Raw genomic sequence first — 121,896 nt, forward strand, 5'->3', positions numbered from 1 at the left:
TCTCTCTCTCTCTCTCTCTCTCTCTCTCTCTCTCTCTCTCTCTCTCTCTCTCTCTCTCACACACACACACACACACACACACACACACACACACACACACACACACACACACACACACACACACATACACACACGCATGCATGCACGCACGCATACACACACACAAGGTAAAATCAAAATTGAGAAGATGTTCCAAGATATTACTAACTTCAAAATGTTATGTAGAAAAAATGTGGGGACTATAACGCAAATACAAAAGATGATGATCGAGTGTGTGTCATGGGGTATCAAGGATCAGACTCCACCCTATGAAAATTTGCAAAGTTCAAGAAACTTCTATGCTTATTACGTGAATGACATACAATTTTTGCATGACATCCATTGTGTACAATTTTTGTATTGCACAAACACTTTACGTGGAGATCATATATCTACTTCAATTTTGATGACGTAAAAACTACAAAACATATGTTATGTCCATATTAATTATGTCACTCTTTGTGCTTGTGATAGGAGTGTTAGTTGGCTTTCTATTTTATTTGGGATTTCTAAATTCGATTCCTTTCCTATGTTCTTATTGGTTCTTCTATGGAAATTTGTAGTGGGAATGAAGAATTTGGGTTGGCTTGATGATAATAGTTTTTTATGTATGTGGTGTTTGTTTGGAGGTTAGAATTCTTACCACCGAGTCATTGTGGTTTCCCATGCATTGTAAGAGTTTTTTTTTTTAAATATTTGTAATAATTTTCTCTAGAAGTGTGACATGTCTGACTAGCTAATGATTGAACTTTGTTTATTGATTGATCTATGGTCTTCATACCTTAGCTTGTTGCATTATATGGTTAAGTTAATATTTTGGTAGTTTAATAATATAATTTTATGATGGCTTCAGTATTGATCTAAGGTCTCTTAAGGATGTCATCTTTTTGATGTGCTTGGTTTGGTTACTGATGAGGCGTTATCTAAAGTAACACTTCTTGTATCTAATTTGGCTTTATCTAAAATGGAAATAGATATACACAGATACATGAATATAATATTGATTTCTTGTCCAAAACACAGGATCCAACCTCTTGTGAAATTGGAGTACGGAACTACTTATAAAAACACTTATCATACTTATCCATTTCTACCGTACAAAAGTCACTTAGCATTCTATTAGGTGGGGAGTAAGTTCCACATGGTTGGCTTACTCCCCACCATGTGGTCTTACCCTCTGGGTTGCGGGCAGAACACACACACAAATTTGATTGGTAAATGTATCTCACACACACAGACACTTATTTCTTTACACACACACGCACTCACTCACTCACACATGTATACTTTTGCAACTGTGAATTATTCTTTTATTTACCCCTTGTGAAATCTCACTTTTTAACCATCCCACACACCAAGCCCACTAATCCTTCCATACCTCTTTTAATCCCTTCTCAACCCATACATTCATTCGCTCTTTACTCCACGTGTGACTTAAACTTCACTTGTGACTTAAACTTTTTTTAATTATCTAAGAATCCATATGGTTGTCTATATTCCTAGGTAAAGCGATAACAAGTCAGGGAATACAGGTATTACCTATCTACCCAAACGTAACTATGATGTTCTAACACCTAGTTTGTTTGGATGGTAGCAGGTAAGTCGACCCCGACCTCAAAACCTGGACTACCTGAGGATTTGATTTTTTTTTTTAATATTGTGTTTGTCAAACTAAATATTATTCAAAATTCTTAATTTTGATAAAAAATTTTGCAAACTCTTGTTGTTGCATTTTTCAACTTAAACGTCTCAAACCTTTTTTTCCTTATATGTTTCTCTTTTTTTACTTTTTATCCAATTGATGGAATTATTTGTATGGCTCAATTATTGATGGGACTTTTTAATCCACACACACACACACACACACACACACACACACACACATGCACGCACACATCCCTTCGGGGAACCCTGTTTCATTGATGCTTGATGCTTGGATACATAGATTACTAGAGTACACACACACACACACACACACACACTTCCCTTCGAGGACCCCTATTTTGGGCCAATGCAAGTCATATTGGAGGAAAAGGGCACTTCATATTGGAGGAAAATCTAATGTGGTGGCCAATGCGAGTCATATTGGAGGAAAAGGGCACTTCATCCACTTTCTCTATGGGCCCTACTCGAGAAGGCTCGAACCACTCACTTGGGCCCCACGGATGTCCTAAAGAGGATAACCCTCCCATAATCATAGGTGGCACTACGCTCCCTTCCAATCTAGTAGGACTGTGTCTGGGTTGATTGCCCCCATGTGGCCCACTATCCCAATCCTTTGACACACTAGCCCATCCAAGATATCCTCATCCCAATGGTCCCTTGTCTTAGCATGCATGGGCCCCCCCATCCCCACCTTGTAGTATTTGAAATGGTGATAATCCTATGACCACTAAAGGAACTAAATCCTAAGAGGCACTCCTGTCCTTTAGAATTGTCTAGACCAATGATTGGGGGTCCATGTGTCCCTCCCATCATGAGTCAAGAATCACTCTGTCAATCTCAACCATACCTATGCCTACTACCCCTCTTAGATGTGAGAGTGCTTGCACCCTATCCTTTACATCCATATGGAGATGTCTTCAAATTCCAAAGGACCTCGATGGGCCACTGTCCCACTATAACTAGTTGATATGAGACCATTTGTCCTAGCATACATCCCTTTGGATCGGGTGTGAGATGATTGGCTACCACTCAAACTCCTCACAGCATGTAGGATTGGCCTAGATATTTCCCCTAGACAAGAACTTCCAAACTCTAGAAATGCTCATCATTAGGGGGAGCCATTCCTTGTGTGTGGGGCCTCCAAAAAATCCAGCCAGGGGACTACTTCCATTATTCAGCTGTATGGGAGGTCTTCCCAAGAAGCCCTAGCTGAAGCAAGAGCTTCTAGGGTGCAAAGCCTAGGATGAGGCCACATACCACCAACTTGCCCAAGAGGGCTCTACTCTGCATCTTAGGGTTATTGATGCCAAGGCCTCCCTAAGCTTGCGATAGAATCACCGTCCACCAAGCCATTCTGGCGTGAGTATTCCATGTGCCATCCGATCCAACCCATAAGAAGCTCTACACCCTAAGGCGCCAACTCCATATGTAATATGTTACTGCCCTCGTCCAAAATCCATGGTATAGGGGGACAAGGTCCATATATAATATGCATGGATTTCCTTATAAATTTCAAATATGCAAGGGAAAAATATGAAAATTTTATGTCCCCTTTCCCGCAAAATATAAGGTATCTACCTTGAAAAATATGCAAGATTTTAAGATTTGTACATATTTTTCATAGTATGTGAGGCCCAAGGGAGGGGGGGGTGGTCTTTTGGATGAGAGGGGTTAAAACAAAAAATACACTAAAATATGAAAACCCATCTCCTTTCAAATTAATGTAACTTTTTCATGTGTTACCCAAATTTCAAGGTGTAAAGACATATTTGAAGCTCTTTTAGTGTAGATTACAACCATGTTAATTTGAATAATTTCTACTCATAGCATATTGTTAAATTCATCTCATACTCAAGATTTTGATAGTTTTTCTTACTAAAGGGAGTTAGCACCCCACTGGATTTTTCCTACTAGGTCTTCCCCCCTCCCCCCCACCCGGTTCTTCCCCCCTTCTGTTTGCACCCTAGTTATAGTCACTCTCACTACTTTAACCTCCTCTCAACCTCCCTCTTCCCCTCTTTCTACTGCAATAGTGGTGGTTGCTTCTTTCTCCTCTTGTCCCTCCTAGACACGGCCTGGACCCAAAGCCCTCAAGCAAGGGCATGGCTAAGTATTCCTCCCTCCCCCCTAAGCTATAGCCTCCCTTGCTCATTCACTCATCAATCACAATCCTCTCCCTCTCATCTTCAGGATTTTTCCTCGAAGAAGCGAGAGTTAGACGGTTTGTTCTCCTAGGTTCTAGAGTTCGAGGCCCCGCCTTGGACAACTTTTATCGAGGGAGTTTTAGAGGTTTGGATTGTGGAACTATCTTGAGATTCTTGATGAGTATCCCATTAGCTTAGAGATGATAATCATGATCTTGTAGCCCCAAAAAGGGGCTCATTGGAGTGGTTGGTTCTTGCACTCACCCTTTCTTAGGCTTCAACTTTGCCTCCAAAGGAGAGGAGAAGTGGACTTCCACTTTGTTTGATTGTATGATGAAAGAGTAGATGTTTTGCATGATGGAAGAATGGATGGGCAGCCAAGGGATATATCTTTGACTCATCCATGGAGACTCAACTAACTTTTAGCTTGGTAACATGGCAATAAGAGTGATCCAGTCGGGGCCAGAGGTGCAACTCACATAGACTATACACTGGCACTCCACCTGTGCACAAACAATCTTACAATATAGGTCTCTTTCATGATGCAGTGGACTCTAAAGGTAGACATGAAACCTATCATGCCTCTAGTATGACATTGCACAAATGCAGATTACTCCCCTTCCAAAACCCTGTGAAAATATAGAAGTGCGACGTGGTCGTATGCGCTACTACTCATAAGTGACCCTATTCTCCCTTGCCTAGTCTCATGAGCTAGATTATAGTGAGTTGGAACATGCATAGGCTCCACGATTGTGCAAATAAGTAGCCATAGTATTTGATACTTCACCAAGCACTACAGAGAAATCGTAGTAGGATGGGTAGTCGACCTTCTCTTGATCCAAGAGCATATGTTTTTAGTAGCAGGTGTGAGATGCCGACACCACCTCCTTCCATGGAGAGGCTAGGAGGTGTGGTCCCCAATAGTAGGCAGGACTGGAAGGGTGTGCATTTCAGCTTCACAGGCGGTGGCCGTGGGTGTACATGATCACAAGGCGCTAATCATAGGAAGGGTAGTTTAGATGGGTCTCTGCTCAGGTGACTCTAGGATAGGCATCCTAAATGTTCACACCCTTGCTTGTAGATAGTAGCACCCCATGTTATAGGGGCAGTCAAGTGAGAGCCTCTTGGATGTGGACTCTTAGATTATTGGAGGTGACGTCAACAATGTAGAGTTTTGGATGGACAAGCAGGGTAGAGCATCCTTCTTAAAGATGCCAACACTCAATAGGAGCACATTGGAGACATTTATTTTCACAATGTATGATAGGGTCCCTTGATGGGGACATAAGTTCTCCACACTTTGAGGTAGCCTCTACTTCTCCTTTAGGGAGTGCCAACATGATGGACTTCTAGAGAGGTTGGACAAGTTTTATGTGGGTCATGCATAGGGGGGGAGGTCACTAGCATTTGGAAGGTACCAAGATGTCCAACCATAACTAATCACTCTATGCCTTTGAGCAAATTTGTTGTGTTTCCCCATATCCAAGATGACCTCCTACAGGATAAGGAGGTATAGAATTCGGTCATAGAGATTTGGTGGCAACTTTAGACCTTGGTGGAGGGAGGTTGGGCCCTGTGGGTAGTAGATGTGATTTGGAGGAGAAGTCGGGAGTAGTGAGGAGCTTCAATCCTAGGCAATGTGCTAGACACTGCATACAAGATCATCACCAAGGCCTTGAGTTGCAACTTGTGACCTCATTTAGTGGATATCTTTCATGACATGTAGACAAGGTTGTTCAAGAACATAACATCCTTGACAACATCTTCACATTTTGGGAGGCACTTGATTGGGACCCAAGAGGAGTCTTAGCCTCTTGCTATCCTTTTATTAGATTTCGAGAAGGCTTACAATAGGATGGAGTGGTCTTTCTGAGAGGGCACCATGCAAAGATCAAGCTTTTTGGATAGATGGATTAGAGGGGTCTGAGCCTTCTATTAGGGAATTCTAGTCAAATGCTCATTGGTCGACATACGGGTGAGGCCCTCCTTCTCTCCTACTTAGTTTGGTAGGGCTTCCTCTGGTGGACATATGAGCGAGGCCTTCTCTCTCTCCTACTCAGTTTGGCAAGACTGCCCCTAGTGGACATTGGGTTGAGGCCTTCTCTCTCTCATGCTTAGTTTGGCAAGGCTACCCCTTGGCCCCATTCTCTTTCTTTTCATAGTAGAGGTATTTGATTTACTTTTAGTGTTCTTAGGTTATAGGCCTTATGGGGATGAGTCTTTCGATCTAATAAGAGGAGGAGTTTCTAGATTCAAAGTTTGTGGATGGCACAGCCGTTTATGTGGAGGGTTTTCTAGAGAGCCTTGAGTCAATCAGGAGACTCCAACCACATACTACAAGGCCTTCAAAGGCTAGGATCAATTGGACCAAATCAATTGGCTTTCTTATAGCATATGAGAAGGTTTGAGATTGGGGGACTACCCTTGTTTTTAGATGGATTCCATGTGGCTAGACAATGAAATACCTTAACTGGATTCCATGGGGCTAGACAATAAAATACCTTGGGTGCAAAGTGGTCATGGACGTATTAGCAAAGCAACAAATTGCCTTGGTACTAGAGAGTGTGTGGTGCAAGCTTCTTTATTGGATCTCAGCAAAACTCTCCATAGCAAGTATAGCCTTGGTGGCCAACTAGGCCTCCTTGCCATAGCCAAATACACAGCCTCATGATGAGTCTTTCACAGGGGATGCATAGGTAATAGCCAAGGAAGAAGTCTCGGGTCTCCAGCAGCACAACTAAAAGAGAGCTACAGGGGCTACTCCGAAGAAGTTAGAGCAGCAATAAACACTTTTGAGAGAGCCGAGATCAGGTAGCCTCTTGAAAATATGGAGCCAAGAGATATTAAGGGAGGCTTCAAGGCCTCTAAGCTAAACCTTTTGAAAACCTAGAGCTAAGAGACCTTAAGAGAGCCTCTCCTCTTTCTTCTCTCTTCTCTCTTTGGATGTCCATTTCCCTCTCTCTCATCTTGAATGTATTCTCTCTCTCTTCTTCTCCACTCCCCTCTATACCCTCACTCCCCTTTCACCCCCCCCCCACCCTCTCTCTCTCTCTCTCTCTCTCTCTCTCTCTCTCTCTCTCTCTCTCTCACACACACACACACACACACACACACACACATAATAATTGCAAGAGAAGAAATCGCTTGAACATTTGTCATGTGAAGTAGATCAAGCTCAAACTAAGGATATCTATAAAAGACTAAAAATAAGCATATGGAGAAACATGACCATTTTCTTAAGATATTAGAGTGGATTTCTCAGAGGTTTATATGTATGATGTTGATCAATTATGCAAGTAGGCATGATCTATACATTTGAGGCTACCAGTTGAAAGCAACCCAAGTAAGTTTGCCTTAAAAATTTTCACCATACACATACACACAACCCAAACAAAGTTAATTTATATTATTTAAAAAGAGTACCATGTGGCATTTTGATCGTCAAAATGCCACGTGGCAAGGTTTCTTTCCAGAAGTAATTTTTCTTCTTTATCATTGAAATACAGAGAGAGAGAGAGAGAGAGAGAGAGAGAGAGAGAGAAGGGGGGGGGTTGGGACGGGAAGGGAGAAAAGGTGGAGATGGTGTGTAGGAAGACATGAGGGGGGAGATCATGTGCCAGATGGGTTGAGATCCAAGTTGGATCCAAAAGCTGAGAAGTGCATCTTTATTGGTTATTCTCTACAGTAGAAAGGGTATAGATGCTATAATCCTTCTACTCGTAAGTTTACAGTGAGCAAAGATGTTGTTTTTGATGAGATGAGTAGTTGGTATAAACCAGTAAATGTGAGTGATGATGTAGATGCACAAAATGGTAATGCTGCACAGAATTCACATCAGCAGGTTGAAGAAAGCCTTGTATGGCTTGAAGCAAGCACCCAGAGCATGGTCTGACAAGATAGGACAGTATCTTGTCAATATTGGCTTTCAGATTTCCAAGGCAGATTTCTCACTTTGTGAGAAAAATAGAGAAAGGCATTATGCTGCTTGTCATTTATGTTGATGATTTGATCATCACAGGTGATAGTGATGAAGATATCCTTCATGTGAAAATGCTATTGAAGCAGAAGTTTGAGATGAAGGATTTGGGAGAGTGCGTTACTTCTTGGGCATTGAGGTGATTAGATCCACAAGTGGGATATGGCTCTTGCAAAGGTAGTATGGATTGGACATGCTGTCCAAATATGGGATGACAGGCTGTAAGCCTATTTTTCAGTTCCTTTGGAGCAGATTGTGAAGGTGAGTGCAGGTGCAGGTGAGCTTCTGGAAGACCCTACTATGTACAGACGCATAGTAGGAAGTTTGATTTATATGACTTTTACGAGGCCAGATTTAAGCTATGCTGTTGGGTTGGTAAGTTAGTTTATGCACGCTCCAAGGAAACGGCATTTGGATGCAGCTAGATGCATACTAAGGTATGTGAAGCCCACATTGCAGTATGGACTATTTTATGAGACTGGGGTTCAGATACAGTTGCATGGACACAATGATGTTGATTGGGCTGGTAGTATTTCTGATAGACAATCTACTAGTGCATATATGTTCTCTTTTGGGAGTGCTACAATCACTTGGAGCAGCAAGAAATAGCCTATAGTTGCCTTGTCGAGGACAGAGGCTGAGTACAGGGGTGCAGCAATGGCTGCATGTGAGGTAGCTTGGTTACATAAGCTAATTTATGATATGCATCAGCCTACAGATGGGCCAGTTGTCATTTATTGTGATAACATGAGCAGTATACACTTAGCAAATAACCCAGTCTATCATGCTAGAACAAAGCACATTGAGGTGCATTATTACTATGTGCGGGAGAAGGTTCTAGTAGGTTTTATTGATCTAGTTTATGTCAGCACAGAGGATCAGGTAGCTGACATATTCACGAAGGCATTGGACACAGAGAAGCTGCGCAAGTTCAAAGACCTGCTTGGTTTGCAGGAATTGGGATTGAGCTTGAGGGGGAGTGTTGAGATATCGAGCTCCACTCGTGATATGCCAGAGTGACCGTTGTGCATTTATGTCATCGACTTGTTAGCTGTAGATGCGGTTGGTACACCGCCCATGAATAATAGCTAGATGATAGCTATCTTTATGTACTCTAGTTAGTGGCTCAGTTAGTATGCCACCTAGGTTAGCTGAGTTTGGTTTGAGACGCACATATAGGGTTCACCTATTCCTTTTGTACTAAGAGAGAGTTCTTTTGGATTACACAACTAAGAAGAGGAAAACTATTTTTAGCCTCCACCTTTGTGTGTGTTCCCCCATTGCGTATGTGAGAAAGCTGCAAGTGAGATCCTTACTTCTCTCCCACTCTCTTCACATGCGTGTCATCCTTAGTCATGTCCAATAGGTTGTAGCCCCAAAGTGGAATCACTAACTTATCCTAAATAATCCTACTCACGGTATAAAGGCTATATGTGGTCCATCTAGGAACTCTTTTTATGTGGTTTTAGTGGTCAGACCCAAAATCACAAGGGTCCCCAATATGATGAATGTGTATGCGGTATAAATATTAGCTAGTCCCTAATCTCTTTATATTTAGAGGCCTATAATACAATCTATAAATCTAGTCCGAAGACCTCTAAGACAAAATGTTTCATAATGTGGGAATCACATTATCTCTATGGTTACCGATAAGGCATGATGCACCTCGTTTCTACCAAATATCCATAGTATATTAGGTATAGTAGTCCAAGGTATCTCCCACCTTATGCTGAACAAACCAGGGGTCCTCAATATGGTTAAATACTTGGTCACCACATTAGCTTGAGGTAGTAGCATGTATCCCTTGAAGGAGCATCGATTGGTTTGAGCAAGAGGTCGTCCATCAGGTTATCTCTCCCTTTTGGTCGCATCTCTGGACCAGCCTAATGCCACAGAAGATCTCATACTCCTTTTGGACGGTGGCTCATGGGGTTTGCCTATTGGCCCCTGGTTGAAGCAAATGCATGTGGATGGTAGTTTCCATTGCTACACAGATAGAGTGCTAGAGATGAATACACCGCCATCTTCAAGGATTCCCATTAGTGCAGATGATCTCATCCAATAGCTTTTAGGATGTTGCTAGCACACAATAGAAATGGGGGCCATGCTTTCTCCATATATACAATCTCTCTAGCTTATATGATTTGGGACCATCATATCTCTAAAATGGAGGCATTTGAGCCATCCCCTCCATTTTGTGCACACCCTCTACTTTTACTAGAGGAGAGCATCCGGGAGCCAGTGTCCAACATCATAGCTTGGAACATCTGGGTTGCCCACTGCAGCTTGGTGATGGGAGGCTAGTTTTCAGACCACTTTTGGCTTTCAGAGTTGGAAAATTCAGAAGGGCTCTATGGTTTTGGCCAGGGGTGCCAAGTGTGGGACTTTGTATCCCTTACATGTATCAAGGGTGTTTGAATTTTGTATCGCATTTGAGTTTTTCTAACTTTGAATTTTGTGAGCATTGTTTCTATGGAAAGTAGACTAAATCAACCCATAAAAGAAGGGGAAAGAAAGAGCTTGAAAGGCTTGATTTGGTGCATTCAAATGTATGTGGTCCCATGCCTACATGGTCATTAGGCAGGGCTAAATACCATGTGACATTCATTGATGATGCACCTAGGAAAGTGTGGGCTTATGCTATAGCTCAGAAGAGCGATGTGTTCCAGGTATTGCAAAAATGGTTGGCTTTGGCTGAAAATTAGTCAGGTAGAACACTTAAATGCCTACGGACTGATAATGGTGGAGAGTATATCTCTAATGACTTTTAGCATTTTTGTGATACACGTGGAATCAAGAGGGAGCTCACGTCTCCTCATACTGCAGAGCAGAAACCAATTGCAGAATAGATGAACCACACCATTTAGGAAATGTTTCAATGTATGCTTTCCAATGCAAGTCTTTCTAGTGGTTTTTGGGTTGAGGCAATGAAAACTGCAATGCATCTAATAGATCACCTAGTAAGAGTTTGGATGGTGGTATTTTTGAAGAGGCATGGAGTGGCAAGAAGCCCTCTTACTCGCATTTGCATATATTTGGTGTGAGGCATATGCACATGTACAAAAGAGCTTTAGAAGAGTCTATGTCCTAAGTCTAGGAATGCATCTTTCTGGGTTATAGTGAAAGTGGAGAGATGGGCTATCGTCTCGAGGATCCAGAAGCAAAGAAAATAATTCGAAGCCATGATGTGGTCTTCAATGAGAAGAAGATGCAAAAGACACCCATGAGGGATGTGAAAATGAGGAGAATCACTTTCCAGGATATGAATCCACCTACATATGTTGATAGACAGCAAGCTGCCCATGCATCGAATGTGCAAGAAATGGTGTCAGTACGTACTCCCATAGGTGCAAATCAAGGGCAGATGATGGATCGTCTATTGGTAGCAATGATGAGCCAAATGTGGTTGATATGCAGGCGGGACAACAAGCTGAAATGCCCTTGAGAAGAACATCTAGAGTGTCTAGACCGCTTGAGAGATTTGTTATAGGGGCAGACTATGTGATGCTTACTGATGATTGCAAGGAGCCTTCTTGCTACTACAAAGAGGCTATGATGCGTGAGGATCAGTGCAAATGGGAGTATGCTATGCAATCAGAGATGATTTCACTCATGAAAAATAAGACTTGGGACTTGGTTTCTTTGCCACATGGAAAGAAAGCATTGCCATGTAAATGGGTCTACAGGATGAAGGTCACAGGTGATGATGTGCCTAAGTACAAGGCCCGTTTGGTTGCTAAAGGGTTTAAGCAAGAGAAGGGTGTTGACTTTGATGACATCTTCTCTCCGATTGTGAAGATGTTCACAATTAGATGTGTACTTGGACTTTTGTGGTAGCAAAGTATATGAAGCTTATGCAGATGGATGTCAAGATAGTCTTCTTGCATGGGGATTTGTATGAGGAGATTTACATGGTACAGCCGGAAGGATTTGAAGAATAGGGCAAAGACCATTTGGTTTGCAAGCTAAAAAATAGTCTCTATGGCCTTGAGCAAATGCCTAGATAATGGTATTAGAAGTTTGATGCTTTGATTCGGTCCCAAGGTTTCAGAAGAAGTGAGATAAATCACTGTTTCTACACTAAAAAGGCTAAGGATAATAGCCTGATACTCCTGGCACTTTATCTGGATGATATGCTATTGGCTAGTAAGAACACTTATGAGCTAGATGCATTGAAGACCAAGCTACATGAGGCCTTTGACATGAAGGATTTGGGACCTGCAGGTCATATTCTTGGTATGCGCATCACGTGTGATTGGAGTAAGAAACTCCTTTGGCTTTCACAGAAGGAGTATGTTACAAAAGTGTTGTAGCTTTTTAATATGGAGGAGGAGAAGGCATTAAGTAATGCATTGCCTCCATATGTGAAACTGAGTCATGCAGATAGTCCCAAATCAAATGAGGAGAGGGCCATGATGGCCAAGGTTCCTTATGCATTAGTGGTTGGGAGTCTTATGTATGCTATGATAGCTACTAGTCCGAACATTGCTTTTGCAATGGGAGTTATTAGCCAATGTATGGCTAATCCAAGAAAGAGGCATTGGGAGGCAGTTAAGTTCATCACAGACTATGTAGGGCATGTGGATAGCATGAGATCCACTTCTGGTTATCCGTTCACCTTTGCAGGTGGTGCAGTGTCATGGATGTCTCGCACACAGATGTGCGCTGCTTTGTCTATGATAGAGACTGAGTATGTTGCAGCCATAGAGAGTTACAAGGAGGAGTCTATATGGCTTGATCGACTAGTGGGAGACTTGGGGATTGATATAGCTGTACTAGCATTGCACAGTGATTCCATGAGTGCTAAGCACGGAGTCTAGTCTTTCATGCAAAGACCAAACACATTGAGGTCAAGTTCCATTTTACAAGGAGGTACTTGAGGACAAGTGCATAGAGCTTGTCCAGGTTCATACAAATGATAACCCTACAGATCTGCTGACAAAGACTCTACCTAGTCAGCGGTTTGAGTATTGGCATGTATTGATGGGTAGTGGATAGTATGCTCACTGGCTGTTCTCCCTTAAAGGCACATTAGTCTTTAAGTGGGAGGTTGTGGGGGTTAAAGTCCACTATACCTTAACCCCGGTTATGTACAATACTCAAACACATATATATATGAATTACATAGAAGATTAGGGTGTTTAGCACCCACCAAAACTTATGTGGCTCTCTCTTTTGGCTCTCCCTCTCTCTCACCTTCTTCCATTCTGCTTCCGTTGTTGAGATCTCTCAGGTCTAGCTAAAAACACATCATGTGACGATTATTTTGTCTAGTTATCTTGAAGCTTTGCAACAAGAAATTTAAGAAAATTTTGTGCACCCTACATATTCTTGAATATTCCAAATAGCTATGACACATATGCATGGCATTACCTACATTATAACATCTAGTCTCTATGATTGGATCTTTGTTCTCTCAAGATCAAAGACCAAGCTTAGACTTGAATTGCATAATGGCCCAATGTGTATTCATCAAAAGGACAAGAGTGGGCATTGGTAACATAACATTATGAGGTTGTATTTATATAGATTGACTTAATCATCATTCAAATGATAGCTCACTCCAAGGTTCACAATAAACCCTTAAAAGTAAACATATCTTCACAAATAGGTGTGCAAGTAGACTTTCATAAGACTCCTATAAGCATACCATAATGTTCATATGCTTATAGAAATCCTATGAATTATGTTGATTCCATGTGCATATCATAATAGATTATGAAAAGGTAGTATTCACAAGTTTATATACATATCAAATGGTTTCCATGTAGAGATTTTTGTCTATCATAGGTTCAACCCAATGTTGATGCATTTTCACATTTTAGTGCATGATATGAAGCAAAGATCTATTCTTAGTAAAAGCTTTTGAAATGTGGAGAGATGTGGTGGATTGTAGGGGAAGCTACACTTATATAGTATGTTTCAACAATGTCTTTTCTCTTCTACATAGGAAGAAGGGATGGAATGGCAACATTCAACAATTCAATTTAAAAGAATGAAAAAGTATTGAACTTTGGAAAATTGGCAAAAGCTTATAGTTAATCTTGAGTTCATAGGAATGTTAGTCTATAGTTTATGTTACCTACCACTAGATTAGTCAAGAGTAACACCATGTTCTTTTAAATAAACCAAGCCCACAAGGTGAGACTCATAATTGTGCAACCATTGGTAGAACTCTTCCATGCAAGAAAAGGGGATAACAAGGAGAGGACCATTTAGACATGTAAAATGAAATTTGGATCCTATCTTTTAATGAAATTTTCCTAAAGGAAAAAAAAGAGCGAAAAAAAGTATGAACATGAGACACAACGTAGGGTCTATCAAGACCCAATCCTCCCTGCAAATATTAGGGGTAGTGTTTTATTATTGCCTCGGTGACATGCAAAGATTTGTACCTTTTAGGAATTGAAGCCCAATGAATACATGAATAAGACTATGCTCACAAGAGCTCATAACTCATCCTTAGTTGCAACCTTAATAATATTGGGTCATGGACTACAATCATATGAAATGTCATCCTTCGACCTTGTATTCAACTTGGTAGTCGTATTTGTACTATAATTTGAGAAATCAATATCTTGTACGCACCAACCATATACGTTTCTTTGAATTTCTACAAGCATGAAAAAATACATTAAAAATGAAGAGAAAAATTTGACTCTTTGAATGAATGTAGAAGAAGGAGCTTTCTCAATAAAAAGTATGATAGAAAATATGCAAAGAATGAGAATAAAAAATAGCTACTACTTGGAATGGCAAGAACCGTGGGTTGGATGAGATGGCCGTCGCACATTATCGATATGTAAGTTTGCAAGATAACTGGCATAATAGCTTTTTTGGTAGTATATAGTTCTACAAACTAGCTTTTTTGGCAGAACAGTCTTTTTGGTAGAATAACGCTTTTGGTAGTATATAGTTTTGTGAAATAGCTTTTTGGGCAGAATAGTTTTTTTTGTCAGTATAGCTTGTTTGGTAGAACAACTCTTTTTCTTTTAAAGAACACCTTTCCTTTCTTTCTTTTTTCCCCTATCCAATAGATAACAATCTTTTCACCGGCAGGCATAAAGCCCGTTAGGCAGGCATAAAGCCTGTTTGGCACGCATAAAGCCCATTTGGCAGGTAAAAAGACCTTTCGATAGGCTAAGCCCTTTCTTATGAAATAGATTTTTTGGCGGTATATATTTTTGCAAAATAGCTTTTCTGGTAGTATATAATTTTGCAAAATAGCTTTTCTGGCGGAATAACTTTTTTGGCAATAAGCAGAACGATAGTTTTTTGCAATTGGCAAAACAGAGTGAGCAAGGAATTGTAGTAGCCTGAAAGCCAACCAAGCAAGCTCAATCAACCACCCACATCAACCATAAAAATGATCTTCTAAAAAACGCACCGACCAAGCCATGCAGAGGGAAACAAACACACCAATCTTGCCAACAAAGAAGGCCAAGGATAACTCTTAATGAAGGAGCAAACTAAAGAAAGCGAATTCATCAAAAAGCACTCCTCCATGGACTCAAAATCTGTGCAGAATGGAACGAGCTCATTCTTATTGTCTGTCATGCAAACGCTTGAATCCGTGTCATGAGTGAAGCAAAGGAGATCATCATACGAGGAGCATTCCCAAAGGAAATCCTTCTTGAATGAACTAGTTTCTTCAGTCTCCACAGATCCTTTAGCTCTGCTGAACTCGTCAACGAATAGTAGCGCAACCCTTCTTGAAAGTTTGTAGAGGCCCAAAGCTCGGATAGGTCTAGGAACTAGTAGAAAAGTTCATGTTGGTATGATGCTTCCTCGTAAGCTTTAGAGCTTCCTCAGGAGTGTCTTAAGTGCCCAACCAGAGTCTCACATCTTTGGAGGAATCTTGAATTTTTGCAGCCCATTTTCCCCACCTTTGTTGTCTCACCCCTCTATACTTGCAAGACTTGGCATTGACTTTCCGAGAGGGGAAATTTTTGCCTTGACTCAATGGACTTCCACTTCTTGGAGGCCTTCTTGGCCGTTTCCAGTCTTCCTCTTCCTCAGGCATGATCTACTGCTGCACTTGGAAGATTGAAAGGTGGCATGGCTCTCGACCAACGGAGACGTGAGAGGAGTAAAGAGGCCAGGCTGTGCATAGTCATCCTCTGTTTCAGATAACTGTAATGAGCATTCGGACGGTATTAGTATTTCCCTCATAAGCCTTTTGGGGGAGAAGTTTTCATCCTCATCGTTTGATGAATCTGTACAAAACTGCTTCAGTTTGACGTGTCCTCAGGGGAGGGGAAACCTTTTTCCATCTTGAGCTTGCTCACAAATTTGGCCAAGAAGATCGAAGACCTCGAAGAGCTGTGAGGAACTGGCATTATCCTTGTATTGGAGGCTCCCAAATTGATGATGGGAGTGACATCCGGAGGAGGGGATTGGAGGGAAGAGGGACGGTGCCAGACTGTACAAGCTCTACTCTACTTTTCAGCTTCACTTCAGTGATTCTAGATCAACCTCGACATGCCCAAGAATACATCCGCACTTACCTACAGCCTGGGCAACGAGCGCATCGCAGACAACTTTCAAGGTATCACAGTTTGGTGGGAATTCAACAGCTATGAGCGGAGACAACCGAGCTTCTCCTTCTGGGAGAGTACCCCCGATGAGAAATGCTCATTGCAATTGACAATGCACAAAAAGGATAGGGAGAAGATTCTTAGCTACTATGTGCAACACATCGTGGATCACGCCAACGTCCTCAAGGAGAAACGCAGAGACAGATTGCTGCACACCAACCGGTTTGTTCTGCCAAGAATTTGCCAACAGCTTTGTAAATATTCCATCTTCGGATAGTAGTGACAAACATTGCCATATCTTCCCATTCAAAGATCCTTTGCCTCATGGTCTGCAAAGAGCCTAAAATCCATCCGCCTTGTGGTTGAAAGCTTGAAGCGTCCAATTCATCATTGCCAATGTATGGCAATCTTCATGCTGCCATGGCAAACTTCCGAGAGTACAATGTATATGATCTGGAGCTGACGGAGGTGAAGTCGAATTCTGTCCTCAGAGAATTTCTTTTGAAGACCAGCAATCATGCTCGATTTACCAGTTCCGGGTGGACCATACGATAGATACCCACTCTTCCAAGCATAGCCTATATTGTTTTTGTAGAACTCTTCTCCCTGTGCAAAGTCAGAAAGATCGTCCGTGATTTTCAAAGAAATCCAAGAAGAAAGAAGAAGAAGACGAAATGCTATGGACCCAAGTAGAAGCTCTAAGGACTACTACCTGTGCAAGCACGCTTCCTCATGTCTAAGCGTGAATTATTAGCCTGGTAGGCTTCTCATCAAGCCATTTCGAGCATGTAATAAGTGTATTGGGCTGCTTGGCTTGTCATCAAGCCATTTGAGCATCCCTCTGCAGTGTAAAAGTTTTCCAAAGTTACCGAAATAGCTAATCATTATCAGATTTCAAAAAGCCTTTGCTCAAATTGCTGCACGCTGACCTTTTTTACTCTAGATCCCCGATGGTTGAAGTCCTAAGAAGCTTTATGAATGCTCCTGCTTAAACAACTATAAGCTGAATGCTTTTTCTTTAAAAACCTACGGGTTCTAAGTGATCAACAGCTGAGAAAATCAGCACTTAATGACTCTCTACCCATTCAATCAGCTCCAACTTGCACTCTCCCCCTTATGTCCTTAACAAGAGCTTCCATACTTGTTGCCTCTATGCCAACATGGACTTAGGTAGAACAAAAATGTGTGTGTAGAGTAGTGGTAAAGCTCCCCTTGTACTTGCATAAGGCTAGAAATAATCTCTCTTAGAAATCCAACTTGTATGTTTTACATACAAGTTCTACATACGATTCCTACATGCGAGTTCTACATGCAAGTTCTGCATGCAACTCCTACATGTGAGTTCTACATACAACTCCTACATGCAACTCCCACATGCGAGTTCTACATATAACTCTTACATGCAACTTTTACATGCGAGTTCTACATATAACTCCTACATGCAACTCCTACATGCAAGTTCCACATACGAGTTCTACATGCAACTCCTACATGCGAGTTCTACATGTGAGTTCTACATATAACTCTTACATGCAACTTCTACATGCGAGTTCTACATACAACTCCTACATGCAACTCCTACATGCAAGTTCTACATACGAGTTCTACATGCAACTCCTACATGTGAGTTCTACATGCAACCCCTACATGCAAGTTCTACATGTAGAGAGAGAATGTTTTACAATTCCTACATGCAGAGAGAGAAGCTCTCCAACTTGTATAAATACCCAATAATGGAATGAAGCCCACACTCTTTGGAGCATTACACGCAAGTTCTACATACAACTCCTACATGCAACTCCTACATGCGAGTTCTACATACAACTCCTACATGCAACTCCTACATGCAAGTTCTACATACGAGTTTTACATGCATCTCCTACATGCAACTCCTACATGCGAGTTCTAATGTAAATTCTACATGCAAGTTCTACATGCAACTCCGACATGCAACTTCTATATGCAAGTTCTACATGTAGAGAGAGAATGTCTTACAATTCCTACATGCAGAGAGAGAAGCTTTCCAACTTGTATAAATACCCAATAATGGAATGAAGCCCACAATCTTTGGGTTATTGTGTTGAGTTCTACTTTGGTATTCCAAGCCATTGTCTCAAGTGTCCATGCTTCCTTGCACTCTACATCCAAAAGCATGTCCTAACCTTGCAACTCCTCCTCCCCTCTCCTCCAACCTTGCAACCCATCCTCTCCCTCTCCTCCTCCCTTTTCCTCCTCCTCCCTTCTCCTCCTCCTCCCTCTTTCTCCTCCTCCCTTCTTCCTCCTCCTCCTCCTCCTCCTCCTCCTCCCTCCTCTCTCTTCTTTCCCCCATGCTCTTACACCTTCTTCCTCTCCCACTCTTATGCTCTCCCGAAACCCTTAGTTCCTCAACCCTTAATCTCCATGATCTACAAGGGAGACGAGTTCTCCACCATGTACTCTACTCTAAACCCTGGAACCTCCTTCTAAACTCTGGAACCTCTCTCTAAACCTTGGAACCTCCTTCTAAACCTTGGACCTCCTTCTAAACCTTGGAACTCCTTCTACTCCTGGAACCTCATCTAAACCCTGGAACCTCCTCCTAAACCCTGCAACCCCAATGAAGACAAAAAGCCTTGTTAGAGTGTAGAGCTTGAAATTTTGAGCATTACTCCTTTTTACGGAAGCACATTCTGACACAACCACCAAAAGTTATGGGCAATCGATGATTAAAGGTTCTAAATGCCATAACCCAAAAGAAAAATTAAAACCACCTCCCTAGTCAAACTTGGATAAATTTAAAGATGCACATGTGTTTGACTAAATCCACAGCTCCCCCTCCTTCCCTATAAAAGAGCACCCATCCCTCTCATACTTTTTCTTTCATATCTTGCGTCCATCCGCTTTCCCATTTCGAGCCTTATGCAAGACACTCCTCCCTCTCCATCGACCACCACTCTAAGTTACTTTGAGCCCATCTCGCAGCGATAACCTAGCTATCCACCCACCGTCCATTGATCCTCAACAATCCGGTTACATCGAGAAAGACTTGGAGAGTGTTTAGGGTGACCATCTCTTCCTCCCTTTGGATTTCCGTCAAAGTTTTCCGTCCATCAAGTTTTTTCCTTTTTCTTTTTCCCCCCTCCCCCTCCTCCTCCCCCTCCACCCTCCCCTCCATCTCCACCACCCCTTCTCCCCCTTCCATCTCCTCCACCCCCACTCCACCCTCCACCCCCCCTTCCATCTCCTCCATCCCTCTCCTCCATCTTCCCCTCCACCCCCCTCCATCTCCACCACCAACCCCCCCTCCTCCATCTCCCCCTCCACCACCACTCCCTTCCCCCCCTCCTCCATCTCCATCTCCACCTCCCCCTCTCACCACCACCCTTTCCCCCCCCCCCCCCTCCCCCCCCTCCTCCATTTCCACCACCCCCCCTCCACCCCCACCCTTCCCTCCCCCTCCCTCTCACCACCCCCTCCACCACTCCCTCACCCCCTTCACCACCTCCCCTTCGCCCCCCCCCCCACCCTTTTCCCCCTCCTTCCTTCATTTCCACCACCCCCCCTCCCATCTCCACCCCCTCCCTCTCCACCGTCCCCTCCACCACTCCCTCACCCCCTTCCCCCCCCCCCCCTCTCTCTCTCTCTCTCTCTCCCCTCCCTTGTCTCTCTCTCTCTCTCTCTCTCTCTCTCTCTCTTCCCCCCTTCTCTCTCTCTCTCTCTCTCTCTCTCTCTCTCTCTCTCTTTCCCCTCCTCTCTCTCTACCCAACCTCGCCGGTCGCTCCTCCCCTAACCTATCTAAAACTAGTACTACTCTCTCTCTCTCTCTCTCTCTCTCTCTCTCTCTCTCTCTCTCTTCCCCTCTCTCTCTCTCTCTCTCTCTCTCTCTCTCTCTCTTTCCCCTCCTCTCCCTCTACCCTCTCTCTCTCTCTCTCTCTCTCTCTCTCTCTCTCTCTCTCTCTCTACCCAACCTCGCCAGCTGCTCCTCCCCTAACCTACCTAATACTAGTACTAAAGCAATAGGCTAAGAGGTTTAAACCCTTCTGATGGGGCAATCACTATTAATTTGTCTTCAAAAGCGACTACTTGCTGGGACGTGTATATTCCATGAACCAATGTGTCCATCCCTTTGACTTGCTCCATGCACTCTTCCTTTGTCAACGGTGCAAGTGTGTTTTTGCCATCCTCTTTCACTTGGATGTTGTTAATATGATGTACCCATACTGGGTTGACTTAGACATTGTTTTATTTGTAAAGCGAGCTGTCTAGCAACTCGTGCAATGCATGCATGGTAATGTTTTGGTACACCAAGACGCTAGTGTAATTGTGGTTGTATTGTAGCCGATCTTTTATTGCAATTGTCACTATTGTGCTATCATCAATGAAACAGGGCAACAAATTTTGGGCTCGTTCAACATCAGCAACGAATACGTTTATATCGACCTCAATGTAGAGGCTGACAATTTCTTTAATTGAAGAAATAATAACACTCAAGGCAGTCACCCCTTGGGAAAACTGGAACTTCCCAAATATAATGGTACGGGAGATCCAGTCCGATTCCTCCAGCATTTTGATGCTGCATACCGAGTAGGTGGAGATCAATTCCATGAAACCAAGGTGGCTTGGTTTCCCGTGGCCTTAACTGATGAAGCGTCTGAATGGTACCTAGACCTTCTAGTGGAAGAGCGCCCCACATGGGACATACTTCAAACAAAATTTAAAAGACACTTTCAAACAGAGAGGCTACAAGATGATCCCGCTCTCCAACTAAGCAAGATCGAACAAGGCCATCGAGAAGATGTACGCATGTACCTAGGTAAGATGAAAAGATTAATCACCAAATGTGACCCATGCCCCGATGCAAAGTACCTCACGGCTTGGTTCATTGCAGGACTAAGGAAAAAAATCCGGAAGGATATGAAAAAGATTAGCAGCTATGAAACGTTCAGTGTTGCTCATGCAACAGCCATTGACATTGAGGATGGCATGACAAACTCTGACACTAGTAGTGATGATGGCAAATCTAGTGCACGAGATAAGTGCTCAAAAAAAGGCCAAATCCAAGTCCACTGCCGAAACGTCAAATGAAGATCGCCTAGAGGCCATGACCGTGAAGCTGAAAGAAGACATGATGCAGGCCATGGAACAAAAACTTCACTTGTCTCAGCCACCAACTCAAACATATCCACGGCGAGAAAATGGCTGATGTCCACGCTGCATGGCCAATCATACAGCAAATGAGTTCCCGGTCCTAAGAGCCAGGATCGCTGCACAAGCAAATCCACCACTAAGGTTGTAATGTGATATCTGTGTTGTCGGCAACCATGATGAAAACAGTTGCATCTTCAACATGCACAACAACCCGCCTCGACCTCAACAATACCAAGCGACACCCATGCCAGTGTACAGGCAACCGGTGTGAAGATAGTGGGAGAGAAGGAAGGAGTCTCACTTGCGGCTTTCTCACATACACAATGGGGGAATACACACAAAGGTGGAGGCTGAAAACAGTTTTCCTCTTCTTAGTTGTGAAAGCCAAAAGAACTCTAGTACAAAGAAATAAAAGAACCCTATATGTGGGTCTCAAACCAAACTCAACTAACTAAGGTGGCATACTAACTGAGCCACGAACTAGAGTAGATAAGGATAGCTGTCATCCAGCTATTGCTCGTGGGCGGTGTACCAGCCGCATCTGCAGCTAACAAGTCGGTGACATAAATGCACAACGGTCACCCTGGCATATCGCGAGTGGAGCTCGATATCTCAACACTCCCCCTCGAGCTCAATCCCAACTCCTACACACCAAGCAGGTCTCTGAACTTGCGTAGCTTCTCTACGCCCAATGCCTTCATGAATATGTCAGCTACCTCATCCTCTGTGCTCATATAAACTAGATCAATGAGACCTAGTAAAACCTTCTCCCGCACATAGTGATAATGCACCTCAATGTGCTTTGTTCTAGCATGATAGACTAGGTTATTTGCCAAGTGTATACTGCTCATGTTGTCACAATAAATGACAACTGGCCCATCTATAGACTGATGCATATCATAAAGTAGCTTATGCAACCAAGCTACCTCACATGCAGCCATTGCTGCACCCCTGTACTCAGCCTCTGTTCTCGACAAGGCAAATGTAGGCTGTTTCTTGCTGCTCCAAGTGACTGCAGCACTCCCAAAAGAGAACACATATCCACTGGTAGATCGTCTATCAGAATTACTACCAGCCCAATCAGCATCAGTGTATCCATGCAACTGTATCTGAACCCCAGCCTCATAAAATAGTCCATACTGCAATGTGGACTTCACATACTTGAGTATGCATCTAGCCGCATCCAAATACGGTTTCCTTGGAGCCCGCATAAACTGACTTACCAATCCAATAGCATAGCTTAAATCTGGCCTGGTAATAGTCATATAAATCAAACTTCCTACTATGCGTCTATACATAGTAGGGTCTTCCAGAAGCTCACCTACATCTATGCTTAGCTTCACATTCTACTCCAAAGGAACTGAAATAGGCTTACAGCCTGTCATCCCATATTTTGACAGCATGTCCAATCCATACTGCCTCTGCAAGAGCTGTATCCCACTTGGTGATCTAATCACCTCAATGCCCAAGAAATAACGCAGCTCTCCCAAATCCTTCATCTCAAACTTCTGCTTCAATAGCATTTTCACATGAAGGATATCTTCATCACTATCACCTGTGATGATCAAATCATCAACATAAATGACAAGCAGCATAACACCTTTCTCTGTTTTTCTCACATAGAGTGACAAATCTGCCTTGGAAATCTGAAAGCCAATAGTGACAAGATACTGTCCTATCTTGTCAAACCATGCTCTAGGTGCTTGCTTCAAGCCATACAAGGCTTTCTTCAACCTGCAAACAAACTCAGGATGAATAGCATGAACATAACCTGGTGGCTGCTCCATAAAGACCTCTTCTTGCAAATCACCATGCAAGAAGGCATTCTTTACATCCATCTGATGTAAAGACCATCCCTTTGATGCAGCCATAGCAATGACTGCTCTTATAGTTGCCATCCTTGCAACTGGACTGAATGTTTCTTCATAATTAATGCCATATGTCTGTGCATACCCCTTGACAACTAATCTTGCCTTGTATCTGTTCACAGAACCATCTACATTGTGCTTGATCTTATAAATCCACTTACAGCCAATTGCGTTCTTGTCTTTAGGCAAAGGCACCAATTCCCATGTAACATTTGCTTCCAAGGCATCCATTTCTTCATCTGTGGCTTTCTCCCATTTTTCATTTCCCATGGCTTGCTCAAAAGAAATGGGTTCTGGTTCCTGTATCACTTTGACCATATAGGCATAGTGAATGGCTGTAAATCCATCATATTTCAGCCTATCCATAGGATACCTAGCTCTAGTAGACCTGTGCAAAATAGGCTCACTTCCAGGTGCTTTCAAAACATCCCTGGTCTTCCTTACTCCAGGTGTAACAATAGAAGGAATACCCAACTCATCATCAATGCTCTGTTCTAAGCCACTGGATTCACCATCCAGGTAAGAGTGACCTGCATTCACATCAAACATGTGTTGATCTACCTTCTCTTTTCCTTTTCGGGATACCTGCGTACCACTATCTGCATCGCTTTGAGGAGATTCTCCTGATCTCAATCTGCTTGTCCATGGCGAAGTATGTGAACCACTGCTAGAGGACACTGCAGGGCCACTGATATTTTGTGATTGCTGCTGTGAATTCTGTGCGGCATTACCATTTTGTGCATCTACATCAATCATCATATTTATTGGTTTATACCAGCTGCTCATCTCATCAAAAACAACATCTCTGCTCACTGTAAACTTACGAGTAGAAGGGTTATAGCATCTATACCCTTTCTGCTGCAGAGAATAACCAATAAAGACGCACTTCTCAGCTTTTGGATCCAACTTGGACCTCAACTCATCTGGTACATGAACATAGGCAATGCAACCAAAAATTTTCAAATGAGAAATATATGGTTTCCTACTAGTATACATCTCCTCTGGCGTCATGCCATGTATTGCTGCAGTGGGAGTCCTGTTCATTATGTAAAGTGCTGTAGCAACCCAATAATAATCTGGTAGATCTTTTTCATTTAGCATGGCCTGAGATACTCTCTAATATGCCTGTTTTTCCTTTCTGCAAGTCCATTTTGATGTGGGGTATGACTGCTGCTTTATGCCATGCTGCTGCAGGAACCTTGCAAACTCATTTGAGAGATACTCTCCCCCTCCATCTGACCTTAGGCATTTTATTTGTAGGCCTGTTTCTTTTTCAACCATAGCTTTAAAGGCTTTGAAGTGCCCAAACACTTCACTTTTCTTTTTCATAAAATACACCCAAACTTTTCTGTTGTAGTCATCAATAAAAGTGACAAAATAGTGACAGCCTCCAATAGATGCAGCTTTAGTAATCCACACATCAGAGTGGATTAATTCCAATGGCTTTTTACTCTCTTGAACATGCCTAGGAAATGGTTTCCTTGCCTGTTTTCCAAATTGACAGGCTTCACAAGCCTTATGCATTTCTGCAACCTTGAATTTAGGCAATCCTGCAATAATATTTTGGGCTTGCATTGATTTAAGTCGTTGTATATTAACATGACCAATGCGTTTATGCCAGATATCAATATCTGCACCTACACCGGTCCCATGTGCAAACATTGCTGCACTCAATTCAGGCATGTCTGCATCCAACGTAAACATCCTGCCCTTCTTCTTTCCTTTTGCCATCAAGCGACCGTTATTTTTCATATCCTCAACAAAGCATCCATGAGGATTAAATCTGACCTGCAAGCCCTGCTCAACCATTTGACCAACAGAAACCAAGTTCTTGGTGATGTTCGGGACATGAAATACATCAGACAGGTATTTCTTTTTCCCATCCTGCATAGACAAAAGAATTTTACCAATCTGCACAATAGGATGTGCAGTATCATGCCAGTCTCCACAAATCCTAGTTTTTCCATTTTCCTTGCATCCATCCATTCTGCATGACCTGTCATGTGGTTTGATGCACCTAAGTCAACATACCACACATCATTTCGTTCTTCTGCACTTGTCACAGAATTGGTCATGTGGTGCACCATAAATAGATGCTCATTTTTGTCATCACCCTGTCTACTAGAAGATGCATAATTGCCTTGCTACAATTTTCCATTCATAATGTCATTTTGCTTTTTATAGCAGTCCTTAGCCATATGACCCGTTTTACCACAGTAGTAGCATTCAACATTGTTGTTTGCATTTTGGCCTCTCTGCCATCCACCACGGCCTCTTTGGCTCCCCCTGCCTCCAGAGTTACCACGTCCTCCTCCATAGGACTGGTTTTCTTGAGTTTGCTGCATATTTTGATTTCTACCACGACCTCCAGATCGGCCTCCTCTACCTTTGCCTCTACTCTTCTAGCATTTGAGTAGAAGACAGTTTCTTTTGAAGTTCCTCGTGAAGAAGATGCACCCCCATTTCTCTGCTCTTCAGAAATTAGAAGAGCAAACAACTCTTCAAAATCATGAAATTTTTCACGGATGGCAATGGATGTCCGAAATTGTGCATAATCCTTTCCTAGACCATTCAAGGTCACAGAAACTAGATCATCATCTTCCACTGGTGACCCAATGGAAGCAAGTGCATCTGCAATTTTCTTCACCTTCATGTGGTAGTCATTGATGCTCATATTTTCTCTCTGCACATTGTGCAACTCCTGCTTGAGCTGCATTTTGTTGGCTTGTGTATTTGTGCTGTACATTTTTGCCAAAGTATCCCATGCCTCCTTTGGTGTACTTGCATCTTGAATATGCACAATCATAGAATCCGAAATACTGATAGACAACCAGTACATAACTTTTCTGGCTCTCTCATGCCATCCTTTAAATGCCTGCATTTCATGTTGATTGGGAACATTAGAAAGAACTGGTTCTTCTTCATTTCCTATAATGAACTCCCAATAGCCATTTCCCATAAGGAAATTCGTCATTCTAAACTTCCATGCCTGGAAGTTATTCTTGTCAAGCTTTTCAGTGACAATCTGTGAAAGAGAATCAGACGCCATTATAGAACACTGCAAAATATTCTGTCACTACAAAAAACACATCTTTTGCCTCACACGGGTAGATCTGCAAAACTGACAAAAGTGGTATTTGACCACACAATCACTTCCTAGTGACGATTTTGCATCAACAGGAAAGAAGCATGATTCTGCAACTCCCAATATCTCTGCACACAGGTATACGATGCAATTTCTGCGGCAACTTTTCACCAACTAGCAGAGCAGTGGTCGCACAGCAAAAATAGGGCCTTTTGGTGAGTGCCTGCGAAGAACTTCCGCCTTCAAAACGGGCCCCGAAATGGCCTCGAATCAGAAAAATAAAGTCACCAAGGGCTTTGCCTAGTCCCGCAGCTTATACTGCTTTCTTGCCACACTGCGAAGGGCATCTCAATCTCAGACAGTGCACTCTTGCACTTCTAGCTGAGCTACCTGCAGAGATTTGCTCCCAAACTCGAAAAAGGAAAGCAACACTGGTCCTCTTACTAGGACACCGTGAACTTGGTTTGCTTTCTTGAGCTCCTTACCACCAACCAGGCTTTGATACCATGTGAAGATAGTGGGAGACAGGGAAGGAGTCTCACTTGCAGCTTTCTCACATACACAATGGGGGAATACACACAAAGGTAGAGGCCAAAAATAGTTTTCCTCTTCTTAGTTGTGAAAGCCAAAAGAACTCTAGTACAAAGAAATAGAAGAACCCTATATGTGGGTCTCAAACCAAACTCAACTAACTAAGGTGGCATACTAACTGAGCCACAAACTAGAGTAGATAAGGATAGCTGTCATCTAGCTATTATTCGTGGGCGGTGTACCAACCGCATATGCAGCTAACAAGTCGATGACATAAATGCACAATGGTCACCCTGGCATATAGCGAGTGGAGCTCGATATCTCAATAACTGGCACTTGCACAAGTGCCCCTAGCTCTGAGGCTAAATCATGTTCCCATTCGGACACAAGTCCCACAACTACTCAGGAATCCGAATTCACGACCATATCCAAGAGCACCAAATCCAACTCCTCAGGCAATTCCAATACATCAATTACAAGCCGAAGAAGTAGACTCGCCATTCGAGTATGAAGCAGAGTACCCAATGTACTATGTAGAAGGCACAGAGGGACTAATACCCATCTATGCAAATCAACTATGTCCCAACACATATCGAGCACCAATCAAGTGCTACAGTTGTGGAGAAAATCATCGGATCGCAAAGTGCCCTCATTGTGGTAGCCCCACTACTTTCCAACCACTCTGTAGATATTGTGGCATAGGACATGCCAGTATGGATTGTCCCATGAAAAATAAGGTCCCACAACAAACAGAGGTTAAGCCTAACATCCCAATCGGCATCATTGGGGTGGACCATCAAAGTCTGGGTCCGGCAAGTGTAATATCACAGCCTGTGAATGTAATTACACGCCAATAGAAAGAGGCCACCAAGGACCCTAACATTCCAATCCAAACAAAGCGACTTCTTAAAAAGAAAGCACAAGTGCCTCCACCTCCACCAAGCAATGAGCAGCCAAGCTTATCCACATCAGCTCCCAAGCCTCAAGTAAAAGAAACTTCAATAATGGGTGCAAAAGGAATAAGCTCAATTTGTGGCTAAGAAACAAGCTCAAGATCCAATCCATGACTTGGCCCCACAAAGTATTGATATTGTACTCAAGCCTCTGTTCCAACAATAGACTCCACAACATAGTGTACCGCCCCATCAAATTGAAGGAGCCAACTCTCTAGCATCCTAAGTTGTCTTCTGTCAATTCCCATCAAAATCCTCCTACAGAATTGTCCCAATCTCTAGGAGAGTTTCAAAGGATGGATTGAACTTGCAAATCCCTCTCCACCTATGAACGACATCGAAGATATCCCTGTGCGGATGGGTGAGAGAGATGGCATACGCAACATTACTGTGCCTTTGATCCACGAGGCATATAATGAAGTCCAAGCCATAGTGGATGGTGGAGCAGGTGTAAATGTCCTATCAAAGGAGCTCTACGAAGAATGGGGTCTCCCACTAATGCAAAAGGCTAATTTCAACATACATGTTACCGATGATTCATGGGCTAAACCCTTGGGAATATAAATGGGGTGTCCACAAAGGTCGTAGGAGTCCGCTTTTCCCTTCAATTCACAATCGTGTATTTCCCCAAAAAATCCTATCAAATCTTACTAGGACGTCCTTGGTTATGGGAAGCATCACTCCTCCATGACTGGGGAATCGATAGACTAACAATCCAGAATCACGACACCACAGTCACGGTGAATGTGGGAACTCCCACTAATGCAAAAGGCTAATTTCAACATACACGTTACCGATGATTCATGGGCTAAACCCTTGGGAATAGTAAATGGGGTGTCCACAAAGGTCACAGGAGTCCGCTTTTCCCTTCAATTCACAATCGTGTATTTCCCCAAAAAATCCTATCAAATCTTACTAGGACGTCCTTGGTTATGGGAAGCATCACTCCTCCATGACTGGGGAACTGATAGACTAACAATCCAGAATCACGACACCACAGTCACGGTGAATGTGGGAACAGGAGCTATAAAACCAATTGTGCCTAGAGCATTGGATGACACATCTTCCATGACAATCTCAAGAAACAGCATGCCATAGCGGGTGACTCACAAAGCAATGTCAATAATTGGATAAAAACATTGGCAACCATTGACAACTGCCATTTATTAGACCCCATCTTCTCACAGATAGGTGCTAAGGTGCTATAGGTAAATCCTCCACTCACACATGAAGAACCAATCGATATAGAGATGCCATTCCTTATGGCTAACCTTGAGTGGGATAATGAACCTGAAGAAGGTACCCATACCAATGATGACTCAAATTTTCCTTGGGACCTTAAAATTGAGGCTGAGAATGCTGAAATTGAAGATCAAATCTTTGATAATGACTTAGCCATTCTGCATGCCCTAATGGCAGTCGAGCCCCAAAAGTTGAAACTCCAAAGTTGAATAACAGCAGAAGATTCTGCAAGAAAGCTGGAGGAAATTGCAGAAAAGCCAAGGCCGAACACTTCAATGAATTTGAACGAGTCCAAACAAGGATCATCAAATTGTACCTTGCAAAACCAGCTCCCTCAAAATCAAAACCACCGCCTCTTGAATGGTCCCCTAAGGGACTAGAAGGAGTATGCGCAGCAAATGAACCCTTACTTTGAAACACCTTACTAGTGGAAAAGTTACCCCACAGTTCCCAACGTAAGAAGTTTCGAAAATATAAGCCACATATGCAGATGAAGCTCGATAAAGATAAAAAGAAAGTCAAAAACAGCCTAACAAATTGGTAAATGCAACTATGCCACTCAGTACACATGGCACATGTCAGGCCAGTTCAACACCATCAGAAGCTTATCTTCGAGAAGTGCTGGAATACTTCAAGAATTACACGTGGCAATGCGCCAATATTAATGCCAAGACTACTAAGAGAATTTGAAGTTCAAAAAACCGATAGCATTGGAGAAACTCCAATCTATGAGGGACCAGCAAAAACACACGCAATAAACCTTGCCCTTGAAGGGGAGGAAGAAAAACTGGTTTTCATTGGGAAACAGCTTCAACAAGAAGATGAAACCAAACTCAAACTTACTCCTAATGGAATATCGTGACTACCTAGCATGGTCATACAAAGAGATGAAAGGAATTTTACCAGACGTGGTAGTACACATGATACCTATAAGGGAAGGTGCTCACCCTAAGGTATGTGGACCTTATCGCACAAATCCTAAGTATGGCACCATGGTTTATGACAAGCTGGAAAACTCTTAGATGCCAAATTCATCTATAAGATAGAGCACACTGATTGGGTTTCATCCATCGTCATTGTGCCTAAATGCAACAAGAAGCTCAGAATATGCATAAACTTAAAAAATGTGAATGCCGCCACAATTAGGGTTCACTATCCCCTACCCTTAACAGAAACAGTGTTGGAAAAGGTGGCAGGCTCCGAAATTATAGTTCCTTGGATGGCTTCAATGGCTATAACCAAGTCAAATTGCTCCTAAAGACTAACCAAAAACAGCATTTGCTACAGAATGGGGTATTTTTGCATATAGAATCATGCCATTCAGCCTTTGTAATTCCCTGGCCACATTCCAGTGAGTCATGTTTGTAGCTTTCAAGTCATTTTTGAATAAGTTTTTACAGGTGTTCTTGGATGATTCGTGCATCCATTCAAACAAAAAAGACACTTCAAATGTCTTGAAGCAGTACTAATCAAATGCAGGGAGTATGGCATCTCCCTAAATCCAACAAAATGCCAGTTCATGGTCACCCTCGGGGTTATTTTGGGACACATTATCTCTCAACATGGGATTGCAATTGACATGGACAAAATCAAAATCATCATGGAATTGCCTACTCCTACAAATTCCAAAGGTGTACAGGTCTTTATGGGACATGGCGGCTATTATAGAAGATTTATATTGTAGTATGCAATGATAGCTAGACCACTTTACAAATTATTAGTGGAATTCTTATGGACCGAAGAGTGTGACCAAGCCTTTGAGCTTTTAAAGTGGCACCTAATCACAACACCCATCCTTATATCTCCCAATTGGGATATTGATTTTCATGTTCATACTGATGGATCCAAGTATGCAATTGGGAGTGTGCTTTGTCAACCTAGTAAATATAAGAAAGACTCCCCATTCTACTTTGCCAGTCGACAACTCAATGATGCAGAGTTCAACTATACCACCACAGAAAGAGAAGCCCTAGCAATGGTGTATAGTGTAAAAAAATTTCAGCACTATCTACTGGCAAATGATTTTGTCTTCTACATCAACCATCAAGCATTGCTTTATCTTGTGAATCGTTTGTGTACAATAGGAAGAATAACCAGATGGCTCCTCTTTCTTCAAGAATTCACCTTCAAAATAATGGTCTACATAGGTGCCCAACACTACAGTGCTGATCACATGTCTTGTGTCAAGTCAGGAGAAGAAGCCACTAGAGTAGAAGATGCATTTGACATAGGAGGTGATGACTCAGTACAGTTGCACCTACTCTAATATATAATTATAATTGTCAATTGACTTCTTGCCTAGTACCCAAATTGAATCCTTCAATGTACTTCAACACAAAGCTTTAATGATGGACATTCTTCATTTGCGATGTCTCCTTCTACTTCCTCCATGGTGAGAACCCTTAAAAATTCATGTATATGCAAAATACTTTGCGGTGGTATTTTTATTTTTCCTTCTACCTCATATCCCATGTGCTTCTTTGATTTCTTTTCCCTTGAATGCCAAGACACTATGATTGTCTCCGTCGAAACTTGTGAGACCAGTTCATCATTTGGGACCCAATCCTTTTTTATACAATTAGTATACAATGTGTTGTTATCCATATTCTCCTTCTTGCCCTTTGGCTCATACCATACTGTTGTAAATGTTGTAGCTCTCCCTTAATCATCTCTTTGCACATCAACTTCTTTTGGATCCCAAAACTTCACATTCTTATATTCATCATCTGATGACCGAACCACAACAAAACAATCGACCTCTATATCTACTTGTGGCATAAACTCTCTCTTCTTCGGTCCACAATATGGAGATGGGAGTAATGATACAAATTCATTTACAAACATTGGAGATGTTGTTCCAGAGTGGTGCGGAGATATCATTGGATACTTAATGACAGGGAGACCACCCCTTGAAATGAAAGCAATAGATGCTAGAAAACTAAGTCTAAAGGCTGCACCCTATCAACTCATTGCAGGACAACTATACAAGAAGGGCAAGGACTAGATATTAAGAAGATGTGTAATGCCTCATGAGATCATGCCAATCCTGAGTGAAGTCCATGAAGACATTGTAGGAGGACACTTCCAAGGGGAAGCCACAGTAAGAAAAGTTCTCCTCGCAAGCTTTTGATGGCCAACACTATGGGCAAATGCCTATGAATATGTAAAAGGCTATGATGTATGCCAACGGACTACTAAACCACAACACAAAGACTTCAATTCCCTAACAACAGTTGTTGCACAAAAACCATTTGAAAAAATGGGGGATTGACTATGTGGGTCCCATACATCCAGCAGCAAAAGGAACATAGGCACGCTACATCATTGTGGCCACTGATTACTTTACAAAATGGGTTGAAGCTAAAGTAGTCAGAAAGGTAGATGCCAGAAGCATAGCAAGATTCTTATATGAAAATGTGATCACCCGATTCAGATGCCCCATTGAAATTGTGTCGGATAGAGGCACACATTTTATCAATGAGGTAATCCAAGAACTTTTGTCTGGCTTTATGGTAATCCATAGAAAAAGCACACCCTACTACCCCCAAGGGAATGGACAGGCCGAATCCACCAACAAAATAATATACATTATCCTCATCAAGGTAGTAGAACCACAGCATTCTGATTGGGCAGAGAAATTGAATGTAGCCTTATGGGCATACAGAATCACACTCAAGGTTAGTATAGGGAACACACCTTTTCAATTGGTGTATGGCCTTGATGCTGTGGTCCCACTAGAATTTGTAATACCAAGCCTATGCATAGCAGTACAGGAATGCATGGGAGACCATGAATCCTTGAAAGAAAGACTCTATCAATTGGAGAAGCATACAGAGACAAGACTAGTCGCCTACCATGACATGACAATAGAAAAATGCAGTAGAAAGGCATGGTTTGACAGAAATCTTAAAGCTAAAGACATCAAGGAAGGTGACTTGGTCCTGTTATACAATGCCAAAGTAGATAAAGGGAAACTAAAGTATCTAAGTCAAGGACCCTACCGAGTACGAAAGATGAATCCCATCAGAGCTGTACTGCTAGAAACATTGGATGGAGTCCAATTCAACACAACCATAAATGGGAGCCGACTGAAGCACTACTACATCAACACGCAAGCCATCCCCGACAAAAACGAAGATTTGGGAAACCAAGTCTTCCTTAGTTATGATTATATTGTATCATGAGCACTCACTTGCATATGTACGTCTTCGCACATATAGGTAGCATCAATGGACTTTAACCTAGGGCTCAGAAGTGACACCAAATTCTAGTTGCCCTATGAAAATCCCAGCAACAAAAAAAAAGCATATAGTTAGTCCCTACCTAGCTACTAGGTCATGTGCACTCACACACTTTTGCCTAGACACATAGATGATTGCATGAATAATTGTGCCACACACTTTCATTCCACACTGTAAAAGCGTGTATAAAAATAAGATCTCTCACACACACACACAAAAAGGTCATACTGGCATGCCAACCAATCTAATGATCAATGGTACACCACATGCACATGAATGATCAATGGTACACCACATGGACTTTCTCCATTCTTACCACTCCAGCAATGCAAAGGTTGGCAAGTACAGTACAATCACTGTACATCAGAGCCCACTAAACATTATTCTTGACAAAATAGTCATTTAAAGGGCTTTCTCACTACCAATGCATGGTGCCAAATACCCTACACGGCTTGCCGATGCAAAGTTTCTCGAAGTACAGTCTCTCCTCACCAAGGGCCCACTGTTCCATAGGGACAGCATATTCCTTAGCACAATCCTTAACCATCGCCTCAAGGAAGCAGCACAATTCCTATCCACAATCCTAGGGGTCAAGTGTGGTAAGAATCGATCCCTTCCACTCCACTTATTTGTTTTGCTGAGTAGGAAGCTAAAACAAGACTGGTTCCAGCACTTAGTCATCTTCTTTACAAAGAAACTAGATGGTTCATCAGGCAAAAAATGTAAAATTTCACACTTATTGGCTATAATCATCAAAAAAGAACTACAAGAAAGAGAAATGACTCTGCCCCAGTCACCAAAATCAATTGAGGAGTTGGACATACCCTTCTCACCAGGACGGGAGCCAGTCACCAACTTCTCCTACTATCACATTGATAAGTGCAAATGCCTTAGAAGAAATACCTATTCTGGAGGTCGGGATTGAGAAATTGCCCCACGAGATGCTATAGCTCGATGCACAACTGCAACCAATATATCTCTAACAACAGCAACAACCAGAGCCCAAGGCTAGATCGCGGCACTAGAACCTGAGGAAAGATCAGCACCAGAGCCTGAGGCTACATCATCACTAGAACCACCCATCAATGCCATGCCAGTTGATGAGCCATAAGGGGAGCTAGTGCCAGATTAATAGTATAACTATTGTACACAAGGGACTAAATACCATTAGAACAACCTCCCCCAAGTACTACAGAATGATCGGGATGGCTACATGGGCACCACTTCTATCAGTAGTATTGCCAGACCTCATCACCATTTGTCATTCTCCAACATCAAGCTAGCCAAATGATCCAAATGTTAGAACTATTCACTAGCTTGGCCAATGAAGAATATGCAAGAGAATTGAACAGATAGACTGCTACAAAAATCGAAGACCGATTCCAAGCAATCGCCATAGAGGTCAAGGCACTTCGGGCGTAGATAGATGAGAAGGAGGTAGAAGAAGTGCGCATGAACCAAGCTCTCCTAGCTCAAGAGAAGGTAGTGAGGGATGTGATGTCCAACCTCCACCAAAGTCAAACACAACTGACAGTAGCAGTACAAGCAACGGCAATCCTACAGACCTACTATAACTCCTTGACATCCGCACATGCTCAACAGAGGGAGGTAGTGGCACAAGCTCGACTCACTCTAATTCACAAAGAAGAAGAGCTCCAGGATTGCAAAGATAAGCTTGAAGACATGAAACAATCTCTGGCAGTACGTGCCTTCAGCATTGACGAGCTTACAACGGAATGTAGAATCTTAAAGGACCAACTTGCTACCACTCAAGAGGCCAGTACTTCACAAGCACAAGTTTTGGACCAATGGTCCAATACCACTAAAAACATTTCTCAATAGGCAAAGGTCACCTTGCAAATGAGAAAGCTTAAGGAGGCATATACAACCATCTACCATCAATACAAAGAAAAAATGAATGAGATGTACTCCCAAAAGATAATCATCTCCAAGCTTGATCTCCAATTGCTAGTTCACAACAATGAGGCATTGGAAGACAACACCAATGAAGCCCCACTACAATGCACAATGGTGGTGTACCAAGAGCTTGTGGTTGCTCTACAAGTGGAAGATCACGTCAATGCACGTGTGCTTATCCAATGGAAGCAATTCCAAATCAAGATCATATATGCTCATCCAACAATCAAATGGGAATGTTCCATAGGGACCAAAACCCTGCACATAATTTGCCAAGACTTGTCTGAAGATGAGAAAAATATCTTTTTCATGTCTACACATGCCGTGTTTATAGCACTTAGAATGGATGCTTTCATTGCATATGTATGCCTCATGGGTAGTTCTCCCCTCAGGGTTATTGCAGGTTTGTTATCATTGCTACAAAGGCCATCACTATTATTTGCAAGGCACGACATAACCGACATCCCACCCATGTAGCTGATGATCCCATCGCACCAGCAAAAAGAAGTGTCGAAAGATGATAGGGCCTATCTCACATCCAACTTCCCATATCTAACCACTCTTTCTGCCAACCTCATAACCTCACTTACCCTTGCTGCTACCACCCCTCTGAACTCCATCCTAACATCTATTCCCTCCATCATCTCTTTGCTCATGCCTCTCAACATTTTCAACTAACCCAACAGTCACAAACTTACAAGCTCCTCACACCTAGCTTCTTCCCCTCCCTTGCTAATCCTACCCTTGAGGATTACCAAGCTGTTCAAACCATTTGCCCAATTCTTCCCCCCTCCCCTTTGCTCCCCCTTCCACAACTAACACTCTTCCATATTTCTCCCCCATGTCCCTAGATTCTCTACCTGCCCCATCATCACCTCTGACACTACTTGTGCTTCCATCAACAGAAAATGACATAGTATTTGATTTTGAATATCAGGATCCGGATAATCCAATTTGCACTCCTATGCCAAGTTCCAATGATGGGTATGATTTTGATGAGATACCACTTCCCAGTGACCCCATCAAGGAATTTTGGAGCAAATATCCTGATATGAAAACTTGAGGTGGATGGACCCTGGACAACTTTCCTACCAACCTTCGTCAGTGTCAAATTAGTGAAGGTTGGATTAGCAATTTGGATCCACAACCTGATTGGCACCGTCCCAAGCTCTTTGATGTAATCTTCTTAAAGGAGTACATACGTGCACCTCCATGTCTCAAAACCCATCCCAAGTTTTATGCAGTTCCACGACGTAAAAAATGGGAAGCCAACATACACACTTTGGATGAAGATCTAACCATTAATTGGCCAATGATCGAAGCATACTCTAGTGTAGAATGGAATATCCAAGGCACAATGATCCGAGCACTTTAGGAGTATGAGCAAATAATGCACAGCAACATTGATCGCTTCCTTTGCCTAAGTGCTATATTCTGTAAATTATTGGAATTCATTCTGGAGGTCCCATGTTACCTTGATACCCATTTGCCTCCACTCAGTTTCAATCCCAATGAACGGGTCGATGCTTCGATTACAAGCCGACTCTATCAAAGAGTGATCTTCTTAGAAGCACGCCGCATATCTCTATTTGAACAAATGGTGGATATAGTCTACCTGAAAACTGAGCAAAAATTCTATGGTGCCAAGGCTTTATAGCAGGATCGACTGGCACAACACAAGTTCCACAGCCACTGGACTAAAGGCATGGCAATCTAGGTACATGCTCGCAATAAACCATAACCCGAGGATGGGTAATAAAATGAATCCGGGAGTATGTTGTCTCTGTGCCAACATGGACTTAGGTAGAACAGAATGTGTGTGTAGAGTAGCGGCAAAGCTCCACTTATACTTGCATAAGGCTAGAAATGATCCGTCTTAGAAATCCAACTTGCATGTTCTACATGCAAGTTCTACATATGATTCCTACATGCAACTCCTACATGTAAGTTCTACATGCAAGTTCTACATGAAACTCCTACATGAGAGTTCTACATACAACTCCTACATAAAACTCCTACATGCGAGTTCTACATACGAGTTCTACATACAACTCCTACATGCAACTCCTACATGCGAGTTCTACATACAAGTTCTACATGCAACTCCTACATGCGAGTTCCACATATGAGTTCTACATGCAACTCCTACATGCGAGTTCTACATGCAACTCATACATGCGAGTTCTACATGCGAGTTCTACAAGCAAGTTCTACATGCAAGTTCTACATGCATGTCCTACATGCAACTTCTATATGCAAGTTCTACATGTAGAGAGAGAGTGTCTTTTAATTCCTACATGCAGAGAGAGAAGCTCTAACTTGTATAAATACCCCATAATGGAATGAAGCCCACACTCTTTGGGGCATTGTGTTGAGTTCTACTTTGGTATTCCAAGCAATTGTTTCAAGTGTCCATGCTTCCTTGCACTCCACATCCAAAAGCATGTCCTAACCTTGCAACTCCTCCTCCCCTCTCCTCCAACCTTGCAACCCATCCCCTCCCTCTCCTCCTCCCTCCTCCTTCTCCCTCCTCCTCCTCCTCCTCCTCCTCCCTCCTCCTCCCTTCTCCTCTTCCCTCCTCCTCCTCCTCCTCCTCCCCTTCTTTCCCCCATGCTCTTACACCTTCTTCCTCTCCCACTCCTATGCTCCCCCTCAACCCTTAGTTCCTCAACCCTTAATCTTCATAATCTATAAGGGAGACAAGTTCTCCACCAGGTATTCTACTCTAAACCCTAGAACCTCCTTCTAAACTCTAGGACCTCTCTCTAAACCTTGGAACCTCCTTCTAAACCTTAGACCTCCTTCTAAACCTTGAATTTCCTTCTAACCCTGGAACCTCCCCCTCAACCCTACAACCCCCAATGAAGACGAAAGCCTTCATTACCTCAATCATGATGATACATGTTCCTTTTACACATGCATGCACTATATTTGCTTAACATGCTTAAGCCTACGTCTCTCCCTCGAACATGACTCGAGGTCCTAAGCTACATGTATACTACAAACGACAGCCCCGATATATCTGTAGGTAACAAAAAGCCTCGGAACCTTGCATACTAACAAAACCTTGCTCTTCCTGCGGAAGCCGTGGGAAAGAACCAACAATACTCTTGAAGAAAGAGTCTCCCTCATTTATAGCTTTCACTTTCCCTTCCTCTCATTCCATTAGAGCTCTCACCACCCTCTCCATAGCTCCATGGTCCACCTCCCCATCATGCCTCCTCTCAAGTCCAGCCCCAATAGTCCAGCCCCAATTTCAAGTCATCCACCAAAACTCTGGCATTCATTTTTTTCTCTGCACCGCTTGGCAAGCAGAGCATGGGTATTCCTCCAAGTGCAATGTTTTCTAATATCGAGTTCCACCCACAATGGCTCAGAATTCCACCATTGCAGGATGCTTCAAGACAAGTGACTATGGAGCCCACGAGATGATCAGACTTCGATCTTTGTTGCAGTCCAAAAAGCCCTCCAGTAAGACCTCTGATAGGGAGCCATCAATTGCATCTTGACGAATGACCCAGAGAAAAGGCTATTGGCTGGCTTCCAAACCCAGAGCCAACTCCTCCATTTGTTGGGCATCAAAGAAAATCGACAAGCTTCCAAAGGGGACACATAGAGAACAGACGAGGTGAATTGAGTATCAAGCCAGGTTAAGCAACCGTCTTCCGCTTGCCAAAAGCTGACCTCTTGCTGGATGGGCAATGTTCCATCTTGGCAGCTCGCAAAAGCAAAGGGTCGACGGTGTTACACATGGAGCATTTCACTGTGCATCGGCCCTTTACTTTCCCACTCATAGCAAGTGTTAAAACAAGCCTTGCTACCTCTTCAAAACTTTCGAGCATGAATTCAAGATGATAGAAAGAGAGATCCTCCGCTTGCATAGATGGTGGGAATTCCACAGCTTATGCACTGCTTGGGGTCTCTTGGAATCATCCATATCCAAGCCGTTGCTTCTCAGGTTGTTCAAAGCAGCATCATCTCTTCAGCTCTCTACGGAATAGGTGTATCCTTCTTCCATACAATCCTCAAATTCTTGACCCTTGAATGTCTCTAGTGTTCAAATTGATCATCCGCCCCAACTCCATAGCCTCAGCTTTACATTGCTGATGTGGCTGTGACCCAATATCCAAACCATGGCCTATGGGCAAGTCGACCCTATGCACCCAATTGGACGAGTGGTAATTCAATGAATTAGACCTACCCACCTTGACGGCACCCACAAGCAAGGCAAAAGAAGGGGGGAAGGTCCAAGAATTGGAGAGGGTAGGAGGGGGAGAGGCACTTCTGGACAGATTTGGGGGAGAGTGTGACGAAGGGGTCATTGGAGGTGAAGAAGACAAAGCACAAAACTCCAAGCGTGTTGGCAACGGCCTGGGACCAGGGGAGGAAGGCATCGGAGATGATGTAAGAGATGAGAGGGTAGGAGTGTTCGAGGTGGGGAAGGAAGCTTTGGAGGGCGGGGAGGATGCCACGAGAGGCATGGAGGAGGTGGGAGAAATCGAAGCGAGGGTGGGAGAAGGGGGGAGGGCGATGGTGTGAGCGAGGGGAGTTGGGTAGAGCTTCACCCATCCAAAAGTAGAGCTTAGGAATTTCAAAAATTCCCCCAAAATTTTGAATAATTACAAAACTTTTGTCCAACTCGATCCTTAAGCACTGTCTCTAGAAGAGCCAGTGCTAACAAAAAAGATTTATCAATAGTCTCGAGTTCAATATGTAGCAATGGATGAATCAATTAGATAAGCTGAGACTAACAATTATACAAATAATGAGTAATATCTTAAAGTTGATACGTAAAGTCCTTGAGTGCCATTGATTTTGTGGACTTAATGGCATTTTATCCAACTTTCATATTGGAGTGGGAGTGACTTAAGATTTAAAGGTATCAAAAATATCTCGTAGTCAAAATAAGGAATCCCCTTATGAAAAAGTAACCCTAAATTGTGGGAGGAAAATTGTGATTGGCTTTGTCAACATATCATATTGACTTGGCAAAAGTAGGAGGAAAAGTGAAGAAAAGACAACCTACGAGGAAAAAGGAAAAAGAGAGAGAGAGAAAGTAAGTCCACATTTATGTGTGCTTCTATGTGCATGTGTGCATGGATGCACATGTCTAATGAGTGTGCCATGCATACATATGTACACATGTGAAAACACACACACACTCACACTCACACACACACACACACACACAAAAAAAAAAATTGAAAAGACATACTGTGGTACTACTAACTCCAAAATGTATGCAAAAAAAATGTGGAGACGACAATGCAATTACAAACGACAATGACCAAGTGTGTGGCATGGAATATGATGGATCAAAACCCACCCTAGGAATTTTTGCAAATTTCAATGAACTTTCATGCTTACTATTTCAACGATGGATAAATTACACATGACATCCATCGTGAATGAATTACTTTTGCTTATTCCACAAAACAAATCTATAGTACTAATCCACAGTATGTGATGGGGAGATGTTATGATTTCCTCTCTTTGAATGTCCAATGAGTTCTTTTTCCTCTTAATATGTTTTAATGTGTATGGTTGGTTCTTTAGCCTCTTAATATCTGGCTCACTAGAGGTATAGTAAAAAGGGCATAGAGTATAAAAGGAACTTTATAGATTGATATGCTTGGGGGGATAGTCATTTAGTGGCGGAGTATTTTATGGTTTCTATTTGTTTCTTATTTTGACTTGGTCTAGTTAAATTGGCTTTTCTATGATTTTTTCCCTTTTTGGCATTCCTATACTATGTGTGTGTGTGTTTGCATTCGTGCATGCATGTGTGTGTGTTATAGATGAGTGTGGGTGTATGTATATAGTTGTGTGTGGGCTAGTGGAGGTGGAGGTTAGTTTTTAAGTATGATGTATTGGGGTTTGTTTAATTATCTTGTGATGGTAGTGTCAATTGTTAGGATGGATTAAATGAAGAGGCATCTGTGCTTTCAAGAGTACCTTCCAGAGTTAGGGACTTTTTATATGGATTGGTACACACACTCACACACACATGCACGCACAGAGCACGCACATGCACACACACACATAGAGAGAGAGTTATTTTTAGTGAAAAAACACACAAACAACCACACATACACATTTGCATCTCTCTCTCTTTGCATCTCTCTCTCTCTCTCTCTCTCTCTCTCTCTCTCTCTCTCTCTCTCACACACACACACACAACACATGCACGCTCACACGAACGCATGCGCATGTGCACGTGCATGCTAGTGTGCACGTGAGCAAACACACATGTGGATGCTAGTGCATGTGCGTGCACACACACATACACTCGTCATGTGCATGCACATAGGCGCACACACGTGCACATGCGTGCACACACACACACACACACACACACGTCTGTACACATGTGTGCATGCATGTGTGTGCATGCATGTGCATGGGTATGTATCTATCTTGTATCACACTGTCATTAGTATGCATATCAAGGAGGGAGCATCCATGCTCCTTTGTGTGTTTTCTATCCCTCTCCTTGATATGTATGAAAATCTAAGTGCACATGTGTAAGGCTCAAGCACACATGCATGAGTGAGTGTGTGTTTGTGTTTAAATTTTAGTTTGCATCTAGGAAGTGATTTTTTCGGTGGGTTTCTGTGGAAGTGTGGGTGAAAGGGAAGCAATGCTATCCTTAAATTGGTCGCAAAGTGAGGAGTCAATAGTTCATGGGAATCTGCATTTCCAAAATAATTTTTGTAAATTTTTTGATGTTGATGTTGCCTTTGTATAGTAGGAAAACAATACTAAGAGGACTTGTCAAACAAGAAAATTGAACAAGGAATTTTCCCTCATATGATTGCCTGAGGGAAGTAATCGGTTTAACATTGCTAATATTGCTTGCATGAGGTTTAAAGGAATTAACTATTGGGATATGGCAATGTATGTCCTCTTATATGTTATGGTGGGTGGCGAGGATTTGTGATCGTGACAATATTTGTGAATGGTGCATGCACATGAGAGAGAGAGAGAGAGAGAGAGAGAGAGAGAGAGAGAGAGGGCTAAGTTCTAATTTACACACACAAAGAGCTAAGTTCTAACTCATGTGTGAAAATGGTTAGCTCACATTTGAAAAGGGCCACAATTGATGGCAAAGTTTTAAAGGGAAGTTGGAGAGACCTAAGTTCTAATTGAGAGAGCTAGAGAGAGAGAGAGAGAGAGAGAGAGAGAGAGAGAGAGAGAGAGCTAAGTTCTAACTCGTGTGAAAATGGTTAGCTCACATTTGAAAAGGGTCACAATTGATGGCAAAGTTTTAAAGGGAAGTTTTAAACATTTTAACAAGGGTTTTCAATATCTTAAATTTTGCAAAGTGAGATTGACAAAGGTGCCAAAACTGGGTCAAATGTGAGGCCAAAGGAGATTATGAATTGGACGACGCTGGTCAAATATGAAGCCAAGGGGGATCATTAATTAGGCTAAATCCGATGGTGAAAGTGTTTCTGAGGGGTGCATACACATGAGAGAGAGAGAGAGAGAGAGAGAGAGAGAGAGAGAGAGATTGGGCACATATGTGTCGAAGATACCAATCTGTCAAGAAAGCTGCCTATCTAATGCTATAAGAATTACGGGCACAAGGTTATCAGAAGTTTGCTAGAAGTTGTAGGAGTTATGGGCACATGTAATCTGACCAGGTAAGCTTCATCGTAATGCAAGTAAGTGTTAAAGTGGCTCCTTCCCATTGGTTATTCTTTCATTACCTCCCCTTCCTTGCCTATGTGCTTGGATTGCAAGCGTCAGGCTCAGCTTTCCCTTCTGTTTTCTATTCGATAAAGGTTCAGTGCCACATCAATAGCAGCCTATCGGAAAGGCATATTAGGGAGCTCATGTGCCCGGGGTGAGAGAGAGATAGGTTGGGCACATGGCTATCTTATGTTAGCATTCTGTCCAGAAGATTCCTACTGGAGGTGATTGGAATCAGGGGCACATGTCAGCCTGAAGCTCGTCGGACTCTATCGAAGTTATGCGCACATGTTTGGATTGAAATCCGGTAGATGAGAGAAGCGTTCTAATTGGATATCCCCTCTTGTCGGACCTTGCCTATCTGTTAGTCCGATTGCATGAGTCAGGCTTCCGATTGCCTTCCGATAGGCATCTGATTGCCAATCCTACCTAAACCACCCCAAGAAAGCTACATGTGCCCCAGGTGAGAGAGAGGTGTTCCGTGAGGGACCTATGTTGTAACTCATGTGTGTGAAAAGGGTCAGCTCACATTTGAAAAGGGTTAGGTCACAACTGATGTCAAATTTTAATATGATATACTCACGAAAAAGGGTTTTCAAAATCTTAAAGACAAGCAAGGCCCAAAGCTGGTCAAATAAAGAATGAGGTCAAAGGTGGAAAAATACCACGAGGGACAGAGGGTGTGCAAAGTGTGGAGGAAGACAAGGGCACATTTCCCAAGTTACGTGGTTGTCTTCTTCAACTTCAATAGTTCAATCATCTTCATCTTCTTCTTTATACCACTCATATATTTCCGTCGCCATAGCGCACCTCCCAAGCTCCTCTCTTCCATAGCCACCCCCTCCCCTTCTCCTCCCTTTCCCTTTCGCCATGCCTGGCCTCGCCCGCTCATGGCGCTCCTCCCTTCACTCCCTCAACTCCTCATTTGAGCGTAGCTTCCTTGGCCGTTACTTCAAAGTCGCCCAGCGTCAAACTTGCTTCACCCGTGAGCTCCGCGCTGGTACCGCCACTTTCCTCACCATGGCTTACATCCTCGCCGTCAACGCTTCCATCCTTACTGACTCTGGCGGCCCCTGTAGCGTCTCCGATTGCACCCAGGTCTGCAATGTCGCCTCCGTCTCCACCTCCGATTGCCATGGCTCCGTCGCCAATGGTACCACTCTGCAGCTCGTCGACCCCGGCCCCAGTTGTAAGTTCGACCCTGTCAATCCCGGGTACCAAGCTTGCCTCGACGTGGTGAAGAAAGATCTCATCGTTGCGACCGTGGCTTCTTCCTTGGTCGGTTGTATCATTATGGGCGTCTTTGCGAATTTGCCTCTGGGATTAGCCCCCGGCATGGGCACCAACGCCTATTTTGCCTACACTGTCGTGGGATTTCATGGGTCCGGAAATATTTCTTACAAGAGTGCCCTCGCTGCCGTTTTCATCGAGGGGATTTTGTTCTTGATCATCGCTGCTGTGGGTTTGAGAACGAAGCTAGCTAAGGCTATTCCCAAACCAATTCGGATCTCAGCATCTGCAGGAATTGGATTCTTCTTAGCTTTCATCGGTCTTCAATCTAGCGAGGGTGTTGGCCTTGTGGGATTCAGCTCTTCTACTCTCCTCACTTTGGCAGCTTGCCCGGCCGAATACCGAACGGCTGTAGCTCCCATCATGACGGTGAATGGCACGAATGTACTCATGCCAGGAGGAACTGTGTCCGACGACTTCCTGTGCCTCAAACATCGAATGGAAAGTGCCACTTTCTGGCTCGGCGTTGTGGGCTTTGTCATCATAGCCTACGCTTTGATAAAGAACATCAAGGGGGCCATGATCTACGGCATCGTTTTTGTCACTGCGGTCTCTTGGTTTAGGGGCACAAAAGTCACTTACTTCCCCTATACGTCCGCCGGGAACGCCTCTTTCGATTACTTCAAGAAAGTGGTGGACGTTCACAAAATACAAAAAACAGCAGGCGCTCTCAGCTTCCGAGACTTCAATCAAGGGCAGGTGTGGGTCGCGCTCATCACGTTCTTGTATGTGGACATACTGGACACAACAGGAACGCTCTACTCTATGGCGAAATTCGCCGGATTCCTGCGCGAGAGCGGGGATTTCGAGGGGCAATATTTCGCCTTCATGAGCGATGCCACGGCCATAGTGATCGGATCCACACTGGGCACGTCTCCTGTGACGACGTTCATCGAATCGTCGACGGGAATAAGGGAGGGAGGAAGGACTGGCTTGACGGCGGTGACAGTAGCGTTCTACTTCTTCTTATCGTTCTTCTTCACGCCACTACTAGCCTCCATTCCGGCATGGGCAGTCGGGCCACCGCTGATACTGGTGGGAGCGATGATGATGAAGGCAGTGGTGGAGATCAACTGGGAGGACATGAGGGAAGCGATACCTGCGTTCGTAACGATAATTCTGATGCCATTGACATATTCAATTGCGTATGGGTTGATAGGGGGAATAGGGACATATATAGTGTTGCATTTGTGGGACTGGGGAGTGTATGGTTACAACAGAGTGAAGCACCATGGAAGAACAGTGTATGAGCAAGAAGAAGACGATGTGGAGGCAAAGGATAACAAGGAGGCAGAAGTGGATGGTGGAGAGCTCAATGGAACTCAAGTTTGATTCATTCTCTGCATTTCAATTTCCAAGTACTCAGGTTTGATTCATTTCAATTTCCAAGGCCTGCAACATAACACACCAATATTTGACATACCTTTTAATAGCTCCTCCGCAGGACCGCCTTTTTTTTTTTTTTTCACCTTCTCGCCTTCCCAAAGCTCAACCACCTCAACACTCTCTTCCCATTGTATTATTGTAAGGGCCAACGTCCTCATGGCCTTGTAATCTATTATGGGGTCACTCATCATATGCAAATATAGCACGCGGATTCAAGAGAAGAGGTTTTTAAATAGCAGATTTTTGTTATTTTTTTTAAACAAAAATATACTCACATGAGGGTATTTTAAGTTGGGATCTTGGGAAAAAATCCTTAGTTTGTTAGGTAAAGGGGTCATTTTAAAACCTTAGGATTTAAAGATAAGGAGTTTTAATAATATCCCTTGCACGCACGTGATATATAGGGTTTTCTAGTAGGGACACCTTGAGATTCTATTCAAAATCCTGTGGTGTCTGGTGATGTGCATATGGCAGTTAAGAGGTTGAGCTCATTGTTGCTCAACTCCATGATGGCCTTAGACATGCCTTCTCGATTGGCGGTGAATTGAATACTGTGGTTAATTGAGGTTAAAATGGTTGCTCAACTCTATAATGGCCTTAGACTTGCCTCCTCTACTTGAAGAAAATTTCAATCAACCACAATTCTATCTATATTCTAACTTATGTTGATAAGGCATGTGTTGCTCCTTTAACGTTTCTTAAAGCATTGCCCACTCATTTTACTTATTTTTTATATAGCTTTTTTTATGGGACTGATAACCCTCTTAATATATTTATTGACATATTTTCTAAAAGATCACTTCCCATGTGATTCATAATTCAAGAAGTCCTACCTGCCTCTCACTTATGACGTGTCAGAGTATCCTATATTCCCTGGGATTTTCATGCTAATTGTATGAATTTTTTTTCTTCATGCTTTCTTCTTTTTTCTTATCATTGAGCATATCACCCCTTTAATATACAAGATGTTGAAATCTCACATGCATGGTCCAATGGTCTAAAAGTTCATGGTTGCATGTGGGTGTTGTCATAACTACTTCAATTGCCAAAACTTGGAGACTTTTTCCTTCAATGAGAATCTTTTGGATTTATGGCCTTTCTTCTCCATCCACATCACATGTTCAACTTCTTCTTTCCTCATCACCCTATTAGTGTCCTACTTGGAACATAGGGCAAAGATTTTGATTTCTTAAAATATTTGGTTTGAGCACAGAATATGACACTAGTCCTTCTTTGGATATAGTTTAAATATGAAAGTCCTTTAATCGTGTAGTTATACACTACTTATATAGAGATACTATGCCACATCATGAGAACTCTTCGACTATTTTTTAACTTCTTAAATGTCGTGTACATGGAAAGGTCTTATATGTGGAGAGAGGAGTAGTGCCCTTCTTGACACAATACAATGCTTGCTTGCTAGCTCAAATGGGCAAATTGAACAAAGCGAAAGATATTCTCCTTGATGTGCTAAGTTATTGGAGCCTAGTTGAGCTATCATAAACAACCAAAAGGAAGAATTCCAAGACTTGCATGAGGATGCAGTCACTCTAGAGTAGGAGGACGAACTATGGGCAAAAGAGACTTCGGCACAGCCTAATTACCACAAGAATAGGGCATAAGAAAGGATAACTTGTTAATGCCATCCATGGTGTAGAAGCGATTTTGCTAAGACACAAGAGCTCTAGGAAGATGGATGGAAAGAATACTCCTAGGAGGTTGTGCACATTCTTAAGGAAGCTAAAGAAGAAACCCTAGTGGTAAGAGAAAGCCATGAAAGGGTACTCACAAGGAGGGATGACTTGCACATAACACTTCCCTTATACCTTGCACAAATGGTTCAACCAGTACTTAGTGGATTATTTAAAGGATTGCAATTAAACAAAGGATGTCTTCTTATAAAGATATAGAAAGTAACTGAGAAGACGTAAGGACGTGGATCAATGACTTGAAGTAGCGAAAGGCCGAGTGAGTATAAGGTTTTGTACTCAAAATGAGAGTACTAATCAAATAGATGAGAAAAGAGCCATACAATGCAACAATGCAAACTTGTCATTATGTAATCTACATCTACATTTGTGATCAATGGAAATTATGAACCATTCCAAGATGTATCATGAAGATTTGTTGTAATGAGCTTCGTGACAAAGATAAAGAAAGCACTACAAGAAATTTGCATTTGAGGAAAGGCTCAAATGAAAATTGAAGCAACAAGTGCTCAAAGCATGGCCACATTGAGATAGAGTGTCAAACCAAGTTTTATAACACTACTTGTTCAAAGTCTAGTCATAGTGGAAGGGTTGTGTTACAAAGTAGAGGAGTGTAAACGAGAAGAAGAAACTCACAAGAGGGAGACGAGAGAAAAAGATAGAGGACCACAAGATAGATGCCAATGGATGAATGGTACTAGCTATCAACCTTATCACAAAAAAGGCTAAGATGATCCACACCATACAAGGACTCTGACCACCCACTAAATAGGAACCAAGTCTCCATCATCCACATCGAACGCCTCTCCAATATCTATATCCTCAAGTCACACGAGAGTAGATTTAACCACTCTGGTGATCTTAATGTGCGAATCTCAATAGAACCCCTCAATTCAAAATGGGTAGACTATTGCACACAATCATCAGGTGACATAAAATGAGAGAAGCCTTTATTCGTGCATACTTATTGCAAGGTTTTGGATATTAATTGAAGACATGGTGTTAATTGACAATAACTCAGTACATAAAGAGAGTAGTGTGTTGATGACTCTATGATTATCCCACCCTAAAACATTAATGTCTCGACCAATAAAATACATAAATCAGTATATGATTTGATGGGAATGGGTAGGTCTTACCAATGTCATTTAGCATGACATGGTAGTGTCTATTCCTTTACAAGAGAGATATTATGTACATGAGGATACAAACATAATAAGAGTCGAAAAAAAGTGAGTCACTATGACATTGACCTCTCCAAGTCTCATAAATGATGTGCTATTAAGATCTCACAAAAAACACACACGAGTTTATAAAGTAAAATGAAAGTGTGAGCATGACCATCTCCCTTCGATTGAATCACACTCACCAAATAAAAATTCTCCCCATGAGTATATGGCAACAATAATCCCTTGATATAACAAGAGATAAAATGTTTGCCACATTTGAAAGCACTTCTGATTACTTTGTCACCTAAAATCTTCAGAAGACAAAGCTACATCATAGTGGATCTACATCCTTGAGATCAAGCTTCCCAGATTTTTGTTGATGCAGTAGTCAAATGAAACAATGACGAAAAGATTTAAGGAGCATCTCATTTTTTCCTCATCCCTTGGTTGACTTACGGTAGCATGGTGTTGGACACCATATCAATAATAGAGGAACATAGACCTTATGGAAACTATGATGACAAAGAAAATCTCCTAGCAAGAAAATTTCCCACATATCACTTTTATGAAGATGGCCTCATTCTGAGAAGGTCGCCCATGGCTGAGATAGGACCTTGAACATGGACTCAATGCCCATTAAAGTATAAATGGAGGTAAAGCTTTAGCTAGGTGGAACTAGTAGGCAGACAAAACTACTCCAATCCCAAGTTCAAAAAACAGCCCAGTATAACATTTTCCAAAGCAATGGGATGGAAGATATAGGGTCTTCACATAAAATACTTCTAGGAACCAAGAGCCATGACTTTTTCACAGTGTTATTGTTGCTAGTCTAGCGGTGTTCCAACTTAGGATTTGCTACTTGTCTTTGTTGATTAGCTTTGGTGCTTGCCATAGTGCACAACAAAAAATATGCCTGCCAGGGTGTCGACAAGTTTCATTTGCAACTTATAAAAACTAAGTCGATTAAAGGCTTAGCATAGCAAGCTAGTATGAAGCGCATAGGTGGTGTTCTGTGAACCCATGAGTAGCTCCAAAAGAAACATGTAGCTAAGCCTCAGCCAACAATGGAAGCCTCCAACCTTTAGGTGACCCATAATAGCAATGACTCCTTGAGCAAAAAAAACATCTCCTCTAAGAATACCCTGACCAAGAGAATAAGGTCCTCTTCAACCCTTTGAGAACCTTAAGACACAACATGGGGGAGAAGCCATGAAACATAAAGAAGGTTGCTCTTCATTGAAAATAGCAACAATCAAAGGACACTTGTGGAAATTTCCAAGGGGGGGGGCAGCTAAAGTGCCGGCTCATCAAGACAAGGAGAGAGGAGGCATAGCTTTGATACCATGTTACGAGTGCAAAACACAAAGAAGGAGCTCACACGAGCGAGACGATAGAAGAAGATGGAGGACCGCAAGATAGGAGCGAACATAAGAATGTTATTAGATATCAACCTTATTAAAAAAAGGCCAAGATGATCTAAACATCATACCCTCATCATGCCAGAGGGTAGCACCCACTAAATGGGAACCAAGTATCCAATATCTACATCCTCCAATCACACAAAATTAGATTTAACTACTCTGATCATCCTCATGTGCAAATCATAATAGGGTGCAACCTAAGGTGCCTTTTTTATTCCTTGTCGAAAGTATTTCAAGAAAGAAACAACCATTTTCACATTCAATGGATAGTCTCACCTAGTTCCCTAAGGAATATCACTTTATGGTCTTCTAGTAAACATTATATGTCTTCTTTTTCACATGAGAATATGATCTAATTGAAGATTTAAGACATATAAGTCCTCAGGGCCTATCTCATATTCAAAACCACCTCACATAGTGTGGAGATTAACTTGATTTTTTATGAGTTTTTTGAATCAAAATTAAATTTTAAATATTAAAATTTAGAAAAATGTGCATTTCTATTATATGCCTAATCAAGGGCACTGTAATGATTAATTATAGACATTTGATTTGATAGGCAGCCAGTGGATACATAAGACAATATTAACCAAGTATCAAATCTATAATCCAATGGCTAGATCTCATTGGATCTACTTTTGGTTTTGACCTAGAGTTATTTGAGGCCACTTAAGAAAATTGAAAAAAATCTTGTTAATTGTTAATCTCTCCAAACATAACCAAATTCACAAGGATATTACTCCTTTACGTGATGAAGCTATGGGAAAAAACTTTGGTCACATTTGAGTATTAAGGAAAGGTTCCATTTTGCCTTTCCTTGTGAAAAGAACTCCATAAAAGGAAAAAGGCCACACTAGCCAAATACCAAGGCTACACAAGCTTGGTACTAGGCTTGGATAGCTATGTTTGGAGAATACCAAGCCTAGTGGGAACCTTTTGGGTTGGGCAAGTTATTCATGTAGTAGGTCCTTCTAGGGTAACACAAGTGACACATCATCAAGCATGAATTGCCACATCACCAATAGGTGGCCTTCATGACAATTTACATTACCATCTTAACCTACTAAGCTAGCAATCATGGCCTCCTTGATTGGCCACATCATCCTACATAGTGTGCATGGCTACCACCTTGCCTTGCCACCTGAAAAAGTAACACATTATCAAGCATGTTTCATTTATCACCTCATATTTATTGACTTGTCATAAGGGACATGACATCTCTGCCACCTTAGCTATGATGACACATCATGCCACATCATCTTGCCAATTATATTACTATCGTATACATATTAACACACCATCAAAGACATGTCATCAAGGTGTTTGCTACCATATCATCCCATGCAAGGCCCTAGTTGCCACCTCATACAAGGTGACAATCATTAAGGATACATTATCAGCTCACCTAGTTCCACATCATCCTTGCAAGGCACTATTTGCCACATCAATCTTCACATGTCCATGCATTCCATACATTTGATGTGCCAGACCATCAAGGTAATATGACATATCATCATCACCAATTCTGTATCATTATGCATGCATGGATAGTATGAGATCCAATACTTTGATATATGCTAGAAGTGCATTGATGCATATTTACTTGCACTTATATATTTTGCATGGGAAAAAAAGAGAAATATGTATGCTCACCCATACAAATGACATTATAATCACATGTTACTTTGCAAGAATGTAAAACATACTCAAGATGAGTCCTCTAGAAAGCATACTCATACTCATCTTTATTTTTGGCATATGGTAGAATCCCATCGTTCATATTTTCTTATAATTACAACATGCATGGATAAAAATAGGGAAATACCCCACCCATACAAAATACTTGAAATCAACATGAAACTTTGCAAAGTATCATAGGCATCCAATACTTTGAAAAAGGGGTCAAACATCATTTGCATGGCTGGACTTCTAGCATACATCAAAATGTAATATGAGTATGGTGCTTTGTAGAGGCCTTAATTTGAGTACGTTTCACACTCGTAAAATGCTACATGTGGTTTGGATGGCATTCATATGATTGGTCATACGTACTACCTTATTTTTTCTAAGGTGTGAGGTGTATGGAAATATGCATCAATGGGCTCATATCAAAGTGTCATATGGATATGACACTTCTACTAGTACATAAGTGAGAACACACTCCAATTCCTCTGGCACTAGATGAACAATCTTGTGATATGATTCTAAGGGAAATGGGTTTTAATCCAATGTGCACTGACCATACTTCTCCTCACTAGGAGATACCATGTTAAGAAGGGTGATCAACCTTCACTGATGAATATTTGATCTATCTCCCCCCTTCAAAATCAGGCATATCCCTCTACTCAAGGAATGTGGAAGGGATCCAGAGTCATGGATGTCCTAGCAGGCTAACCTGAGTGAGATGGAGATATGCTCCCAAAAGCATTAAAAAAAGCTCGGAGTGAGGCCGTCCTCTTAAGGGCACTTCTGGATTGGAAGAGCCTGTAAGGCCTCTGAGAGGCCTCCCACAACTCCTCATCAGTTGAAGGGCACCTCTAGACATCTACTAAGACTCTGTAAAACAATTGAGGGAACCTGCTCCCACACTACCTCTCTAGCTCCATAAGAGTGGTGGGTGAAACCTCCTCCAAATAAAAGACTTGGTGATTGAAGGCCGTGGTCTCCTAAGAGTCTGTGTGCATATGTCCCTGTGAGTTCTTGAGTCGTTGGAGCTGGATCCCTGCAGATCGTGGTCCTGTGTTCTAGAAAAACTCTCTGGTCATCCTGTCGCCCTAATGGACCCATTTGGACCAAAAAGAGTGGTGGGAGAACTTTGCTCTGCTGACCTCCAAATATTGTAGCTCTAATTATGCACACTCTAGGTAGTAGGTGAGCCACTAGGACCCCAGATCCTACTCCTTGAATCTCTCAATAGATGCTAGGTCTCGGCGAAGAGCTCTCTCCCACACTTGAAGAGCAGCTCTCTGTCTAAGAGCCTGGCACCATAGCTCCTAACTATTGCGTTGAATGCTCTTAGCCACCCATGCCAACCACCCCTCGTAGTAGGGGCTGTCCTCGGGCAATGTCTAGAGCTCTACTATCGCATGCTATACCTCCACCTCTTGTAGGAGATCATTTGGTATATGGACTTCCTTTTGGGAGAGTCCACAATGGGTCTACTCTAAGAGAAGAATCGCTAGAAAGTGGTTTGACATCGTAGTACCTACTAGAATTTCAATGGAGCTACCTCGAAGTAGAGTCGAATTCCCTATATAGATTCTTTTTAGGCACTCTAGTAGCCCATTGTGACACTGCTGGCCAAAGGAGAACTGCAGGCTACCCGAAAGCCTAGTAAACTCAGACTCGCACCATGGATCCCTACTGGCTAATCGTAAAAATGAACTGCTCCATGGTACTCCTCTCCCCAATTGGCATCTTTGTGAAAGATCTCCTCCTTGCTTATCCTCCATGGAGTCTAGGTTGTTGAAGTCACCTCCAACAATCCATGAGTAGCCTCTAGGAGGCTATTTATGAGCCACTGCTAGAAAGTCGAGCGGTATTGTTTGCAAGTGGGTGCATACACATTCAAGATACCAATTCGAGCCTCTCCTGTGTGAAGGCCTAGGGAACTAAATGATCTAATATCATGCCCAATGCAAAGTTTGGAAGAATTCTTAGCAAAATTGCAACTCGCCAAGGAAGATTATATAGCATGTTTGTGAGCAAACTTAAGACGGTCAACATTATTCTTGAAGAAATAGTCATCTGATACTTGGACAAACCCTTTTGCCAAATCGCTAGCACCATTATGAGATGTAAACACTAACACTCAATTATACCTCACAAAGGTGGACAACACAATAACAAAAGGCATTCCACAACATAATAAAGAAATCAAACCAAGAAAATGGTGGTGCAACTGACCATGTTAAGAAAACAGGGGCTACATTCTTGAACTTACAACAAATGTAAGTGTAGCAAGTATAAAATCCTTTCATTGCCATTGCAACAGGCTTCCAGAGCATCACAATTTATAAATACATTGTTGCCACAACAATGTGCAACAATCCTAAACCCTAACAAGATCTTGCAATTGAGATGGCTAAACTGATATCATCTGTGCTTTAATTAACATTCGCTACATAGCACATGTGGCCAGAGACACTCAAGCTCATATCTCTTGTAGAGTTTGTATATGAGTACAACCAAAAGACCTACAAGAAGAAGAGGAGGTCACAAGTAATTAGGCTCTCACAGTTTGATCGGCATCAAGACCAAGAAAACCATTACAAAGAACAACTAATGCTTTATGTTCCAATTTGAAGTAGTTAAAGAACAAACTAGTGCTTTATGTTTACTACCATGGCTTAGAACAGAATTCAACACATTAGCTTACTTCAAAGAATATGGGCCAAATTTCCAGAGTGAACAAGAAATTCAATCTCAATGTAAACTCAAACAACCAAAATGCAAAAGCTTGGCAAATTGTTGAGCAACAATTAGATGTAATGTTTACAAATGCCAATAACAATTTTTGGGCTGAGACATTTAACAATGCTAGGGAAGAGAAACTATTGGAAATTTCTAGCTTTTATAGCCAGTGAAAGAACTAATATCAATAGAACATCACTACTCACAAATATGGATGTTGAATGCAAAGCAAAGGCATATATTTCATGACATAATCTAGAAAAGGTAAAACAATCCAAAAGAGACAAACTATATATTTTTATAAGGGGAGGTGGAAACAAGAAAATGCAGAGGAAAGGCATATATTTCATGACATAATCTAGAAAAGGTAAAACAATCCAAAAGAGGTAAACTATATATTTTTATAGGGGGAGGTGGAAACAACAAAACAACCGTCATACAAACTCTCATCCAACAACTATTACATCTATATAACAAGACCCTAACTTTGATATGTTAAAGGCAAAAATATTGAAAGTAGCATAGATAGGGAAGGCTGCATAATATATCGATGGCACAACCCTCCATTCCACATTAGCGATATTGATAGATTGCAGGAACATGCTTGAATTAATAGCTGACAAACTAGACAATCTCACAAAGCAATACATGGGGCTTTCCAACAATTATCTTAGATGAAGTATCACTTATTGGAAAAATAATATTTATCTTTGTTGATAGGCGATTACATGCCATCAAACATGTCCATAACATTCCACTTGGTGGCTTGGATGTCATAATAAAAGGAGAGTTATAACAACTACCCCTTGTACGTGACAAGTGTTTCAACAACGTAATCCTTTGAAACAAAGTTTTTTGGAAAGAACAAATCAAGTGCTACTAGCTCACCATTCTCATGTGCAAGGATGACTTGCTATTCACCAGTATCCTAAACAAATCAAAACAAACACGCAAGAATAACAAGAAATTGACACAACTAATTCTGTATGTTACCATGATATGCCACTATACTTAACATTGCCTCACTTATTTTGTAAAATCAAGCTAGTATGTGTGCATAATGAGACTATATATTCTAGTGTGTAAATGGTGAGGTTTACATTTCCATGCTACAGATAAGAGGCATGGCGATTGCCACCCCAGTACACTATCCCCACCAAATGATCCCAACAAGGCCATTGGGCTTCATAAAGAAATAAAGGTAAAGCCAAGCATATTCATTGAGCGATGTGCAAGGAACTACAACACAATTGATGGCCTTGTAAATAGAGCTGGTGGGCAATTCAAGGCTATAACAAAGTCTAATTCACTCATAGTTATGTCTCTAGCTGTGACGCAGGACACACACATGTCAGCAAACCAGACATTTATACGAAAGTCATATTGAACAATGTTGGACTACAATATTCCCAACCACCAAAGAGATATAGATAGAAAGCAATACCAATCACATAGTCACACTAACATATTACTCAATCTAGCTAGCATTAGCAAGAACAATACACTGAACATAGGGCTTAACACTCGAAGCATTATGCTTTTATCCCACAGGCTAGCCATAGCATGACATCACATGCATGGCACTCTTAATAGTACGTGCTAAAGAAAATATTTACCTTAGTGAGCCCCTGAGTAATAGTCACTTCCATGTAGATCCTGAAATGGATAGGTTCCTTACGTTGTCAGCTTGGCAATTTGGCGTGCCTTGTTTCCAAAACTGGTCTCAAACACATATTATTATACAATCACTAAAGACACACTCACTATAATTACATTCTATAGAACTAAATGCAGATTGCAACCTCCAAGCATCAAACTTACTTTGCGTTGAATGAAACTAGAACATCGGACACCACCAAATACATTAACACAAAAAAGTTCTCCACAATCACAACAGTTGATGGAATGGGTACATCGCTATTGTAGAAGCACAAACTTTCCTTGGCTTCAAAAGAAACATTTACAACAAATGGGCTCAAAATAATTATAGCACCAACCAAATCAAAGGCAACCAATGTTCATAGTGGCAATATACCTAATTGAGGATGTAGCCTTGACATCTTCCTGCAACACGTGGGCAAGCAAGATCGTCTGCAACACTTTTATAATGTTGGTGGGGAGGGGGGGAATACTCAACCATAGATGTCAAGTAGATGGATGATAGCTATTTCCTCAAATATTCATGCTAAAAAATGACGTCTGGGGGGAGGGGATTGGCACTAGATACTAAGTACATAGGCAACGGCTATTTCTTGCGAGAATGCATAAGGAAACCTATTTTATTTTTTTACTTAATTAAAGAGTCCTGACTTCCATCGCAGTGGGCTATTTTTGGTCGACTATAAAAGGTTTCATCTTGTTGCATGCATTGCTTAGTTGCATGGTGGAAACACCCTTACAGATTAGGATCCGTTTGAATGACTAGGATTTGTCCAACATCTTCAAATGCATGTATTTACTAGCCTAATGGTGCTTTTTATTTTGTAACATATTCTAGGGCAATACACATTGCCATGACATTGATTTAAATAAACACAATACCCTTGTGCCTTGTGAGCCAGTGCTGTTGCGCACATGTTCACTCTTGTTATATGATTGTCACGATAGCTAAGTGTAAGATGCTTGGTGTTGGCTCTTTCCCACGGCTTTCGCAGGAAGAGCAAGGTATGTAGGATTATGAGGCTTTTTGTCACCTACAGATACATCGGTGTCATTGTTTATAGTATAAGTGTAGGTTAGGACCTCGGGTCGTATTCTAGTGAGAGACGTAGGCTTAAGTGTGGTAAGCAAACATAGTGCATGCATGTGTGAAAGGGATGTGCATCATCATGATTGAGGTAATGAAGGCTTTCGTCTTCATTGGAGGTTTAAGGGTTTAGGAGGAGTTTGAGGGTTAGAGGGAGGTTCAGGGTTTAGAAGGAGGTTCCAGGGTTTAGAAGAGGTTCAAGGTTCAAGAAGGAGGATCCAAGGTTCAAGGTAGAGTACATGGCGGAGAACTCATCTCCCTTGCAGATCATGGAGGTTAAGGGTTGAGGGACTAAGGGTTTAGGGAGAGCATAGGAGTGGGAGAGGAAGTAGGTGTAAGAGTAGAGAGAAGGAGGAGAGGGTGGAGAAGGGAGGAGGAGGAGGGAGGAGAACGGAGGAGGAGGAGAAAGGAGGAGGAGGAGGAGAAGGGAGGAGGAGGAGGGAGGAGAAGGGAGGGGGAGGAGGGAGGAGAAGGAAGGAGAAGGGAGGAGGAGGAGGGAGGAGGGGTTGCAAGGTTGAAGGGGAGGGGAGGAGGAGTTGCAAGGTTAGGACATGCTGCTGGACGTGGAGTGCAAGGAAGCATGGACACTTGGAGAAAAGTGATTGGAATACCAAAGTAGAACTCCACACAATGCCCCAAAGAGTGTGGGCTTCATTCCATTATTGGGTATTTATACAAGTTGGAGAGCTTCTCTCTCTGCATGTAAAAATTGTAAGACATTCTCTCTCTACTTGAAGAACTTGCATATAGAAGTTGCATGTAGGACTTGTATGTATAACATGCATGTAGGACTTGCATATAGGACGTGCACATAGAACATGCATATAGGACTTGCATGTAGGACATGCATGTATGACTTTCATGTAGAACATGCATGTAGGAATCGCATGTAGAACTTGCATGTAGAACATGCATGTAGGAATCACATGTAGAATTTGCATATAGAACATGCATGTTGGATTCCTAAGAGAGATTATTCCTAGCCTTATGCAAGTACAAGCGGAGCTTTGCCGCTACTCTACACACACATTCTGTGCTACCTAAGTCCATGTTGGCACAGAGACAAAATTTGGGGATTCAAGACTTATTATGTTTTGAAAAGATGGATCTTCTAGCCTTGTACGCGAATAAAGGCATCCAAGACTTTGTTGTTGAGTGCAAGAAGTGCCAAAAAGGCAAAATGTCTCAAGCTAGGTAGTTTGCTACATTTGTTAGACATTCCATCTGGCAAAGGTCCATTTACCAAGAGCACATAGAAGCCACAATTCTTTGTTGATCAGTTGACCAAGATGACCCTTTTCATTTCAATAGAAAAAATGAATCGTAAGTGAGGAAGATTAATTCTTGAAGGAGTATTTAGGTTATGTGGTTTACCCATCGGTATTATTAATGACTGGGATAGTAAGTTTGATAGCCATTTTTTTAGGGCTATCCTTTAAAAGTCGAAAACTAAGTTGGATATGAGCAGATAATAATTATCCACCATCAAATGGTCAAACAAAATGGGTCAATCAAACCTAGGACGATAGGTTGTGTGCTTATATTAGTAAATGGTAAAGAAATTGAGAAGAGCATCTTCTATTGTAGAGTTTTCCTAGAATAGTGCAAAGTATTCAACCATAGGCTATTAGTAGTTAAAGACTTTCTCCAAGACATGGAGCAAATGTTGAGGCACACTCGGAAAGTATTAAGGAAGCTCAAGATAGTGCTAAAGTCAAGTAAATCCACATAAATGGAAAGTGAAATTTGAAGAAGGTGAGAAAGTTTATGTGAGTTGACTAAAACCCTAAAGATTGGTGAATGTCCTAAGGGATCGTGATCCATTCACAAAACTTCAGAGGATTGGTGAGCTTGCTTATAAGTTGGCCTTATTGTTAGGATGTAGAGTGCATGCAATATTTCACGTTAGTCATTTAAAGAAGCGACAACTTGAAGATGATAGTTTGGTAGAAGGAGAGCTTCTCACAGATGTAATTGGACCCCCATCACTTCCACATGAAGCATGAAGACTTCTTGATATTACAGAAATACATACACACTATACAATTATTTAAGAATATTTAGTAAATCAAAAGAATGCTTCATAAGAAAATACTACAAGGGAAATTTAAGCAAACTCAAGAAATGGTTTCCTAACAATGGTGTCAAAGACTTCATCTCTTCGTAAGGGGAAGGAAATTTTATATCAATGATAGTATGTGTAATATTACCTTGAAACAAATCATAAAATAGTTGATTAAAGTATTTGTTATTACCTTGCATTCTACTTAGGCTCAAGTATTACCTTAGGCTCAAGTACTACCTTGCATTCTACTTAGGCTTAAGTATTACCTTCTCTAACACATCGTGTCACACATTTGAATTATCAGTATGTAATCTAGAAAATCTTAACTACGTTTAGCTACATTTAAGTCAACCCTAACAACACGAATCCTTCACAAATTAGTACCCATTATGTTAAGGACCAACTTCATAAAAAATGTTAGATTATTTTTCACACAAAATGATTTATCTTTATACTACGACTTCCGCTCTTTGAGCTTACAATCACTATGACTTCTTCTTTTCAAAGGGTTTCATATGAGTACTTATGTTTTATTGTTTCGACTTGATCTTGACCCTTGAAAATTCTTAACAAGAATCTAAGTTAAACCCTTATGGATTGTTACGGAGTTGTTCTTTTTTGGGTTCTACACCCACGCACACACACATGGCCAACTACGAGGGGCACATCTACCTGTGGCCTATGCTAACAAGTTAGGAGGAGGCATACTGAGGGATTCAAATGCGGGCAGCCATCAAACGCCCAACCATGTGAGTTGTTCGCTGCTCTACTCTTAAGACCTTGTCCATAACATTATTCATAGAAAACATATTGCTCAACAAATCACAAAGCTCGGGGTTTGAAAAATTTTAAGGTTTTTCTCAAGATTTGCAGATTTTTAAGCTAATAAGGCAATGTTGTACTAAAGTGTCATTCCAATCACTTTTCAACAAAGATCCAATCCTGCCAATCAATTTTGGACATTCATCCCCTCCATTAACTATTTCTATTCTTGGGCTCTCTCTCTCTCTCTCTCACACACACACACACACACACACAAGAAAGCCATCCTCTCTCTCTCTCTCTCACATGCGCGCGCGTGCGCACACACACACACAGAACTATATCGATCTACTCCATAAAAGTTAAATAATTAGGTGCAAATTTCACTAAGCTTGCCAAAGGTGATGGGACAAAGCTTTTAAATCCCCTCTCACGTTAGGCTTCCATGATAGCATTCACCCTTAGATTAGGACAACCTTTAAATCTCCTCTCAGGTAGACCCTTGCACAATCCCCATAGATAGAGAAAGGCAAAACAAACGCTTAAGCATTTGCCTTTGGCATTAAGCAATCCCCATAGGTAGAGAAAGGCAAAACAAACGCTTAAGCATTTGCCTTTGGCATACCAAAAAGGCAACGCCAAGTTCATGGTATATAGTTTGCAGATTTTGGTAAATAAGGAAGAAAGAACTATAAGACACGCTTGTCCTGCTCCTTCGATCTACCTAAGGAGAGTTTTGAAAGTTATGGCGAACATGGCCTTGGCACCCCACAATGGTATTCAGCGTGATACTAACGATCTCGAAGAAGGAGAGATTCCTAAGCCCCCTAAGCACCCGCTTAAACACGCTTGGACTTTCTGGTTCGACAATCTCACTTCCAAGCCCAAACAGGCTACTTGGGGTAGCTCCCTCCGTTCCGTATACACCTTCTCCACCGTTGAGGACTTTTGGTGGTAAGTCGCCTGTCTGAGCTTTTGCCTTTCTTATAGCTCGTGAATTTGCCTTTCTTTCAGAGGTTGTGCGATATCATTGATACTTCTCCACCGTTGAGGACTTTTGGTGGTAAGTCGCCTGTCTAAGCTTTTGCCTTTCTTATAGCTCGTGAATTTGCCTTTCTTTCAGAGGTTGTGCTTTGGAGATATCATTAGAAATATTATTTCTGTCAAATGATCCTCCAATGCAATCGGCGCTTGTTCTGGGCTCGAGATTGTCAATGACCCAATGGCCATACGACTTGTAGATGGTGATTTTAAGGCCTAAGGGTAGGAGTCCCAGTCCAGTTTAGTTGTTATTCCTTGCAGTCACCAAATTTGGAAAGCTTTGCTAAAACCATAACCCCACTGGAGTTTAAACGCAATCGGAGAAGGCCAACACAATTCCATCCCATTATATGCTCTTGTGGAGGTTGAGAAGTGCAGTCCATTGGTGAATAGTGTATCAAGTAAGACTCTCATGTGTGGTTTCTAATAAATACTTATTGTATTTATTTTTAATTTGTCTAGTGTGGGGATGTGATTCACATCACTTCCTGCCTTTTCAAGCTTGATGCTTCCCACAACATCAACAAGAACTTATTGGAAAGTTGAGCCGTGTTCATCCCAACTCTTGTGAGGACAGCTTCCTTCCTTATAGATGTTCTGATGGAGTAAGGTCTTGAAGAACTAAGGTACTTTGGATACCACGATCGAGAAGTTATATTTACACTCATGTTTATGTACGCATCTATTTCTACATGCGTGGGTCACAAACAAGGAGGGAAATTTGATTCGGAGTTATCTCATTCATACTTAAGTGTATCTTTTTGAATAAGCTATCGTGGGTAGTGTGAGAGTTGAAGTAGCATTAGAAAAACTCTTTAATTATCCTCTTAACCAATAGCCTACAATGCAGTTTGTGTGCATGGGTGGCAGTAGTCGGACCTTAGATGGGTACTGCACCGCACCCTCTGCACCTGTTGGTTCTAGTGGAGGGGACCAACTCTCTCCCTTGCAATTGCCACTGCTTCAATAAACGAGAGAGCCAACAAACCCCATCCCAAGCTGCCTTTCACGTCTTCAAACAAGGAAGATTTGCAACTTGCCCTTCCACTAACAAGCTTGTCACACTGCCAACAGCCTGTCCCCCCTTTCTTGAGGACATCCGACGGGCTGTCCATCTAGGACTCTGCTCATTTGATTCTCTCCATTCTGCATCATCATCACATGTACATAGAGGATGCTGCCCATCTCTAGCCTTGTGAGATTAACTAGAGGTTTTTCTAGTTAAAGCACGGTCACATCATAGCAAGCGGTGCCCCTCATGTTATCACTCTAGACGTAGTGCTTCCCTCATTGTCAAACCCCCCAATTTGGGATATTCTGGATCAAGAATGGAGGAGCTGCTCGGTGAGCTCCCCCCTTCCATTGGTCAGGCATTTGGCATAGTGCTCGAGTCCCCGCTAGAGACGGCCGCCTCCGTTCTAGCAAATGATGGAGTCCCCAGGATCAGACTGGTGGTGGAGAGCTCGAAGTCCCTCCCAGAGCTGATCCTTCTTGAGACCCTGGAAGGGGGCACACTTCGCCAGAGGGTGGAGATCTTTGGGTTACCAGGCCAGTGTCTTCGATGCAGACAGATGGGTCACCTTGCCAGAGATTGTCCCCGTGGCCTCCCTCGTGCGCCTCCCTCCCCTCCTCCACAGAGTAGGCAGAGCCTCTCAGGTAGGAGCAGCAGGAGTCTTAGACCCCATGGTTACCCCCTCGGAAGGGAACTGGACACAGGTTAAAAAGAAAAAGAAATCAAGCAAGCAGGCCCGCAAACGCTGTAGATAGAGGGCCAACCGCAGGGAGAGGGACAGGGTTGACCGAGAGGCTTCGAAAGAGGAACAACGAGAGCCACCTCCCCCAGTAGCAGAGGCCACTGTCCATCCAGCCGATCCTCCAGCTTTAGAAGTTCAGCCTCGGCACCCACCCTTGCAGCAGCAGAGAGCCCCAAGAGCTCTAGATGCGGCTATGGCGGAAGCCGCAGACGCTAGCCCGACGAGGGTTGTGGAGGAGCCGATCCACAGCCCCGGCGAGCCTAATCAGCAGGGGAGCCTGTGGTCGCCCTTTTCCCCCCCCCTCCCCCCCCCCTCGATCCCTCCCCCTCCTTCTCTTTACTTCCCCCTCCCCCTCCAGGGTTCCCCACCCCCTTCCTCCCCCTTAGCCCCCCCTTTTATGGTCACTCTCACCACCCGCCCCCGTCCTCCGTCCCCCGCGTCCCTACCTCTCACTCTCCCACCGCCCCCCTCTCCACTTCAGTAGCAGCTTCATCCGCTTTGACACCCTTGCCATCAGGCAAGGGAACGACGATGCCCCCTTCTGCTTCCTCATTGCAGCAGTAGGTCCGCTCAGAGATGGATCCTGAGGGACGAGGCTCATCTTCCCGGCCAACAGCTCCCAACTTACAGCCTGGGCATCCCTTATCGCGTGACTTCTGGAGGTTAGGAACCTTAAACTATTTGGAGATCCCGGACTCATACCCTCTACCATTGGAGGTCACGCTCATGGTCCTTCAGCCCCGAAAGGGGGGTTTGATTAGTGCAGTGGGATCTCAGACACACCCCGTTTGGAGATTTTCGTTTACCTCCACAGGGTTGGAGAAGTGGTCCCCGGAGGTGTTTGATGCTATTTTGGGTAGTCAGATTATGCTCATGATGGACGAGTGGATGGGACCATAGGGACTAGATCTTTGGTACGCCCATGGCGCGGAGGTGAACTTTCAGCTGAGCTTCATGCGTGAGGAGCCGGTATGTGGTTTGGCGATAGGAGTTATCAGACTGTTGATGGAGGCAAAGGTGGAGCAGGCACACTTTTGGCCCCTCCAGACGTGCGCGGAGTTGTTTGGCGTGGAAGCCTCCTTCATGATGAAGTGGGCACGAAAGATCGGTATTGAGCCGGTATCCATCCTAGTACGACACCGCACAGACACTGACTACTCGCCTTCCAAACCCCTGGCAAAATCACACAAGGCAGTCTTTTTAGGATAGGCACTCACTCACAGGAGAGCCTTGTTCCCGACTCCCCTGTCCTCATGAGCTAGATCATAGTGAGCTAGAACATACACGGGCTCCACGACCGTGTTCGTAGTCAGCCGCAGTACCTGATGCTCTGGCAGGAGTTGCAGAGGACAGTGGTAGGGTGGGCAGTGGACATCCTTATGATTTAGGAGCACATGTTTTCAGCAACAGACATCAGACGACGCCATCACCTTCTCCCAGGGAGAGGTCCAGAGGAGTGGTCTCCCGCAGTAGGACGGAGTGGAGGAGTCTCACAGACTTTGGCTTCAGAGGTCTACGATCAAGGTGAGCTCAGATGGGAGTTCGGACGGGAGAGTCCAGGATTGGAATCCTGAACGTGTATGCCCTAGCGTGTAGACAGTACCGCCTGGCCTTTTGGAGGAGGTTGTCAGAGTGTCTTCCGGATGTTGACTCTTGGATTGTTGGAGGGGACTTCAACAACCTGGAGTGGGCTGTTGTCTTGTATGAAATATTTCAAGCCTTAATAGAAGGTTCCTTTCTTTGAAAATAAAATAAAATAAAGCACGGTTGCAGCTCGATCCCAAGGTTAGAAAGCCATTGTTGCAAGGAGCCATCAGGCAGCAGCATGTTATCTAGATACATTACTGGTCACGTGGATTGGCCTCGCACAAGCCACTTGTTGCTGTGAAGATCCTCATAATAGTGTTGTAGATGTTTCCATATCAGTAATCAAAGGATGCCATTTTGGGAGTATTCCATATCAGATACTCAGAGGGATACCAACAAGGCCCAAAGGATGCCTACAGCTAGTCACAGTTTAACACCTTTCATGGAAAGTCAAGTTCGATCTTTAGTCAAATTGCCAAGGCAAAATTGCCATTGGGAAAAGAAGAAGCAAGAAAGAGAGGACATTTGGCAAGAACTTATGTAAAATCAGGAAAAGTGTTGCCAAGAAGTTGTACAACAGCAGCAAGAGGGCTTGCAAGAACTTGCTGGTAAATTGAAGTCCTGGTTGCAAACTCAAAGTCCATCACATGAAGGCCTTAAATCAAGAGGGACTTAACTGTCCAAGCAAGTAGGAACTCGCCATAAGAAATGTATGGGGGAGGAGCAATGCAATGATGGACAACTTAATGATGAAAATCACCATGGAAGCAAGATAAAGCTTTGGCATGCACTGTGAATGGGAATGACAACAGCCAACATGAAGGAGACGTGGAAGGGTCTTTCACAATGATATAGGCAATGAGTCCATAAGTCACATTCTTTCTTGTGCAAGTATTCAATAAGATGTGCCCACTTTTGAAAGTGAAGCACGCAAACTTTGATGGCAAAGTTGCTTTATTGAGCAATGTTCGGTCTCTACAAAAGAAGAAAATCTGCAAGATCATGTGGGTGGTGGCAAAGGATACCAAAAATAAAGTTGCACATAATGACAAGCATATTAATGAGCAGGCTGAGGAGCAAGGAATATCTGTAGCATTAGTAACTTCTAGTGGCATATCTAGCTAGGGCTTGATAAGTATATTGCTCTAGAGCGTTTCATATGTGAGCTCTTGAGCTACACTTGTAGGGTATTATTAAAATTAAGATGCGTTTGATTGCCACATGGCATTATTTTCATATACAAGTTGGTTTCTTATGTTGGCTGGTAGATTAATGTCAGGATGTGAGGCAGCAGTAGAACTGTCATGGACAGCTGGCAGCCTCCCAGCTCACCACGTGGCAGTTGGCTGCCAGGTTGCGACCCGATCCTGGGTCAGCCAGACCCAACGTTGGCCAGGTCAGCTGGCCTAGTTGGTAGTTTCCAGGGGCCCTGGGGGCCTATAAAAGGCAGCCCTTAGAGCCTCCTTCCTCGGCATATTTGGGAGCTGGAGTTTGGCAGACATTCCTTCAGCCAGCAGCAGCACATCTTACAGGATCAGGCCAGGACAAGGCAGCAGCAGATGAGCTTGCCTCCCGTGATCCTTACAAGTCTTCATACAGGTCCAGCTCAGCACCCTATTTTTCCCCTCAGCTCTTGCACTCACCCTCACTGCTTACTCTTGTGTTTATGAGTGCATCTTCTCTCAGTTCTTTCTCTATTTCAGTGAGCAGTTAGTAGGAGAGAGATTGAGTTAGACTTCTCCCTGCTACATTGGTATCAGAGCTTCAGTTTTTTTCATGTGATAGTGAGGTTCAGTCAGGGACAGCCACTGGTTTATGGTACTGACGAGATCCGGCAGAGACACGGTGAGTACTCGTGCAACGTCCAACCCTGGTGAGGAGGAGGAAGCTAGAATCCATAGCCCTTCCACCACCTACAACACCCCGGGTCACAGAGGCTTAGGCCCCGGTGACAACTCCCGCCATGGTAGCCATGAGGAGGAGGAAGCTAGTTTCCATGGAGGCTCCAGAGGCCAAAGAGCATAGAGAGCGCACAGCTTGGGAGGCGAAAGAAGAATGGGATCGTCTTCTCCTCATTTCTCTACTCCATCCATAGGGAGGCGAGAAAAAGGGGAGAGTTCCGCAGCCCGCCAAAACGTCTTTCCTCGGGAAGCTCAACTTACTACGGTATGATGGTAAGACTGAACTGCTAGTGTTGATTTATTGGCTCAATCAGTTGAGAGTTATTTCTCTATTGTGCCTACGAAAGATAACGAGAGGTGTATCCTTGCATCAATGCACCTCGTAGGCGAGGTGGTCACATGGTGATCACTATGATTCATCATGAGATCTCTCATTATGGGTGGACTGCGTTCGTGAAGGATACAAAGACACAATTCCTATCACCACAGTATTTGGACAGATTGCAGAGTCAAATCTTTGAGATGTCTTGGGGGCTTACCAAGTCAGTAAACCACTATGCCTTATGTCTGGAAGAGTGAATCAGATTTTTTAATTTTAATTCTCTATGTGGATGACATGCTGATCACTGGGCCCGATACACAGAAAATTGCAGATTTCAAAGCTGATTTGCATAAATCATTTGCAATGTCAAATATGGGCAAGTTACACTACTATATGGGCATCCAGTTTTTGTAGTGGGAGATAGACTATCCTCACTCTCTCTCCTGCTCAATACTAACTGCAACTGCAAGATGATGCACTCAATACACAACTGTGGATGTGAGAATCAGAGGGAGAGAATGTAGTGGACCTTCGAAGAGGAAATAGATACAACTGAATAATGAATGTCCAAAGGGCTGAATACAACTGTATGAAGGAGCTGAAACCTCACTGCAAAACTAGAAGACTAGACTACCTAGAGGTGGTGAATTCTCACTAGATCCCTGAAGAGGCTGAGGCTACCCTGCTGGTTTGCTGTGGGGAGGCCTTGTTGCTGCTATTATGAGGCTGTGATGCCCAACTGTGGAATGAAGAATGAGGGCCAAAGGTTGCCCTTTTATAGGCTGTTAGTTCAGCCTAGCCGGCTTGGTCAATGCCAACTGTTGACCAGGTCAGTCAAAAAGGTCACCGTTGATCAAAAAGTCAATGCGTTGACTTTTGACCAAAAAGTCACCTTTGTGTTTTTACTTGCGATGACGTGGCATTGACTGTGTGCTGATTGCTGATTGCTGCCTGCATGGCTGTACGAACGCCTATGTAGCCGTTGACCTGGTTGCTTGGGCTGGCACTAGCTAGCTAGCATGGCCACGGGCTTGTGGATGCCCGTGACATCCTCTTCTGCTGAAACCCAAAATAGGGTATGAAAGGGGCTTCCCATCCTGCTGACGGAGGTGACTGTCTATGATATACCTGGATGATAAATCATAATTCGAATGCCTGGTTCCCAATTTGCAGGTACTGAATATTTGGATTTGGTGCTAACTTCTGGTACGGATATTTGCTGTGTGTTAATATTCCAGGTTGAGCTTCCCTGTGGTTTTCCTTGGTGCATATAGGTGATAGGGATGGAGGAAGACTGTATGCATGAGCTCAAAGTTCTGAGCAAGCTTGTAAGCACACTCATAATCATGTGGCCTCAAAGTTCTGACATACCATTGAATGTCTGTATGCAGCCCGTGGAGAAATTTGCTTAGCTTCTGACTGTCCTCTTGTTGTAATTGTATAAACACCTGAGTGAACTTATTGGCATAATGATTCACCGTCTCGGTGTCTCCCTGGAGTAGCTTGTAGAACTATGATGACTAAAATATCCCCCCTATCCTTCTTGATGTAGAGGGTGCTTTTCGTGGGACTATTATGTAACCCCTTACTTGCCACGAATGCATCAATCTTGGCATACCATGCACGTGGGGCTTGTTTAAGCCCATATAAAGCTTTGTTAAGCTTGCAAACCTGAAGTGCATTGCCAAAAAGTTCAAATCCAGGAGGTTGTTTGACATAAACCTCTTCCTGCAAGTCCCCATTAAGGAAAGCTGTTTTTATGTCCAATTGATGGACATTCCAAACAAAATTTGCAGCCATTGCAATAACTGACCGTATGGTGGTCATCCGGGATGTAGGAGCAAAAGTCTCCTCATAATCTATGCCCTTCTTCTGTGCATAGCCTTTGGCAACCAGCCTTGCCTAGTACCTGTCAATGGACCCATCTGGCTTCCTTTTCACCTTGAAAACCCACTTGGTACCAATGGCATGCTTACCTGGTGGCAAATCCACAACATCCCAAATCCGATTTTTCTCAATGGACTGCAATTCATTGTGCATGGCATGCATCCAATGCACATTATCCTTTGCTTCTTTAAAAGAGTCAGGTTCTTCTTCATCAAGAAGAGTACTTGCATAAGCTGTCTCAATTGAAAGAGCCCCCCCTGCATGCCTTACTGCACTACGAGTCCTTCCAGGCAAAGGGGCCTCAAGCCTACTCTGTGAGAGTATGTAGCAACCAATTCGGGACTGTTTTGGCTGTCTGTATCTCTTTAATCTCTTGCCTGACAACTTCATCCACACCATGTGGAGGTACAAAATCAACCGGTGGCTGAATTGGGGCATGTGGATCAGGAGGAGGTTGCTGTAAATTCTGATTTTCAGCATGAACCTCAGCTGGGGAACCAAATGCTATAGAAAGCATCCCCTCAAAAGCATCATCTAAAGAAGCTGGAATATTAAATTCAGCATGTGTATGTGCTGAATTCTCTGAAAATATAACATCTCTACTGACAAAAATCTTGCGAGAAGCAAGATTGTAGAGACGATAGCCTTTGCCTTGTGCACTATACCCAACAAAAATGCATTTAAGTGCCTTATCTGACAACTTATGTCGAATCTCCATAGGCACGTGGGCATATGCAACACAACTAAAAACTCTGAAGTGATCTACTGAAGGCTTTCTCCGATGCCATGCCTCATAGGGAGTGATTGTCTTCAAAGCCTTTGTGGGTGAGGCAACTTTTTACTAGTAAGCATGTATCTATTCATCTTCATAAGAGTGCGATTCTTGCGCTCAGCTTTACCATTTTGCTGAGGTGTAAGCCTCACTGTAAGTTGATGCATGATGCCTTTCTCCTTCAAAAATGCCTCAAACATGAGACATATACTCCCCCGCTCTATCTGTGTGAAGTGTCTGCACCTTAAGTCCTGTCTCATTCTCAACCATAGCCACAAAGTGTTTGAAATGCGTAAACACTTCTGATTTTTCCTTAAGACCATAGACCCAAGTGTAGTTGGTGAAGTCATCTATGAATGTAACATAATAGAGATAACCCCCAAAAGAAGGTGTCGTCATGGGACCGCAAACATCACTGTGAATGAGCTGTAATTTGCGTGTAGCTCTCACTGCACCATCCTTCTTGAAAGGAAATCTATGCATCTTGCCAAGGATGCAACCCTCACATGCATGACGAAGAGGTGACTCTAAAGGAGGCAATGCTTCAACCATAGCATGCTTCTGAAGTGTCATTAAGCTGCTGCCTCCAGCTGTAGGAGTGACAGGTGTAGCCACAGAATCTGGCCTTGCTTCATCTCCATTGACATAATCCCAAAGATGTTTGCCAACCAAGATGTTGCGAACCATAAAACTCCACAAGGAGTAGTTGGTGCCATCCAACTTATCTTCCTGTGTGAGGACTACAAACACCTCATTGCGGTTGTTCTGAGCCATTTTTGCCAAATAAACTAAAAAATACAACAAATTGAACAAGTAAAATCCCTTCGTGGGATGCAAAATGCACAAGTAAAATCTGCGAAAGAAACCCACAGTGACAAATACTGTCATAGCCTATCAAAGGCTCGAAATGCACCACAATGCTCTGATAATTGCCCAAAAATCTGCAAATAAAATCTGCAAAAAGTGGCAAAAGTCTGCAAATTGACTCACTCCGAGTCCAAAACTGCTTGCAAACCTCCAAAATACTCTTTCAACTGCAAAATTGCAACCCAAATGCAAAAGCCCCAATTTCTTGTGAAAATTGCAAGCAAAACCACAAAGCCCCAAATTCTGGAGTGGATTTTGCAAAATGATTGTAATCTCTGCAAGAGAATAAAATGCCCAAATTGCACTTCCAGAATGCAAGGCAAACAATGGCTACGTGCAAAAATGACTGCCAAAGACCACCTGCAAGAATGGAACCTACATAGAAGGCTTGTACGAAAATTTGTACACAGTAAGGATAGAATGGCGCAATTGTACGGACGTACGGTGCAGATGTACAGATTTGTACGGTGCATGCAAGTACGAAATTTGTACGTTGTACGGATGGCGGCGTTACACGTGCGGGGAGCTGTTGGTACGGGTAGTACGGAATGGCCATGGGTGCCTGTAGTACGGTACGGATGATCGTACTATAGTACGACAGTACGGCAGACGGCGGTGTTGCACGTGCAAGTACAGATGGGCTGCAGGCTGTACGCTGTACGCTTGTACGGGACGGAGTTTAGAGCTTGTGTACGAACGAATGTGTATGGCACTTGTACGGAATGTGTAGCTCGGGCTACGTGCAAACTGTGAGTGCGAGGTTGTACGGAATGCATTGTACGGACGGAAGCTGCACGCAAGGGAGCTGGGAGCAAGTCCGAGAGTTGGGGGTAGGTCCAAGAGCTTGAACTGCTCTGATACCAAATGTGAGAAACAAGAAGAGCAAGAGTGAGCAAGAGTGTGAGCTGAACGTAGGTCTACTCAATACTGGACTGAAATGAAGTGTAGTACAAAAGAGAGATGAGGGGTTTTGTCTAAGTGACAAAACCCTATCTTATTCACTAACCGTAGTTAGGGATTAGACTGTGGTTAGGGGGAAAAACCTCTAAGAGGGAAAAGTGCCACTAACCCACTTATTATATTACATTGGCCACTGCCTAGAATATAATAATAATTCTAACAGTTGAGTTTCCCCGAAATGGAAGGCTTGGCTGGAGGTGGAAGTCTCTCCATTTCTCCCCTTGGAGTAAAGAAATGAGAAGCTGCGGGGTCCCGTTCTTCCTTCTCTTCACGAGCGGTACGTTCTCGGAGCTCCTCGGCCTCGCAATCTCGGAGTTCCTTGGCTTCCCGAGCTGCCCCATCGAGTTCTTCTTTTGCCTCTTGAGAGCATGGCCACGGGCTTGTGGATGCCCGTGATAGTTTTGCTAATGTTGAGGGAGGGCATAATGATGAATTCATCCAAATATATCTTGCAGTGCTTCCAATTCGAGGATTGTAAGCTAGTTTCTACTCCATTGGAACTTGGCTTTCATTTCTCCTCCAAGGATGGGAGTGCCTCATTTAATCCCACTCTTTACCAGCAGGCTGTGGGTACTTATGTCATACCAGGCCTGATCTGCAGTATGCTGTTTCCTAGTTAAGCAAGTACATGCACAAGCCCAACACACAGCATTGACAGGTAGTGAAGTGGGTCTTCGGTGACTTGAAGGCCACGCAAAATTCCAGACTACTTCTATCGGGACTATGAATCTGCAACATAACATTTCAAAACGTCGGAGGCCAACTAGTTGTAGGTCCATTTTGGCCATCAGACTAAGAATGGAAGCTGTTTAAAAATGGAGCTTTGCGCCAAAGTTGTAAAAAAGGGCTCTCCAAAACTTGGAATCCCTAGCAAACACAATGGTGTGTTTCATACCACACATTGGATACCACCATCGGATGGAGAGTCGAGTTGTATCTTGAGCATCAATGATACCTTTGCATGGAATGATCATGACAAACTTGTTGAACTTGTCCACAATGGTTCGACACATGGTGTTCCTGGAACCAATGGTCCGTGGAAGGCTTGTGACAACGTACATGCTGATCTGTTCGAATGGTTGATCCGGAATTTGGAGGGGCTGAAGAAGACGTGGCAACTTCCCATGAAATACTTCCATTTTCTGGCACATTTGGCAGAGACATACTCATTGACATCGTTGCAAAAATGAGGCCAGAAAACTTGCGCTCAATTTCCTCTAGAGTGCCTTGAGCACCTCGGTGTCCACCAACTACGGAATTATGCGTCCTCGAAAAAATAACTACCCATCATGTATGGCATAATCACCTTGTACCAATGAACCTGAAAATCTGAGTTTGTGTGGTACTGGTTTCGCATGGATGAAAGAAAAGAATCTTGTACTAAGGAGATGGAGGTAACCATGCCCCGTGAACTAACAGCATCAGCCACTGATTTTCTTCCCCGGGTTGGTACTCAATCATCCCTTCAAACTGTTGAAAAGTTTGGCTCCATGAACCTAGCGGTCAGACCACTAGGGGCAGCTGGCATAGTCTGAAGCCATTTCTGACACGACCCCATCACTCCTGAAACCTCTGATCTGCACGCAATCACAAGAACACACCAAACGTGAGGAATCTGAGCAGGCTGCTCACCACCCAACCATGACATCTACGCGATGCAATCGCGAATCAGGAGATGTCACCCTCCAAGCCACGAGCTGAGCTACTGGCACGAACTCCCGACCAGATCTTGACCAGCATGGTGTCCCATACCACCAGGTGGCGCCTAGGGCCTGGGATCTGTTGTTGGGCCTTGGGCTACGCTAAGATGCAGGCGTGCGTTTGCTACTCAATCCAGGATTAGACCTAGCACCTGGGAACGAGACTTGCTCCCATCGGCTCCCTGAGAACTGAACCTCTAGGTCCCTTACATAGACTCGGGCCCAGTGTGCCAAAAATAGCGAAGACTATAATTGGTTCGTACCCTTGCCACTTAACCCGAGAATCAAGCCTGCCTAGCCCGAAGCCTCCCCAGGCTACCTGAGCTAGTCTTGTGTACACCAGTACACGTCAGATACCAATCCGTGCACATGACATACTTCACTCCTCTAAGAACTCACTCCTGCGTTTGCTAAGAAACCCGGGAATGTCCTTTGGAGGTTCGGTAATGTCTCCCATGTTGCATCCTCCTCAACACGATCCTTCCACTTGATCTTGTATTCTGTGATAGTTCTATTACGAATCTGTCTTTCACGAAATTCAAGAATACTCTCAGGCTCGTGTGGAATAAAAGTCAAATCTGTAACTTCTACTATTTTTTGAGGAGAAACAAGTTGATCATCCGCACCCAGTAACTCTTTCAGTCTACTAACATGAAACACTGGATGTACTTTAACATCAGGAGGCTATTCTAGTTTATATGCAATTGGTCCAATTCTTGTAATAATCTTGAACAAACCACAATATTTGGGGGATAATTTCGGAACCAAACCAGTACTTAGGCTCTTGGATTCCTTTGGAATACATAAATATACCGTCGTTCCTTTAGAGTACTCTCTAGGTGAACGATGTCTATTAGCATAAAATCTGTCCCGATCTTGGGCACTTCCGTGTGTGAGTATGTGATCCATAGTCCCATGGTCTCGCCTGAAACCGGCCTGACCCTCTGCTCTGAGCCCTCTCATCTTTGCGAGTAGGCTGACCGATGCATCCAATACAGTTGCATAGATCTTGTCCAATCATGATAGTCCTGTAGTTACTCGGGTCCATGGGATCCCCTGCCTTGTGGATGGGGTTGATGGTGTTGAGTGTCCAGGTGCGGGGGAAGCCAAGGCAAACAGCGTCATTGAATAGCTTTGCTAGGATCGGGGCTAATGTGTCGATCCCATATGCGATAAACTCAGTGCATAGCTCCTCGTGATCCTTCGCTCGGCCATTGTGCAGTTTCAATGTCGCGTCCTTGACTCCCCCTCTGGTGAACAATGTGCAAGTGGTGGGGCGAGGTGTGTGTATGAGATCTGGAGTGGGACATCATAAAGATGGTGTGCATACGTGTGCCAGACTCTTGTGTCGGTGAGGGGTGATGGGGACCTACGCTCAAGGAATCTGCGCCAAAAATTCTTAGAGTTGCTGCTGTACAAGATGTGCAGCAGCAGCTCCTCATTTCGATGAAGAAATGCCTGCTTCTTCTGACGTACGAGACGTCGGTACTTGTGTACCGTGTTTGGTGTTTTCGGGAGGTGACATTTGGTTTCAAATCGGAGCTGTCGGCGATAAGCCTTGCACTTTGCATCATACCAATTGTTGCAGGGTACAGAACCAAGAGGTGGTGGTCTAGTGGACCGTGTGGTGTGGGGAAAGATTTGGAGGGCAGCCTCGTGGAGAGTGCGACTAATCAGGGCAGCACGGTCCTCTATGAGTGGTATGTGATCGATGTAGGTTAGGAGTCTGTTTAGGCGTCCAGAGTAGGCCGGTGAGAGGTTGTGATCAAAGTGTATGTCGTGGTAGGTGTCGTGCTTCCTATGTGGTGTGTGTGGTGTGGCTAAGCATGGGGTGGCGATAGTGAAGAATAGGTATGTGTGATCAGCTCCTGGAGGGAGTGTGCTACGGTGAAGTCAGTGATACAAGAACAAATAAGAACTTTTCCTTTCTTTTGTTTTATTATTCATGTTGGCCTTTTCTTTTGGTGGGGCTTTTAAACCTTTGTCTCATGTTTCATGCACATTCCATATTAAGGTGATTTGGCTGAATAGGGGATATTTAGAGCAGATTTTGAATGTCTCAAGTTGGAAAGTGAATCTTGACGATATATTTTATACATGCACATTCTTTTTTCCACAGTTGAGTCTTTCTTTGTGATGCTCTTAACTGCCTAACATGGATGTAATTTATGTTTCATTGGTCATGTAGCCTCTACAATAATGTTCTTCAACCAAGCCAATTAATACATGGAGTAGATTTTCATTGTTTCAAGGCTGGGATTGAACCAAAGTGGGAAGACCCAACATGTGCATTGGGTGGAAAGTGGAGTATCAGTGTTCCTAGAGGAGGCAAGAGTCTAATGGACACTTTTTGGCTTCACACGGTATGTAATCTAGCATTTTATTTGTCACTTTCACATGAGTAGACGATGACATAGCTAGGGAAGGTTTTATAGATAATGTGTAAGGACGAGTGCTTGGAATACTTGAAGGTTACATTCCCTTCCCCAAAACATCTTTTCCTCCTCTCTTTGTTTTTATTCATTCCCTTCTTCCCTTCAGGTCCAAATTTGCAAGGTGAAAGTTACTGGTTGGAGAATGCAGACGCAATGGCCTTGTGTGTTTTAAGATTGTAAACTCTAGAATGTAGTGACCTACTAGGCAAATTAATCTCATTAATATGAGAAGCTGATGCTTTGAAGCCGTTTTAGTGTGTGCTCTCTTGAGATCGAAATTGCGCATGCTTTTGTTTTGATAAAGTTGTCTAGAGTATTGGGGCATAGGCCTCCCTTGTGGTCATGTGTTTGTGTATTCAATGGAACACCCAAAATGGTGGCAAAGTGATGTGGTAAAAAGTGAGATTTGATAGGGCCATGCCTCTTGGGATATTGTAAATTCAGTACTCTTATGTGCAACATGAAGGATTAGTCGGTTGGTCAATTATGGAATCCTTTGAGTACCCTTGTTTGGTATAGTGCAGTATTACACATATTTGGGGGTAGTGTTCACCAGACTAGGTTTCACGATGATCCATGCAAGTACATCACGACTCACACGAGGACGGGGTGCTCTGGCCCGACTAGAGAGGCGGTGCTTCCAGGCACACTTTCAGGACCCTGCGACGAAGGATTGGCTCTTTGACTCCTTGGTGATACCGACTGCTATGTACGTAGCACCTTTCTAGGGGAGTGACATTTCAGCGACAGAGTGGAAGAGATTTGAGAGGTTACAAGTGACTATGGGATCTAGGATGATTCGATGTAAGCCTTCGGTCCCCCATCAGATTATACAGACAGAGTTTGCTATGAGCCCTCTCCAAGTTAATGCCATCTTTTAGACAGTGAGATTCCTCCACAGAGTTTGGGCCTTACCCCAATGGAGATTACTAAGGATAGCATTGGAGTCTTCTAGGTGACTAGCAGAGACTGGTGTTGATCATGGTACGCATGGCGAGTATCCACATGGTTTGGTTGTCACGCCATTTAGATGGACAGACTTCTCCCCTTTCAGTACAGCGTGGATGCACCACTCAAGATGATCCTGTGAGAGTTAAAATAATGATGTCAATCTAATGTGTAAGGGGGCAGAAAATAAATGAAGGGTAGCACAATAAATGTGCACCAATTGTTAAGGTACAAAGAGTGGTATGAATAAATGAGGCCCTAACATTAGGCGCCCAATGTATGTATGCAGTTTTCAGTTTTAATGCAAGTTACTCTTTTGGCTTCTCAACGTGTCTCTTCGCTCCTCTCCTCTCTCTCTTTGATCTCATTTTTCAGCAAGCTTCCTCGCACTTTAACATGGTATCAGAGCAGGAAGAGTGCATGAGAGTTGGATAGAAGCGATTCCCTCGCGATTGCAGACAGTTTGACGCGAAGAAAGTTGAAAGAGGATTCTAGAAAGCGAAGATATGAAGATTTTGCGTGATCAGCCTGTTATTTGATCAGAAAATTCAGTTTACAAGTAAGGAAAGGAGGAGCCCAAGTGAAGCGATGCAAGGGAAGAACACATGCAGAAATTTTGCACCCAAAAAGTGACGAAAATTAGGGTTTCGAGCCCTAAAACCAAGCGTTTTGAAATCGCATTGTAGCTGCCCTGTAGGAGAAGTCTTCAGCATCAGCATTCACCAAAAACAGTATGAAAAAGTCAAAAAAAAAAATTTGGGCAAAATCTTAAAAATCTCGAAATTAGGGTTTTTTGTCATTTTGACCTTAAAAATGGAGGCGTTTTTAGGTCGCCCTTGCTCAGCAGCAGTCTATGAGGCAAAACGACCAACATTGAAGAAGAAATTCTGAAAAAGTTACAAAAACTTTGAAGAAAATCTCGAAATTAGGGTTTCTGCAATAAAAATTGATGAAAATAAGCCCCAAATCAGAGGGGTTTTGCTTCAGCAACAAAGGAGAAGGTCCTTGCTATGAAGTAGATTTGAAATCAACCCTAAAAGTGGAGAGAATCAGCCCAAGGAGGTAAAAGATCCCGGAATTAGGGTTTTTGCGCAGTTTCCAACCCTAAAAGTGATGAAAAATCAGGCCCCAAGTGGAAGAAATCAGTAAATGGATCTGAACTATCTCGAAATTAGGGTTTCAGCCCTGGTTTTGACCCCCAAAATGGAAGCAAACAGCCCCGAGATGATGGAGAAAAGATATGCCCTGTTTTTGTGATGAAATCAGCCCTGTTTGTGAAGAATTTTGAAGCCACAAGTTTTGTGGAACAGCGTGGGCATGTTGGATTGAATTTCCAGCCCATGAACGAAGTGCGAATCAGCCCCAAGAAGGTGAGAAAGCAATCAGCCCTGTTATGGCGAGAAAGTGCCCAAGTTTGATGGGTAGAAATGCCACACAAGTGACGAAGAATGAAGCCCTTGACTCCAAGGAAGAGATGCAACAGCTCGCATGGCTTGATTGAAGATCAAGCGAGAAACAAGTACATAAGAAAAGGGGCAGCCCTATGGTAGGTGAAGCCACGAAGAGAGGGCAGCCCATATGTGTTTGCAAGACGTGTCAATGAATGAAGAAAAAGACCAGCCAAGAACAGCCCAAGATTGAGTGCCATGAAGGCATGAAAGTGAAGAAGATTTGCAGCCCAAAAGACCAGCCAAAGACCTCTAAAATTGAGGATTTGAAGACCCCAAAATAGTAAGGTATCCGCTGCGTGTTTGAAGTGTATTTTGGGGTGATTATTCTAATTTGTTGCTTACTGTAATTCAGTCAAAATGGCGGACAGCAAGGTTGATTTTATGCTCCCAGAAAGTGGGAAGCTTGATGGCAAAAACTATCCAATTTGGAAGTTTAAGATGAAGAATCTCTTAAAGTTGAAAGACTTGTGGGAGATTGTAGAAGGCAAAGATGAAAGGCCTGATGTGATGAAGCCAGTAACGGTGCCCAATATGACACCTCAAGAAAAGAGGGCTGAGGATAAAAGGTATGAAGAAGAACTTGAAGTTCAAGCAAAATTTGATAAAAGAGCTCAAAAAGCTCTTTGTTACATCAACATGAATGTGAAGGACAGCATCATTCCTCAAATAAGTGTTGCTACAGCTCCAGATGAAGCATGGACAACTCTTCAAACTCTATTTGAATCAGTAAATACAACAAGGTTGTTGTTCCTTAAACAAAAGTTGCATGCTTTTAAGAAGGAACCAAATGAGCAAATCACTGCCTATTTGACTTGTTTGAAAGATATCACTGACCAATTGCTCTCAGTCGATGAGGTTGTAACAGATGTGGATATGGTAAGCATAACCATGAATGGGCTTACTATCAATGAAAGCAATTCACCATGGCAACATTTGGTGACTTCCCTAATGGTGAGGGAGACCACTCCTAACTTTGAGGAGTTGAGTGCTCTCTTGCTACAAGAAGAGTTAAGAAGACAAGGAAGCGGGACGAAGAGTTCCAAGAACAAAGATGAAGCATTCACCGTGAGAGGAAGACCATGGCGTGGCCGTGGAAGAGGTGGATGGAATCGAAACAATGAAAGGCAAAATCAGGGCAGGCATGAAGAAGGGGGAGATTCGAACTCCTCCTATCAAGAAAGAAGGCAATTTACCCCTCGAGGAAGAGGAGGATATAGAGGCAACTTTCGTGGAAGAGGACGCAGCTCCTACACTTCAAGAAGAGGCCCGTGTTACTATTGTGGGAAGGATGGTCATGTGGAGAGTGAATGTCGCATAAAACAGCATGCACAACAATCAAGAGGGAGAGGCAGAGGCTTCTCAAATTGGCAAAGGCAAAATAGCAACAACTTTGCGGGAGAAGGAAATCAAAATAATGAAAGAAATAGCAAGGATGAGTTTTTGTTGATGGCTGATCATACAAAACAGTCCCACTATCGTGGGGAATGGTATGTCGATTCGGGTGCCACAGCGCACATGACCGGCAATGGTGATTGGTTTTCTCAGTATGTTGATGAAGAAGGCAGTAACAAAGTGTTTTTGGGTGATGATTCCACACAAAACATTCACGGATATGGCGACATACCTATCAAGCTCAAAAATGGTGAGATTGGTACTCTTAAAAATGTATTGTGGATTCCTAATTTGGCAAGAAATTTGCTTTCTGTGGGCTGCATAACAGATCAGCACATGAGTGTTGAGTTTTTCAAGGAGTACTTCATCATAAAAGACCTCAAGAATGAGGGAAAAGAAGTTGCTTGTGGCATACGCAGCAATGACAGGTTGTACAAGCTAATTACTATGAGTGACCAGCAAGTATTGATGTCTCAAACGGAGCAAACCTCTCAGCTTTGGCATAGGAGGTATGGTCATTTAAATATGAAAGCACTTAAGTATTTATTTGACAATGGCATGGTCACAGGAATCCCAAAGATTGGTGAGATACCGGGTGTATGTGAGCCTTGTGCCTTGGGCAAGCATGCAAGGACTCCATTTCCAAAAGCAAGCTCATGGGGAGCAACACAAAAACTTGAATTGATACACTGTGATTTGTGGGACCGGCTCAAGTGAATTCACTTGGTGGATCACGTTATTTTATGTCCCTTATTGATGATTATTCACGCAAGTGTTGGCTGTATTTTCTCAAAAGTAAGGGTGAAACTCTTGATGTGTTCAAGCAATGGAAATCTTATGTGGAAAATGAAACAAGTATGAAAGTGAAGACTCTCCGCACAGACAGAGGAGGTGAGTTCATGTCAAATGAGTTTGATTTGTTATGCAATGAAAGTGGTATGTTTCATCAACTTACTACAGCTTAAAGCTCTCAACAAAATGGAGTAGCGGAAAGAAAGAATCGCATTGGGGTGGAAGGAGCACGATGCATGCTCAAAGATTCAAGATTGGGACGTAAGTTTTGGGCAAAGGCTGTCCACACAGCCATATATTTGCAGAATAGATCTCCAACAAAAGCGCTTGATGGTATGACTCCTGAGGAAGTCTATTATGGTAAGAAACCAAATGTGTCTCATCTTCGTGTGTTTGGATGCTTGGCATATGCTCATGTGCACAAGCAAAACAGGCAGAAATTGGATGATAAATCAATTAAGTGTATCTTTATTGGATATGCAACATGTTCAAAGGCTTACAAACTTTATGACAGCGCTGATTTTCATTTGGTGGAAGAAGATGAAGATCCCCTCATTTTCTTTGAGGTTGATGAAGAGACGGGCGACAAGAAAGATGAAGGATTCAAGGCAGCTCAAAACAGGCCAGCGAGTATCAATGAAGGCATTCGGCCTCAAGATGTGCATGAAACAGTCCCAAATATTCCAAATGTGGTTCCCATGGATGATGATGCAGACAATCCACAAAGTGTGAAGAAATTGCCCAGATGGTATATCAAAACTATTGAAGATAGTAGTACTTTGGAGCAGGCTGAAAGTAGCAATGATGGGCTGAGAAGATCACAAAGAATCAAGGACAAAGGTACGTCACATGTGAACTTTGCTTTGATGGCAAAAGTTCTTTCTAATGATGAACCCACTTCATTTTCTGAAGCAATCAAAAACAGCAAATGGAAAGAAGCAATGGAAGAAGAATACTCTTCTATCATGAAGAATAACACTTGGACACTTGTTGAGTTACCTCATGGGAAGCAGGCCATTGGTACTAAGTGGGTTTTCAGGATCAAGTACAAGGCAAATGGCACCTTGGACAAGTACAAGGCAAGGCTGGTTGCTAAAGGTTATGTGCAAAAAGAAGGGATTGATTATGAGGAGACATTTGCTCCAGTTGCAAAAATGACAACCATACGATTGGTTTTGGCAGTGGCCACTCATCATGGGTGGTCTGTCGCACAAATGGATGTCAAGTCTGCCTTTCTTAATGGCATTCTTGAAGAGGAGGTATATGTGCAACAGCCCCAAGGCTTTGAAATCAAAGGCAAGGAGAGGCTTGTGTGCAAGCTTAAGAAGGCGTTGTATGGCTTGAAACAAGCTCCCAGGGCATGGTACTCAAGGATTGATGAGTATCTCACAAAGAATGGCTTCATGAGGAGTAAGAATGACTCCAACCTTTATGTCTTTCATGAAAATGCAGATTTATTATTGATCATTGTCTATGTGGATGATTTGGTAATCACAGGAAGTAGCACCTCATTGATTAAGCGCATAAAGAAGAGCTTGTCAATTGAATTTGACATGAAGGATTTGGGACAGCTTTATTACTGTCTTGGTATTGAAGTTTGGAGGCAAGAAAACAGTATGTTTCTTACCCAATCCAAGTATGTGAAAGATGTACTTGAAAGATTTGAAATGGCTGATTCAAAAATAATGCACACCCCCATGGAATTGAATGAGAAGCTAACCTCACGTGTAGATGAAAAGAAAGTGGATGGCACAGGTTATAGGAAACTGGTTGGCAGTCTCATTTATGCTACTATCATGAGGCCGGATATTTCATATGCAGTGAGTGCTCTAAGTCAGTATATGGCAGATCCAAAGGAAAGCCACATGAAGGCAGCAAAGCGGTTGTTGAGATACATGAAGGGCACTTATAATTATGGTCTCGAATTTGTTGCATCTTGTGATTTATTGCTGGCTGGTTATTGTGATTCTGATTGGGCCAGCGGTGTTGATGACAGAAGATCTACCTCAGGATATTGTTTCTCACTTGGCTCTGGAGTTATTTCATGGAAGAGTAAGAAGCAGCCCACGGTTGCTTTATCCTCCACTGAAGCTGAGTATATTGCAGCAAAAAGTGCCGTTTGTGAAGCAGTGTGGCTGAGGTGCTTATTGGCTGAAATACATGAAGTAGAGGCAGGTGCAACAGTGATTTATTGTGACAATCAAAGCTGTATTCAGATTGCTAAAAATCCAGTATTCCATGCAAGGACGAAGCATATTGAAATTCATTATCATTATGTTCGTGAGAAGGTGCAAGCAAAGGAGATAGAGCTGGTTTATTGCTCTACTGAAGATCAAGCAGCAGACATGTTACTAAAGCATTGTCTCGAGATAAGTTGGAAAAATTCAGGAACATGATGAATGTAAAAGAGAACAGATTGATCATTAAGGGGGAGTGTGAGAGTTAAAATAATGATGTCAATCTAATGTGCAAGGGGGCAGCAAATAAATGAAGGGTAGTACAATAAATGTGTAGCAATTGTTAAGGTACAAAGAGTGGTATGAATAAATGAGGCCCTAACATTAGGCGCCCAATGTATGTATGCAGTTTTCAGTTTTAATGCAAGTTACTCTTTTGGCTTCTCAACGTGTCTCTTCGCTCCTCTCCTTCTCTCTCTCTTTGATCTCATTTTTCAGCAAGCTTCCTCGCACTTTAACAGATCCCACAAGATGAGATCATCCTCCAGCTACATACGTCTAGGGCTTGGGGGGGAGGGGAGTTTCCCACCAAGATCTAGCTCTACCATTGCCACTTCTTGAGGGTCTCCGAGCATGGTCTCGTCATCAGACCTCAGTACCTCGAAGATAGGAGAGTCGCACATGCATTAAGGATCGCCATCGGACAATTGTGAGTCTGGTTACATCAGCTAAGGATTGAGGCAGGGAGAGTTTGGATGCCACTCATGATGATTCAGAGGGTGCATAGGATGTGGAAGAAGCTCCAGATACTGGAGCCACGAAGAGGGCTGATTTCCCCTTTGATCCCGGTGGTGCTATTGAACATAATATGCATGGTACACATCTAATGACACTCAGCCCACCTGTGGCATATGAGGCCGTGGGCCTACAGCCTTTCATGTGGAGCATCAGGTTGCTATGCCTTTTCATGTGCGAGAGGATGCAAGTTGAAATGCTCTTGTAGAAGAGGAGGAGATCTATTGGGATGCGCAACAAACAATTTATGCTATCTGTTTTCATGCCTTGATGGGTGCCAAAAGTGCTGAAACTATTAGATTGAAAGGACAAATTAATGGCAGGACTGTTCACATGCTTGTGGACAGCGGTAGCACTCATAGTTTCAATTTCAAGACATTACAGAAGGTGGGACTGACTGCTACTGAGATTGATCATGGGCTGAGGGTAGAGGTGGCAAATGGACAGCATTTGATCAGTAAATTTTGTCGCCAAGATGCAAGGATCAAGCTCTTTGAAGATTATGAATTTATTGGGGATCTCTTGGCACCACTGGGATCAAAGGGGAAATCAGTCCTCTTCGTGGGTCCAGTATCTGGAGCTTCTTCCACGTCCTATGCAGAAGCATCAATTAAATCCTCATTTTCTGATATCTCAATAATCATGCTGAGTTTTGCAGTACCACTATTACGCATTTTGCAAACTTCCCGATGCTCAAGAGTCCACTTCTCACCACACTTAAAGCATAAGTTTATTCGCTTTCTGTTGTCCATAATAGCTGTGGTGTGTTGTTTAAATTCTGATTTTTCATTTCCAGCACTTGGCTTAGCATCAAATGACTGCTTAGCATATGGCACTTGCTGCCTATAATAGTGGGAAACCTTGGAAATGGTGCTGCTGCTGATTTCCTATCATGCCAATCAGTCACCTTAGGCTTCTTCTCAGCCTCATTTGCATTCCCATATGCGCTGCCCGCTGTCATCTTATACTTGCTGGCATATTTGGTTGCAAACACCTCTGCCAATTGGGCTGCACACTCAATTGTTTGAGGGTTATGTGCCTTCACATCTACATCGAGAGAAGGACTCAATCCTTGGATGAAATGTAGTGACTTCCCTCTCTCAAATACGTCTTGTACAAACAAGGAAAGTCTCCAAAAGCGTTGCAAGTACTCTTGGAAAGTACCAGTCTGTGACAATGCATAGAATTCAGCCAGATATTGCTCCAGTATGAGCGGGGATACAAATGTGGTGATCATCAACTCCTTGAACTCCATCCATGTGGTTGGCCTCTGAGGCGAGTCCCTCATATAACCCCACCAAGTATGTGCATAGTCTTGCATGCGCATACTCGCAAAGATTATGCGGTCCTCATCCTGCTTTGGGTAGAAGCGGAAATAATCTTCCAGCTTCGTAAGCCACTCCTCCAGCTCATTAGGTATGCGAGTGATCCCTTTGAACTTATGCACTGTGAGTTTGTCCTTGATATCCTTGGCTGCATAATTCCTGTGTGTGTAACCCCCGAAAGTGTGGGCATCATCCCACTTGAGGTTCACATAATCGGAGAAGGACAGTTTGATGGCCTTAGGTAAGGCCTAACATGAATGCAAGGAATCTGCCAGCATCTCGTGAAAAGTGGCATGCTGCCCACCACTAACCCTCTGCTGCGTAGTAGCTGTTGCCATCTGATGCACTGGCTGCGTCTGGCTATATGTGCTCATTGGCGGAGCGATAGGTGCATAAACCCCTGGTTGGGTCTCTCTGCCAAATGCATCTCTCCGAAATGATGGCACACCAAAGGGATGAGAAGAGGACTGGCCTCTCTCCCAGGGGTGTGGGCTGCCATATAAACCAAAGCCAGCTCCAGGCATACTCGCTGGTGTGGTGAAAGGAGCACTAACCGGATGCTCACCAATGGGTCGGCCCAAAAGAGACGGCTCAGCCTGCATAGATGCAGGAAGATGTGAGCCAAAAGATCTTGCAAGAAGGTGTTCTGTGGCATAGAAAATGCATCATCTAAGTTCAATTAATCCCCATGCTGGGGCACATGCAACGGTCCAGAAGACTGATGGTCGTAGGTATGGCCAATCTGCTGCTCGAGCTACTATCCCATCTGGGCAAGAGCCATATCCTGCATGGCTGCTCTTGTCCCATCTGGCGGAAGCACCCTGGAGCATAGAAGCAAGGGTATCCAAAAACTGTGTCTACGTTGCCAGTGCTTCTCGAGATGCAAGAGAAAGAGGCTGAGTTATAGGGATCTCTGTACCACTAGTGGATGCACCCACTATGGAAGGCAATTGCTCATGCTGAGCAGCCTTATCACTATCATGCAATGTATCCCGAGGGGCACACTTGGGTGGCATGGTGGCTATTTGAAAGAGAGCAGCTTGAATAATGGCAAGGAAATGGAGTAGACAGCAAAACTTGCTGTAATGAGCACCTGATAGCGTGTGTAGAACCACTAAAGGGACCGATGGCGAAGCTCGAGAGGACAATCAATGAAGAGGCTTCAAAATGGAGTCGAAATGGCTCCAAACGGGGCTGTGAAAGGGCCCTAAAAGAGGTTGGAAATTCTGCCCCTTTTTTTTTTATAAAGGGGGGGTCCTATGTCACCTAGGACAGTTAGTACGCTAACCTAGGTCTCCTAGGACTGCTAAGACACTTAGGACTCTGAGCTAGTTGAATCTAACCTAATTACCACCTCTTTCATGTCTTGATGGATGCCAAAAGTGCTGAAACTATTAGATTGAAAGGACAAATTAATGGCAGGACTGTTCACATGCTTGTGGACAGCGGTAGCACTCATAGTTTCATCAATTCTAAGTCATTACAGAAGGTGGGACTGATTGCTACTGAGATTGATAGTGGGCTGAGAGTAGAGGTGGCAAATGGACATTATTTGATCAGTAAATTTTGGTGCCAAGATGCACTATCTTAAGATTATGAATTTACTGGGGATCTCTTGGCACTAGGACATGGACCCATATAGATGTCTTGGGCTTTGATTGGTTGAAGTCATTGGGCGAAATCAGCATGGACTTAAATGCCCTATCACTTTGCTTTGTCCACGAGGGTACAACTGTAGCATTGCCACTCCTAAATTGCAGGTTATTTCAGCAAGGCAGTTGGCTAGAGAGCTCACGAAGGAGCATGCCCTCTATGCATTGAATGTGTCAGTATCTCGAGGAGGTAGCATTCCCGTGTTGGATTGTGATATGCAAGAGTTGCTCTTGGAGTTTTCTTATGTATTTGCTGATATGCCATCCAAATTGCCTCCCAAGAGGGATGTTGATCATGCCATTGTTAGAGCCTGGCAGTAAGCCCATAAACAAAGTCCCATACCGTCTCTCTAAGGTTGAGCGGGAGGAAGTGGTAGTACAAGTGCGGGAATGGCTTGAGAGGAACTTCATCTCTCATAGCACTTCTCCTTTTGTCTCCCCGGTGCTTCTAGTGAAGAAGAAAGATGGATCATACCACATGTGCATTGATTACATAGATCTAAATAAGGCCACTATCAAGAACAGTTTCCAATGTGAGGATAGATGACCTGTTGGATGAATTCAAGGGTGCTCAGTTTTTCACGAAGATTGATTTGAGGTCTGGTTACCATCAAATCAGGGCGAAAGGAGGAGATGAGCACAAGATGGCCTTTTGCACAGAACGGGGCTTGTATGAATTCAAGATGCCTCTTGGATTGACTAATGCACTGGACACCTTCCAGGTGCTGATGAACAAAATATTGCAGCCTCTTCTTTTCAGATGCGTGCTAGTTTTCTTTGATGATATCCTCATTTATAGCAAAGATAGACAGGGGCATTGGAAAATTTGAGGATGCATCAGCTTTATGCAAAAGCTAGCAAATGCACTTTTATGGCAAAGGAGGTTGAGTATCTGGGGCATATTGTGAGTAGACGTGGCATTCGGGTGAATCCCGCAAAGGTGAAATGCATCAAAGATTGGCCATAGCCACAAAATCCCACCCAATTGAGAGGGATTTTAGGTCTTGCTTCCTTCTACAAGTGCTTTATTCGCAAATTTTCCAAGAGGGCAGCTCCTCTTGCTGACCTCTTAAAGAAGGATGCTTTCGGTGGTCAAAGGAAGCACAACGTAGCTTTGAAGACCTGAAATTTGCTCTCACTCATGCATCTGTCTTAGTATGCCTTGATTTGCGTGTCCTTTCATTATGGAGGCAGATGCGAGTGGCAAAGGATTGGGGGCTGTTCTGAGGCAGGAACACAGGTAATAGCCTTTGAAAGTAGGAAGTTTGATGCCAAAGAACTCAATTACCATGTTTATGATCAGGAGATGTTGGCTATCTTGCATGCTTTCAGAAATGGCACCATCTCTGTATGGTAGTAAAATTAAGGTGAAAACAGATCATAGGACACTCATATTCTTCCTCACCCAGCCAAAATTTTCCTATAAGCAGAAGAGGTGGTTGGCTGCAATCCAATTCTATGATTTTGACATTGAGTACAGAAAAGGGAAGGAAAATGTGGTTGTAGATGTCTTGTCTAGGATGTGGGCTTGCAAGTGTCTGCTATTTCTACCATATATCAGGAGTGGATTCATGGCATTCAAATAGTATATGCAGAATTCTAAGGCAGCTCCCATATTTTCAGATTTGCTGAAGCCTTCTAGTCAGGTCATCCGGAATTCAAATTGCATAATGGGCTGTTATGGTGCCAGGACAGAATTTAATGGGCTGTTATGGTGCCAGGACAGAATTTATTTAGTGCTAGACTCAAAATATAGACAGCTGGTTTTGCAAGAAATGCACTCTTCTCCCATGGCTGGACATACGGGTGTCACTAAAGACTTAAGCAGAGCTTTACCTGGGAAGGCATGTGGAGGGATATGGTTAAATACGTGGCTGAATGCATGCCTTGCCAACAGAATAAAGTGGACAGCAAGCTAACCTGCAGGTCTTTTGTAGCCATTACCCATTCCAGAGGGCAATTGGACGCACATAGCAATGGATTTCATCACATGATTGCCTTCTACAGAGAGGGGATGGGACGACATCTTTGTTCTGGTGGATAGGATGACAAAACAAGCCCATTTCATACCCACTAAGACCCGGTATTCAGCATCATAGGTTTTCATTAAGTATGTCTTTAAGCATTATGGTTTCCCTAAGGAAATTGTCAGTGACAGAGATGCAAAATTTATGGGTCACTTTTGGCAATAGTTATTTACAGCAGTGCGTACGTTACTCACACCTAGCACTGCTTACCATCTTGAGACTGATGGACAGTTAGAAAGGGTGAACAAATGGGTGGAGGACTATTTGAGCCACTTTTGTCATGATACTCAGAAGTCTTAGGATAAATGGTTGACACTTGATGAATTTTGCTACAACAGTACCAAGCATCTCTCCATTGGCATGAGCCCATTTGAGGCGATGTACGGAGGCAAGGTAGGGATGCCTACTTCAATTGCTGACATGGTTGTGAAAAATCAGCAAGCACAAAATGACTTGGAGAGGATGGATGCCCTTCTGCAGTTGGCAAAAAATAATATGGAGGATGCCTGAATGCAGGAGATATTTGTCTTTCAAAGAGGGAGATTATGTGCATTTGCTTCTCCATAAGAACCGATATGCCTCGCTGAAAGGTAATACTAACACAAGCTTGCTCATAGGTATTACGGTCCTTACAAGATCATCCACAAGGTTGGAGAGGTAGCATATTAGTTGGAGCTACCCAGTACCTCCAAGATCCATGATGTTTTCCATGTGTCTTTGCTGAAACCACATGTGGAACAGCATGTCCATGTTCTTCCTGAGTTGCCACCTATGGATGAGGGCCACATCCTCTATGTTCCAGAGCGCATCATATGTACTCCGCAACAAGGTCTACATAGTGTATCTTATCAAGTGGCGGGGACTCCTTGAGGATGAAAATTCATGGCAGCCATTAAGCATTGTCCAAGACCACTCCTATCTCCTACCGGGCTTAGTAATTGCTGTTTGTTGCACTCTTTTTGGACAGCCATGCTGTAAAATTTTGAGGAAAAAAAGGGGCAATTTAGAGGACCTTTAGAGGCCTCTTAGGTGGGAAATGTGGAGGGACTATATAAGTCCCCATCCACCCCCATTTGTATACCTCCTTTTGATGTGACATCTAATCCTATCTATTCCCACCTCCTTCCTCCTACGAGTTGCTTATACTCTCTCTCCCAATCTCTCTCTCTCTCTCTCTTCCCCTCACTCCTCCTCTCTCTCTTCCTCTCCCTCTACCCCTTTCCCTCCTATCTCTCTCTCCTCTTTCCTCTCCCCTCTCCTCTTCCCCCTTTCCTGCCATCTTTAGCGCTTCACCAATTCAGCCCCGGCCTCCTTCATTGCAATCTCTCCGTTGAATCACTATGATATAGTTTTGGGAATTCCATGGTTGCACAGAATGGGAGTATATCTTATGATGCTTGAAAGGACACTTGTCTTCACTCTCATAAGAACAAAGAGCATGGGATTGTGCTAAAGGAAAAAGGGGAAGCCATTCCTATTGTATCAAGTGTTTAAATTGGAAAAGCACAGAATGGGAGTATATCTTATGATGCTTGAAAGGACACTTGTCTTCACTCTCATAAGAACAAAGAGCATGGGATTGTTGCTAAAGTTAAAAGGGAAAGCCATTCCTATTGTATCAAGTGTTTAAATTGGAAAAGCAATAAAGTTTCCATTTCTCCATACATGATTTTGGTTAGGGATAAAGTCGATGATCCAAAAGTTGAGTTAAATCCGTAGGAACAAGAGAATTTTCAGTTTTTAGAATCCTTTAAGAAATGCTTTTTATAGTCTCAGCCAGGAGAGCTACCTCCAAAGCAAATTGGAGAATCATACCATCGAGCTTATTGTAGGAAGTGAGCCTCCTAACTAGCCACCTTATCAGGTGAGTGCAGCCCAGATTGAGGAGATCACGTCTCAGGTACAGGACTTGCTGTCCAAAAGACTTATTAGAACCAGTTCCTCTCTTGTTTGTTCACTTGTATTACTGGTTCAAAAGAAAGATAGCTCTTATCGCATGTGTGTTGGCTGGTTATAGAACCCTCAACAAGGTGACCGTCAAGAACCGATTTTCGATGCCACGCATAGATGATGTGTTGGATAGCTTGGAAGGAGCCAGAATTTTCAGCTAGATAGGTTTGAAAAATGGCTATCACCAGATAAGAATCCATGCCCAAGACGTTCACAGACGGCCTTTCGGAGGACCTTTCAGACGACCTTTGGGCGGTGCTAGTTCTTAGTCATGCCCTTTGGTCTAATTCAAGAGAACGATGGACCGGATCTTCAGACCTCATAGGCACTTCACATATACTTTTTATGATGATATCCTTGTGTTTTCAAGGTCAGAAGAAGAGAGCAGGAAACATTTGGCTATTATGTTTCAAGAATTGAGAGACAATAAGGTCTACATCAATGGAAAGAAAAGTGAGTTTTTTTGGAAAAAATCCACCATCTTGTTCATGTGATTTCATGTGAAAAAATCCATCCAAGAATGACCCAAGCTGAGAACGGTGCATTAAGTATGCAGCTTCTTGGATGTTTTGTTCCTATTACAGGAGATTCATCAGACACTTTGTTGATTTAACTAAGAAGTATGTAGTTTTCAGATGGGGAGAGTGGCAAAAGATAGCATTCAACACTCTCAAGAAAAAGTTGGCAATGGAGCCAATTCGAGGTTATGGTTTTCAATCTTATGCGTGAGGATCATGAGATTGAAACTGCACTATGTGTTTTATTTTTACAGGATGAGTTTGGGCATGTTTCTGGATTCATCTAGAAACAATTCTGCCATATTAGCGGACATGCAAATTTCACCTTGTGAAGTTTTCGTCCATGTTGCGGCCTACTAATATTGCAATAAATTCTTTCTATCTTAAGTAGTGTGTTGCCCTATTAGCTAGATTGTCCAAGGCTTAAGTATTTTTTTGCTTGGATGCTCATTTGGGAGAGAATGAAATCATATAGTGTAAACTACTCGGTGCTTTCTATCAATTCAGACAACGGATTTTGCAGAGGCGTCTGAATGAAATGATTGCGAGTTGCCAAACACATATACTTGAACTTAAGAGATTGCAAATAAGTTGGAATTAAGACTTCTACAGCTTAAACACAAAGTGACATCATTGGAAATTGCAATATAATTGAGGGGCCAAGACGCCCCCCCCCCCCCCTTATTCAGGCTCACTTTATTCTTGAAAATGGAGAAACAAGACAAGACCAAGGTGCAATGCACCTTCCAAACTGATGAACTCAGTGAAAGCCTAGGACCTAGATACAAGACTCAAGAGCATATGTACAAGGTAGACAACAGAAAGGAGGACTCCAAGCTCAGGTTTCAACTCTTGGCTTGCCCAATCCACAAGGAAGAAGCCTGCACCAATCACCACTTACATCCAACATTAGAGGCAAGCACTAGTTTCTAGAAAGATAGTAGAAACAACATGAAATAGTGCTGTAAATGAGATAAACTTGACAGTACAGACTCCCTTCGTGACTTGACCCTTTTGTAGATGAAGTCCTTGATGCCTCTGAAGCTCCCTTGGGTGAGGAGAGTGTGGAAATGGGGCTGGAGTGAGAACAGCTTAGAAAAACAGCCTATAGGCTAGAGAGAGAAAGCCTTTATGGAGTGATAGCTGTAGAGAGAGAGTGCCAATGCTGATCCCAAGGGAGGGGATGTAAGAGAGGAGCTGCTGCTTTTTCAGAGGTGCAGAGAAAGGCAGATTTTTGCAAGGGGAAGGGGCTGGAACAGTAGAGAGAGAAATTTTGCAGTAGAGAGAGAAAGACTGCAGCAGGAGAGAGAAAGGGGCTGTGGCTGCTCCAGGCCAGGAGAAGGAGAGAGGATGCTGCTGCTGTTCCAGAAGAGCTGAGAGGGGGCAGATTTTTGGAGAGGAGGGGCTGGAACTGTAGAGAGAGAGTGTGCTGCTGTAGAGAGAGAAAGTGCTGCTGAGGTGAGAGAATGGCCTGAGGAGAAGCTGGCTGCACCCAAGGAGTTGGAGAGGTTCTGCTGCATCAACCAAAAGGAGGGAGAAGAAAAGTGACGAATTTTCATGTAAGGAATGAAGGGAAGAAGCCTTCTTTTATAGGCTCAGCCCCCCCCCCCCCCCCAGCCCAGAGTGGAAGGTGGACACTTGTCCCAGATTTTTGGTGGGCTGCAGTCCCAAAGAGGACAGCCCACAACCTACCCCAAATGTACTAGATTTGGGGCCAGATACTTGGCCTGCATGCCCTGCCACATGCCGCGCATGTTGCCACGTGTGGGACAGGTGGACTGACCTGCCAGCTCAGATTCCATGTGGCAGTCTGCCACGTGTCACTCCCAAAAACCCTAAAATTTCAAAGTTGTCAGAATTCAATTCTGATCGCACGCACGGGTTCCTAACAGCTTGGACTATTTACTGATGTACTCTATGGTCATAATTGAGCCATACTGAGCTCATTTGTTTGTCGTCTTATCTTGTATCTCCATTACTCTTGGCATGCTGTCAAGCCCACACCCAAAGCTTAGGGAACATTCTCTTGAATGGTTCCTAGGTTAGTATGCAATCTTTGCATTTGATTGGTCCCATGTTTGGATACTCAGGTGGGGTGTTGTTTCTAGATGTCCCTCTCAAAGAGAGGCCATCACTCTTGTGGGTCACTAATGCCCATAACCCCAAGCAAGGGGGTCCACCCTCAAATGCTAGACCTAGTCCCCATTGACCGTAACTGAACAGTAGGAAAACATTTCATTTGTTAAAAAGCATACTATTGAGAAACAAAAAGAAATATTACCAAGCAAGTGGAAACATGTTGTTGAAGCAGGATGACATTCCCTCCGTCTTTCATTCGGTTGTCCTCAATTGAAATGCTTCCTGAAATGTAGCTTTGTCCACCCATTGGGCATCGGTGGATGGGAGCCCTCTGAACTTCAAAAGGTACATCTTGCGAGTCGTGCGTCGACGTCGCTTAGTGAAGTTATGCAGAATAATTTGCTCTGGAATCAACAAGATCTCAGTGTCCTCTACTTCAGGTGCATCGTCTAGTGTGGGCTCTTGAGGTGGTTCCCCAATGAAGGGTTTCACCAAGCTTACGTGGAAGATATCGTGGATCTTCCAATGCTTTGGAAGTCTCAATCGGACTGAGACATCATTTATTACCTGCAACACCTGAAAAGGACCATAATATCGAAAGGATAGCTTGAAGTAGATGCGCTTTTTGCCCACTTTGGTTTTTAACCGGGCTTTCTCAAATTTCAATCCATTGGCCTTCTTTCACCGCAAACGCCCTCCGTCTTTTATTTGCAGCTACTCTTTGTTTCTCCTGTGCCTTTTGAATCGCTGCTCGAACCGTGGCATAAGCAGAGTCATAATCCTCCACGAATTGATCAGCGGCAAAGATTTTCTCTTTTGTTTGCATGAGTGGAGTTGGTAAAGATCTACCATATACAATTTCGAAAGGAGCTTTTCCAGTGGAGGGTAGGCATGATGGATGCCTCCATCTTTCAAATGTGCCCATGGCTGAGCAAAATCAGCATCTCCCTCATAAAATTCTTTGAGGGCTGTTAGCTCATCATGATAGGGAATTGAAATATGGTGAAGCCGTGGTCTACGAGAAAGGGCATCAGCCACTACATTCTCTTTTCTAGGAGTATATTGTATCTGAAAATGAAATGATTGTAGAAAGGTAGACCATTTCATATGTCTCTCTCTGATTAGAGGTTGAGTTAGAAAATATTTAAGACTTTCATGATCAGTTTTTTTTACAAGAAAATCTATCCCTAAAAGATAATGTTTCCAAAGTTTGAGAGCATGAATTACAAGACCTTACCTCATGGGCATTGTTCACGTCAGGCCACTCTACAATTGTCTGTATCTTGGCTGGGTCCATACGGACACCTTCTCGTGAGATAATGTGACCAAGATAGTGAATCTCTGGAAGAAAGAACTCACTTTTCTTCTCATTGATGTGAAGAGCATTTTCAGCTAAGATTTGAAGTACAATCTTTAGATGCTCCTTATGCTCTTCCTCATTCTTGCTGAAAATGAGGATGTCATCAAAGAAGACGGCAGTGAACTGTCTATAGTTCCTGAACAACCGTTCCATCAGCGAATTGAACGTGGCTGGGGCATTGGTAAGGCCAAATGGCATTACCATATATTCATACAGCCCAAATGTGGTTCAAAAGGCTGTTTTATGAATGTCCTCAAGTACAGCTTGTACCTGATGGTAGCCACTCTTAAGATCTATGCGGCTGAAAATTTCAAATCCTCCTAAACGATCATAGATATCGTCTATACAAGGAATCGGGAAACGGTTCTTAACTGTGTGCTTGTTTAAGGCTCTATAGTCTATGCACATCCTGAAGGTTTTATCCTTCTTTTGGACTAGTAAGACAAGAGAGCAGAAGGGAGAACTACTGTCCAAGAGTTCTTGGACTGCTATTAGATTTCATCTTGCTGGGATTGACTAACTCTATATGGGGGTCTATCTGGAGGTGAAGACCCTGGAACTATGTCAATTTTGTGATCTTCTGGTCTCTCAGGAGGGAGGTGACTAGGAAGTTCTTGAGAGAAGCAACTAGAGAATATCTAATCTTTCTTTTGTGAGAGGATCTGACTTTTCTTCACTTGGTTGCTTATCGCGTATAAACACTAGAAAAGAACATACTCTTTTCTTAAGCAAATTGGGAGATCGTGCATGACTTACCGTAGGAATGGTGTTTCTTGAAACTCCCGCTGTAATGCTCACATCTCTACCCTTATGTTGGAGGGTTAGAATATTCTTCACATAATTGATTCGGGGGTTGACTTACTTATGCTAGGGCATGCCGAGAATTACATCTGATCCTTGAAGTGGTGCCACCATGAAGGGTAGATGATCCAAGTACCCCTGGATGTGTACGCGAAGCTTGCCGATGATGGGGTACACCTTCTCTTCTTGGTTCTTGAAGGCTGCAGTTGCCTTCAAGGCTTCTCCTTTATCCTCTGGGGCTATCCCCAAGTTCTGTGCCATCTCATGAGAAATAAAGTTGTGAGTAGCTCCGCTATCTATAAAAAACAAAGCGGATTGATCCTTTACTTGACCCCATGTTTTCAACAAGCTGTGGGTGTCGTTTGCAGCTCCCTTTTCTGAAGGTGCTTCCACCTTGTCAACTACCAAAGCTGGCCTTTTGGGGGCTGCTTCTTTGTTGCTGCTGTTTTTGGCAGCTTGAGGGAATTCGTAGAAGTTGTGGCCTCGCTCGCCATACTTGAAGCACCACCCTTCGGAGTAATACTTTTGCTTCTGTTGTGGAGACAATGAGCTGAAAGTGTGGGCTGCTTTCTTCGGAGGAGGCTGGCTGGCTGGCTGACTTTTGCTCTTTTGGTGCGTCCTTTGGTGTCTCCTTACCCTTTTGTTCCTTGGAAGAGGTTCCCTGGGACTTCCGCTTGTTGTTGTTGTTGCCGTTCCGCTTGTTGGAGAAAGATTGCTTCTTCTTCACCTTCAAGGCGATGTTGATGGTGTCTGCGAGAGAAGTAGGTGTGGCAATGTCCACCTCATGTTGAACGACATACCGTAGGCCAGCAAAGAACTTCCTTTGCTGCTCTTTTTTATCCTTCCTACTGAATGCTTGAACTTTTAACTAAGTATCCCAAAAATGATCAACATACTCTCTCTTCTTGGCGTTGGCGGAGGATGTCCCACTGCACCATTGTATCTCTCTTAAACTCCTTAGGCAGGAAGTGCCTCATCAAGTTCTTCTTCCAGGTGTGGGCTTGCTGTCTAGTGTTGACCATAGCTGCCCACCAGAGTGAAGCACAATCTTGCATGTGTAGGACGGCAAACAGGATCTTCGCCTTGTCTTCGTACTCGTCCCCCTCAAAGAAATACTCGAGGTCTCGGATCCATGCCAGCAAGACCTCGGGCTTGTCCTCTCCCTTGTACTTGGTAAACTTGAAGAGCTTGTCTCCAAGAGGTACCTTATGCTTTGCATACCTTCGTCTTTGTGGATGTCTCGAAGGAGATGGACTCCGATGACGTCGTCTACCTCGAGGAGGGGAAGAAGAGGATGATCTTCCCTCCTTGTTGGAGTTGCTGTTGTCTGCACGGCCTCTTCCTTGGGATTGGGGCCCTGTGTCATGAGTTTCTGCTTGGTTGCTTTCTAGCACTTGAACCTGTTGAGCAATCTTTGACAACAGAAAGGAGGGCTCCAAGCTCAGGTTTCAACTCTTGGCTTGCCCAATCCACAAGGAAGAAGCCTGCAACAATCACCACTTACATCCAACATTAGAGGCAAGCACTAGTTTCTAGAAAGATAGTAGAAACAACATGAAATAGTATTGTAAATGAGATAAACTTGACAATACATACTCCCTTTGTGACTTGACCCTTTTGTAGATGAAGTCCTTGATGCCTCTGAAGCTCCCTTGGGTGAGGAGAGTGTGGAAATGGGACTGGAATGAGAATAGCTTAGAAAAACAGCTTGTAGGCTAGAGAGAGAAAGCCTTTATGGAGTGATAGCTGTAGAGAGAGAGTGCCAATGCTGATCCCAAGGGAGGGGATGTAAGAGATGAGCTGCTGCTGTTCCAGAGGTGCAGAGAAAGGCAGATTTTCTGTGAGGGGAAGGGGCTGGAACAGTAGAGAGAGAAATTCTGCACTAGAGAGAGAAAGACTGCAGCACGAGAGAGAAAGGGGCTGTGGCTGCTCCAGGCTAGGAGAAGGAGAGAGGATGTTGCTGCTGTTCCAGATGAGCTGAGAGGGGTAGATTTTTGGAGAGGAGGGGCTGGAACTGTAGAGAGAGAGTGTGCTGCTGTAGAGAGAAAGTGCTGCTGAGGTGAGAGAGCTGCACCCAAGGAGCTGGAGAGGTTCTGTTGCATCAACCAAAAGGAGGGAGAAGAAAAGTGACGAATTTTCACGTAGGGAATGAAGGGGAGAGGCCTTCTTCTATAGGCTCAACCCCCCCCCCCCCCCCCGGGCCAGAGTGGAAGGTGGACACTTGTCCCAGATTTTTTGGTGGGCTGCAGTCCCAAAGAGGACAGCCCACAACCTGCCCCAAATCTACTAGATTTGGGGCCAGACACTTGGCCTGCATGCCCTGCCACCTGCCATGCATGCTGCCACATGTGTGGGAGAGGTGGACTGACCTGCCAGCTCAGATTCCATGTGGCATTCTGCCACGTGTCAGCTGCCACGTCACTCCCAGAAACCCTAAAATTTCAAAGTTGTCAGAATTCAATTTTGATCGCACCCACGGGTTCCTAACAGCTTGGACTATCTACTGATGTACTCTAAGGTCATAATTGAGCCATACTGAGCTCATTTGCTTGTCGTCTTATGTTGCATCACTCTTGGCATGCTGCCAGGCCCACATCGAAAGCTCAAGGAACATTCTCTTGAATGGTTCCTAGGTCAGTATGCAATGTGTGCATTTGATTGGTCCCATGTTTGGGTACTCAAGTGGGGTGTGGTTTCCAGATGTCCCTCTCAAAGAGAGGCCATCACTTTTGTGGGTCACTAATGCCCATAACCCCAAGCAAGGGGATCCACCCTCAAATGCTAGACCTAGTCCCCATTGACCGTAAGTGAACAGTAGGAAAATATTTCATTTCTTAATAAGCATACTATTGAAAAACAAAAAGAAATATTACCAAGCAAGTGGATACATGTTGTTGAAGCAGGATGATATATAGTCCTCACAAGCAGTCATAGCTTGAATGAAGAGAATGTGGACTACTTTCGGATTAGCCTTCTCCTTTAATGCTAGCCTTTGTCATGGTTGAGTCTGCCCTTCACCTCTAGAGTGTTGATAGAAACTCAAGACGAAGACCTTATATATAAATGGATGCTCGGGTATGTGAGAGTGTGGATTTGTATGTCTGAGAGCATATGTTTATACTATGGTCTACACCCACTGTTGGGTGCTAATGGTTGAGTCTGTCCTTCACCTCTAGAGTGTTGATAGAAACTCAAGACGAAGACCTTATATATAAATGGATGCTTGGGTATGTGAGTGTGTGGATTTGTATGTTTGAGAGCATATGTTTATACTATGGTCTACACCGACTGTTGGGTGCTATGATGTCAGTGGGGATGTCCTTGCTATGTGTGATGGAGTTTATGGTTTTCTATCTTATGAGTGACTATTTTGAGATTGATATGTTGTATTTTTGGAGAATGAGTTTGGGCATGTTTCTGGATTCATCTAAGATATATGCATGCATTAGCTAACCTCTAATGGGTTAAGTGTGTTGGATATTGTTTTATTTGTGGTAGGACCTCAGAGAGTGCAAAAAGTCTCATGTTTTAAGGGAAAAGTTGCCAAGGTGGATAATTAGCTTTTATGAAGGGCCTACATGTAGTAAAGCATGAATTTATGCCTTTCCTTGAGAAATACGCATTCAGTTAGCTTTTCTTTGCTGAAAGAAAAAACCAAAGAGCATGGCTGGCCCCTAGTTTTATAAATTGTTGAGCTTCTAAGCACATGGTAAAAGATTTGAGCTAGGAGTTTGTAATCCGTTTTCTATTGCAATAAAGACCTTCGAGGGGAGGGGGGGGCAGCCCTTATTTATGGCCCCTAGTGTGGCGTGCTTTTCTCTCCCCCTCTCTCTCCTTTAGTTTGATTTCACTCCGACTACCAATCGTTGGTGCAGGGTTAAGGGAGATCCTAGAGGCCGAGGTTATTAGCCTAGGGTGGAGTCCTCGGGCTAAGCCTAAAATAATACCATTTGGTTTAGAGGTCTAAGGGTTTAAAAGCTATTCAGGCTATATTCAACCCTAGCCTAGGCTATGTATTGGCATGAGTGCTTGGGCCATGGGGATGCATAGATTAGTAATTGGATTGTTAAGCATGGCAGGCTGGCAAGCCAGTCCGATGCCTCCTTTGTAGAGGGAATTATGGGATGTGGATTGGCTACAACACATGGAATAACCATTTTAGCTGTAGGGCTACTCTACTCTTCCCTCATACAACCTAGAGCTCACAGTTGGTGCCCTACCTCATGGATACGGGTATGACTTCCTAGACCCAATGCAAACTGTGCTTTGTTAGAACCATGCTAGCCGCAGTAGTTGCCCCTATATTGTCGCTCCTCAGCAAACTTGCATCCACTTGCTTGGTAATTTTTCTTTTACATTTCAATTTTAGCATCTTTTGCAAAAGTAGATGAAAGTTTTCTTGCACTTTTAGTTATGTCATGGGGGCTAGGTCTAGCATTTGAGGGTGGACCCCCTTGCCTAGGGTTATGGGCATTAATGACTTAGAAGAGTGATGCCTTCTCTTTGAGAAAGGACATCAGGAAATCACACCCCACATGAGTACCCATCTTTGGGACCAATCAAATGCACAGATTGTAAACCGACCTAGCAACCATTCAAGAGAATGTCTCAGGGCTTTGGGTGTGAGCCAAGAAGCATGCCAAGAGGCATGGAGATACAAGATAAGATGACGAACAAATACATCTCTTAACTGAAATCAATTAAATTCAAACATGACTTCAGAATAGGTCAATGTGTAGGACTACTCGCCAGGAACCCATTGGTGAAGTCAGAATTTAGTTCTAACCAATTCAAAATTTTAGGGTTTTCAGGTGACATGTGGCAGACTGACACGTGGTAGCCAACATGTGTCAGACTGATACGTGGCAGACTGAGTTGGCAGCAAGGCCAGCTGGCACAAGGACTTGGTCATGCATGAAGGGTGGGTGGCATGCAAGATGACATGTATGGGGGCTCACTGACCACTTGGTGGGCTGGGAAAACTTGCCAACTTGGGCAAGGGGGTGGGATGGGCCTATAAAAGAAGGCCTGCCCTCCCTGATTCCACAAAAAACCCCACGTCCATGTTCTGTCCCTCCTCCCTCCCTGGTGCAGCAGCCCTCCACCCTTCCCAATCTTGGTGCAGCCAGCCTCTTCTCAGGCCCTCTTGGTGGTGCAGCAGTTTTCTCTCTCTACAGCAGCCATCTTCTCTCTCTACAGTTCCAGCCCTCTCTATCTACAGAAATCTCCTTCTCTTGTCACTTTTGGATCAGCAGAGCATCCATTTCTCTGCCCCCTACCTTGGAGCAGCCAAATCACTCTCTCTCTAGACCTTTACTCCACTGTGGGGCCCTTCGCTCTCTAGACTGCAGCATCCTTTTCTGAGTCTAGACTGCAGCATCCTTTTCTGAGTTTTTCCGACAGCTCAGACAGAGGGTCGACACACAGATCACACTTGGAGACATCCCCTCCTTGTTTAGAGTCGGAGCCCGACCGACAGGGGTCACACGTGGTTAGACGCAGAGCTACGACCAGGAGACGTGCCAGGACTGCACCTCTGAGTGGCCGACAGTACTCTATTGCCGACTTCATGCCTCCACTGCCTCATCCATCCTGATATCTTGCTGTTGCTGGGGATGATGATGATATTGATGATGATGCTGAGATTGATATATAGTCGACCATTGACATGACTATGTTGTACTTAAGGACTTAGTACTGCCATTGCATTTTTTGCATTTTGCATTGGTATGGACGCTCGTTTGGTAGCTCCACTACCACAGCTCGTTGTATCAGGATTTTCACAGTCTCATAGACCCATCGGTCTTCCGAAGACTTTAATAAACTTTCTTTCTTTCTTTCTCTCTAGTGTAACACCACGGTTCTTTCCATGCCACCTTTAGTGTGACCATTATCCATTGGCACCTTCAGTGTGACCATGCATCCAATGACAGGATGTTGGTAGTGCGTGATTTATTTACCGGATCACCACCACATAATTTCTCATCATGCCGTATGAGAATGATGATGCCTCACCCATCCACAAGGGTTTTCCACACCCGGCATTTCTAGCACCTTCAGAGGCCTTGGGGGTGAGCCTTGGTGTGCTAGGAATTGTGATGCTTAGTTTTATAAGGGCAGATCAAGGTCACATAGGTTCTCATGAGGTGGAAGTGACCTTCAAAACCAAAGCCTTGAGTGTCAAATCGAAGACCTCTTCAAGATTTGAAGGATGGTTTCAGTTTGGATCAAATCCGAGTAGTCTAGGTCTAGTTATGGTCAAAGGAGCAATTGTGCAAAGTCGATTGATTTAATTAATTAGAGTGTAGGGGCAGAGTGTTCTAGAATAAAAATAAAATTATTAAATTATTTAAAATAAAAATAAAAAATAGCTTTTTGCTAAAAAAGGCAAGTTTAGCTTTTTGCCTTTTGCTTCTAACTTTAGCTTTTCTGCTTTTACACTTTTATTTTTTGAAGAGTTCTTTTATGGCATGCTTTTTGGAAAGCTACTTCTAGCTTTTTGTGCTTTCTTCCTTCCAGGATATCTATAAAACCAGGCGCCCATATCTCTTTCAAAAGGACTCATCACTGGAGCAGCAAATTGCTGTCCTGCTGCTGCCATCCTGCTACTCACCATACCCTCCTGCTGCCATATCCTCCTGCTGCTTTCTTGCTGGTTGCCATATCTTCCTGCTGCTCGCCCTCTTCCTGCTGATCGCCATTCTCTCTTGCTGCCAAATTGTGCCTTCTTTTCCAGCCTGTTTCTCTTCCTGTCCATCGCCCTATTTCCAGCCTGTCCTTGCTGAATTTTCCTGCCCTATTGCTGCAGATTTGAGTGCCCTATTTACCTCTTTGCTGCGTGCAAATCATCAAATAGGGTACAGGCAAAGAATTAAAGCTTCGATCGTGGCCTACTGTTCTTGGATTCTACCAGGAGTTGCCAGGGCTATCTTTCTTGGGAAAATCAGAGATTTTCTTGTATCTGAGATTAATCTTGTCGTCTAGTAGCCTAGAGTCAACAATGGTTTTGTCCAAAGATCTGTATCAAAGTTTTTGATTGGATTAAGCACCAATACAAGACAAATACGACTGGATTTTTACTCTATTGGGGGGTACACCTTATTCACACCCAATCAGTTGTCGGTGTACTCTTAATTTCTCTTTCTTGTTCTTTGAGCATTTGGATCCATGGATGATTGGTGTTTTATTTGAAATTGTGGAAATCGAATAAATTTCAAGTTTATTAAGTTAATCAATTGGATTCCGTGCTTCCGCATAAGCATGACTTTGACATCTAGCCTCAGAATCCAGATCTTTTCAGCAAGGGGTGACTGCAATTGCACCAAGGGCTCCATCCTCAAAGGAGCAAGGATTAAAGAGGAGTTTGTCTCAAAGTTTCCGTTTGTTTTCAGGAATTCCTACTCTCATTTTCGCAATGTGATTTGTTTTCCTAGAATTCTAGAATAAGCTACTAACGTTGGATGAAGTTTGTACACAAGCATCTTCCTTGCGGATTGTCCCAGGGAGTCCGGTTCCCTCTAGTTCCAGCATTGATTCATTTCCTTGTATAAGGCTCAATTTGTGCATCCCTTGTTTTTCAGTTGTGTCTGGTTCACCCACCTCAAGTGTAAAAATGGTATCCCCAAAATAAAGTTCGATGTGACTGACTTTAAAGTGGTAACACGTGTTTGTACTATTGTGTTGTGTGTGCGTGTAAGTGGGCCCAAGCACAGAAAGTATACACTATATTTACTACATCATGAAACAACAATTCCTTGCTATTTCATTGGTGCTGATTATGCACGATATATTTTCGGTTTTTCTTTGAAGCCATATATCTGCCTAATTTTCCTGCATAGGTGGTGAATTGAGAAGACCAAGACATTGGTTCATGGATTTAGCCCATGTGTGGGCTTCTGCCTTGCTAAGATGCAGCAGCCTGGTTCATTACTGCATTCCAAATCAAGAATTTTCCAGCACTTTCTCTAATGTGCACTAGAGTTTTCAAAGTGGATTTCCCAAATAGGCCCTTGTATCAGTTTCTTATTATATAGTGATTCCTCTATTTGATAGCTTCTTGACGCATTGGAACTATGAATTTTTAGAGTTTACCAGTTATATTTTAAAGACCGCATAGGTTTGGATGAGGGGAAAATAAGATACTTAACAACGAAAGAAACTTGTACGAGTGTTTATTGGTTTAGAGTGGAAAACTCGTCTCAATAAGGGGAACTGATGGTCATGTTATGTGCTGTTGAGTGCAGATTTTAGCAATGATTGGTGAACAGTTTGATGAAGGAGATGAGATATGCGGTGCTGTGTTAAATGTAAGGAACAAGCATGAGAAATTAGCTATATGGACTAAAACAGCATCTAATGAGGCAGTCCAGGTATCTTTTGCACCTTCTTTTGCGATGTACTGTGAAGCTTACATCCTTCAAACAACTCTGATTCCTTTTGCAGTTTCTTTTGTGATTGGACATCAACTCCTCATGGGGTGAAGATATTGTAAATTGTGTTGTATGTGCCTAAGGGAAAATATACACATTAGAGCGGTAAAATGGCATAATTCTAAGGCTAATACCAGATATAAGTTTGAATAGCCTGAAAAAGGCTCTAAAGGGGGCTCCAAAAGTTTGGTATCCAACTGTTAAAAGGTTTCATTTATTAATAGAGTATGCATAGTGTAGGCCTTTGTGTGTGTACCTATTTGCCCCCAAACTGCCTCCCACCATCTCCTTGCGACCTTGCCTCTCCGGAGGCCTTGCTGCCCTTCCCTCCCTGCCTCTCCACCTCTCTGGTCACTTCCCCCTTCCTGGCCTCCCCCTACCTACTCATCCTTGACCCCTTGCTCACCCTTGCCTCCCTGACTCTCCCTACTACATTGTCCCCCCCCCCTCACAGCAGCTACAAAAACAGCCCCCTTATGGCTGGTTCATACCCTGTCCACCAGCCAATCAACCCCCTCACAGATCCCATACGTGTTTTTCCTCCTTCTACAGCCATTTGGTGACTTCTTCTTGGGCCCGATGGCCTGAGGAACGATCTAAATGAGATGAAAAATGAGAAATCATAGCATTGGATGGAAGATTCTTCCCTCCACCTTGTCCCTCTGATCTAGTGTGATGACTAGGCCTCCCCACACAACTTGAGATCTAGTGTGATGACCAGGCCTCCCCACACGACTTGGGACATGGAGAAGGATAACGGAAAAGACATAGCTAAATCAAGAGAAAGAAAGAGAAAGAGAAGTGGAAATGAGCAGCCTAACTATGGAGCGCATTGCCATGATGTGGTTTGCTACTGAGGAGACCTCCAATGTAATGACACGAGAGCCGACAAAGGCAACCATTTGAGCCACCTTTAGCAACAACAGAGAGCGAATATGGTTCTCAACGTCAGAGTCTGTGGAATTCCCCACACCCCCTTCGTCACCACTATCTTTGGCGTACAAGAGAATGGAACTCCAATGGAGTGAAGCGAGAGCCGACAAAGGCAACCATTTGAGCCACCTTACTTGAGCAACAACAGAGAGCGAATATGCTTCTCAATGTCAGAGTTTGTGGAATTCCCCACACCCCCTTCGTCACCGCCATCTTTGGCATACAAGAGAATGCAATTGAGGGGGCCGGACGTATAGGGACGCACTCCACCAGAGATGAGCCCTAGTGATACGATTCAAAGATACCCAGGCTCAACTAGCAACACCGCATAAGCATGCAGCTATTCGGGGTCACCCACAGGTCCATATGGATGAGGGATCTTATCCCCTTGCAGGTAGAGAAGATACGGATCCTCTTATAGCAAGGGGATGCCGTTGATAAGGAGGGGAGTGGATAGTGGTACGAGAGGGACGACTCGAGGGACTAGTTGGAGAAGACAGAGATGGACTTCTTTCGAAGTCTGAGTTCGAGATGATGGACCTTGTCCTACTGCACTATTGCCTTGGCATTGAGCTGCATTAGGAACCGAATTGCTTGTCATTGTATAATAGAAATATGTTGGGGAGATTCTACGATTCTTGGAGATGGAGCACTATAGACCATTTGTGCATCCAATGGCTGATACTGCAATTTGCCAAAGGGAGACAAGCTCCCACTAGTGGATATCACAGAGTATTGGCGGTGGATTGTCGTTTGTCCCACACTGACTCGATGTTAGCTTTGCAATTGGGTTATAGAGTTAGTTCTCTGTTGAGGTGAGGCATAATCAATGATGATTCAAAATACCCTTGCTTAGTTGATTAGACACGATCAGGATTATGACATCAAACATAGTGCAAAGGCTACAATCATTAGTGGCTATTGTGGCTCAGGTGGGATAGGAGTTTGAGACACCAAATAGTGCACGTAAGATGGAAGAGGAGATTCTTAGGCCAAGTGATCCATAGTAGGCTACTGTTTCATGACTAGAGAGGTTGCAACCCTTAGAAGAAAAGAAACCATGATAGACTCTTTTATTTAGGCAGTGTGCTTGAGGTTGTTCTTTAATGACATGGGTTCCTAAGAATGCGTTGACCATATCAAGGTTGCATTGCCATTATAAAGATTGCAAGGTTGGATTCTCGAAACAAAGCATATATAGTCAAGCCCTTGTATCTTCTTCATTCTACTATCTTGTGTAGAGTGCTGCATGATAGGTAACTTATTGCTTTTGTATTGCATTCGTTTATGGCACCGACTTGGTAGAAAGTTTGTAGGTGTCTAAAGGGTTCTTCCTCTTATAGTCAATGGAATTGTAGGAATTTACTTTAATTGTCCTGATATATATTTTTTTTCTCCTTCAATGCACTGTGCTAGGATGGAAGCTAGCTTCTTTTGTCTCCTTTTCCTTTGTCCTTGGGTCTAGATTTACCTTTTGTGTTTTGGTCATTACGCGTAATTTCAGTCTTGACTATGAAACTTAGTAGTTCCAACCTTCCTTCAGTGTTTTCTTGTAATTCGTTGACATCTTTAACATTCTTAAGCAGATTGCCATCTTCACTAAGGTGGTTAGTTGAGGCACATAGGAGTGTGTATTGACATAGTCTAGAAATTGGCATTGAGGAGGGGTGTTGAAGATCAATGCTCCACCCTTCAAGTACTAGGTCAGTCTTTAGTTGCTCAAATTGTAAGGTAACAAATGAGAAGTGCCAATGTGTACGTCTAGGATAGGACGCAACACATGCAAATTATCAACATGTTCTATACATAGACAAACCCAAGACCCAAGCTTTCTCTCAGGCATCTTATCCACATACACCACGTGGTAGTCCGTTGGTTGATTGCATATTGTATTATCAATCCTCCAGATTTAGTTTGGTATAGTAGCAAGATAGAATGACATGGCAATTGCTCCAAACTACGAGTCCCTCGTTGGAAGGACAACTCTTTCAAGCAGAGGAGCATACCTTGCTTGAGCTGGCAGCTTGGGAGGAGATCCGTGCCCACATTCCCATTTTGGTCATCTTGGTAGCTTTCATAGACGAGGAGCTTTTGGACGCCTCAAGGCTCTCCTAGTGTAGACATGGTGGATGAAGACAACTTGTTGCGGTTGTTCTTTCGGTGTTTCTGGGAGCACATTTACACTCCGTTGCATTTCGTTTTTCAAGAGATCTCTGACTCGAGGTTACTCCTTGAGTCGCTTGCTCAAGGCTGGATTTACTTGATTCCAAAAGGGGACGACTGGTTTGACATGTGCTAGTGGCACTCAATCAGATTAGTGGACATTGCCTACAAGATCTTAGCCAAGGTCTTGAGCTTGCGGCTACGTCCACCTCCTTGACATTATTCATGAAACCCAAACAAGTTTTGTTTAGGAAAGGAGCATCCTTAACAACATCTTCACTTTTTAAAACGTTGTAGGTTGGGCATAGGTGGAGGCCAAGCCTCTCGCTATCCTCTTGTTGGATTTTGAGAAGGCTAATGACATAATGGATTGGACTTTCTTGGAGGGAACACCAAAGAGAGTGAGAAGGCTGTCCCTATGTGCGCTGCATATGAAGGAGATCCCCCTCAATGACCGATCACAGGCGGGTGGCTTGGTGGGGATGCGTCTCCCATATTGGAATTCCAATACACAGAGTAGACAAAAACTCTCTTATATTTTGAAGGAAACCTCCACATAAAATGACGAGATCAACCAAGTGAAACACTAAACTAAATCCAAACTTTATGTAGATAAGAAAGACTGGAACTTTGTCACGCAACTGGACCAGGTTTGTAGTGACTTACAAAGAGTCAAAGACCAGCCACACAGGCTAATGAAATGATGAAGATAAGGCCGACACACATCTTGGCTCAAGCTATTGCCACACACAAAGTAAGCCCTACAGGCTTTCACAAGCTCTCTGATACGTACTGCGACACATGCAGTAGATGATCTCGTGAACTCTGAGACTCGCATGCATTAGTGTTGACCTTATAGAGAAGGAACCGCCCTGAGAGGTAACCGTGATACATCACCAAGTATTGCCAACAACAAGAGCCAATCACTAGCTCTCAAACATCAGAGTTGGAGGGGCTCATGGCCTGTGGCAACAGCCTGGTGTCATGGAGTGCCAAAGATCATGAGTCGCCAGACAGAGAGAATACTAGAAACCATGAATCTGCACCCCTAAGTGCTCGCCCATGTCTAATGTTGCATGCTCAAGTGCCAAGTGGTTCACTGTTGCCACCCTTCCTAAAACCTTAGAAGCTATCACACCCCTCTGAAGTTCAATCATATCCACTAATGCTAACATCCCAATCCGGCCGGAGGAGCAATTGCTAGACTAAGAGTTTGCAAATGATATAGCCGTGTTCGTGGAGGGTGCATTTGAGAGTCTAGCCTTCCCTAGAGGTGTATTGTTTGGCATTGCGTGCCAAGATCAATGGAATAAGTCAACTCGTTCTTCATAGGATCTCGGGAGCTTTAAGTTTAGGGAGCTGTTGAATTCCTTGAAGGCAGATGACGAGGTACTTGGTATGTCAGGTGGTGTGAGAACAGGGAGAGTAGAGAGCAAGAGTGAGAGCTGAATAACTGAATAGAAGAACCAAAAGTATAAGTGAGAGTGAGGGTTTTGTCTAAGTGACAAAACCCTTATCCTATCCACTAAATGTAGTTAGGGATTAGATTGTGGTTAGGGGGAAAAACCTCAATGAGGGAAAAGTGCCCCTAACCTACTTATTACAATACATTGGCCATTTCCTAGAATATAATAATTCTAACACCCCCTTGCAGTGCCAATGTGGTGTACAAGGTAGTGATCAATCACCAAAAGGAGATAAGTTTAGGGCACTGCGAAATGCCTCAAAACTTCTCACATGGAAGTGCTTTGGTGAAGATGTCTGCAACATTGTCATGTGTTGATACATAGATCATACTGATCTCCCCTGCATGCAACTTCTCTTTGACATAATGATAATGAACCTCAATGTGCTTCATGCGAGCATGAGACAGAGGATTCTTTGCCACTGCTATAGCACTCTGACTATCAGTGAGAATTGGAGAAGGACTTTCCAATAAGAGACGAAGATCAGCAAACAAACGACGCAGCCAAACACATTCAATTGTCGCTATGAAAGCTGCCTTGTACTCAGCTTCACATGAGGAAGTAGCTACTGTAGATTGCTTCTTGCTTAGCCAAGAAATGCAAGCTTTTCCCAAAAAGAAACAATTACCACTAGTGGACTGCCTAGTATCAGTCTCCAGCTCAATCTGAATCACTGTAAGCATGCATCTGCAAGTCAACCCCCCTGGGAAACATAAAGTCATAAGACTTTGTGCCTTGCAAATAAGGGAAGATGCGTTTTATAGCCTGCCAATGTGTAGTCTTTGGGATGTGCATATACCTGCTCACTTGAGATATTGCATACCGAATATCGGGCCTTGTATTGCACAAATAGATGAGGCATCCAATAGCTTGGCTGTAAAGTGTGACATCCACGGATTCACCTGCATCATACATAGTAAGCTTCAGCCCCAGCTCCATGGGAGTGGCTATAGGCTTACAATCATGCATGTTGAACCTATCCAAGAGCTTTTGCACATACTTCGATTATGACATAACGATGCCACGCTTGTCTTATATGAACTGGATCCCCAAATAAAAATTTAACATGCCCAAATCTGTCATGTCAAATTGAGCTTTCAACTCAGCTTTGAAATTTGCAATTATTCCCTCATTTGACCCTGTGAGCAGCATGCCATCTACATAAAGAATGATGACCAAAATATCCCCCCCATCCTTCTTCATATAGAGGGTGCTTTCCATGGGACTATTATCTAACCCCTTGCTTGTCAGGAATGCATCAATCTTGGCATACCATGCACGTGGGGCTTGTTTCAGCCAATATAAAGCTTTATTGAGCTTTCAAACTTGAAGTGCATTGCCAGAAAGTTCAAATCCAGGAGGTTGTTTGGCATAAACCTCTTCCTGCAAGTCCCCATTAAGGAAACCTGTTTTTATGTCCAAGTGATGGACATTCCAAACAAAATTTGCATCCATGGCAACAACTGACCTTATGGTGGTCATCCGGAATGTAGGAGCAAAAGTCTCCTCATAATCTATGCCCTTCTTCTGCACATAGCCTTTGGCAACCAGCGGTGCCTTGTACCTATCAATGGACCCATTTGGCTTCCGTTTCACTTTGAAAACCCATTTGGTACCAATGGCATGCTTTCCTGGTGGCAAATCCACAACATCCCAAGTCTGTTTTTTTTCAATGGATTGCAATTCATTGTGCATGGCATGCATCCAATGCACATTATCCTTGGCTTCTTCAAAAGAGTCAGGTTCTTCTTCATCAAGAAGAGTACCTGCATAAGTTGTCTCAACAGAAAGAGCCCCCCCTTGAGTGCCTTACCGCACTACAAGTCCTGCCAGGCAAAGGTGCCTCAAGCCTACTCTCCCTGAGAGTCTGTAGCAACCAATTCAGAACTGTTTTGGCTGCATGTATCTCTTGAATCTCTTGCCTGACAACTTTGTGGAGGTACAAAATCAGCATGTGGCTGAATCGGGGCATGTGGATCAAGAGGAGGTTGCTGTAAATTCAGCATGAGCCTCAGTTGGGGAACCAAATGCTATAGGAAGCATCCCCTCAAAAACATCATCTGAAGAAGCTGGAATAGTAAATTCAGCATGTGTATGTGCTGAATTCTCTGAAAATATAATATCTCTACTCACAAAAATCTTGCGAGAAGTAGGATTATAGAGACAATAGCCTTTGCTTTGTGCACTATACCCAACAAAAATGCATTTATGTGCCTTATCTGACAACTTATGTCGAAACTCCCCAGGCATGTGGGCATATGCAACACAACCAAAAACTCTGAAGTGATCCACTGAAAGCTTTCTCCCATGCCATGCCTCATAGGGAGTGATTGTCTTCAAAGCCTTTGACTTGTGAGGCAACTTTTTACTAGTAAGCATGCATCTATCCATCTTCATAAGAGTGCGATTCTTGCGCTCAGCTTTGCCATTTTCGACCCTGCCTCTCCACCACCTCGCACTGGACGTGCCTCCCATTATGGGGGGGGAACCGGTGCTCTCGCTCTCGGCCGGACACTATGACCTGCACCTACACCCCAAGAGAAATGGGAGACAAAGCCAAGAAAGATGACAATAACAACAAAAAAAAGCAAACGACACAACTGAAATTGGAGGATGTGAACACACGTTACAACCGAAGTGGACTCGGTGTAGACAGGAAGGCAAAGGTAGGACCCGCCTCAGCTTCTTCAGCCTCTATCCAGTTTCGTTTTCAGCTCTAGCCTCAGCTCCCTCTATCTCTATCTCTACTTCGACTTCAGTGTTAGAAATGACCCAACAGAGGGTACGCACAGTGGAAGACTGATAGAATAGCCCAGGAGCTCACACAGTGTGGTGTGGGGTGTGGAATCACAAACTTCGTAACTTATGTGCATAAAATAGATGTGCAGACTCATTGAGGTCTTGCATGACCGAATGTGAGGAATAATGAACCTCTTGACAGAAAGAGAAATCAGAGAAAGAGCTTGTGCATCCTTAGAATCCCATCTTTTCTGCTATGCTATGAGAGCCACTGGAGTAGCAGCTGCTCCAATTACTTGTGCTGCATTTTGACCTCTACCCCTGCCTCTAGTTGTAGGAGTGACAAGTGTAGCCACAAATTTTGGCCTTGCCTCATCTCCATTGACATAATCCCAGAGATGTCTGCCAACCAAGATGTTGCGAACCATAAAACTCCACAAGGAGCAGTTGGTGTCATCCAACTTATCCTCATGTGTGAGGACTCCAAACACCTCATTGGGGTTGTTCTGAGCCATTTCTGCCAAAAAAACTCAAAAAGTGCAGCAAACTAGACAAGTAAAATCCCTTACTAGGATGTAAAATGCACAACCAGAGTCTGCTAAAAAATTCTGCCCAAAGTGACAATTACTGTCACAGCCTATCAAAGGCTTGAAATGCACCACAATGCTCTGCAAATGCCCAAAAATCTGCAAAAAATGGCAAAATTCTGCAATTTGACTCACACTTAGTCCAAAACTGCTTGCAACTCTCCCAAATGCTCTTTCAACTGCCAAATTGGATCTGAAATGCAAAAGCCCCAAATTAATGCAAGAAATTGCACCTGAAAGGGGCAAATCAACTAAAAGCCCCAAATTTCTGCAAGTCTCTACAAAAAAATGAAAAAGCCCCAAATGTGCTCCCAAAATGCAGGCCAAACAATGGCTCTCTGCAAAAAATGCCTGCAAAAAACACCTTTCAAAGTTCACCTGCAAGGAAAACTCTGCAAACAACCAGGCTGCTAGAGTACCCCGTAAAACTACCCTGTTCTTGAAATCTGCAACAGTCCGTACAGTACGGACTGTACAGCTGTACAGACACTGACGGCAGGCAGGTACAGAATGACCTGTATAGACAATGTACGGTGAGCACAGACTGCAGGTACGGCGACCTGTACGGCTAGCATAATACGGACGCCACAATACGGAATGCAGGTACAGGAGCTGTACAGCAATTCGCACAGGCAGTATGGCGCTGTCAGGTACAGAATCTGCAAGGATATACGGATGGCAGCGCTGACAGTACGGCCAACAATACGGAACTCTGCACTGACAGTACGTTTGTACGGACGATGAGCAGCGCTGGTACGGAATGTGATGGGACTGTGCAGGTGTACGGATCTGACGCGGAAGGTCAAGAGCTGGAGTGGGATGGAGGCAGGAGGACGGGCAGGAAGAACCTGCTTTGATACCAAATGTGAGAATAGGGAGAGTAGAAAAACATAGTGTTAATGCAAGCAACGGCAACAAATGCAAGAAAAATCAAAGCTGCTAGATTTTTGGGGCATATGTGGTACAAACAGTGCTCTATGGGGTAGAGGTGTGGGGGGGGAGTATACCATCATCAAAATGGAATGATGTAGAAAAAATGCAGAAATCTTTCATTAGAAGACACCTTGGCATCAAGGCTACGACACCCTACTCTCTCCTACTCCTAGAGACAAGATGCATACCCATAGAGTTGCATGCCTTGAAGAGAGTACGAGCCTAAGCAGAGATGCTAGCACATTTAGGAAATAGCACCATTGTTGCAATGCATAATTCTATGCAGGATTTCAAAGGAAGAACCAGTATCTTCATGAGATAAAGCATGGACACCAAATGAGCTTATAATCTATCTAGAAGTTGCACAAGATCCAAATTGGCAATGAAAAATGCCAGGCCAATAAGGACAACAAAACTTTGACAATTGAAGAATAGTTTATAGATAGCCATGATATTGGTTGCAAGTGGGCTGATTGAGTTGAGCTCATATCTGATAAATAGATAGACCTACGCTTATGGCTAAAAGTCATGTATAGGAGATTAACCCTTGAAAAGAAAGTCTTTAACAAATGGACTTGTACTACAAACTTTAGAGTCATGGCAAATGTGATGCAAGGTGATGGACACCGAATGAACTTACAATCTGTCTAGAAGTTGCACGAGACTCAAATTGGCAAAGAAAAATACAAGACCACTAGGGACAACAAAGATATTGTCAAAGGAGTGCAATTGCTGAAAAGTAAGTTGCAAAGAGAGCTGCCACTACACATGATTGCTCTGGGATCCAAGGCAAGTATGTGTGGGTGTGTGAATTTGTATGTGTGATAGCATATTTTTATACTATGGTCTACACCCACTGTTGGGCGTTGATGACGTCAGTGGGCATGCCATAGTAGCGAGTCCCTGCTATGCGTGATGGAGTTTATGGTTTTCAACCTTATGAGTGACTATCATGAGATTGAAACTGCACACTGTCGTGTTTTTAGAGGATGAGTTTGGGAATGTTCCTGGATTCATCTAGGTATATGCTCTTGGATCCAAGGCAAGTGGTTTTGGCCATGCAAGATTGGGCACTCAGAGCAGGTAGTAGAGGTCCTATACCACCTGTATTGATAGATGACTTTAGTTGGATGTGTGGGCTTGGACCCCTCATAGGAGCGACACTGGCTTGAGTAGTAGGTGCCACATGAGCTCCATACCAGGTTTGATCGCACCTTCAGCTTAGCCTTTGCTCGAAGAAAATCTCTTATTGCTTCTAGCTGGAGCCCATGGAAAGTGGTTAGAGTAGATGAGGGAAGATGGGGTTTGTCATTGCTATGATGTGGTGATGGGGACCTTGAGACGATAGCTCATTGCTTGTGGAGCTGTCTGACAGCTTAGAGGTCTGGCAGTGCTCTCAGGATTGTGACAGATGGATCTAGCGGAACTTCACCTATGGCATGGCAGCTTGGTTGACAGAGGGATGCCATCTTTTTCCCATCGAGATGGTTGCTTCAGCCTACATGATAGATAGTCTATTTGTCTCCTGTCTGGACAATATCTGGGTAGTGCCGTGTAGTTAATTAATTTGGGGGAGGGAAGGGGCGGGGGGCGGGGGGGCGGGGGCGGACTCGGTTTGCAGTCATATTCGTCAACAAATGCATGATATCATCTATACCCTATGAGCGATGTGGAAGCAGGGTAAGGAGGGGTCTAGGAAGACTGCTGATAGGCAATGGCGTGCAAGCACTTGTCTCATTCTCATGGATCGTGGAATGCCCTGCTTGTTTAGCCTTCCATCTTGGTTGTTGGTATCTATTTCCAGGATACACTAGGCAGTGAGCTGGGATCCTATGAAGCAGGTAATAGCAGCCAGCCGTCTTTCCTGATTGGTCAAGTGTCCCATGGATTGCTGATCTATATCATTTTTTTCAAAACTTTCTAATAGACCGTTCTTTTTTTGGGCTAAAAACGGATCCATCCTGATGATGTGTTCAAATTTGGATTTAGAATCCAAAAAGGTCATTACCAACGTAAGGCAATGCCCTTAGGGTTAACTAATTCTCTTGTTATGTTCATCACTAAGTCAAGTACACGGGTCATATTAGGGGTAGCAGCTTGTGCACCTTCAGGTTCTAGGGTATCCTTTAGCAGAAGATGATCCCTTAAATCATGAAGGATCTTGAGTCCCTCAAAGGAATCATGTGAGTATCCATTGTGATGCTTATGACACATCTAAGTCAATTCTACTTGCTTTGACGTTTTTGTGACCTTGCACAATGTCTTAGTAGGGACTTTATGTCATACACTGTAAAAATCTACCCACAAGGCATTGGCAGGGCATACCTTTTGTGGCTTGTAAAAAAACCCATGTATGTTGAAAAAGCTTCTCTTTGCAGTGCTGTAAGATCCAAAAGGTAGACTTAAGAAAGCTTGAGCTTGAGTCCCCAAAATCTTTATCAAGATAAAACTTGAAAATTTTATAACTTTTCCATCATGAAATCTTTAACCTATTAAAACTCTGGAAAGAGAGAAAATTGTACATATTACCAAGGCAGGCAAAAGCTCATCATGGGAGACATTTTTGTGACATGATCATGTAGATGCTAACAAATTGGTAAATAGTGGGTATAAGCAGCCTTCAGATCGTACACCTTTGAATCTTTGATGCCTGGCATATAGTTCATACTAAATGGGTAAAATGGGCATATAATTCATATATGCCTGAATCTGTTTTTTATCAAAGGTTACGGCTATGGTGTTTCATGACTTGTGCATGAAAGTAGTCATCGATTTCAAGCCAGGAGAAAATAGAAATACCAAGAGCATGCTCATACAATGATCTACACTTGGTATTGGGTGCCATAAGTTCATGCTCTCTATGCTAATTCTGATGGTGATAAGGGAAAAGCCTACAATTTTCATAATTTCCAAATTTCATGTAGACGTTCATACAATGAGTTTGGGTATGTTCTGCATTCAGCCAGACTAGAGGTTGTCTTTTCTTTTCTCCTGGCTCACTTTTCAAATTGAAGTCACCATCTAGTTTTTGGTTTCATCATATACTTCCAAAAATGTCTTTTGATTACAGGTCAGCATTGGAAAACAGTGGAAAGAGGTGCTGGACTTCCATGAGAGGATAGGATATCTAGTTCATGTAAGAAATTAATCGCATTTGCTTTGTGATAGAATTGCCAATGCTCAAGGAAAAAGGCCTCCTTTTTCAGATCCTTTCTTGTCTTGATTGTATGTTATTGTCTACATTTTCTGTATCGATATCAATTTATTCTGAGGTGTGGCTCGTTTGCAGGAGGATGCTAAACATCAGGAAAGAGCAGCCAAAAATAGATACATGACCTAAGTGCGGTTGTCTTCAGGGGTTTTGGACTTCTAATGTTTTACCTGCTTTCCTGATGCGATCCGCTTTTCTGGTCCTGTACCGGTCCATTACATGGGTTGCAGGGAATTGCAATTGCATTTATGCTTGCACTTACTTCAATGGGGCAAATTGCTTGATCTTTTTATTTGAATTAGGATGCTATTTTAGCCTAACCAGCTTCTCTCAAGTACAGTTTGCAGCTAAATCTAAGAACCCGTGGTTTTCTAAATTTTGTTGTGGCTGAGACCACCTGATCAGCTGCGTCTTCTGGTGGCACCCCTTTGTTGTGGCCAAGGTAGCCTTCAGCATGCGCCAATGTGATAAGAGACTCAGCATTTTGCATACATCCTCATGCATGTGAGTTGCAAGTATTGGGTGACTGACATGATATGGATGCTATAGCATTAAATCCACCCTATAGATGATGTGTTGTTGGAAGCTGTGCCCTTGTACTATCATGAGGCAAGGCCTCCTCTTGTTTGTTTGTGTATACGAGTAGAAGTATGGGAGTTTGATTATTATTGGCACTATGTAATGCAAAGGTTGTGATGCTTTTGAGTTCTTGCTGATGAGGAGGGTATGCTTTTTGAAGCAGATACCTTTTTATCCCTGTTTTTCTGGTATAATCGATATTTCTTTTAACTTCATTTCTCGAGATGTGAAGAATAAATCATTTTATTTAAAAATGAGGTTTACAAACATACAATCAAGGGAAATTGATAATTTATAGAGCTAGAATATTGTTAAGGTTATCATGCAAGGTTGTTTTAATAGAAAAATTCCATGTGCAAGAAATTGAAATTGAATAGTGGTGGTTGCCCCACCCAAGAAAAAGGACCTAGCATAGCAAGGATGGAATGTCTGTAAGTTCAAAACCTAGTGGTAATGGACGATCAGAGCAAAGGCATGAGAGCAATCAAGATGGTGGAGGTGGGGGGTTCTCAAGAATAACAAAAGAAATTGAAATTTTGTATGAATATCATTGTAGTTTCAATGCCAACTGGATACAAGTGATCAATGTAAGAATATCAATTATGATTACATACAGCTTTGGGAAATTTGAGAAATCCTCAACGTACTCATAAAAGGTTTGGGGAATATGTAGTGCACGACATAATCTTTCAATTAACAATAATTTGGTTTGTTGTTGTTTAGATGGCTCTAAAGCTAGCATGGGCTACTTGCTCATATGGACATACTAAATTCCCTTTGTTGCGAATATGTATCACCATGTAAATTTCCAATCCTAACCTAGTAGAGCCAACGTTCAGTTTGGTATTTCAGCTTCCTTTGCAAACTGTGATTCCTTTTTTGTCAGTCTTATTCCTTTAATGTTACCACAAGATTACTTCATTTTCTAGAAGGGCATCTCTCTTGTAGTTCTTGCCAATTTTATCCTATGGCTGTCGTCGTAGCATGCTTGTTTTTCTTTTCAAGTGATCTTTTTTATTCATGTCTATTATGTCTAGCCAGCTTATGCCAGGTTTGCCATTATAGCATGGACTTCCATGTGATACTCTACTTGCCATCCATCCTTTCAACATCTTCTTGATGGACACCTCTATCGTGATTGAGCCCTTGTTTTCCAATTGTAATATTGATTAATGATTGGATTTACTTAAGAAAGAAAGAAAGAAAGAAAGTTTATTAAAGTCTTCAGAAGACCGATGGGTCTATGACACTGTGAAAAACTTGATACAATGAGCTGTGGTAGTGGAGCTACTAAACGAGCATCCACACCAATGCAGAATGCAAAAAATGCAAAATGGTAGTACTATGTCCTAAGTACATCATAGTACAACATAGTCATATCGATAGTCGACTATATATCAATCTCAACATCATCATCAACATTATCATCATTAGTAGTAGGACATTAGGATGGATAAGGCAGTGGAGGCATGAGGTCAGCAATAGAGCGCTCTCAGTCCCTCAAGGGTGTAGTCTTGGTACGTCTCTTGGTCGTAGCTATGCATCTAACTAGGGCCACTGTGACCCTCGTCGGTCAAGCTCCAACTCTAAACAAGGAGGGGATGTCCCTAAGTAAGATCTGTGTGTTAATTCTTTGTCTGAGCTGTCGGGTCACAGGCTTCAAGTCACGGTCATGTTGAGGTCTCGTCTTGTGGGAGTCTATGTGATTTGGTTGAAAGAACTCCGTGATAGAACTCTGAGAGGTATCAGTCAAGAAAGAAGTCTGCTCCTGTCTCCGTGCTCGGAGTATCATCTCACAGTGTCTAAGAACCTCATGAATGAAATCAACCAAACATCGTTGGGTAGGAGAGGAAACGGGCCAAAATCCCATAACTATCTCTGAAGAGGCATTAGAAACGCTCTCAGATCTCATAGTAAATAGGACACCTAAAGATGAAATGCTCCTTTGTCTCAACCTCCCACATGTCACACAGTGTGCATATGCGCCTCTCCCTAGGTAACCTCTTTACTCTGCCGCTCTCGATACGAAGTCTGTGTGAAGAGACTCGGAACTGCTAAGAGAGATCCTCAGTGAGTGGGGTAGGTGAATCTGCGTCCGTGTATCCTGGTGGATCAATGAAACCCTCCACTGTGATATGTAAGAAGTGATCTTTGTAGAAGCCCAGCTTCACTTGAAGATCACTCGGGCCCCACCAAGTTTGGAATGTATGTAGCTGTAGTAGATCCTCACAGATAACCTGGTTGACCTCGTGTGATAAGAGGAGAGAGAATGAAGCATCCATGTTGAACTGGAATGGAGGTAGTTTGTCTATGCGGAGCCCTAGCCCCTCAAACCATCTCTCTGTGCGTGCATACCCCTCTGGTCTCCCCCTGCTGCAAGTGACATAGAAGAGGACAATGCTAACCATGGTATCCTATAACACCCAGAGGTGTAATCCCCATACTCCCTGACTCGGTACAGATATGTGATGATCTGAAATGCAACATCTAGCTGTAATGGGGGTGACCCTAACTTCGCCCGAATGATGTGAGGAACAAATGGCTTACCACGGATCATTTGTGATAACATGAGAACTTGTAACCGCTCCACCCTAGCCCACTCTGTATCTGACAAGTATGGTTCCCAGCATGAACTGCCATACGTCCCTGTTGGGCGGACCAAGGAGTCAAAAGTAACTCTTTGGTCCATGGATCTTGAAAGTGAGAGCGAAAGCATTGCCTCTAGCCAAACAAGGTAGGTGATAATGGACACCCTTGTTTGACCTCGATAGTGCTCATGATCTCGTCTGTCCATCTAGATCCTGTCCGGACTCTGTCCGAAAAAGTGCCATGACCGCCCAAATGATCTCTTGGTTGTAACCCAAATCATGTAGGCGGTGCATGAGGCGGGCTCTTGAAACTGTGTCAAATGTCTTGCGGAAATCCACAAACAACAGTAAACGCTCTGCTTTCGTGCCCTCGCCTCCTTGATGATAAATCTGAGGGCGAGAATGTGGTCCATGGTCCCATGATCACGCATGAAACCAGCCTGTCATGTTGCTCTAAGTCCTTGGCACTCTGCAAATCTGCTGATCTCAGAATCAAGTATTGATGCATAAATCTTGGACATGACATGTCCAATCCTAATGGTCCTGTAGTTCTCCGAGCTCATGGGATCCCTTGCCTTGTGAATGGGTGAGATAGTGTTAATGGTCTAGGTGCATAGAAACCCCAAGCAAATAGCTTAATTAAATAGCTTTGCTAAGATTGGGGCTAGGAGGTTAATCCCATATGCAATGAACTCAATTCCCTCATGATCCTTCGCTCGGCCATTATGAAGTTTCATTACAGCATCCTTTACCCCCCTCCTAGTGAAGAGGGTGTAGGATGTGGGGCGTGGCATATGTGATAGGTTAGGGACTGGCTGATTGGGGATATCATAGAGTGTGCGTGCATAATCAAACCACACCTGAGTGTCAGTGAGTGGTGAGGGGGACCGTCCCTCTAGAAATCTCTGCCGAACAGAATATTCAATAGCTTCTCCTTGTTTCGGCGAACAAAGTCAAGTTTCTTCTTGTGTACTAGTCGAGGTACTCGCGTAGCGTCTCTAGTTCGCTCGGAAGATTGTTTTTGGTTTCGAATCTGAATTGACGGCGTGAATCCTTACACTCATCATCGTACTAGCTATTACAAGATACGGTCCCAGGTGGTGGTGGGCGGGTGGAGCGGGTGGTGCGTGGAAAGGCGTGGAGCAACCTCGTGTAGTGAGCAGGTGACTAGGGCAGCACGATGCTCTAATAGGAGTATATACTCAATGTATGCGAGAAGTATGTACAAACGACCAAAGTAAGTAGGTGAGTGATTGCAATTGAAGCATATATCATGGTAGGTGGAGTAAGAACTCAACAGGGTAGAAAGTGCTGTGCGGTGGGGGGTAGAAATACTAAAGAAAAGATAATGATGTAGTCCACAACACTGAAGCCTCCCCCATGTGGAAAGCACGTGAAGCCACCTGATGCAGGCCATCTGTCAAGACCATTATAAATAATAAGATCATGCATCCTGCCGAGGTCTAATAGGGCCTGCCCATAAGATGTGAATGGTCCTCATCTTTCAGCCGAAACTCGTAGCATACCTGCCTCCTCAAGGTCAATGTCTGGCAGTAGAGTGGATTCATCCCTGAAGTCGGTGCCTGACGAGCGCCTGTCCTTACATTGAAGTCCCCAACTAGGAGGACTACTCCGCGGCTAGAGAAGTCAACAATGGACTAATAAAAAGTAGCAAATGGGGATGTCTCATCCTCCCCTCGAATATCTCTGGCAAAGCAGGAGGTCTCGGGGGGAATTAGCAAACTGCAATAAACAATTCTCGACTTTCCATGGGATCTGTAAAGGACTGCGACTCCTCCCGATCCTCGAACCCCTCATGTATCCCTCGTCTCATCTCTATAGGCAAACTTCCATGTATACTTGCTGACTACTGGTAGTGGGCGTTCTGAACTATGATGTGTCTCTGTATAAAAGACTATGTCGTGCCTTGTATAGGATTCCGAGAAGTTCCCTGGTACCATTATAGTTCCAAATGGTGCAACACAGGGTCTCGAATGTTTGAGTCTCGGTGGATGCCTAACAAGGGCCTGTAAGGAGTCGTTCATCTCTTACTACTGCCCACTTCCCCTCCTTGCGGGCCTGATCCCATTGCTGCAACAGAAAGCGTCTCTCCTCAACCTGTAGAGGAGTGAGGTCCTTATCCATGCAGATTGCTAGCTGGTCTAGTAAGACTGACCTACGACGTAAAGTCGAAAGTCGTGCCTGAGCGTCATGGAACCGTATGATAAGGGGTTGCTCTCGGTTGGGGTCCCTCCCTACCCGCCATGCTCTCTCAATCCTGTGCTCAGTCGCCCCTAGAGTAGTGGCTACAAAGGCCGTCGCATCTACCATTGGTGTAGCCTCAGTGCGTGGGATCCCATGTACTCTGATGTTGAGAGCCTTGCTGGCTCTCTGTTGCTGCTCCACGAGGGTAGCCAAAACGGTTACCCTTGTAGGTTCCCATTTGGCTACATCGACCCATTTGGACATCTCCTCGATGGCGGATTGCATGCTTGCAATCTGTGCCTCCACAACTGGGTTGCTCCCTGGGATTGTGCGTATAGCAGTGACCTCTTGTCGGAGCTACGAGATCTCTTGTCTGAGCCCCTGAATAAGATCACCCTGGTCGTGAATAGCCTGAGACTGCTCCTATATGAGACGCCCCTACTCTTGGGTGAAGCATGTCTGCTGCCTCTCGCACTCGCAGATGCTATGTACCTCCATCAACAAGTTCTCCGAAGCCTCTGATGGGTTAGCTCATCCATGCTCTAGCGAAAATTGAAAGGACTGTGGCATGAAAGTGTGGGGATGAGACTGGAGGTTGGTGAGGATTGGGCGAGGTGGGTACGGTATGGAGATGATAGTGGCCTGGAGGAGGCGATCCTAGCAGGGTGTGGGAACGTGGGTTGACTGAGAGGCAGAGGGGAGAAAAAGGTCGAGTAGTGCAGAACAGTGTATGACCCCTCCAAAGTAGGTGTCATAATCGGAGAGAGAAATCGGAGAGAGAACTATAGCGGGAGAAGAAGGGAGAGATTGAAGAGATGGTGTCAGTGACAACCCCTCTATCTTAGGGGAGGGTGGAGCAATCAATGTCATGGGTAGGGGTATATCAGAGCCAGTAGCTATAACTATAGAGGCCGTGGATGGAAGTGGAGCTAAAACTGGAACTAGAACTGATGATGAGGCTGGCGCTGAAGCTAAGGATGAGGATGTAGCTGAGACCGAAGCTGAGGCAGAGGTGGACCTCGCCTTTTCTTTGCTCTCAGCTCCGAGTCCACTACGGTTGTAGCATGTGTTCACATCCTCGAGTTTCAACTGTATTTGTTTCTTAGCTTTGTTATCATCTTTCTTCGCGGCTTTATCCGTATCTTTGCCACCTTTCCCCATTTCGTTTGGCTGACCCGTGTTCGGTGCAGGTCTTAGTGTAGGAGCGGGAGCATAAGCCCCCCCTCATGATGGGAGGTACCCCCAGGGGGCTAAAAAAAGGCAGGGATCAGGAGAGCTCAATGGAGGGGGCAGAAGGCGGGGCTGTAGGTCACGGCTGTAGGTCGGGGCAGAGGGGAATGGGTGAATGTGGAGGGGAATGGAGGAGGAGGGAGTGGCCAGGTGATAGGATAGGGCGGGGGGGGCTGAAGGGTGGCGAGGCTAGGTGGAGGTAGGCTGAGGGTAGGCGGGGAGGGCTGAGGGGTGGCGAGGGTAGTTGAGGGGTGACGAGGCTAGCTACACGAGCGGAGGAGGCAATGGGAGAGTGTGATACCATTGAGAGAGAGAGAGAGAGAGAGAGAGAGAGAGAGAGAGAGAGAGAGAGAGAAGCT

General features: G+C 43.4%; 2 protein-coding genes across 3 annotated transcripts; both read left to right on the forward strand.

The window, feature by feature from the left end:
* The first annotated feature begins 43,795 nt into the window (after positions 1 to 43,795).
* AZG1 (AZA-guanine resistant1) lies at positions 43,796 to 45,917 on the forward strand. Its single transcript, XM_087400012.1, has one exon. It carries the CDS (start codon positions 43,891 to 43,893, stop codon positions 45,640 to 45,642), a length of 1,752 nt encoding a protein of 583 aa, XP_087256138.1. The 5' UTR covers positions 43,796 to 43,890; the 3' UTR covers positions 45,643 to 45,917.
* Positions 45,918 to 60,556: 14,639 nt separating this feature from the next.
* LOC147883481 (eukaryotic translation initiation factor 4E-1-like) lies at positions 60,557 to 115,674 on the forward strand. 2 transcript variants are annotated; one of them, XM_087399307.1, is made up of 5 exons: positions 60,557 to 60,935; positions 74,961 to 75,135; positions 102,718 to 102,843; positions 114,795 to 114,860; positions 115,014 to 115,674. In XM_087399307.1, exons 1-5 carry the CDS (start codon positions 60,628 to 60,630, stop codon positions 115,062 to 115,064), a joined length of 726 nt encoding a protein of 241 aa, XP_087255433.1. In that variant the 5' UTR covers positions 60,557 to 60,627; the 3' UTR covers positions 115,065 to 115,674. The 2 variants fall into 2 exon arrangements, with proteins under 2 accessions (XP_087255433.1, XP_087255434.1); XM_087399308.1 differs by lacking the exon at positions 60,557 to 60,935 and adding an exon at positions 61,005 to 61,044.
* The last annotated feature ends 6,222 nt before the right edge of the window (positions 115,675 to 121,896 follow it).

Source organism: Dipteris shenzhenensis, chromosome 28 (genome assembly GCF_047967505.1).
Source record: "Dipteris shenzhenensis isolate YYH24624 ecotype China chromosome 28, Dip_SZ_1.0, whole genome shotgun sequence".
Lineage (NCBI taxonomy): Eukaryota > Viridiplantae > Streptophyta > Polypodiopsida > Gleicheniales > Dipteridaceae > Dipteris > Dipteris shenzhenensis.

Coding starts and splice junctions, on each gene's coding strand:
- AZG1 (XM_087400012.1), top strand. CDS start 43,891: ATGCCTGGCCTCGCCCGCTCATGGCGCTCCTCCCTTCACTCCCTCAAC.
- LOC147883481 (XM_087399307.1), top strand. CDS start 60,628: ATGGTATATAGTTTGCAGATTTTGGTAAATAAGGAAGAAAGAACTATA. Junction 102,844..114,794: donor CATCTAATGAGGCAGTCCAG/GTATCTTTTGCA, acceptor TTTTGATTACAG/GTCAGCATTGGAAAACAGTG. Junction 114,861..115,013: donor GGATAGGATATCTAGTTCAT/GTAAGAAATTAA, acceptor GCTCGTTTGCAG/GAGGATGCTAAACATCAGGA.